The sequence below is a fragment of the Daldinia decipiens genome (assembly GCF_022478715.1).
Source record: "Daldinia decipiens strain CBS 113046 unplaced genomic scaffold F4813scaffold_8, whole genome shotgun sequence".
In the NCBI taxonomy this organism is placed as follows: Eukaryota; Fungi; Ascomycota; class Sordariomycetes; order Xylariales; family Hypoxylaceae; genus Daldinia; species Daldinia decipiens.
The window spans coordinates 1-133137 of NW_026054551.1; the positions used below are offsets into that span (position 1 = coordinate 1).

Here is a 133137-nt window from a genome sequence, read left to right on the forward strand (position 1 = left end):
TCTTGAATTAAATACAGATATGCGAAATCGTTGATTTTGTATGGGAAATGGGTGGCCCCCACTAGGGTGGCCCCAGTAAGGGTGGTTTGACTTATAAGTCAACTTCTAAGCAGTTCGGAACTGGTCCTGTTGGGTGCAGTCGATATGGCTTTAACTCACGATTTCATGGAACTGCCTAGACTTCGACATTAACTACCTCCTAGGCATGCTGCTATTATATCTTGTACGTACCTACTTATGGACACTTTCCTAATACCAAAATTATTATTTAGGCTCTGCTAAAACTGCCATATTATACACTAAATCCTTTCGCCTTCATCAAACTAGCTCCATCACAACTCTTCACAAATCCAAAAAATGACCGCCATTCTCACCGTTAGAGACTTGATAGGCCCTACGCGTCATAGAGTCAAAACGCCCTTTACAAGCCCTATAGACATAGGCTCAAGGCAATGGCTAAAGACACCTTCTGCATTCTATATTACAATCCAGTTCTGAAGGTTATATACGATGAGGATGAAGAGGATGGTGCACCTTGTCTTCTTATGATCTTCAAAAATGAGTTTGCTTTGTCCCTTGATGCAGAATTATCGTTTCTAAAATCGCAAATTAGAATGCATCGGCATCTTGGTTACTTCCGCATTGATGCGACAGCGCCTGTGGGAAGAAACCTAAGGGGAGTCTTTGTGGAGCGTGATACCCGATATCAAGGCACGCCACCGGAAGCTTCGAGTTAACCGGAAGAGTCAGAAGAGTCGGAATAAGAGGCAAATTAGAAGCCGTACATTGTTAGTAGATTGGAGAGAGAGGGGAGGTCTTTTCTCGTTTGTGGGTTGTTTTCTTTGCTGTTCGTCACGAAGCTTTAGCAAGGACTACGATAGACTACGTGCATAAGGTACCCAGCTTAGTATTGATATTCAGTCCTTGATCAGACACTCTCGATTTATAAATTTTGAGTTTCCCCTTTATCAAATTCTTAGGCCACCAAAATCCCCAAAACACAAAGCTTCCAGCTCAAAAGCGCTATATTCTCAAGTGTTTCTCATATATTCATACACCCCCCGTCATATGAGAGATAATTTGTTCAGTTGTGCTTTAGTTGGCCCTATTTGATGACCAGCACACTTAAGCCTTAATATACGTCTGGTTGAAATGAGGTATTTATATGAGCGGATGTGAAGCCTTCACATATCTCCTTGTCATCTACTCTCGACTATACTATATTATATATGATTATTAGTTAATCTTGTTCATTCGTTTTAATTCCATCGCTTATGCCTTGAATCGCATTTGCTAAGTGCGTGGATAAGTGAATTCTGGCACGACTTTATCCAGCTGTCGACGATTTCCTTGGGTTGGGTTGGGTCAATTTCACTTTGTCATAATGGTGCCTGACATACCTATGATTCAGGTCCAGTTTTACATACAAACTCACGAAAAGCTGCATGATCTGTCTTACTACTCTCTCCGACAAGAGATGAATGGGGCGCTTCGTGATTCTCATTTAGCATGCGTCACGAGATATGCCCCTCGTCGGTTTAAAGAAGATTGTTACTTATTTACAATAACTATCCAAGGTCTGTTTCCTTTCGCGAGGTCCATTTTGGGGGCCGTAAACTATTTAATGCTGAACCTGTATATGCCCGTTGTCATATTAACTGCACCACCCTCACTCTATGGTACCACGCCAAGCCCGAAATAGCATCCCCCGCCGCAATGCCTTTCTCGCTGAAGAATATCTTTTACACACCACAGAGGCTCAAAGCTGAACAACATGTCAAGCGTGGCTTCGGTATACACTCGAGTCTTGTAAAGGAAGTGGCGTATGACGAGGATAAGGACGACAAGACGCCATGTCTTCTCGTTATCTTCTGGTCCTCTCGAGCCCTTTCTCTATTCGGAGAATTGGAGCAGGCAAAGCACAACATTGAGAAGGACTTTTGGGGTGGACTTGACCATTTCCGTATCGATAGTAAGCAACACTTTTGACCCCTATATCCTACTCGAGGCACCCTAATTAAATTTTGTTTCTTCTGCCGGATTAACTATAGGGTTATAAGAGAGGCGTGATCACTAATACGGGATATTACAGTTGTAGCGCATAGCAATATGGAATCGCGGACATGTTTAGTGAGGCGCAGCAGCAAATATCGCAAGCCTCATCAGAAGCCTTGACGAAGTATAGCTGCGAGGCGGAAGGGTGGATGGGTCAGGGTTAGGGGAAGGGGGAAGGGGGAAGGGGGAAGGGGAGGGAACAAGGGCATCGGCTAGGTAAATCTAGCACCGCTAATTAGAACAATTAGACTTATTTATTGCTCTATAAACATACCTACCTAGAAAAGGTAGTTATAGTTGAGTGTATTACTCATCACCTATGTAGGTACCTAAGAAATGCACATGCTAGTGCCTATCGTACGTACCTCTATGGGTGCAGCTTCTCTCTCACTTTAGAGGTATACAAAGGGAAACTGCATAGGTTAGGTATCTAGGTAGGTACCTATATGTAAGGAAGGAGTAGACATTTTAATAATGCACTTCGCCTGCATCTTGAAACTTTAGTCGCTCTGTATTCTTCCTTTCCAACTCAACATTTCTCCCCTCGCGAGAAAGTGACTTCAGTAATGAATTATGGTCCTCAAACAAATCAGAACGAGAAACTTTTACACGATGGAGCATATGCTGCGCTGCAATAATCTCAAATGCCGAAAGGAACTTGGTGATCGCGCATTAGTGACTACATGCAGTCATATTTTCTGTACTGACTGCGCTACTCGCCTTGGTTTGACAGCACAAAGACATGAAAATCGCAACTCGTGTCCTGCTTGCAATACTCCTTTAACTAATCCCGACGATGCTGTCGTTTCAAATCTCAATCCTAGCGAGGATTACAAAACGAGTGTTCTCAGCGGCCTCAGTCCCTATGTTATTATCGAGTGCGCAAGTCGGGCCCTTAGCTTCTGGGCCTACCAAGCCACCCAGGAAGTGTTAGTGCCGTCCCGCCTCCTATCGTCCTAAGTTTACATAGGTAAGCTTATAATCTCAACTAATAGCTTCTATCATGAGAAACTCGGCTCTGCACTCACTGAAAAATACTCAAACCTCAGCGTCCAGCTTGACAAAGTCATCAATGGTGCAAACTTAGAAATCTCCCGCCTGGAAGGAAAGCTTTCAGGGGCGTTACTCTTATGTTCCAATTACATCAACTATTACTGACCTCCTATAGGCATGGGAATAGAGCATGAGAATCTACGAAGAAAGAATGAAGAGCTAGCCCACGCATACAAAGAAAAGAACCGAAAGCTCCTTCAGATCCAAGAGTTGTATGATAAGCTCAAACAAAGAGCCATGTTGGGCCAGATGCAAGATGCTGCCGAAGATGCAGTTGATTCTGCACTCCATGGCCAATCGGTAGATAGAGCCCAATTTGAGAGCGTTGGCCAAAATTCTACCGATTATCAAGATCACGGAACGCCGTATGCGCACCATCGCCCAGTGCTCCACGAGCAGCAGAGAATGCCAGCCGGATACCACCATCAGGCGATGCGACAGGACCATAACAATCCTTGGTCGAGGACTACGGGAGTTCAATGTAATAAAGCAAGAGAATATTCAGGCACGATGAGCGCGATGGCTAACATTATATAGCAAATGTCCCTATCACACCTTCGACCCATCGCCAGCGTCTTGGCGAAACGGCTGGTGTTGGTTTGTCGACCATTCCCGGTCTTGTTTCAGGAACCCCTCAAGTACACCAGACTAACATGAACCTACGAGCATCACAAGTTGACATACCGTCAACTAATCTTCAAACTAATACAAGATTCCCTGCTGTTGGACTGAGCTCTGGTCTGAAAGTCAGCCACGATGGAGGAAACTCTACCGGATTTTCCGCATCATTAGCGAGACCACGAGGTAAGTTCTCTTATTACAATAGCCCCGTTCTAAGATGGAATCGCACTAACTTGCCAGTAGCAGTAGCCCAGAGACGAACGCCAATTTCTTCGACGTTCCATCGAACACAAGCAGGCGGACAGCAGGAAAATATTCTCCCCGGAATTCGAAATAATTTCACAAATCTCTGAGCTACTTTATCCGCCGAGACTCATAATGAGAATTATTTGTGAATGATAGAGTAAGGATGGTATATCAACTCAAAGGCAGAGCTCTAAGGGTAGAATTGGGACAAGACGTTAATACATCGAACAATGCATTGTAGCTAGAGGAATACATAATGATTTGCCATTTGTTCCTTCGTTGCGAATGCCTGTTAAACCTTTCAAATTCACATCAGAACAAGAATATTGCTAAAATACAATGAAATTGTGGTTGATAATATATAGTTCTTAAGGGACGTTTCATTATCTCCTTTACGTTAGTTATTTCCGCCACCCCCTAAATCCTTCAAAGAAGAATTTGTACAAAACAAGTCGAGATTTTACTCGTACAGGTTTATTATTTCTCATCAAACTCTATATTCTAAATACCATACATCAGCAACCAAATCTAACATCAACAACCATGGCGTCCAGATACTCCCAGAATCAGCACCGCGACAGATCAAGCAGTCTTTATGGATCGCACCCCGATCTATCATCTTCAAATGAGTCTACGCAGGCGTACGACTCGCGCGGCGATCGAAGGAGTATCAAATCGTCTCAGTCTATGCAGTACCAGCAGATGGATCGAATGCTACCACGTGGGTCTCAAGTCGAGGACAAGGACATTAAAGTGACGAAAGCTTTCAGCCGTTGGCTAGGAAAGCACAAGCCCAAGAATGCTGCGAGCACTGAGAGGCTTCGTATAAGTGAACCCCATGCTATATCATTGCCGCAAGCTCCGCTGCGCCCTAAGCATTCGATTAACGAGCAAAAGCTGCTGCCAATAGGCGGATCTCGGATCTTACCCGAGCTGGAATCATCAAAGCCGCCTCTAAGGAACCCAAGTATTCAAAAGAAAAATCTCGGTAAATCTAAAGATGCACTAGGCTCATACCCAGTCGGCGCCTGGCTCGATGATTCGAAGAAGACGCACCCCCCTAGACAAATATTGTTAAAGTCTTCGGCCGAATATAGCGAAGAAGATGCTCCACGAGTTGTTAGATCTAGACCGTCATCTCGTATTACCTCAAGCTCGACGTTCTCCGAGCCTGAGCCTACACGTGACATCAAGCCCAGTCTGCCGGCGGATGTCAGAGCTGAGCGACGGAAAGGGCGGATATTCTTAAATGGTAATCCCTCCAGAAGTCTTTATGAATTCCCCGATCCGGAAGTTTGGAGTAACGAAGATGGTGATGAAAGCGACGACGACGACGACGATGACGACCAATTTTGGGATGACGCTGGTTTTGATGACTATAACTTTGACGATGCTGGCTTTGAAGAGGCCGTTTTCGAAAGTACGGGTGAGCAAGATCTCACTGACGGTTCCATTCCAGAGATCATAGTTTCTAGTCCGAGTGACGAAGAAAGTGAGTCGAAGAGACGTATGAGTTCCGAGGACCTGCTGAAACCCGACGACGTCTACAAGGTTCTTTGGAAGCAGCAGACCAAAGAAACACGCTTCTTGAACGAAACCCAGCGCTTTCTACTACCTCTGGCTTGGTTGGTGGCAGAGGCAGAAAGAATAGATGTAAATGACTTGCCTGCGTTGGAGATGGCTTTGAAGTCTATCATTGAGGACCGTCAGAAGCTCATTGACCTCTTTCCCCTGGCGAAGATATTAGCCAAGGATCAAAAGGTTGATGTTAACGACTTCAAATCATTGCCTCGGATGTTAAAAAATATCATAGCGGACCGCGATAATGCTAAAAGGTTGGCCGAGTACCACAGAGTAGCAAGGAGAAAGCTCGAATCAAGAGTCGCGCAGTTAGAGATGGAGAAAAATGGCGAAAGCCCGGACGATGAAGAGTATATCCGGTACTGAAAACCTCCTTGGCCACCACCCAAGGTAATTATGGAAGATGAGTACCTGATTCTTAAGGTCTTAAAACATACTGTTACTTGGTAATTCTAAAGAGCAGCAGGCAAGGACCATTTGCGACTGATAGAGGTATAATTCGGAACATCTCTCTGACCGTAAGTACTCATTAACCTAAACCCCCTTCCACCAATCCCCAATATTTATACCATCACCCCTATTTTCAATTTCACATATCCACATGGCTTTAATAAGCATCCAACTCCCCTTACCACTTTAATATTGGGAGTAGTTAAGAATCACCCACCTACAGGATTCTGTAAATCGACAACGATGCCATAGCCTCCCTAATCAATATGAGGTTACCGGGCACCGCATATTAATTGACGTCTTATCATGAATACCTATACAGTATAAGAACGTACTTGAATCTTTCTATTCAAAACAACGAGCGGGTCATACGAGACCTAGCGAGTCGCCATCACTTCGTTAACGACATTATTTTTCCATCTCTTCCTCGACCTGTGCGGGAGGTAAGAGATACGAAAGCCATTCATTTTAGCACGTTATTTCATCGGGCCGAGTAGAGATGCTCGGGTACGAATCTTATAATACAGAAAACCTATCCTCCCGGTCTGGCCTGGCGGGTGGACCGGTGGACGTTACGCTCGTTACTTTCCATATTTACCTACCCAGGTATCTTCACTCATTTACGACATTGTTTAATTATTATTAAAGTTGTTTACCATAGTTACGCATCTCGTTACTGATATCTTTAGTTACATAGATGTGTGCATATTTAATATAATGATAAAAAACAAAAATTCTTTTATCGACATACTATTGAACTACTCTCTCTGTGATCGTGATCGTGATCGTGATTTACTTATGTTCTATCTATTACTAAGGGGAGCTAGGTATCACTGGGTTAAATTTTATATAAATTTGGAGGTATTTGACGTTATGTTATATTATTATTGTAGCTAATTCCGGAGTACTCCTTAAGGGTACCCTTCCAAGTCTATATGAATATTGACTCGATATTTACCATTACCTACGATTCGGATACCTCCTGTAGCTGCATGTGAGCCCCTGAAATAATACAACGTTCAACCTAGCTCCATGGATAGAACTCATTGGGCGAGAAAATGATTGACCTCTTTTCAGCACCTCGCCATCTTAGACACGGTATGTGCTCGCTTTCCCGTTTTTGATTCGTCACCTTAATTCCCAGTTCCGAATTGAGCAGCTTCATCGCGCTGCGAAGCTCCGGGCTTGGATTCCAAATATCCACTTCTAGCAGCTCCCACTTGGCAGCTTCTTCGATGGCGTCGAGTAGGAGCCGGGCGATTGCCCGTGTCGAGGTCGCTTCGTCTTGGCCGCGGGGCGGTTTGACGCGCTGGATTGTGATCTTTCGATGGTGGAGATCGGAGAACCAGTATACCCAGGAGTCTGCGCTCTCGCAGATACTGCCTCTTACTTCCGGGGTCTTGCCGTTTGTCTGGTTGTTCATGTATGCTATTCGAGCTTGTAACCAGGTAATCATGTTCGCAGTGGGTAGGATAGTCACGAGCACACTGTCTTTCGGGAGATCGTATTTCTGGAAGTCATCTTTGAGACTTTCCACGTCCCGCTCGCAGAGGCGGGGAATATCATCTATGGTTAATGGGCGCGTCTCTGGGAACTGGGTTTGTTCTTTATGTGGAACAGATGGGGGAACTGTCAAAATAGATTCTTTCGAATCTAGAATATCCCAACCTTTGCTGACGTAGAACTAAGGGGTTCTTGTCAGCATGTTGAACCACGACGTAATTGTTAACATGACCTACATCTCCCACATCCGAGTATAGTATACTAGCCGTCGCATTTCCCGGTCCATCTAACCATTCAGCAACGCCTTTGAGTAAGACAGAGGCGAGACCGCGTCCACGGTAAGTCGAATCGGTAACGACGCTGAAGATGCAGTAGCCCTGTTGTTGGCGTGCCATCGCCTCCCCGTGCGGAGCGGAATCATCCCGGACTAGTAGATCCCTGTGCATCGTCTTGCACATGGCTAATACTTGTTCGGGATCATCGGCCAGTGTGAGACACCACCATCGCCAGCCGGTGCCTCGCACAAGAGGTTGGCTTGCGAGATATTCCTCTCGCCCTAGGTAACCTTCCGGCGTAAGTGACTTCCCGAAGGCTGTAGAAGCAAGTTTGGCGGACCGGACTCGCTCTTCGGGTGTCGTCGCCTCGGAGAAAATTACTTGAAGCGTGCCGCGGGCATTTTCGATGGTAATTAGTTGCGTCTCTGTCATTGTTGTAATATTTATCTTTCTTCTTGTTATAAGGCTAGGTGCCTAACCTTAGGTATGTAGGTAATTATGAGGGTTGATTGCTTCTCCTAACGAAACCGGAAGGCCGTTGTGGTAAGAACGGCCGGTATAAGTGTCTCCGCATCTGGTCCGAGATTCGTTTATAAATCGGGTCGTCCACTCTTCGCTTAGGTGCGGATCATTTATTGGTGACCCTCGCCTCATTGCTGGTTCCCCTCAAGATGTCGTCTTTTATATATCCGATTTTCTGTACGATTCGCACCGCGCATCACGCTTGTCTGCAATGGTTCCTGTCGTACACTTTTCATCTTTCCTATCGTTGTGCTCGGTTATATCGATAACGAATTATCTTTAGAATCCCCCGCTTCGTAAGGGGTCGTATTACACAGTAGATTTTGCTTGCTAAGCGACCTACCCTTGGATTGCCTCGAGATAGGTAATAGACAGAGATATTATACATACCTTAGGTGCCTAGGTATGCATACTAGTAGTCCTTAGCTACATGTTATATTTATAGCTCCTCGCGTAATATAATACTATTTTCTTACTTTATTATACTAAATCTCTTCGGGTGGATTAACAGCTTCGTATTCGTACCCTGTAAAGGGTCATACGAAGCGCCAAGACTTAAGATCTTGAATAAATAATAGTTTAAAAGATCTCAGCTAACCGCGGGGTAGTATTTTCACCTGCTCAGTTAATGTCAGTAAGATCGTGAGAAGGAAGTACGGTGAAATGGATGCCACGGGAAAGCAAATACTGTATACCGCGATCGCGACGCTTCTCGTGATTGGCATCGCTTGGATATGGAAACTCAACAGCGCGTTGAAACAGACACCACCGGAAGTATTAGCTGTCTCCCCACACCGCTGGACAGAGCAAGAGATCAAAGATACATATCGACGCATTGAGGCCAACCCAATCGACTGGGTTAAACAACTCCCGCCGCGGCTAAACCGTCGCTACATTGTGACGGGCGGTTGCGGGGGAGTCGGCGGTCAGATCGTCCTACACCTACTTGCCCGCGGCCAATCCCCGGAGAGCATCCGAATCGTCGATTTCCAAAAGCCGGTCCGATCTGATCTAATAACGGGCTCTGCCGCTCTAGTTGACTTCGCGCAAGCTGACATCACATCGCCACCGGCAACATCTGCGGCATTTAATAAGCCATGGCCCAAGAGCGTTGCCCATCTTCCGCTTACTGTCTTCCACACGGCTGCTATCATCCAAGCGTCGGAACGCTCCCTGAAAACTTATGAGCACGTAAAGCGTGTCAACGTCGACGGTGTGCAAAATGTCTTAGATGCGTCGAAGCAAGCTGGCGCTGACGTCTTCGTGTCCACGTCTTCCGCCTCGGTCGCTTATATGCCCGTCAGATATTGGAATAATCCGTTTCAGCGCTGGCCTGAGAACTATTGGCAAGTACTTGACGATTCTGATTTTGACCGACCGTTGCGACCGCACGCGCAATTCTTCAGCAACTACGCGTATGCAAAGGCGACCGGCGAACGCCTTATCTCCGAAGCCAATAACCCTAGTTTCCGCACGGGACTCGTGCGCCCCGGGAACGGCATCTATGGTAGCAGTCACGGCGACCAGATAATTGGGCTATGTTTGAGGGCTGGTACGTTCCCGAGTTGGACGAGGAATATCATTCAGAACTTCGCGCACGCCGGAAATGTGTCATTGGCGCATTTGCTTTTTGAGGCAGCGCTATTGAGAGATGAGAAGATAATGCCTAAGTGCGCCGGCCGCGCGTTTACCGTTACGGACGCTGGACCACCGCCCATATATGACGATGTCTACAAGTTACTACGAATCACGGCCACGGCCAACACGGCGCCTATCAAGGTTATGTATCTGCAACCCGGAATTATGTTATGTCTCGCACATATCATTGAGTGGTTTGACCTAGCAAGTCGAACACCGGTACTCGAATGGATAGTACCGCGGCCTAAGGGCGAACTAGCAAAGTTGCAGCCGGCCATTTTCACCCCCTGCTCGCATCTGTTAGCATCAAACGAGGGTGCGGGACGAAGCATCGACGAGGGTGGCATCGGGTACCGACCTGTTCATAACACAATAGAAGGAGTTTGTCAACAAGTTTTAGAGTGGAATATTGAGCATCAGGACTCAGCGAAACAAGGACCTCAAAGCAGCGCAGAGACTTTTGTAAAGGAGATCAAAAACGTAGGCGTTATGCCTACTGCTATGGGTGCTTGAGCGTAAAGCTATGTTATTACACCACCTACTAAGCAGTTTTTCATGATTTTCTATATATCTTCTATAAAACATTAAAACCCCTTCATTTTCAAAGCTCCGCGCAGAAGGACTCATCTAAGCATATGGATACTACCGATCTATAAACTGTCCACTATTGATGATAATACATCGTTCTGGTGAAATTACACTATAGTTATGTTCGAACAACTGGCATGTTTTCTGACCAGTCGTGTTGAACTGGAATAAAACAAATGTCCCTAAACGACGACCTTGCTCAACCCTGTTCTTGGGGCTATATGGTAAAGAGATAGCCACTGAAATCTGATTTGATGGATGTCACGACAGAATAGTTAATCCTAACAATTCATTAATATAGCTACCTTCCACAAAACACGAAGACAAAACTGCACCTCTCAAATTATTGAAATCGAGACACCATGTCAGCAGATATTACTCCTCCCGCGGAGGCACGGCCACCCCGCCTTACCTTCGGCGTTGAAATGGAATTTGTAGTTCCTTGGCTGCCCGAGGGCGGCGACGACGTCCTCGAACATATCAAAGGTCTACCTCCCGTCCTTAGGATAAAGAAGGCACCAAAGGATGGAGACATTGCATCCGTGATTTATGAGATGGTCAAGGTTCTCTTCGAGAAACACAATCTTCCTGTCAATGTCAAAACGTATACATATAAGACTAGATTTGTCAAGACAATACTTGGTCATTATAACCATTGGGGAGTTATGGAAGACGTTACCGTCAATGAACCCGTCGAAGCCAAAACCTTTGACTGGGTTAAAAAGTTTGAATGGGTAGGCGTTGAGGTTCAGACTCCTGTCGAGCCTGATATCCCTGCTGCTTTCGAGGCTCTTAATTACGCTCGACAGCTTCTAACCTCGTCGTATAGGTGTCGTGTCAACCATTCCTGTGGACTTCACGTTCATGTTGGAAACGGCGGCGAGTACTTTCCCCTCGACTCCTTGCGACGCATTGCTTCACTAGTATTTGCTACGGAGCATTTACTCACCACCCTAAACCACCCCTGGCGGGTAGTAAATTGGAACTGTCGAACATTGCGGGACAGGAGTAACTTGTCGAATCGGTTAGACGGTCAAGCAATGAGTCCTGGCCCGATGCATGAAACCGGATCCGCAAGAGATTGCATCCGGTATCTTGCCACAGAGGTCCGACACGGAGAGGAGCCTGTCTCCTGGAGAGAAGCGAATCGAGGGAATGAGTATGTTGATGCTTTTGATGAAAATAGGAATAATGCTGGCTTTGAGCCCTTCCAGTCAAAGCCAGATCCTAAGGCTGGGGAAGAAGCACCAAAAAAGAAAGAAATAAAGGGGAAGAAGGCAGTAGGAAAAGAAGAAGAAGAAGAAGCAAATAAGGTAACCAAAGCGTCTGACGATCCGTTCAGTCGGCCTCTCGAGCCCAGCAAGCCCGTCCGCACACGAAACATCCCAAGAATCGTAAGACCACGCTATACCAATGAGCAACTCGAAGACATCACCGAAAAGACAAGAGACTTCGGTTGCTCCGGCCTCATAATAGAGGGCCCAAGGTCCCATCGAGCACCCGACCCAGGCGTATTCGCAGGCGTCCAGCAAATCTACCAGAGCGCGAGCAGCTGCGAAATCGCGCACCTCATGTATCCCCGAGGAGGAGCCATGGTGAACTTCCGGCACTACGGGTGCGATTCATTCACGCATCGCAACTCGGGACGCACGATCGAGTTCCGGGGAGCCGAGGGCAGCCTCAGCTCCTGGGTAGTGATCTGGGCCAAGATCTGCGTGGGCCTGATCAAGTTCGCCGTTCGATCGCCGTACTACGAGTTCGCTCGCGTCTTGGAAAACTGCGACGTTTCGACCGATCGGGATGGCGCGTATGACTGCATCGACTTGCTGGATGATCTGGGACTCTATGCGGAGGCGGAGGCTGCTGAGAAGAGGATCGCGGCGAATAAGGCGGAATGGGGGCTTGAGTACGTTGAGGAGGAGGAGGAGGAGAAGGCAGCTTGAATAATTACGTACGCTATGTACCTGTAATTATCTATTTCTTTCTCTCTTCTCTTCCATTGAACAAGATCTTTAGTTAGGGAGAGCATCTTATTTGTTGTAGAACATCCGGCCCATTGTATGCTGGAGCTTTCATTTTAAGAAATACTAGGTACTCTTTGTCTACCTGTTATTTCCAACATCTTAGAATAATAGATTTGGCCTAGTTTAATATTCATATCTAAGGTAGTATCATAATACTTTTAAGTGACAAGTGCCAGTTTCCAAATTCTGCACATTGTCTTTGTTATCTTCGTAAGCTACCTATGTTATACCCCCATATATAAGTGGTGAAAAGGGGCAAATTATAGCATAGACCCTAATCTAGTGCTATTCTATGTATTTGCAAAATCCGAGATGCGTTAGTTAGTTGATACTCCTAGTTATGCTTAAACAGGCGTAAGCCCTAGCGTAAGTCCTAGCAATCATTCTCGCCGGTCCACATCGTCTACTATGTAAATCCTTCTGAGCCCCCTGGAGCTTGTACAAAGCCAAGTGAGACATTTCTATACTTTCGAGCGTCTGCGACGAAAATGCACTATTTTTTTCTATATAGATGAAATAATTGACTGGCACAGCGATTGTCGTCTATGTAGTAAAGGCACTCTTGGCCAATGAAGATCCTGACGTCGAAAATATTCGTCAGACCCTCAGCTGAACAGCAAAGCCACGATCTAAATAAAAAGTCCTAGACCATACATACATAGACCATAGACTAGACCCGAGAAACGGCTTATGCATCTCGATCTGGACCCGACCCGTGTTACATCATCTCGCCAAGTAAGTTGATTGGCTCATCCTTCTATAATAAAATTGACAGGGTCAATTTAAGATGACCAGATACCCCGTACTAAACCTAAACCGGACTCTTAAAGGATCACATCTGCCAAGATGATCTCCCCATAATCAGCTGCACAGCCAAGAGCAGTGACATATCGGGTTTTGAGGCTTCGAACCCTTGGCTCTGCTGCCTTATGGGATCCATCGTTTTTGATATGGAGTCCTAGGTATATAAACTTGTCAGTAAGCTATAAGATTTTAATCTCATTCCATCTTTCACGGAAGTCCTTAAACCAAATATCCAACCTTACCTAAAACAAACTTTCGTTACTTAACAACACGTCGACGTACATCTCATTCTCATTCAAGATGGTCTCCCAAATCACGCTCGCTATTCTCGGTCTGGCTTCTACCGCCGTTGCGACATACAGCCCCTTGCAGCTGAGGAACCTCCACAACCTGCGCCAAGAACATGTTGTCGTCGAGGTGCGACAGGTATCTTCGGCAGAGCCTGAGATACCTACAATCACGCAAAGCCCCGAGTGTTTTTCTGCCCTAGCGCCGCTGGGCTCCGACCTCCCCAGTGTCCCGCTCGAGCTGCTGTCGTACATGGAGTCGTTTGCTGCGACGGCCGACGTCAGCAACCCGACCATCTTGTGCGAGGCCACCCAGGTGCCTCAGTCGCTGTCTTCTCTGTACAGCTCGTACGACCAGGCAGCTAGCAGCTGGCTCAGCAAGCACAGCAGCGACTTACAAGTCGCTGTTACTAAGTGCGGCGGCAGCGATGCCCAGGTCAGCGAGGCAGTAGCTTCTATCAGCGCTTTCATTGGAGATGGATGCGGTGCTTCTTCGAGCGGTGCTTCTTCGAGCGCGGCTTCCGCCGGGTCCGCCGGGTCTACAACCGCATCGCAGGGTCTTGCCGCCCGACCTACCGGTATGGTTGCAGGTGCTATGGCTGCCGCCGGTGCTCTTGGCGTCGCGGTACTCCTATAGTTGGATCCCTGGTATGCGTATACACTAGCGTTGAAAACGGACTCTTTTGTATAAATTAGACAATGTAATATACCCAAATTCAATCCCCTTCCGCATACTTACATGTATGTTTGCATTGCGTGTTATACATCAATACAACATTACCCAACGTTTAAGTTCCATGACGGCTTTTTATTATGTGTACCTAGGTCAGGTAGTTTCGGTAAAATGTTGGATGTTTGGAATAGGCACTGACAAGTATAAAATATCAGATATTGTTAAAACTGGTAGTGACACTACATGAGATGAGGGTTGTGATACTGTGGAATGATAGTGGTGTCACCATTGATTGTTTAGGTATATTCCGTATTCCATATTCTGTATTTGCGTACGTAAACCTCGGTGCCTGAACAGGGACCTGAGTCAATGCGTGCGTACCTACATAGAGACCACATAACACACCTAATGTATCACACCTATGTACCTAAGGCATGCAGGTATCCGCCTTCTACAACCGATTTCTTTTTTTTCTTTCACTTCGACAAACAAGCAAATCTTAATCTAGAATTATATATTTTTTGGAAGTATAATACTCATCGCTATGGCCAAGCTAAAGAGTTTACCTTCTGAACTTTTCCAAATGATCGCGACTTGCGGCATTCTGAGAAGAAGTGATCTTGCGTCCCTTACTCTCACCAACAAGCAACTCTATTTTGCCATCAACAAAATACTTTACAAGACCTTTGGAAGCCCGGTCGCAATTGAATTTGCCGTAAAAAATAGCACGATTGGTACTCTTGAAGCTGCCCTTTCCTTCGGACTGGACATACACTACGATGGCGATGAACCACTCCACCAGGCTTGCAGGGGGGATCGGATTGAAGTTATAAAATGGTTATTAAATCATGGCTCGTCGGTCGACACCGAACTCATATCTGGTATATCTGGTACTTCCGCCGATGTGTCTCGTTCTCCGCTGTTCTCCGCACTCGTCGTCGGGAGCGAAGATGCTGCCTTGTTGTTACTTAAACTTGGGGCTACTCCTAGATTCACCTTTCGCTCTGATTATCATAATCATAAAGGGTACATGTGCTATCATGTAGCTCGCCGGGCATACTATTATACAGCTCTTCACATAGCGGTTGACAAGGGTATGCTGCGTGTGATGGAATTTCTAATTCATGAACACATACAACCCATTGATGAGAATGTCCATGGCTATCCATTTCATGGTTATCCATTTCATGGTTATCCATCGGTCTTAGTCTTCTCAATTGGGCAACACAGTCCTAATCGGTTGAGTACATTAAAGAAGCTGATTGAGCTTGGGGCCAACGTCAACGTCGAAACTTACAACGGTGGAAGTCCATTCATACTTGCTCTTGAGTATGGCTACTATGACTACGCGGAAGCACTACTTGATGCAGGTGTGATGATTAACTCGAGATCCACCAACCCTAGAATAAAACATCCCATTCATGCTTGTATTAGTGGCTCGAGACACGACTTCCTTGGAGGATGCGCCATGCTTTCTAGGCTAATAGAAGCTGGTGCAGACCTGGAAAAGAGTTACCTAGGAGGATATACTCCCTTGGGACAGGCTGTGGTAGATGGGCATTGCAAAATGGTATCTCATCTCTTATCATTGGGTGTTCGTGTCGATGGTCAAGATTCATCCGGACGTACTCCACTAGATCGCTTCGTAGACCATGCGAGCCATGACTATGGGCAGTTTCCAGAAAAAGTATTAGCACTCCTACATGGTGGTGCTAGGATGGATACACCTTTGTTTGATGGAAGGACATTACTGGAATGGATAATTCAGGATTGGGACATTCATGAATTTATTCCTAGACCTTCCAGTACGGACCTACTTGAGCAATTGTTGGCCGCAGCTACTTCGGCAATGTTGAACAAGAAGCACCTGGATGAACTCCTGTTTATATTCTTCGAACCGAGGTACTATAAGGAGTGCATCATACTCCTCTATCATGGCGCCACTTTGAAACTCTACGACGAGGCATATTCTGCTGCAAGAGACATGATATCCGCTTACGAACACCACCAGCCACGCGATCCGGTAAATCATTTCATATACTTCCAGATGATTGCCCATGCAGGCTTGCCAGCAGAAAAATTCGACGAGTTGATCGCCTATGCTCGAGAAGTAGGAGACATAGATAGCAACCGAGCCCTACTTGGAATCAACTGACTCTAGGACTTGAAACAAAACTGGTACCATTAGGTTCCAAAAACGATATCACGGCCGTCGTGGAAATGGCTATGAAAGGAGGGTTTCATTAACCAAAGTGCGAACATGCCCCAGACTTGATCACAAGGGCAGCACCCCAAACACGTTTTGACATTTCTAGAATGAGACGAAGGACCAAAGAAAAGAAAAAAAGAAGAAAAACCTAAGTGTTGATGACATGTTTTCTCTAGGCTCGTATTCTTGTAGGGTAAGCAGAAATAATAAAATCAGTGCCCATAAACCAGTGGAAGGTATACTCTCATTGCTGGCCCCTATTCCCATTTTAACAAACCGCTATGACAGATATGCGATGAAGCATATATCGCTAAATAGGGGTTTCGTATTTATGTATTGTATTATGGCGTAAGGTGGCTGTGCGCCGATACCTTTACAAAGTACACGTCAATCTGATGTAGGATTTAGGAGGTGACGCCACATCTTAATAACGTTAATCATTCGTTGATGATTAGTTCGAAACTCGGGACTTTCGCTAAGAGCAACGCGTCTACATAATCTGTCGGCTTCCTGTCATTAAGTGGAATTAAAACGTACCTAATATATACAATAAATCCCAAATTCGCATAATTCGCATAATTCGCATTGGAGTGTCGCGCGGGCCGGCTGAGTTATTTTGGTTCGACGACACATGGCCTCTCTATTTATCTAAGGAGAAACACGCGACAATGGGTATGCGAATCGAGTCTCTATACGGATTAGACGGTAATCCTTGCTAACCTTCCTACAGCGTCCCCGAGACCATCGCACGACTCCCTTTCTTCTGTATCTACGACGAGTTTGGTATTCGAACGACTTAGCGAACGAGAGAAGCTGAACGAGGGTATTTCCGATTTGGACGACGAAGATCCATTACACGATGACTCCGGGGATGAAGCTGGTGGCTTCTTACCTCCCCTTCCGGCAAGGAGGGCTGTCGGGGTAGATAAATCTCTAAAGAGGTTCGTCCTTGTTATGGCTGGCGTATTTCTTGCTGCTTGGCTAGTTGGTCTATTCACATATTTATCGACCAAGTCATACCAGCACTCTTCTCAAAAGGAGCACGATCCGACCGCTACGGCAGCTCGCGGATCCGGCAAGAAAGTCACGTTAGATCAAGTATTAGACGGCTACTGGCGACCTCAGAGCCATGGAATAAGCTGGATCGCGGGTGCGAACGGAGAAGATGGATTGCTTTTGGAAAAAGGTGCGAATGGGAAGGATTTCCTCGTTGTTGAAGATGTTCGGAGCAAGAATGAAGACCACGCTGCAGGCGGTGGGGAGATCAAATCTGCGCAGACGCTCATGCAACAACCCTGGTTTAAGGCTGGCGATCAACAATTATCACCAGACCAAGTCTGGCCGAGCCCGGACCTAAAGAAAGTACTCATCGCTACTCAGACAAAAAGCATTTGGAGGTATTCTTTCACAGGAGTATACTGGATTTTCGATGTCGAGTCTCAAACTGCCGAGCCCCTAAATCCTCAGGATCCCAACCTCCGAGTGCAGCTTGCCCAGTGGAGTCCGAAGAGTGATGCTGTTATATATACAAGTGCGAATAACCTGTATGTACGGCGGTTGGAAGGCAAGAACGTTGTGCAGATCACGAAAGATGGTGGACCGGAGTATTTCTACGGCATTCCAGATTGGGTATACGAGGAAGAGGTATTCGGCGATAATAGCGCGACGTGGTGGTCTGAGAAAGGAGACTTTGTGGCTTTCTTAAGAACGAACGAAACCCTAGTGCCTGAATACCCAATCCAGTTTTTTATTGATAGGCCAAGCGGCGAGGCGCCCCCCGCTGGAGAGGAAAGCTACCCAGAAGTGCAACAGCTGAAATACCCAAAGGCCGGCTCGCCCAACCCATTTGTAGACCTTCTGTTCTACGATATGGCCCGGGGCGATGTTTTCTCGGTCGAGATTGAGGGAGGTTTTGCCGCGGATGACTTGTTAATTACTGACATCACGTGGGCTGGAAATAAGGTCCTCGTGAAGGAGACGAATCGTGTTAGTGACATTATGCGAGTTATTCTAATCGACGTTACTTCCCGGACGGGCAAGACCGTTAGGACAGTCGATGTGGGCAAGCTAGATGGCGGTTGGTTTGAAATATCACATGATACCACGTATATCCCAGCCGACCCTTCGAACGGTAGACCTAATGACGGCTACATCGATACTGTTATTAAGGATGATAGGGACCACATGGCATATTTTAGCCCCCTAGAATCCGAAGAACCTGTCATGTTGACATCGGGGAATTGGGAGGTCGTGGCAGCGCCTTCTGCAGTTGATCTGAAGAATAATCTTGCATACTTTGTCGCTACAAAGGAGTCCTCTATCCAGCGACACATTTATAGTGTTAAGCTTGACGGGTCTCACTTGAAAGAGATGATCGATGTCAGCAAGGAAGGTTATTATGATGTTTCGTTTTCCGCCAAAGCCGGATATGCCCTCGTCACTTATAAAGGGCCAAATGTCCCAACGCAAAAGGTTATGAGCACCCCGGGCAACCCGGAGGTATACGAACACATTATTGAAGAGAACAAAGACTTGGCGGATAAAGCAAAGAAGCACGAGCTGCCATTGCTAGACTACGGTACAATTACTATAGATGATGTCGAGCTTAACTACCTCGAGCGCCGTCCAGCGCACTTCGATCCGAAGAAGCGATACCCCGTGCTCTTCCAACAGTACTCCGGTCCGGGCTCACAGTCGGTTGACAAGCGTTTCGCTGTCGACTTCCAGTCATACGTCGCTGCCAACTTAGGTTACGTCGTCGTTACGGTTGATGGGCGCGGGACAGGATTCATAGGGCGGAAGGCGCGCGTAATTGTACGAGAGCACCTCGGACAAATAGAGGCTCATGATCAGATCGCAGCAGCTAAGATCTGGGCTGAAAAGCCATATATAGATGAGTCGCGGGTTGCGATCTGGGGATGGTCATATGGCGGGTTCCAGACACTCAAGACGCTGGAGCAGGATGCGGGCGCTACGTTCAAGTACGGCATGGCGGTGGCGCCGGTAACAGACTGGCGCTTCTATGATAGTATCTACACGGAGCGGTATATGCTCACGCCGCAGCAGAACGGGAAGGGCTACGATGGCACTGCTGTCAGCAACGCTACGGCCTTGGCGCAGAACGTGCGCTTCCTTATCATGCATGGTGTTGCTGATGATAACGTGCACATGCAGAACACGCTTACGCTGTTAGATAAGCTGGACCTGGCTGGCGTTGAGAACTACGATCTGCATATGTTCCCGGACAGTAACCATGGTATTTACTTCCATAATGCGAATCGCATCGTTTACGATAGTAAGTCACCCCCCCTCATTTATGATATGGTCTATTAGGGGCATCGCACGCTAATAAGCGACAGAACTAAACAACTGGCTCATCAACGCATTCAACGGCGAATGGTTGAAGATCACAGACGCGAAGCCTATACCTAATAAAGCGAAGAGGGATATAGAAATAGTTAAAAAGTCGGGGATCAAAGCCAGCGGCGGGCAGACACTGCCGCTATCAAGTCTATCTGGGCTGGGTTTATTATAGAGTACATTGTATAGCGGCGTCCTGGTGTACATCTATTTGGGCCTTTATGCTTTTGCATAGAATATATCAACAAATGAATACAATATGAAGCCATATGATACTGGGTCCTAAGTTAGTAGTATAGTGATGTTGTTTGCTTGGCTAGTACTTGTATGTTTTCCTATAAAGTCAGGAATGGTCGGTTAGTGTACCTACGGTAAGGTATACCATGACTTTACCCCTATTATAAGTTGACATGTTAATGCGAACAAGCCCCTGCCTATAATGTCTGAGATACGAGCAGTCTGAAAGGTAAATTTCTCATAATCAATTTCGTGGTATATAACGATCATTAAAACACCCTTGAGCTTTCAGGATCATCTCAGTTTCAGACCCCCTTAAAAGTTCATGGCCGACTCACATTCTAACATAACTAACCGGGTCAGCCTAGTTATCCAATTTAAAATACATATCGAAGTTAATTAACTAGCTGCGGAGGAACCTGTGTACTGGGATCAATCTTCTCGACAATAGCAGCGGTGCCATAAGCGCAGCACTGGGCAAAACCACCCATATCACCCGATTCGAAGCCGAGGCAAATAATGGCGTTCCCACCGCGAGCCTTTGTCTCGGCCACGACTCGACTGATTGCGTCGTCCCTCGCCGAGAACTCTGACTACGCGGTACCCCGGCACGTCGAACATGGTGGTTGTGATGACGCCTTCGGTCTCGGTGAAGCAGTGCAGGTCTGAGACTTGTGGCGGGACGTCTGCGCGGGGGGGGGGGGGTTGGAGTGGGAATTCATTGTTCTTGTATTTAGGCGTTGCGGTGGTTTGATTGTTGATCTGTAACTGAGAATGATTTCTTAGACGGATAATGAGGGTTTGATCGGAGGTCTTCGGTATGCTGGCGACTCAAGGTGCCTTAGAAGATACTAAACTGTAATTGGTCAGTTCCCCTTGCGGTTTACCTAAAGCGGCCGCCGTATATTTCCTTGTAAGCGCCTAAGTTGAGCCTTGGCGACGATCAGTGCCGCCACTAGCCGATGCCAGCCGATATACCTCGCTTTCATCTTCTATTGTGAGGTATACACTAACATCCATTTAACCAGTCGTAGGTGCGTACCAAAGTATTTTAGGTCACCATTAAAACTCTCCCCGGTTTTATTCTAAGTCTCTGAGGGAGGAATTGTCAGAGTATCTGAGACAAGACTTTGCTTTATTGACTATTCATAGTTGGGCCGATGAAAGGCGCTGAAGACTTGCATGACTTTGTTGGGTCAAATGAATGTAGGTACCTAGCTACCAAATCTAATTTGGTCTGATCCGAGTAAAGAGCTTCTGTGTACCTTAATAATGAAATTCTCATGTTATCATTGAGCTAATAAGCGCACATCTCTTCTACCTTGGTCCGTCAATGTATAAATCACGTCTGAAGACATTCTCCTGCTGTTTGGTCTTAGGTAAAGACTAATTTGTCAGTCTGATTTGATATCCGCTGGCTTGGAGATATCTGCTCCCAGTTAGGCCCAAAAGCCCCCGGCTTTCCCTCGGGTTGCCTGCTTGAGGTGGGAGTATCCATGGCCTCTTGATCTGTGGGTTGGATCAACCTTGCGATGATAGACCGAGACTTTAACAAAAGGGTCATCGTTTGGAACCGGAACATCGTAGCCGTGCTAGCACGCAGATTAGGACCACATATAGCGATTAAAAATCCCTACGGGTAGGCGAGTACTAGGGATAAATAGAAGAAAAATTGCTTAGACGTACTACTTTGACTCTCCAATGGAGATTCTTCTCCAGATGCCGCGATACGTGTTCAGGATCCGTGATTGAGGGTAAACTGTGATCACTGGTCGTCGATGCGACATCCTGCGAGGAGGATACGCGGGGGAGTAGTACGGCGGTGATTGGTATCTGAGCCGTCGACTTTGTTCCCTCGGAGGACTTAACCCTACAGTTTTCGCATCCTGGCGCATTCGGGTTTTGGTAAACCGGATTAGTGAACGTGTATACGTACCCCACAAGGCTCGGGTGGGTGTAGAGTGGTTCTTTGTACTGGTTAATGTCATCTTCATCACCAATGAAGAAGTATACAGTATATGGGAGGCCATTAAAGGCGAACCTAGAAGATGGTCAACATGATACTTAATGCGGCCTTTTACGGATTTCTGTCTTGACACGTCTTACCTCTTGTACTCAACGTTGACGATGACGTCGGCTGGAGCGTCCGCTACTTCTGGAGAACTGTAAAGCTTTTTCAGTTGATTTTGGATGTCATTGATATAGAGCTGCTTGTCGAACTTGCCCTCTGGCTTATACTTGGGGAGCCAGGGTTGAAGCTCAGGGTACGAGTAACCCCATTGCGTCCAGTCCCTAATATCGTCAGATGTAAAGTATGCTCCCTCCGCATTCTTGTGAAAAGGAGCCAATGGAGTCTCCGGGGTGTCAACGGTTCCTTCTTTAATCGACCAAGTGCCGTCGTCTGTTAGTTGTTCATCCCGCCTCTCGAACCAGTTCTCTTCGTTATCCACATTAAGGGCTTGCCAGATAGCGAATTGCCGGTCGACATTGCTATGAGAAGATGTATTAGTTTTAAGCCTCGCATAGATGGATTGAGAATACTACCAGTGATGCATGAAAAAGATCGGGTCGAATGCAGCAACTGGAACTTCCGTCATATGACCCATGTACTTATCTGTACCGCCGGTCCAGTTGTGAATATTGTTATGGATAAACTCCAGGTTCAAGTATGATGCTTCCTTGTTAGTTTCGCTATATTTTGTCGTGGCGAACTGAGAGAACGAAGTGATGTATTCTGGTAAAAAGAGACGGTATGTCATCTCGGCCAAGGGCAAATTCTCTCCGGTATACCACTTGTGGTCGCTGAGCGCCTCGGCCACCTTCTCGTTATTGACTTCTCCATTCACCCACTCGATGGAGACGTTGGACGACTCAGGTTCAAAAGGAGCCCATCTGCTGGTACCTTTGGATTTGGAAAACTATGAAGAGAATTGGATGGTTAGCGCGACATACACATAAATCTGGAGCAAAGGCTTGCTTACTGGAATAGTCGTCTTTGTGCCATCTGACGTCTGACTATCTACGTCTCCGACGCCATAGGGACCCATTGCTACTCCATCTGGCATGGTGAATTTGTACATTGGATTGTCGATTTTTACTACGGTTATTCCATCGTTCAAGTTAAGGACTTCTATTTCAGGGTCTTTAACAATCATTGGAACATCGTAGATGACCGAGTCGCCTCGCTTCTTTTTCTCCGCCCAATCCCAATAGGGCAATCGGAAGGTAGCAGCTGCGTCACGCCAAACCTTTCGCATATTTTCGGGAAGCCTCTTGATCACCTCCTTCTCCATGATCTCATAGAGAACTTGCTGTGATGTAACTTAGTTGCAATGGACCTCGTTGTTAGAATGATGGATTCTATGATATACCTCGAATAGGAGCACGTATGGTCGATGCCAGCAAGGGAAGAGAATGCTGTCGTGAGTACAGTAGCCCTCATTTGGGGTTTGAGGTTTTGTATCCTCATCCCAGGGTTGGTAAGGGAATCCATGGATACCTAGGAAGCATGGACTTTAGTTATTAGGATTCCAAAGGATGGAATTTCTAGCAGAGCGCTACTGACCGGCGATCTGGAAGTAGGATAGCTTTTCTTTAGGATCCTTTTCCCCTAGAAAACGTAGAGCCCAGATGAAAAGGCTGTTTTGGAGGAGGTGTTCCTTGGTCTGTCCTGGGTACCAACTGTCAGCCTCCAGGCGGAGGGGTACTGTGTCATGAGTGACGCCGGCCTTGATGCCGGTGATTACGTATTTTCCCATTTCAATCTGAATTATGCGGATGGGGGATAAATAGTGAATTGGATTTGGAATATCAGTGTGAGTAGTATACTCGAAAGAGGAGGGTTTCTTTTATTTATATAGTTGAACAGTGTTGGAACAGTGTTAGCAATGGTAATCTGACAACTTCGTTGAACTCGTAGTCCTACCATCTGGCCTATATTAAAAGCAGGGGTAGATGAGGGATGTTCATATGGTCCCTCTATAGCTGCATATCCAGATGATGGTGTATTCTGCGAAGTAGTACAAGCCTTCCTGCAGTCTGACATATTAATCACCTTCCACCGCAGTTACATACCCGAGTATATAGTTTAGTCGTGCATGCCTCCAATACACAGTATTAAGTCGAGCTAGCAGTATATAATTATTATCAGACTTATACTATGTATTGTGCTTGTTGATTTTGCTCGTGTATCTGAGTATAGTACACTATCGCGAAGAGTTATGCATCTAATTATATCTCATTCCATAGGAATCAAAGACAAGTACGCGAAGAATCTTCCAAAAAGAAGGTTTAAGTTCTAATAGCCTATGCTAATTTCTTATCTCATATGAAGCCGACATAATACTGTACCAGCACTCATCACGCTGGAGGCTGAGCTGAGCTTCGACTAATATAACCCAAAAGAGGGGCGGTAACATAAGGCGGCGTAGTTAGATGCAGGTAGCTTCTGCCAATTATACAGCCGATCACGATTCTTACCATAGAGTGGCGCTAAAGTATACACCGAGTTCTTACATCTTTATGGGTTTGATTACGGTGGGTGGTCATACCAACATTCCTACTTTATTAATTGGATGCTCAGCCCTAGGGACCAGACTATGGAAAATACCTTAGCTCCACGTGTTGTCTCGTAATATAGATCTTCATTGCATCTAACCCTAAACTGATGGCATCGTGACCTCCTTTAAGGGCCCACACGTACATAGACATGACGTACATAAAGGAGGGTGTTTTCGCCGCTAATTTTATTTGGCACGATGGCTACAACTAGTTATTACCAATAGGATGATTATACCTTAGTTATTCTATAGTAAACTTGTTGCTTACTGGAGTGAAAGTATTGGAAGCTTTTCCTAGCAATGCCTCATGAGTCTTCGCTAAAATATGAATTGAACCACGACTCATTCAACAACCATTATGTCTAAGTTAATATCTACGCAAATAACGCAATTTATTTATCCTTAAATCCCCTAGATGTTCGTTATAAATGGCCAGCCGTTGCTATATTAGTACTGGTTACTGTCTCATAGCTTAGGTATCTAAATTGGTCATCTCGCCTGACACCCGAGATACACTTACGGCGTTGACTTTCCAAATTGCTAGACCCCCTTCGCTTAGACCATTCTTACGAATTGCATCTTGAGTGTAGCGACCTCAACTTGTAGTGATATAAATTTACCCTTTGGTAATAGATGCGCCAACGGAACTTCAATCATTAGCTCAGAACGTTCCAGAAGGGGGTGAATCTTACGAGAGGTAACTTACAGAGCCCCAATCATAAATGTTAATGATGCTAAAAACTTTCTATGAGTGCTCATTTGTAGCCTCCAAACCAACGGTATAGGTGTGATAAGAGTGACGATGTCCGTTGAAATGTCACTTCCCACCATGCCGTAACCGATAGGGATCACACTCCCACAATATTAAGAATACCCCTTTTGGGTAAATACAACCGTTAGGTGTGATCCACATTCTAAGAGGCCGGCAATGATGAAGCCAACGGTCCGGAAAACAATTACTATTATTCAAAGGATAAGAAAAGCGTCGTAATTGAGCCCCGGTGAAAATATACCAGTAGAAAAAACAAACAAAGAGTTTAACAAGACCAGCGCCAGCAACACCTAAGAGGAGGTACGCAAGTTCAATCTTTGAAAATGTTGATATAAACAACAGTTATCAAGGAGAATAAGAAAAAGTAGATGTTTATATGAAAATGAAAGGTGGTTCATTACGTATTTCATTTATCTAACCGTTTCGAAACGACTGATAGGTTTTCTATTGAGCCCCCTATTGGACATCCTAGTGCGTGGACTTTTACACCTGCTCCTCGTTAGTATTAGGTTTAGGAATTTAGGAATCAGTAGTTAATAAAAGAAAGCTAGCATCAGAAAACCAACGCGAGGGATGGGGATGGGAAATTACCATAGATTTCAAGAACTGTTAACGCGGTCCCAAAGACGAATGCCACGAGAATTAACCAATCGCTTATAAGGATATCCTGCCCTTTCCATCTTCTGGCGTAGAACCGTAAACTAACACAAAATGCAGCCATGATTTCGAGGGCAACGGAGCCAGCAATCAACCCATCTGGGTTATCGTACTTAGGATTTCCCATGGTATATAAATGAAGAATGTAGCTTTAGTTGTAGGTTTGGATCAGAGAGAATGAAGTTGTAGAAATATTAGGAGACGCAGGATATTAAAGCCCTAAGTCTATTAACTAATAGGCACGGAATGAACAAAATATCGAAGCAGGACTAAGTTTAATAACCCCAGGACATTAGAATATGCCATAGTGAACCCGTTACACCAACTAGAGACATTGATTCTTCTAAGTTCATCACTTGCGTCTTCGCTGTACCGTGGAGACATTGAAACCCGCACATTAGAGATCATATCGTTAAGCAAGCCTCGCTGCAATTATAAACCACAGAGTCTCACAAATAGGATTTATCAAAAAACATAACAGGTAACCTAGGTTATATGCAGCTACCCGCCCTAGCATTAAGTCAAACACTATCAGCTCACCTATCTAGATGCGACAGCGACTAACTAATGAACACTCGAATCGGATTTTGAATTTCCTGAATGATAATAATAGGTACCTAAGGTAGGGTAATATATCGTGCCATTTTTCTACTTCTACTAAATTAGGGCTTTAAATTCTGCCTATCTAGTAGACAACGTGTGGAAAATCGCACTACACAGAAGTTTCAATAACAATGGGCAAACCGAGCGTGGTCTTAGATCCTTCTATACTCTATATTCGCTTAGAGACGTGTCAGAATGAATGGACCGGTGTGATACTAAACTGCAGAGCTCTTGAATCACACTCCTAGTTTCTCGTTAAGCGTATTTTAAGCGTATTGATATATGCGCATCGCTCAAAGAGATTCTCGAGTTCTGGCTTTCGTTGCCCTTCCTGGAAAGCTGCAGACTCTATCTCTCCAAAATGTACGTCAGCCACAAGGGGAACTTGCATTTTGCCCCTTTCCGAGCTTGAATCAATAGTGTGAGTTTCTTTACGCAAAAAACAAGCCCCTGTACCCAATGGTCCACCAATAAGATGCAAATTAATTCCGGAAACCCCAAGTTCTGGTGTTTTATTTTCAGTTTCGATCTCCTGAAAAGATTCCGGCCATGACCTGAAGCCCTTATCACCTGCGTATGTGGGATTACCGGTGTAAGCAAAATTGATTAAAGACGCGGCTACAGATTTCGACTGCTTCTGATCTGCTTCCGAGACATGGCTCTCAGTAAATAGGCCGTCAAAAATATAATTAGCATCACTGCCGTGAGCCATACCTACATATAGCATTCCAGCAGCCTTGAATAGCAGCGTTAGCATGGTCTAATTTAAGTCGTAGAGGCGAACACCGGAAAACGTAGAGTTTATTGCTACAGATTTCCTGGACATTTCGTATCCAAAGTCAATTGACGGGCATTTGAATAAAATATTACGCAGGATGCGAGAGACACACTTTGCTGGTGCGATATTTTCTTATATTAAGCATATTCCATCGCGCGCTACCCTGGAGGGGGTAGCATGGAGCCTTAAGTATTCGGAATCTTCGCTAATTTAATATATTATATGTACGTATAGCAATATTTTGATTTATGGCTGTAACGGTATGTACGGGATATTGCATAGCCGTTAATACGGCTGTGCAGAATCAAGGAGGTCCGTGCGCGTAATCCACTAATAATACCGAGTAATATCATGTGATTTATGTAATGTAGGTAAAGGTCTTATTTTTAGGACGTGTGGGGTGTGGAGATGACATCCGAAGTTTGTTATACATAAATGAACTGTACCTAAATAACCTCATTTAAAGCAAGGGATATTATGTAATCACTAATCCACCTAATCCACGCGAAAGGCACTTAGATAACAATTTTTGGTGAGTGTATTATATCAATAACACTAAGAGATTCTGGCAGAGAGATTCAATGTATTCGAGGTCTAGTGGTGCACCGTATCAAAATTATTATATATGCAAAAGTATTACATACAATAGTTTTTAACTATCTAGGTACTTAGTTGGTGAATATATAAACAAAAGGAATATGTTGGGATAGCGGTCACGTGACCTCGTCACATGACCAGGGTTATGCCCACACACACCGCCCACGCACAGCCCACGCATCTGTACAATAGATATCTTTCCCCACTCGGGGGAACCCCTCCTCTCTTACCTTAGAACAACCAATCAGAACACGATCGTTATTTGCATTCCTTTTTATATTATTACGTAATACATAGTCAATCCAACAGAATATCAAGAGATTAAGGTACCAATCATAAGACATTCCTAGCTCCAGTCTATTGTTGAGAGACTAGATTTTATTTTATGTAGTTCTCATACTCTTTACGTGGATTCTTCGTATTATTTAGGAGGCTGACATGTAGAAGCATGACATTAGAAACTGGGACTCATTCTGGTAGGCCGGACGCGGGTACGTACCTATATACACTTCTGAATGAAAACTATCATGATAAAAGGAAGCCTTTGGCAGTAATTCTTTATTCGCGAGTTTCTTTAAATTAGGAGGAACTTGACCGATGAATCCAGACCATGGGAGCGAAATATAAGGGTATCCGAGGCCTGACATAGAAATTTTACTAAAGGAATAAAAGGAGGGTGACGGGACGCGACTTGTGTTCTTAGATGCCAATGTTAATTTAATTATCCCTTGTATTGTTGATAGACTATAACGGAAGCTACCTTAAACTGTAATATCATACTCTCAAGGACCTAAAATTTAGTAACCAGACCAATTGGGAGTTGTATAGTATCTCATTTTCTCCTTCGTTGCTGGATTCTTGGGTACATTAGGTAGATTAATGTCTACCTACCTAGGTACCTAGGCAACCGAATTCTAAGGTCTAAGTCTCTGTGTTTACGTCTACAGGTATTTAAGGCTGTTTGGGTCCGATCTTTCCCAGTACTTCTACTATAGGCCGCAACAAATTCATTTACAGCCAATCCCCCAACATACCTCCTAAAAGATTACCAACCATACACTGAAACTATGCTTCGGCATGTACCAGACGAGATTTTACTGATGATCTTCTCGTACTTAATACCATATGATACCAAATCTGTAACCCCCTATATGGCAGGAGAGGGCAGCGAGACTTTGAGAGCTGTGGCCCTTTGCTCGAAATGGTTCCATCGCATTGCAAAGCCTCTCCTATATAAGACAGTATACGTTTGTAATATTTACGAACGTCACTCACTTATCAGGGCGCTCTCGAGGCAACCAGACCTTGGCCGACTTATTCATAACTTGCTATTAGATGAGCACATTGTTGATAGTCGACCACGCCCAATTCTCGACCCCAGCATAGTAAATACTGAGATCGAAAGCCCACAGAGGAAATTTGCCCTACCACCCGTAATAATGAAACGATTGTTGAAGAGCTTCGGCTGTGACTCAGAGGTTGCGTTTCTACTTGTATTTTTACCGAACCTGAGATGTTTGTTTTTGGATCTACCGACCGATACAGGCGTATTGGACATCTTTCAATATGTTATAGGGAAAATTAAGCCTGGGCGTGGGGGACGGCTGGGAGCTCCTGGAAACTTTAGACTTCTATCAGAAGGCCACTTCTCGGAACTGCAAAACATAACACTAGGCAATATTATAGACCCGACTGGTCCTCATTCAAGATGTATAGCACCACGATCATCCGAATGGCCGCAGAAACATGAAAAGAGTCGACGATTGATGTTGCCGATACTCGAGCTTCCAAATCTCATCTCGGTTTCCAATAATCGAGTCTTTTGGGGGAAATCGATGTTAAACTACATCCCTACGGTTTTAGGCCTACGACACCTGGACATTGAAGTGACGTGGCTACGGAGCCCATTTTTAGTACACTTGCTCCTCCAATGCCCCAAGCTCTGTAGTCTCAAATTTTCGACATCCTGGCACGAGCGGGGAGCGGATTTATCCATCCCATTCGAGGAACTGGGTAATTTTCTAAGAGGTAGTATAGATTCTTGCCTTGAGACACTCGTTTTCGAAGATCCTGTATTTCCAATTCGGTACTTCAGTCTATACAAATATACAGGTATGATTGGACCTCTTAAAAGGCTTAGAACTCTGAGGACGCTCCATATTCCTCTATGAATCTTGAGCGTCCTTGGATATGATGAGAAGAACCTAGATGGATGGCTACCAGATTCGATAGAATCTGTTCATATCACCCACCCAATATCATTTCGTGAAGTTCATCACTACGTACATGATCAAGTCATCTACATGATCTCGAATGAGACAAAGCCCAATCTCCGAGAAGTACAGTCTAGTTGTCTCAATAACCCTTACATTATTGCACATTACTTGAGAAATGTTGGGCGGCCCGGCTGGACTGTTCAGTATAGACTACAATTTGACCATCTTCGAGAGGAAATAAAGCCGTGGCCTGCGATACTCGAGGTGATTTTACCCAAAGAATAGACTACTTTAAAACCTATTAGGGTTTATGTCAACCGACATTCGCTCGTACGACTATTTGTCGTATTTATGTAGACGCACTTTATTATTACACCTAAACAAGAGTACCTACCTAGATGATAGAATGTCTTATATTAGACTCATAAATATATGATGAGATTGCCAACCATCTGGATGCTTCATTATCTTAATACTATCAACCAGGTCGCTTAATACACCATGAGGACATACGTTGCTATTGCAGCAACCTTAATCCCCAACCCTTTCCTACGTCTAACGTAGTGTCACTACATATTAGTGCCTCATGTCGGCTTTCTACCTACTCTCTTCCCCTATCACCAAGTGAATATAACAAGGCTATCTATATATTAATTCATCACTTATTCTAGGGCTAGCCCAGTACAAAGGTCTAAAATTAAACTGACTCTTTGTCGATAACATGCGAGAAAATAAGTTGAATCACTCACGTGTAAGAATTAGCAGTTTCCTAACCTAGTCAGTTAAATGAGTCCCCAATACAGCTAACAGTGTTACTATGTAGTACACGACGCAAAAATTCCCATTATCCCAATCCAGTCATATCATCAAGCCCTATAAGTAGTACAGTGAGTAAGGACAATGATTGCTTAGGAATGGGACCTTTCAGAGGCTGCCTTTAGTATTTATAAAGAGTCTACCTCCGGTATCATCATACTAACTCCCCTGAAGATTAGTTAGTCTAACATAAACCAGCCAGTAACAATTTAGATCGACAAAGCATCAAGACTCCAGACGAAAGATGGCCAAATCCAGATCTTCGAGCTCTTCTAGCAGCAGTTCTTCTAGCAGCAACTCATCTGGCCTTAAAAAGTCTCGCACGGAACAAGCAGCGAGCGATGGAGAGCACCAGAACGCACCCAAATATTCGGCTTCTGATGTCGTAGCCCAGCTCTCATCTCTATGGCGCCACATGCGGCGAGATTCCTCGTTCGGGCCCGATGTCAACGATGGGGGCGAGGGAGGTGCCGAGCAGAGCAACGGTATTCTTCGTATGCCCTTGTTTCGAGGCCGCTGGCAGTCTACTAAATCTGCAAAGAAGGTTCCGACCTCGCGAACCCCTAGTTCGGAACCTCTATTGCGGTGCGATACTAATATGCCCGAAGCTCACCAGAGTTATCTGTCAACGGCACCGCGAACTGACGAGGAACAATCATCATCGAAGACTTGCAAGAGACGCTTGCGGAACTGCTGGGGTGCTCTGCTAGTGTACCTACGACTTCGAGACGCATAATATGGTAGTCTGCCTGTCAGTCAGTTTGTCTATAAGAGGAGGTCTGTGCACTAGCTTGACAACTAGGTTAGAAGAGTTTGGTGAGGTCGTATTTGCGACGAGGACATTTCTAATAAATATTAGTTTCATCTATTAATTAATATTAATGCCGTATCAATTGAAGATCTACGTCAAGGATTCCCTCGTAAACCCTGAAACAACCGAATGTTGGAAATGGCACGATAGATATAGTCTATGTATATTCCGGCAGTCCGTGTTCGTTACAGGGGATCGTTTTAGCCAGGGGCTATGTTCGGTAAGTTCCAGAGATCTTTCAGAATGGCATCAATGGCTCCTCCACATTCTGCCCCCAGATTATCTTCGGTTGTTCTAGACTTCACGGAGCATCATTCTCCATTATGAGTATGATCTACAAATCCACCGCAAACGCTTGGCATATTGTCATTTAATCTCCCGGCCCGTCGGGTTGTATCTTGTGACCACGGGACGGAACTAATTACGAGTCCGTAAACATATAAAGCCTCCAGGATGCTCTTCAATCGTTCACGAGAACGTTTTCCGCACAGCTCGACAAAATGATATCCTCAACCTCCTTCTTCACCGGCCTCCTACTTGCCTCATCAGCATCCGCCCATCTCGCCAAGCGTGGTACGGGGGTAATTAAGTGCCCCGTGGTGCTTAGCGGATTCGTGCCGGCGGACATAACACCGACAGATTTCGATTCGTCTGCGACGAGCCCTTTCAACCCCGATTATGTCCGCGGCACCGAGAAGTTCTCAGAGATCCTGCAGTTCCCGGTAGTCGAGGCCTCGCGTTTTGATAACGCCAGCACGAGGGCCGTCGAGGTCACTATCAACGACAACTCCATCTTCCAGAAACAGAATGGTTTCCGCCGTGCCGGTCTCCAGATCCAGGGAGACACGAATGAAGGTAGCCCCGGCACCCAAGGTGTGAAGACTATACACTTCAGTGTCAAGCAAGATGCCGAGAGGACTTTGAACTTGACTCATGAGTACTTGGTACGGGCCCAGTTCTAGAGAAAGCAGTATCCATTTAAGGGAAATGGGTACATGGTTACGAGAGAATAGGGGCAATCCGGCTAATTAAGACATTGAAATTCTAGAACGTCTGGCACGAGAGGGCGGACTTCAGCGCCAACCAATTCAACTTCCAGACCGGTACCCTTATTGGCAAGTCCGACGTCGACAAGAACAACTTCAAGATCCTGGACCGCCAGAACACCGAAGTGTGGTCAACCCCCATCGATCCTATCGCCTGGCAAAACTTTGCCGTTACTCTCGACTTCGTGAGCAAGTAAGTTGATATCTTTCTATGATTAATCCAGCTTTTAAAGCTTTTAAAGTCACCCGGCAACTCGTGCATGGAGATCTGTATGCTGACTTGAATTTCCACCTAGCACCCTTCAGGTGTATTACTCAAAGGACGACGAGCCCCTCCAGGCCGTCACCGAGGTGTTGCAGAACGACAACAGCGGCGAAGGCCAGTACCAGATCGGCATCCTGAAGAAGCCCACAGGTACTTCCGACGTCGTCAACTCTGGCTTCCAGGAGACCGGCATCAACGAGGGCCAAATCTACGGAGGCATCTTCATCGAGGACAGCGCAGATGGCTGTATTTCGTTGTAAGCCTGCGCTTTAAAGACATGTAAAAAAAAAACCATAGGACCCGGGTAGCTGGCAGAATAGCCTTTGATCTTCCAGCACGTATTGTACTAATAAAACTTATGGATATCCTATCCCATCCCATAACTACGCGTCCTCACGAGGTCGGAAAGTGTCGAGGCACAATTAAAAACAGTAACAGTCCCGCAAGTCAAGTAAGCATTAACTACTAGTTAGAGATTATATAAACAGCAGTTTCCAACTTGTAACTATATAACTTCGCAAAGAAAAAACATAAGCTATCGTGTCGGCGTTACAGTCATTACAGCGAGCTTTATATACAAATTGTGCCGCCACCGATCTACCATGATATCCCAAACAATCCAACCCCCTATAACAATATACACACCTACCTCATAGGCAGCCACCCTCAATTTCACGCCAATCATCGCAACGCCGTCATCCCCCGCTTCCGCTTCAGCAAGTGGCGTTCGGCCGGCCTCGTGCCCGTCTCCGCCGGCGACATCTGCTCGGGCGACTTGGTCAAAGCCCCGGCTACGAGCAGAGAGTGGTAGGAACCCCGTCTGGACTGGCTGGGTAGTTTGATTCGGTCGTCGCGCGGGGCCTCCGAGGCTCTGCTTAGACTACCTGGTTGAGATACCTCCGCGTCGAAATCAAACGGGTCGAGGCGGAAAGGGTTTAATAGCCGTAAGGGGGCCGCCAGTTCCTCCGCTTGTTGGCGCGACCATTCGGTTGCGAAGAACGAGTCGGAGGTAGGTCTTGTTCCCCTTGTGTCATGTAGGAATAGCGATTTATTGCTACCGCTACTTTTGCCACTTTTGCTTGGCGCATCAGCTCCAAGGATAGCTGGCGCCCTACGCATCTCTGCCAAGGACCGTTGCTGCTGCCGAATTCTCCGCATCCTTTCCTCTACTTTTTCTATGTACTGCAACGAATGCGTCGCATCATCGTTGTCGACAGTATCTTTATTCTTGTCACCCCCCGTATCTACTTCGTCTTCGTCCTCGGAGGCTCCTAACATACTATTTATATTGTGCAATTCCAGCGCAAACGGCACGGCAGTGTTCGGCGGCTCCCAAGGGATGGTGGGAGAAGTGGGAGTAGGAGTAGGAGTCGCCAGCGGTGAGGGTGGCGCTGCGGGCGTTGCCCTCGACGCGGGCACATAATCAGTAGATTTCTTCACTACGCTATGCACTATGAAGCTAGATTCCGGCTCAATGCCTGCCCGTCGTAAGTTTAGATGTAGGCCTTTACTAAATTGGTGAGACGCACGTTCTCTAAACGACAGCTGTTCCTGCTGCGGGTGGTCTGATATCCAAGACCCGCGCGAGGGGCTCGGCGGACGGGTAAGCTTTTGGGTAGATGTAACAGAAGGGCAATAAGAAGAACATGTAGTAGACGTAGAAGACGAAGCCCGGGCACGCGACATGCGTCGGCCTCGACTGACAGTTGAAGTTATGGATGAAGGGCGACTAATAGATTCCGGAGCGTACGTGCTGGTTAGATTGATGTGAGATTCTTGTATCGGTCCTGGGCTATAATCATCATAGCTAGCATTCCGGTAGTACTGAACTAATTGTTCGGTGATGTGTAAGGGTTGAACATCATTTCGTATAGCTGGGTCTGTAGTTTGAGGGGTGGGCGGGTATATATCGCCACCAAGTTCGCTACGGACATCATCGTTCTTAGCACTTTGCCTCATGGGTGTCCCATGGACTTCTCCTAATGACGGCCTTCGTTGGCTACCGCTCTGGTTGATAGGACCATACCTGGTTTGGGCCCCCTTCCGCTGCTTTGGGGGTGTTGAATGCGGCCGATACTCGGACTGAGTGAGATTTGTATTATTGCTGATATCTATTTCCGACTTGCGTGAAGCCAGCACATAGGATGGCTTTTGCGGTTGCCAGATAATAGAGCTCCCGCGTACCTCTTTATCTTCTATTACATCTTGCCTGCTCGCCTTGTTCAAAGTAGGGGCGGGCGAGACCGAACGCGAGGTAGGGGGGTAAGTCCGGGCTTGCCTGGGGTCATTCCTTTTCTTCTTCTGATGCGAATCTGCCATCTTGCGAGAGTTTCGTGTTAAAGCATCATAAGCAAGAGCCCGGTGGTATGAGAGAGTCCGTAGCTCCTCATCCAACTCGTCATTCTCACGCGGCTTATTAGTGAGATCGACGTTCGTAGGAGCCATATTAGCTATATCGCCGGCGATGAGACGCTGGCTACCGATAACAAGCTTAGTATGGATAGGGTACAGGTCGCTAGTAGCGTCCTACCTGTTTATCTACAATGTAAAGGACACGGATACGAGGGAATTTAGTATGATGAATAATATGTCATGGATCCAAGTCAACCCGGGCGTAATATGACAGTCATGAGAGGGCGTTGCTTTCACGAGCGGGCGAGCATTGGAAAGGGAAGGGCTACTGGTTGAATGATGTAGATAGGGATGTTGTTATTCAACAACTAATAGGAACGACTACGGTTGTTAAATATAGTACATGGAAAATCAACGACCAGCAATAACTGATGGTTGGAGACAAAGACCAAATCCCTAACAATGAAATTGTTTTCAGGTCCTTGGAAAAGACATTGCTGTTATTTCCTTTGGTTAGTAGGAATGTCCGTGATCTCGCGCGAGCGAACAAAGGTGAATAATCGCAGACAAAAGGATTGTGCAATGTGAGCGGCAAAGGTCCAGATGCTACGAGTTTTGCTAGATTAAGGAGGTCTCACTTGATCGTCGAGCTTCTAATGGCAGAGAAGCGGGAATCTAATCGAACTCCCACATTCATTATCTATGCTATTTCTACCATGGTAATTATCGTAAGCTTATGTACAGCATAATATCATATTTATGAGCTAAATGCAGTCATTCTGGTGTTTTGAATCGCCCCTTTCGCAACTGCTATGCAATATAATGCGACTTCAGGGGCTACGGCTTATCTTCCCAAATAGAAAAGGGGTTTGCCGTTTACCCTGATCTAAACCCAGGGAACTATTCTCGTATCCACAATATCCGTAACGCCGACGTCCCATCGAACTCCAAGCTGCGGAATAATTGTGGTCGAGACGCGGTGCCCATTCGAGGGAACACGAATCTGCTAAGCTCGTAAAGATTATATACAACGTCACTGCGCGCACTTTTGCGAGTGTCTTCTGGCTAAGGACTTGATTAATCTTCCTTATAAGACCACTGCGCTATTGAGCCCTCTGGCGCCAATCTCTGGGGAATGAGATTTATAAGTCACTAGGCTACATATTGGTAGGCCGGAGAGCCATCGGCTAACTCTGCTCGATCAAGGTATTCGCGGGTTATTAATGCTTCAATTCGACGCTTAATAAGCGGGATATCTGGCTTGAACCGGCTGGCCAGGACCTGGATAACTTCTGTAATGAGCTGGGAATGGCCAAGCTCCTTACGTTGCCTTGTTAGGTAGGTAGGTTAGTTATATTCCCCATTCTATGTATTCACGTTGGACTTACTTCATTATACGGACGACAGCAGCATCAGTGACATACATTCTTGTCTCTTCATTTTTCTGGTCTGTCTCCTTGCGTTCTTCGTCGTTTTCTACCCTATTAGCAGCATTTACCGAAGGCACCTTAATCTTGATTGCCTTGCTAGTGAACTCGCGATTGAATGTAAATCTATCGCCAGGTTTAGCCGCTGCTTTTGTCTGCGACTCCTTTAGGAGAATGCGGTATGCTTTAATCACCGACAGTGATGTCAACACATTAATTAAATCAGACTGTGGGATGTTCGTTTCTTCTTGGATACGCTCAAACGATAGCCACTCGTCTTCGGCGACGTCGTTAAAAAGCATGAGCACAATCATACCATATGTTGACACGTTGAGTTCGTAGCGACGCTCTTTGCTGAGGGGTCCAGAGGCCTTGCCAGGAATCTTTGGAAATACGCATTTAATATCCGCACTCCCTGCGCTTGCGACCCAAGTGAGAACGCGACCGTTACGGTTTAGACTGTAGAACTTAAAGAAACTATCTTGAAGTCCCTGGATCTCACGTGGATAGATGATCTTGCCTCTGGACCCATCTGCGAGGCCAGTGCGACCCATGATTTCCTTGGGCCAATTGTTGCCGGCAAGAACACTGATGTTGAACTCGATATGTTTCTCATCCACATCGCCAAGGCCGCGGATATGATCGCGATAATTCTCTGTCTCCTCTTTAGAGGTACGCATATCTCTAAACATACCCTCAAATTTCTGTGTGAAATTATTACCTAGCTCTCGCTTCATGCGTGAAATCATCTCTTGCTCGACCTCTTGACTTTCGGATTTGGCATGTAATAATCGACGGGCTAGATGTTTTTGGTAATACTGCTCGAACTTGTCCTTCTCGCCGAGATATCGAAGCAGAGTTATCGCCTTGTCGAGGACAATATCAACTTCAGCCTCAGTCTTGCCTTTAATACCTCGTTTGAGATTGTCATCAATAAAAAGCGAGACATATTCCGAACTTCTATTGAATGCGTTGATGAAGTCGGCGAAGCTCTTCGTTAATGCCGTCTGTAAGATGAGATCCTCTTCGAAACATGTTCTCCAGTATCCATCATACTTATCTTTGAGCACCAAGACATCATCAACCCATTTGATAGCGGCTGCAGTTTGCTGCGCTGCAGCATTCAACGTCTTCGGTTTGGACTTTTCTGCGCCATCTGCTGGCTCCTCTGCATCTGCTTGTTGCGCTATGCTGAAATCGGTATTCTTGAGTGTCTGCTCTATTTCGGTACCTTGTTCGATAACCCGGATAGAAAGAGCCTTGCGCAAGACCGCCTTTTTCGGATCGACACGCGATATGAGCTGGTAAAGAATGCTAAGATCCTCGAGCCTGTCGTTGTCAAGCATCGCATTGATACCACTTCCTTCTATACCAAGGAATTCATCCATATGTTTGACAATTAATTCCTGTTCGACTACTTGCGTGATCTTCTGTAGAGATAATGGAGAAACCGTGGTCTGACATCGTTCGGCCTCTTCAGCGAGACGTCTCTGAGTATATCTAAGCCACGCGCTGGCATCGCCCTCACGAAGAAGCTTTTCGCACTCGGTCCGGTAGAAGGCCTCACTGCTGTTGATGTAGGTGGGGTGGAAGGTAGTCACATAAAGCTGCTCATTGTCATTTTCTTCGTCCGTTTCGAAGAGAGCCTCAAACATCGAAACACAACTATGAAGCAACGCCTTATCAATAACATCACCCTCTCTTTCCATGTTGATCTGGTCAATGATAGTGGCATTAAGAATATCGAATATAGGGTAGTCAACCCCGTTCTGTTTGAGGGTTGACTTGAGGATATGATCGCGAAACAGACCGATGGTTGTGGTATAAATCGAGGGTCTGCTATGATCCTGAACATAACCGCGTTCAAGGTACATAAGGACATCGGCAATCATGTTCATCGAAAAGTTGTGGTTTTCCCACGAGGTGCGAATCCCCTTTATAAACTTCTCACCCATAGCACGTCGTTCCACTACGCTTGTTCCGGTGACTTCTTCGAGCGTAACGCTAATGAAGTTGCTGGTAATGAGACTCCGTATAGGAGGTATCACCTCGTCCGCAAACCATTGTTCTTCGAATTCCTTGACCCTATCATAAAGCTTATGGCCTGCCTTTTTAAGCACAATCTTATACGAATATCGGTAGAGTTGTTCGAAGGAAAGCTTGCCAGCATTACGCAGATGTATATCGCGCAAGGCTTGGCGGAGCTTCTCCCAGCACTGTTCAAATTCGTCGGTATTACTAGACTGGTTCGTAGGCTATAACGAAATCATTAGAATATTACTAGATGACAATGCAATGCAGAGGCGGGGGGTAGAGAGGAAGGCTAGGGAGATCGAGCATAGGTAGAAGGTAGAAAGATAGGCCAAGGAGGCTTTGCGCAATATTCAAGAGACAGCACGAACCGACGGAGTGGTTTCATGGATCATCAGGAACCACGAGAACTCGTCCAGAGGGCTAGAGACTTGAACGATACTCTCAGAACTGTATCGAGAAGAAGACTCAGGTTAAAGGGGATATGGGTTCGGAAGACACGACTTACCCTTCGAGGAGGCCGAATACGGCCACCTCGCATCATGGAACCTCCTCGGCCACTAATCATTTTTCATAGTCTCGTGTCTATCAAGTTATAATCTGTTGAGTGTTGCGTGTTGCGTGTTGCGCATGTGAAATATGGCAAGGCTAGGTATAACGAAGTAAGGCTGGATGTGGATGCAGGTGGGAAGTATTAATGCGAGACTCATTAATGGAATGCAGCGAACTAGTGATGCATCTCTGCTAAGCGAAATAACTTGAAAGAGTTCATGCTAAATTATAAAAGATGCTCAAGCAATACAACATTGGAAATGGAAAATGGGAAAATGGAGAATGGAGAATGGAAAAAGAAGTAAAAAGTAAGAAGTCTAAGAAGTCGCCACACGGTTACGGTTGTTAACGTTATAGTTGCTACCGTGTATAACGGCAACTATCAAAGTTGTTTCACTGCTCCGCTTGCATTTCGGCGTTGTATAGAAGAAGCTCCTTCTAGTTGCTACGGAAGGAATTGGGTTAAGTATTCAACACGACGTGCTTTCGTACTTTCGTGCTTTAATGTTTGGTACTTGGTCCACGCGCCACAAGACGTGGGATATCGCTTGGGTTGTATGTAACCTTAATTGCCCCTCGATTTCGGCCAGGAATATCTTAGTTACCGCCCTACCGCCCTACCGCCTAGGCTGTAATCTTATCGATAGACTTATTGGCCCTTGCATATGCCTTATCGGATTATCTAATAATAAAAACTTATTACGTAGGTAGCCGACACCCATACGTAATTGGTTTAATACATCTGTTAATAACATCCGTTAACAAAGTTCGTATTTGATATTTTATATCTATTCCAACCGCATCGCAATATGGCTTCCAGATCAAAATCCCGCTTATTATTTAATTCAACTCTCCGCTCCCTAGGAGCTGTCTCCCCCTCCGTCCTCAATCTCCGTCCCCGCATATCACTGAACTCACCAATTGCCTATCGGTTTGCTCATGCCATACCTAGACCACCTACCTCGAGACCTTCGACCTCGGCATCGACCGTTAGGAAGCATTATCCGCCAAAGCGTATCGATCCTCACTATGAACTAACATTTACTTGCGTACCTTGCGGCGACCGCTCCACACATGAAATATCGAAACAGGGCTACCATCATGGATCGGTACTCATCACCTGCCCATCTTGTCGCAATCGCCACGTCATCAGCGACCACTTGAAGATCTTCGGCGATCGCAAGATGACTATCGAAGATCTTATGAAAGAGAGGGGCCAACTAGTGAAGAGAGGTACTCTTGGCGAGACCGGCGATGTTGAATTCTGGGAAGACGAGACCGTAAGCAATCGAAAGCGAAAGCGAAATATTGCTGCCGCTAGGAACAGCGTCGAAGAGGATTCCGCGGAAAACGAGCAGGACGACGATTTAGACGAGGCTTCGCTCTCGCGAGAGGCGAGGGATTCCTCATCACAATCTACAGATCCGACACCTACAACCTCGGCGTTGTTGGGGAACACGGGCGCTGGCCCGTCAGTAGACAGCACTCAGCACGCCAATGAAGTCCCATCAACACGACGCCAATAGCCGATAGCAGCACAGCTAAATAGCTACAACTTTTAAACTGAGTCACGATCATAGATAAAGCCCACTATGGAATCGAGCTATGAGAGAATCGCGAGATAAGTGGATAAAATACCCGTCACTTCGCACAGCGTCGATGCCAATTCAAGTGGAAATCAGCGAATACCCGAAGCGCGACCTTTCCACTACTATCGCCGTATAACTCGAGCGCAACCAGCCGAACGAATGAAGCGCTAGCTATCATTAATGATATGCTACCAAATTTGCGGAATGGTCTCCAAAGGCTCTTTTATTGCATGTGATGTTCTCGAGGCCAGTTCAAGATAGGAACTCATATCCCTAACTCGTTAGAGTTGATGTTTAGCGCCCATGAGATGAGGAATTGATTTCCTACTTATCGATTCCATCCCATATATTGACTTGCGAACATGTCTTCTCATACGAAGGCCCGTTCCAGAGTGGTCATAGCTATCCGGAGGCAAGAGGAGCGCCCATGAATCTCGAATACTATTACGAGCAAATGATAGCACCTAAAAACAACTAGCAAGCCTAGAGGACCCAGAATTTATCGCGCTATCGAGGAAGGATTATCACCAGACGTCAAAATTGAGGCTCGAGGAACTTGTTAACAATATCGAGTATCTGGTACATTCCCTTGGCGTTCTGTATATACACCCCACTCATGTATTATACTATATCCCCTCTACTATACCGATTATCAAAGATGTTAATAATAGTGCGATACCTATTACCTTCTTTATAGTGAAGTAGCAGTGTACCGCGGGTCAGGTCCTAGGCTAAAAGCGATAATCTACTTCGTACCTCTTAGAAAAAGAAAATCGAAGTTCAAATAACTACCAACTTTAGAAGTAGTGAAAACCTATGGAAGCCCCATGACGTTCATAATAAAAGAACAGTTAATATCATTTCACATTCCTGCATATACGAAATTAAATTAAATTATCCCATTTCCCTATTTTAAACGTGCCTCACTAACACCAGCCACGCTTTAAGCATGGCATAACAAATAAACACACACCACCCAATAGCTCCCCTAATACTCTCTCCGACGATTCCGGTTCTCCAACCCTCTCTCCTTCTTGCGCTTGACTTTCTTGTCCAGACGGCCCTTCTTCCACTGGCCGAAGCGCTCAGGCTGCGTCACAGCCTCGATCTTCCTCTTCTTCGATCTGCTCTCGCGACGGTTTCTAGCGCGGTCCCGCACGGCCAGCAGTTCCTTCGTGTACTCGGCAGTGCCGAACTTCTTCTGTAGAACCTCCATAGTTTCCTCCGCCTTCGTCTTCAGCCCCTCGTATCGCGTCTTGAAGACCTCGTTAAGCGAGAAGGGTGTTGGGATTGAGGGATCGGTGAGATGGTGTAATGGTGTGAGTAGGATGTTGAGCGAGGGTCGCAAGGATGTTTCAGGCAACGTCGATGTCAAGATGGATATTATATCCAGTGCCGCGACTTTAGGGATAAGGGCATCGGCTTTAGGTGGCGTCTCTTCAACGAGAATTTCAGACAACCAGACAAATAACGTATGGAGAGTGATGTTATAAGCCTTCTCCTTTTCGCCATCATCAAAACCACCCCATTCATCTTCGCTGTCTTTAGAGCTGCCTGCGTCGTTGTCGGAAGATTCAGAATCTACCGAATCAATATCTAAGAATTTGCTCAGCATCAGAATGACACGGCTGAAATCGGCAGCTAGAGCCTCGTCTAGTTCTACTGGGTTCTCAATAAAACTTTTCCCGTCATTATCGCCGAAAGATGCAGAACTATTTTTCTTTTGCAATCTCCTTTTCCATCTCCTTAAAGTTGCTGGGCTAAGAACGCCTACGGCATAGAGCGTCAGTTGTCCGACTATATGCGGCTGTAACCGAAGACCGTAAGATCCAAGAATAGCCTGGTTATTGACAGCGTTCTTATTATTGTCGTAGAAATCAGTCAGGTATATTCGTAGTAACCGTACGCTTGAGACTTTAACAGTGGGGTCCGGATGTGAGAGTGGATTTGAGATAGACTGCCACAGTCTCTCGTGTGCCAATGTTACTGCTGGGTGCTTCTCTATAAGGATTGGTATTGTCCGTAGAATTGTGTTAATCAAATCAGAATCGTTTGCAAAAGTTGAATAGTCGCCCAAAACATTAGCTGACGTCTCAAGCAAGAGGTCCAAGTCTTTACGATCCCTAGACGCAGGTTCCCTGCCTTCGAAATATAACGTAAACGCTCGGACCGCTAATTGTAAGACCGAAGAGTTGTCATCTTGCTCTATCCAAGCCCGCATGAGCGACAGAAATTTCGATGCTCGCTCTTTATCTGCCTTTCGAAAGATCTCTTTGAGCAATTCGCCGGCTGCTAATTGACACTTTTCGCTGTCGTCGTTGACCAAGACGAAAACCAGAGGGATGAAACAAGTTGTTGCAATTTCCTGCACGAAGTCATCGGCAGATTTCATCAACAAAAGATGAACAATTTCCATGACAGAGAGACGGCCACCTTCCCTCTCATATTTCAGATTTGCCACGATAAAGCTAAGCTGCTTAGCCCATCTGTTCTTCTTCTGAGGGTAGTCTCGAAGGAACTGGAAGAATGCGCCCCGAGCTAGGTCTCGTGTGTCTTTGTCGTCATTCGTGATCATGATACCTCCGACATAGTCCAATGTATCATAAACAGTAGCAGTCTCAACCTTCCTATCAAGAACTGATCGCAGGAAGTTAAATGTGACATGACGATAAAGAGGTTCCGTTAGGTCATCCTTGACTTTCCCGAGGAGCATATCAACGGCTGCGTCTTTGATAGCAACATCACGGCGGTCTCTGATGATGACAGACATAAGTTTAAGTGCACTTTGCGCGAGATCTGTTGCAGTCGAAATAGATGCCGAGATACATTTCGAAGCCTCTTTCGAAGCTACTTTGTAGAGCTTTGTTGAATCATCGGTCTTGAACGGAACTTTAACAAGAACGGTCAGGAGTTTAAAAGTTGCTATCTTAACTTCCTCTTCGCCTCCAACGAGAGCATCACCCAAGATTGGTATGAACCCTGTAATGTTGACTGCGTTACGGATATCATCGTACTTTTTTAGTACAGATCGCAGAACATCAACGGCAAATCTAACCAGTTTGTATGTATACTTGCTAGTTGTACTGCGATCGCCACTTTTGTTGGCGCCTTTCTGGATAAGATAACGCCTAAGTTTCGGGTCGAGTCTTGACTCTGAGCGCGGCTTGTGGCTTTCATATACCTGCTGAATGACCTCATAGCAAAAAACTAAGGTATCCCGGCTATCAGCGGCAGAATTACCCAGCAAGCCAGAAGTTATCCTCGACAATAGGTCGTCAATTTTTCGTACCATACGGAGGTTGAGTTTCTCAAGTAATAGAGACTGAAGAGGCCGAACAAGGTCAACCAGGTGGCTAATAGAAGCAGTTCGTGCAATAAGTTCCATCGAATCCTGGCTCTTGCTGCTCTTGATCTCTTTCATTTGGCTAATATATTCTTCTGCGTCTTTCTCTTGTCCTACGACACCAAATATGTCGTCCATTATCACGCTAACAATTTTATCGAGGCAATAATCAAGATCTCCCGCCCGGAATTGGGGTGTGACATGAACTAGGATGGTATGCATTGTATATGACAGGACGTGTAGTTGGTATCCCTTCGTGAGAGCACCTCTAAGCTCGTTAAGGACAAATCCAAAATAAGATGGCCCAAGAAGCGAGGTCATGGTCGCAAGTGTACTCCGTGCCATCTCTCTTGAATCCCAAGCCTTGCTGCGCAGGATATGGCAAATATCCGTAAGGACTCCAGGCAGCTTTTGGTTCAGCGACTCGCTTGGTAACACTTTCAAGATCTTTACGATGATGATGCCAACAGGAACACGCGAACTAACTGTAGTTTCATCTTTCTCGTGAATGTACTCCAGAAGAGGTGGTAGGATATTGGTCAAGATGTCTTCGTTCAGCTTCTCCTGCGCTGGCATTGTGGCTGCCAATTTAGATTTCCTCGATAGCTCTACGATAGGAATAGAATCAACTTCCATCACATCTTGACGTTTTTCTGCTGCCACCATCGCGAGGGTGTCCACGAATTTACCGAGAAGCCTGATCAACTGTTTCTGGAGTTCCGGTTTCGACTCGATATAGCTGATATATCTGCGGAGGACGGCTCGATACTGTGGCCATTCTAGAGACGAGGCTATATCAGCAATTGTTGTTGCAGCCTGAGCTCCCACACCATGGTCGTCACTCCCCTCCTCTCGGTCGAAAATAAAATGTTCGAGGAGAGGTACGAAGAAGTGAGTTAAGTGTTTGCTATTCAAAGACGTATGCAGGCTAGCTTTGGTTAATAGCTGTAGTGCTCGCATCTGACGTGCTGCTGCAGGACTGAGGATATTGTTAAAGAAGCTTGGGTCCGGGTCACCCTCGTCTGGCTCGGGGTTGATTGCCACAAGGTCAGCAATTGGAGACCAAGAAGGCATCCGTGATACCAAAACTCCAAATACCTTCACAGTCTCTCTTCTCACAGTTTCTGATGATTCCCGCGCATTAGAGTATAGAGATGGCATCAAGACATTTGACAGCATATCATAGAATTTAGCCTGCTCTTCACCCTTCGAACACGCAACGGTTTCTATAAATTTGCACAGGCCATCAGCAGAGTTCGCAGACAGAATCCCATACTCCTCGTCGTGCTTTATATAAAAGGTCATGTTGTGTATTAACGGCTCCCAATCTCGTGGAGTGTAGGGTATATCTCTTGCGCGCAGAATAGCATTAAAAGCTGCCAGTCGTTTTTCGTAATCTGGTTCATCGACACGGCTGCTGTCATAAGAATTCAGATCTGCACAAAGTGAAGATAATTCAAGACATAACGGGTCATCTGGGTATAATACTGCCAATACACTTGACAACGCTTGTCGGTTGGTACGGTCCTTGAAGAACCCAAAGAGAGATGCTATTGTCGAATAGATCTGGTCTTTCAACTCTGCGCGAAGATCCGCTCCTGCGAGCTTGATGAAATTTTCCAGCATTGCAAGGACCAGTCCCTTGGCTTTAGGATTAACACGTCGTGAGGGTTGATTAAGAAGAGAAACTGAAATGTCAATGAGATTCGTGACATGAGCCGACTTTTGAATAACTGGAGATAACTCTACTACACACTCAACACATGCCATGAGTAGATCCCGGCTCACTTCCCCTTTAGATGTCAGGGCCACGCCGATACTTTCCAATATAGCATTGACATTAGGGTCTAGAATTTCTTCTCGTATCAGCTCATTGAATTCGGATTCTATAGCCGGCTGCTGAGAAATTCCGACCAGGCTGCGTACAATGCTCAATGCAAAAATCTTGACTTCGTCCTTGGTTTTCTCAAGTTTGAGACATTCCATTAACTTTCCAATGATGCGTTTGTCAGTGGAGAGAAATAAAGCCGTCTTCGGAAGTTGTGATAATGTCGCAATAAATTGAAGGGTTCCGGATACACCTTGAGTTGTTTCCGTTGGAAGCTTCTCCAGACGCGGGCTTACAACCTCTTTAATGAACACATCCTTATAAGGTGTCCAGTCGAAACCAGAGGCATTCCGAAGTAATGCAATCAGACACTTGAGGGATGTTCCCTTGACAACTCGAAGAAGGGAGCTTTGTGCGGGTAGATCTTCTTCTATGTCCTCATTATTCTGGTTTAACCTTCGCGAGGAGAGTATGAGGCAATAGAGTACTGCATTGAGGATCTTATTGGCAAAGGAGACAACACCAGTGCCCATCTCGTTAATTATGGCTTCCATCATATTAAGAAATCCAACCTGCTTTCGCACGGTCAACACTTCGTCATCAAAGATGTTTTCGCGCAGCTGAGTATCCTCGAGAACGCTAATCCCACGAAGATCACCAAGAGCAATATCAAGGAATTCCCCCATGTCTTCAATACTTAGCTGTCTTAAAACAGCCAGTCTAGTAGCATGAAGACCATGACGTCCACTTGCAGTTCCCTTCTTTGAAATTGACCTTCCATAGAGAAGTCTGAGTAGTACAGGCATGAGCTCGGAGCGGTGTTCCAGTCGAATCTGCTGTTCGCCTTGAAACAACACAGTCAGCTCGTTTTTAAATCTGGCTTCGTCAAGAAGATATTCTAGATTTTCTTGGTAAGGCTTAACTCCCTCCTGCTTCCAAGTTAAGATGGCTTTGAGAGCAGACTTCTGGACTTCTACGTCACCATTGGCAAGTAGACCTAGAAGCACATCGTAAACCTGTTGGCTTTGGTACAACACCTTGGGGTTTGAGAATTGACCAAATACACCCAAAAGAGCTTTCTTGTCAAAGAGGGACCAGGATCCGCCAGAAAGCTGCTCGGGTGGTTTGATTTCGTTGTCATCTTGCTCCTCGGTATCTCTTGTCCACGACAGTAAGTAAGGCACTAATTTGCGAGATCTTTTCTCTACTATACCGGGCGTAGCCGAGAAGACTTTGAGTGCTTGAGACCTTGCGTTAGCAGGCATGGCGGACACCAAACTCTGGCTAACTTCGAAATGTTCTGACATGATTTCGGAATAGCATTTTAATACGCGCTCTGCTTCTTCAGCTTTTCTGTGCAAACTCGACAGGTTCCAGCACTCGAAATCTGTGAGGCCAGTATTTGATGAAGCTATAGCTTCCTTCTGCGAACCCTCCCATCGCTTGGATGGTGATTCTATCCAGTCGAACGCAATATCGCATATAACTTCCTCTCCGGACTTTACTTCGCCAATCTGCTGCAATGCTTCCACCGCGGAATCCCAAATTGGAGTCAACCGCACTGTCATCTGTCCAAAGAGAAATTTTGGGATTGCTTGTCGGAGCCACGAGTCCTTACTGAGCTGGGGATAAGTTGCTGCCAGCTTCCGTATGTGAACAGAAATAAGACGAGTATTTTGAAATTCTAGGGGCGTTTGTTCTGTCTGGATCATGGTTGCCAAAGAGTCCAACTCATCCGAAGCCGCGTCGAGACGGCTAAGCAACTGCAAAGATGCTAACCGATGTCGATGCGATGGACTAGGTAAGTTTTCAATGAGACTTTTCATGAAAGGGTCCTCATCACTTTCGCTATTGGAACTACTCTCACTTTGAGATGGGGAGCTCTTCTTGTGATTAAGTTGGTCCTCGTAAGTAATCATTGCTTCTAGAAATCCAGTGAGTCGCCGGTACCGGGGAGTAGCTGCTTTGAGCAAGGGTTCTAGAGAACTATCAATCTCCCCGGTGGCTTTGCTCATTCGCAGATACGCAGAAAATCCCTGGCTAACGATGAAGTGGGCTTCCTCACTCGCTAAAGACTGAGAGGGCTTCAGCGCAAGCTTGAGTTTCCTCAACAACAGCTCTGCGATGGGACCATTCGTAGAAGGCCGAACCGTGGTTGCCTCCAGGACATGAAGAAGACCCAAGTATTTAGGTAAGCATTTATCCCGCCATGTTTTCGGGTCTTTGTCGTATCCACTCGAATTCCCTTGCTCGGGGAACGGGGAAATCTCCAGACGTTCGAACTTGGTAACAATCTGATCCTGCCAGGATTGCGGGAGAGAAAAGCTCTCAGGTTCTGTGACCGAAGGCAGGGCACGAGATTCTACCATCCGCGGTAGAAATATGCACAACATTTCCTCATTAGAACCCTCAGACCAATGCGTCACAATAAATCTATCCTGGATATTAGCAACTGAATATGGCAGGGAACTGTAGATGACTTACTTTTGAAATTGTTTCAGTAAAAGGCTACGGAATTTAGTAGAATCGAGATCGGAGAAATAGGAACAAAATGGTATGAACCATCTCATCAGAGGCTCCCGAGTCATAACGATCGCGAAATCGGTAATACATGGAATGATGGAGTCCATCTTGGCCTGTTGCCAAACGATAGCTATATTGACCATGAGCTGCTGCCATATAGCAGATGAGTCGATATCCTCAAGGCTATTTGGGGCTTTCGAGAGAGCCTTGAGGGATTCCAATAAGCAGTTGAGAACCGTCGACCAATCTCTAATGCGACTACCTTTTCGAACACCGCATATAGTTCCCATGATCCTAACATATAGACAATTGCGTAACGGGTAACTAGCACAACTGTCGTCTTCAGCTGCAATATCTGCTACGAGTTGTGGAATAGGCTTAAACGTTTCAGCAGTCGTATGATGAACAGTACTAACAAGTACACCAGAAACAAGATCAGTCCATGTTACCGGATCTGAAGAAATACATTCGTTATTGGGAACAGATTTTATGAGCGATTTGATGATCTCGGGCCCGCTCGTATGGATAGCATATCCTTGGCCTTTAATAGCCTCAGCAAACATAGTCATAAGTCCATGATGATATAGTCCGAATTGCCGACTATCCCTACTACCTTCGAGATCTAATCTAGCGTGTTCGATTAGTAGGGGCAAGGCTTTGTCTCGATTTGCAGGCGCGGCAGCTTTCTTGACGAGGAAGCTTAACGCTTCGGCGGCGAATCGAGCAATATGGGGAGGATTTCGAGCTTTGCCCAGTAGTGGCGCCAAGGCGTCGAAAGTTGGTCGGATATCTGGTACTAAGAGCTTCGACAGATACTTGAAGAGAAAAGCTAAGCAGCCAAAGGTCCATTCTGTAACTGCAGCATCTTGGTGTCGGCTCGCGATCCCAGTGATTAGGGACAAAGCAGTCGGGTAGTGCTTCTCAAAACGAGTACCCAGATCGTGTGCCAATGCCGTAAGTAGATCTAGGAGAGGTTCTAGGGACTCCGGATCATGCATTGATATGTATTTTACCAATAACTCCATGATCTTATCCTCGAAATGTAGAATCTGAGGCAGGCTGTCGCAGAAGGGCCGCACCTCTCGCCGGAAGAAAGTAAAAGCCTTGGATATATTGATATCGGCCCATTTCTCCATACCATTTCGGAAGTAGGAAGTAGTTGCTTCGAGGTCTTCGGTTTCGAGGTCATGTCGTCGTACTCTTCGGAGAGGATCGAGAGAATGTAGCTTGGAGATCTTTGTAGTGAAAGACTCCCATCGATGATTCTTTTGGTGAGGAGTCCCTCCCCCCTTTCGGGAGGACTTTACTATACGTCCTGACTGCGTCGAGCGCATCTTGGCTACCATTCCCCGTTGAGTATAGAAAGGAAAAAGGTGCTTGCCGCTCTTGCAATTGGTTTGGATGGTTAGGTAGAACCTAGGTATTCTTGCCCCACTGCAAGTCGCATCGCGAAAGAAAACGCAACAACCTTGGAACTTTTTTTATTTTTTGGAGAGACGCTACGATAACACGATAAGGAGATAAGATATTTTAATGGCCTTATCGATAAATCTTATCGTTGCTTCGACGTAACCTTCTGCATGTGCCTTACCTTGCAGGTGCTTACCGACCTCTAATTCTTAGCTGCGTTTATGCAAACTACCTAAGGTTAACTTGATCCCTTCATCGCATCAAGCAAGCCAATTAGAGGTCGCGATTCAGACAGCTTCCAACCCAACCCGGCTTGCCTATGTCAACTTATATGCCATCATGGCAGCTAAAATGTAAGTAGACTACCTAATTCCAGTAATTGTGAATAAGCTGATATCTAACATACCTTATAAGTATTGTCCTAGGCAGCATCAATGGCAAGTTTGAGTCTGTCTTCCAAAAGCTCGCGACTTTACACCAAAAACAGAGCTTCTCCTTCGCCATCATTACGGGCAACCTTTTCAGCGCCGACCAAGATGACGATACTATTTCGCGACTTCTTAGCGGCGAGATTCAAGTCCCTCTCTCGACCTATTTTACCATAGGAACGACTCCGTTACCTAGCCAAGTCGTTGAGCGCGTCGAGAAAGGTGAAGATGTACGTTCGCAGTGCCTCATCCCTCCTTTCAAATCACACAACCTTATGATTCCAATAGAACTAACTAAGCTCATATATCCAGGTCTGCGAGAATCTTCATTTCCTCGGCAAGAGGAGTATTACTAAAACGTCAGACGGAATTCGAATCGTGGCTTTAGGTGGCATCCTCGACAATACCATCATCGGCGGCCAGTCTAAGGAACAGCATCTTCCTCTACACACCGCCGACGATGCCAAAGTATTACGTGGCGCAAATGCTACTGATATACTGCTTACAGCCTGCTGGCCGTCCAAAGTGTGGACAAACTCGGGCAAGGCTTTGACGCCTGAAGAGCAATCCTCCATCGCAAGCACCGATGAAATCGCCGGTCTATGTGCTACTCTTAAACCGCGTTATCATTTCTCAATGTCGCCTGCCGACTTCTTTTACGAGCGTGAGCCTTTCTTCCACCCACCAAGTAGCCCCGACTCGGACCAAAAGCCTATCACGCGATTCATCTCGCTCGCCCCATTTGGCAATGCGGCTAAAGCGAAGGCCATGTACGCCTTCAATCTCGTCCCCGGAGAGGTACCTTCTGCAATTCCTCCTGGCAGTACTGTCTCCCCATTTATTGTCAGGACTAATACGAGAAAACGACCAATTTCTACCGACGACCGGGCTAATGGCCACGATCACCACGGTGGTCGTCGTATCCGTCGTCGAAAAGATCGGTCGCCTCCTCCTGGTCCCGATCGGTGTTTCTTTTGTCTTAGCAACACCGACGTGGACACGCATATGGTCTGTGCTATAGGAGATGACTCTTACGTCACTACAGCCAAAGGCCCATTGCCCAGTTCCGATACATTCGCTTCGTCCGGACTCTCTTTCCCAGGCCATCAGCTTATCATACCTCTTCCTCATGAGCCCACTATCCGTTCGATGGGTGAAGATGCTCATAAGACTTACCAGGAAATGGTGCGTTTCAAAGAATCCATGCAAGCCATGGTGGCAACGCAATCCAAGTTCAAATTAGGCGCAGTCACGTTTGAAATTAGTCGACAATCTGGTATTCATGTCCATTGGCAATTCATACCCATCCCTTCGGAGCTTATTCGAAAGGGCCTCGTCGAAGCCGGATTTAAGGTGGAGGCCGAAAATCGCCAATATCCACCTTTCGAGGAGGCAGCTCTGGAGTCTGGCATTGACGAGACCTCTGACTTCTTTCGCCTTTGGATTTGGTCCGACGATAGCGACACCGGCATCCAAAGCAAAGAGTTAGTGATGCGCTTCGATAGCAATCTGCGCTTTGACCTCCAGTTCGGTCGCCGAGTTGTAGCGAAGCTCCTTGGCCTTGAAGACCGACTTTATTGGCAAGATGTCGTTCAGTCTATCGTAGAGGAGACTCAGGACGTCGAGAAGTTCAAAGAAGCCTTTAAGTCTTGGGATTTCACTCTAGCATGATCCGGTTAGCATTTTCGGAATTGGCGTTGGTGGCTCGCAAAAGTTTTATACCCTGTTCTAAATCTTAACTATACTTGCTACGGAGTCCAAGTAAACATCGCAGTTTTACAAAAGGTTATATCGTTTATTATAGTGGACCACATATATATCGATGATTTGTAGTATATGGCTTGGTGGTGGATATATCATTTGGTGCGTATGGCATATGGTCATAGTTACGCTCGTAACCAGTTACCATGACGCCTACCTACGATGCCAAGCACTATCGCGAAGAGTTTACGATTTCAAATGTTTTATAATAGATTCCCTAGGTAGGTAGGTACTTAGTTTATGATGTACTCTATCTTCAAACGAAGGGAGCGTTTAATCATAGAATTACAGGCAACTTAAATACGTCGACAATCGTTGAATCAATCCCAAAACTTACTGCCCCTAAATGTTGTGTTCCTCGCTAACTTTCCAAGTCGTCGATATCCAATTTATCCGCTTCGTCACGAAACCTCTTTCGTAGCCGCCGTTGATGCCACCACGCAAGCGCACATACAATGCCGACCACAACTACGGCCGTACTGCCAGTCACTATCCACCAGCGCCGTGCTGCCTCTATGTCTTCAGCGGTGTTATTGCTGAGCACAATGTACGCGCCTGGGTCGCTCAGTCTAGGCCAATATCTTACTGGCACCTGTCCACGGTGTCAGTCGAATACTTGGTGATTTGGGAATGTCCATTTATCTCAATTTTATGAGGACAACCATGGCCTCACCTTGCAAGCGCAGCTTCGATAGACACCTACCAGCTGCATAGTAGTACCACCCACTGCCGCGAAGATAGCAAAGAATCCCACGAATACTTGTCCCCACCAGCATATCCTCTTCGCGATAGGGTTGGTCTCCGACCACTGCGTTCCGTATTCTATCCTCAACCGTGCGGCACACGTCCATAAGGCCATCTCACATACTTGGCTAATAGCGTAGACAAGATAGGTCAGACTGCGGCAGGATAGTCCGGCTTGGGGTGTATTGTAAGACGTCAGGAATGCGAGACAGCAAGGCGCCAACACTGCAAACAAGGCTCCGAACAGAACATACAAGCAATCTTGGTAGTTCATCATGAGAGCCTTGCGCAGCTCGTCGGGGGATGTTCTATAGCCACTCCGGTATTCAGAAGAGAGTGCGTACTCGTTGATCGCCTCCTGAACCCATTCGCGCTTGTTGAGACCCCGCTTCCATAGCTTAACTGTGCGAAATCTACCTTCGAAAGCTGTTTCGATTGGATTGTAACCTTCAATCCGTTCAACAAGGAAACCGATACCTTTATACGACTTGATTTTCTTGAGGTACTGCGCCCAGAAGCTCAGCTCGTAGTCGTCTATCGGGGCCATCATGCCACCATCGTACACAATACCGTCCAGCGTACTAGGACTATTTGATGCCAACATCGCACAGGACTGTAGCATATATGATCAGTAGTGGTAAACGGAGTGTATACCAAAACAGGTACTTGGGACCAGGTATTTATTTTCCTCTACACTTGCTTATATTAAGGAAAGCAAATGCAGGAATATTTAACAATTTAGAAATGTGTACACATACGATTATAGCGAGGTAGGGAATTACCATCCACCCTAGATAATTGATAGGTCATTAGTATACAATAAGCTATTAAACGAGAACAGTTCAGAACAGCTACTCACACAAGCCAAACGCGAGGGCGTGGGCAGTATCGTTATCCCCCAAGTTATTATCAGCGTCGAGGACAGTATACACGAAACCGCCCAGGAAAAATAATACTGGTGCCCCTACCGTTGATCCGAAGCTACATTCAGAGTCAGTTCTCTCCGCAGAACTGAAATCAAGCAGACATCACCTCGCTTGTGAATTCAAAAGCGCCTTGAGTTTAGTCGGCAAGGACACAATCTTCCCCCGGTATCGACTGTCCAACTTCGACGCCTCGTATTCGTCGACCATCACCATGACCCTCTTCCAGACACTATTGTGCACCAGTTTACTCGTTTTGCGCTTTGTAAGTGGCGGAATCGCTTCCAAATCATTGGAAGTAGTACTTTGGTGACGATTATCCACCTTCAGCAGCTCATCTCTCTCGAGGGTGGCCATTCGAATATTCCCAACGACTATAGACAACAGCAACTGAGCCCTCAATCGCATGGATATGGTTGGAGATTCTCCATTAGGCGGGCCCATGAATTCTAGTATCTTGCGATCGAGCGCGTACTCGTACACAGCGCTCAGCAGCATCGGACCCGCGAAGGCAAAGCAGATCCCAAGCCAGACCACCGTGTCGAGAGTCATGAGCACAACCGCACCTAGAAGCCGGATCCAGTACGTCACGAAACCGATGAGCGTGCGCGGGTGGGCGCGAAACACAAAATCCGGGATCGCCAGTCTATGAGTGCGTGGAACATTGGTACAGAATGCCAAACTCGGCACGATAAACTGCACCAACGGGCCTATCCACTGCTGCATGGCATTTGAGTGCGATATTTCCCATCCCGTACACTGCTTCGTGCACCAGTAATACGGGATGCGGATGACCGGAGCGCCACTCAGGTCGCCGTTGAAGGTCGCGCCGCAAGGAAACTCGTCGTTTCGGATCGCGGTCTCGAGATCCTCGATTGAAACCCCGGCTGCCACGAAGGAGGTCGGCGAGTAGGATAAGTTCCCGTCAGGACGGACTACTAGCGAATCGTTCAGCGCTCGGAGACAACAGTGCGTGAAGTTCTGTCCCCCTAGGCCGATCGGCAGAGAGCTTGGTGGGTTGTACGTGAGACCCGCTAGCTGGGGCACTAGGTCTCCTATATTCATTTCAAATAGGTATTCGGATTTATGTATGGTGCTAAATTAGAGAGCTGCAATATGACTGTCTCTCAGGAGGCGGTTCGATAATCATATCATACTCGTAGGAGACTAGAGTAGAAGGAAACAAATCAAGGTCTTCCCATCCATCAAATAAGATACGTTACGTAGGTATCAACACGTGTCTCGGGCTGTATTCAACAATCGTAGATCTTGAAAGTGGTGTATGCATTTCTGCATGACGAAAACCCCCCCGAGTTAGAGGATGGCAGTTTGAGTTGAGTGGCGTTCTACACGACTTATGATACGCCGGCCCTTGCAGAAATAATATTCATATAAAAGCAAAACGGAGGAGAGGCGCACTCCTTGTTTGCCCAATGGCGTTTTTAGGATAACAAAAAACACGTTGGTCTCGTATCATGTTGTTTCAGTTTATCTATCCGTGGCATCCCAAGAGTCGTTATTCCTTACCCAGCTCCAAAGATTCTCCAGCTACGGATAATCTTGTATGCGTTTACATTAAATAGGCATGTTTAGCATGTTCTTTACAAGTTATAGGGCGTGTTCTAGTAGGATTATAAGTTCTATACTTAAACTTCGAGTTGTTGACGCTTCGGTACAGGAAAATAACCAACGTCAATATACTTTTAGATACTATACTGTGATACCATATATACTATGCCGAAATTACCTTTTAATACAGTATTTCGTTCGACATATACCTAGTATCGCTGTTTCTAAGCTCTTGTAGATTCAGCCATTGCCATACACGGTAACTTAGATACCCAAGGTACAATAACATGTTTTAGCTTTTTACGCACATTTCCTTTTAACTACAATAATATTTAAATGATTATGAGTTTGTATTCCACTAGGTTAGTATAGTTGATATTATTTGATAAATCTTTAGGTACCTAAAGTATGCCACAAATTCATTGTCCCATCTGATCCATACCTTCATCTTAAAGCAACATCTTATATACAATATATCATTTTCACATAAAAGCTATGTTCCATGACGAGGTCACCGTTCTATCTTATACAAAGATCTGTGCTATAACAGTTTCGAATTTTAGAAAACCACCTAACTTGTATTGTTCCTATATGTGGCCTGTGTTTTCAAACAATTCATTGATAATCTTCTAACACAACTTTATTATAAACCTATATATATCACAGTATTCTCTCCAATCTTTGGCACTCACAGAACATCTCACACCACAATAGTCATTCACAGCATAACCATTACTTTCCACATCATTGCAGATATCCCCCCAAAACCTACAATTTCTTCCGAAAGTCTTCACTTAGAAAACATGTCTCCAACAAACAATACCGCCGGCCACGGCGCCCAGCCTACAAGCTCTAGCGAGAAGGTACATAATTGTGCGTGTATAATCTGCACATGCACCGAAAAGGTCGCCAACCCAGGCGATAGATGCACGCATTGCATCCACCACCATACGCCGATATGTGGCTAATATTAAACAACCCACATATAAGTCGGGTATATTAAGGCAACAGGATGCTAACCAGGTGTTGTATCTTAATATAAAAATTCTCTTTTCTCAAGGTGAGATTCCCTAAGTAATTAGATAGATAAAAAAAAATCTTAAAAAAAACGGGGGGGGTAAACAAAAAAGAAAAAAAAAGAATAATTAAACCCCCTAATAAAGCTCTTCTCCATTGTCGTGCTATATTTAATAAGTAGTTGCAATAAATAAGGCTTCATGGTTATATAGCAGTCGCTCTCTAGTGCTCTGACATTTTATAGGTATGGAATCCATCCATGTCGTTTAATCAATATACCCCTTAAATACCACCTGATAGATAAATTGATATTAGGTCCCCAATATAAGACACCAAGCGTACCTTCCTTCTACTCATGTACTTAATATATACATACCTTATGTAGATTGGGCGGTCAGAGTTACGGGCAGTAGCAACAGGCAGTCGGCAGTTCCTGAGGAATCGCAACTACTGTCATAGCAACAAAAGTTTCTAGGTTTCCATTACTTCTTTCTGGAAACAAACACGAAATTACAATTTCTCTTCTCTCTTCACCACCCAGAACAAGTTTAACACCTATTAAACATGTAAACACACCCACTGCCTTATTACTAAAGCCTCATCTCTACATCGTGGCTAAACCGTACCGAACAACACTTTTTTAACAACTCCATCTTTACAAAAACCATCTCAAGAGTACCAAAGTGGTGTTCTTCATTAAGAACGCCATGCGCTACTCTATCATGGTGATGTGTAACGAGCGTCGCGATACCTCACTCGCTAAGACACCCACTACAATATCTTACTCTTGGGCAACATCATGGCATCGAAGAAATATCCTCATCCCTCCTACTTCTCCAAAGACAGCTAAAGTTCAACTCTCCATTATCTTCAACAGACTAGATAATAGGTGCAACAAGCCCACAACTTATAAATGCTTTGGCACATGACTCAATGTGCATACGCATTAGGTCCAATATCAAATTACTCTACTAATAGCGACAGCAGCAAATACGCTAATAGCAAGTTCAACAATGAAGATGATGACTCCTCTTGCCAGCGTATTTCTTCAATTCTCAAACAAGGTCCAGAGACTATTACATGCGATAGCACAAGCGACAGAAGAGACAGAACTCAGGCATCAAGGACTGCCAGCATAGTACATATGGTGTCCTTGAAGACACAGAATGTCATACAAGATTGCAACCGGAGGTCATCGGATGATGTTGTCACCAGTGCTGTGCTGGGCTATGGAATGCGGCTATGAGTCCCGAAGGACTTAGCTACCACATGGTATATTATATTGTCATGTATATGCTAGAACGGTGAGCTAACCAAGATTTAGATGGGTGTGTTAAAGCATCGTGAGAGTATTGAATAACGATCACTTTACTCCAAGAGTACGGGAACCTACTAGGCCAAGGCGCAACCTACTGGGGACAGATCGCAACGTCCCGGATACTAACTCCTACTTTGTCAAGATGAAGACTATCAATTACCCCATGAAAGGGGAATTGATGTCCTCATTAATATCTGTGCTTCTCGATAAAATCATTCGCATTCCATGTCTATGTCACTCCACCTACAGACGAGCAGAAGCCAATAAATATTATAACTAGAAAAACGATGCGACTACGCGAACTTCTAAAATAGCCATTAGTCCTCTACTCAACAGGACCTAGGTGTTGAAGATGGTCCTCCCAGGGGGGTCCGAGAGGAAAAAAGCCGAGACGACAAAACCGATGGTACATAGGGACATAAACCGGTGTGAGAAATTCGGATAGCTCAACGGCGATAATAGAAATACTTTTTCGTATAGGTTAGGCAGTTAATAGGCTTTCTACCTTAGGTACCTACATATTAATAAGTGTCTTCACATTCTTTTTGCTATCCACCTTTCTCATCCCTCCACAATCCATGCCCCGCCCCCTTTACTAGTCCCGCAACTCATTTCTCAGCAATACGCGAAATCACCACGCCCAGATTTTACGCTTCAAGCGGAAAGGAGGTTCTACAAATATTACTATATTCGGTATCTTGGACTACACTATATGCCCGGATATCCACCCGTTTAGCTAATGCAAATCTGGTTGCCTGGTTAACTAGGTAGGTACCTAATCCAGACGTAAACATTCTTACGACTCCCCTTCTTGCTGCTGTTGTTATTGTTGTTATTGTTGTGATTGCTGCTGGGCATTTGCCGCGTGCCCCATTCCCCAATTAACCCAGTCGGTGAAGAAGAACCCTGGTAGCTTGAGCGTGCCCTTTTGGCACTCGGTAAACGTCTGCGCGTAGAGCGCATTGATGGCGTCGACGTGATCACCGGCGGGGGCAACGACGACAAGGCTCGATGCGACGAGCAAACTGGCCATCGATGCCGCACGGCCGTAGGCGTGCGCTGCATCCTTGGCTGCCTGTTGGTGGATCTCGCGCATCAGCGCGAGTTGCGCTGTGGCATCAAGCTCGTGCTTGTTGTCACTGGCAGCCCGTGCCTTCTTGAAGGCCTTGGAGAAGTTTTCAATAGCCGCGGCTGCCTTGTTGGCGAGAGGCTTGGCGGTGGTGCTGTGTACGACTTCTAGGAGTGGTAGGAGGAGGCTAAAGGCCAGTGGGTTAGCGGCCTCGTGCTTAAGGTAGAGAGCGATGAAATCGAGGATGCGGTGCTTGAACATGATGACCGACTCCTTGGCGTCTTTCTTCTCCTTTTTCTTGCCTGTGTTCTTTGCCCTCTGCTTGAAGACCTCGACGAGCTTGTCGTCTAGCGCCATCATCTCAGAATCTGTCATGTCCGAGTCATTATCTGATGATTCGGCCTCTTTGTCTTTGTCCAAGCGATGGCTTCCTAGGACCTTCGCGAGAGCGTCATCAAGATCCGCAAGTTCTTTGGCATCTGCTTCTCCTTGCTGATCATCCTCCTCATCCTCATCTTGTTCATCTTCGTCGTCGTCGTCGTCATCGCCGTCGGCTGTTGCCTCGGCGCCATTTAAAGTAATAAATTCAACGTCGGAGCCAAGTTCCGAGATTTCGTCCTCCATGTCCTCGGCTTCATCTTCAGACCCTGACTCTTCGCCGTCGTCCATTTCTACATCCTCGTCCTCGAGGTTTTCAAATAGGGCTTGGTACCCTTTCTGATTTTCCTCCGCAAGAAGTGGCTCTGTTAAAAGCTCGAGGGCTTCGGCGGAAATCTGTGAAGTGAATGCCTCAAATACCTGCTCGCTAATCTGCCGCATCATTGGTGACTGTCGAGAGACCAATGCAAGCAATATTTCTACCAGAAGTTCCGAGCTACCGCCTTCCTTGCTCTTCATCTTCTCGGAACATCTCTCTAGATCCTGAAGGATGCTGATAGCATCCGGTGCTCCATCATATAGTTGTAATATCGTAATAGCATATAGTAGAGCGAGGCCAACTGAAGCCCCAGCATTCTTGCTATCTGATTTCTTGCTTGCTTTCAGTAGTTTTCGTATGGCCTTCAGTGCGCTATCTCGCTCAGCCTTTATCTCATCACCCATATCCACTGCCGATGGCTCGACAGAGATAACCGCATTGCAGAGATATTCGGCATCATCTCGACGCCTCATGACTTTTCCAATAGTAGACGCGAGTAATCTGCGGAACGTTTCTCTTGATCTCTCCGATAATTCTGGTTTAAATTGCCTTTGTACGGAATATGCACATGCTGCTAATTCTTTTACACCAAGCTCGGCCACATTTGTACTCTCATCGTCGATCGAGACTTCGGGTGCAGGCTTTGCTTGGGTAGCCAGTTTAGACACATAGCCGGCATACACCTGTCTAAGTTTTTCGATATCGCTAGCTGCACTACTACTAGTAGGTTAGTCGACTGAACCATTTCTAGAATGATATAAAAACTTACTCGCTTGCGACCACGGGATCTCGAAGAAGCCTAAGAACACTATTTGCATTATCCGGAGTAGCCCACTGCAGCAGGTTCTCAATAGTCTTAGTACTCGTTCGCTGGTCGAAGTCGTAAGCCCCAGCTTTTCCAATTAGCTCGTTTAGGACTAGCAACAGAAGTTCTGGCGAGGCTTGCACGGCTTTCTCGATCGATTGGAGACTTTTCAGCGCAGCCCGATGGAGATATCGATCCTCCTTGGCAGCCTGGTTCATCAGACACTTCATTAAATTCCGAGTAAATAGTTCCTTAGCAAACTTGGCTTTTCCTGTCGCAAACCCAAGGAGGAACTTTTGAAATATAACAAAGCCCCGAAACTTTTGCGCGTCAGAAGCATTCTTGGAGAAAAGACTATCTAGAATTTTAATTAGAATAGTCAATACGCCACGGGTAGAAAGTGCTTACCATCAATAACGGTGGTCCAAAATAGTTTCAGCTGGTCTCTGCTCTGCTTCCCGTCCGTCTCTTGACTTAGGAATGTCGCAAGTAAAAGATCCCAGACAAAGTGTAATTGGGCGCTCCAGCCTCCTTGCTTAGTTTTGGCGATCGCCGCGTCCTCTCCGTTGTCTTGTGCCACATTATCCTTCAATATCCGAGCCACTTCGGACAGGACACTCGGATTCATAGGATCATGCCAGGGTTTCGCCGGCGTTTTCAGGTCAGGATAGCAACTTTGCGCCTTCATCCAGATAGCAATGCCCTCCGCGGTCTTGCCGAGACCAATATCAGACAATTTCTGGAGCGTTGCCTCTGCTCTGTCCTGTCCCATTTGGGGCAGCGATTCCACGATAACCCATCCACAATGAGATCTCATCCAGACTTTCTTCTCAGCCATATCCAGCAGCAGATCCAAGACTTTTAACCATCGCGATTCTTCATCAAAAAGGGTCTTGGACTCTACAAAGCATTGTAGACCGAAAAGTCGACCGAAGTAACAGTCTCTCTCCTCCTGCCCAGGGATATTCCCGCTAGACGTTGTTTTTTCTACCAATATATTCAACACCTTATCGAATTTTAAGCCAGTATATTTCGACTCGGCGAGGTTCTTCGGACCGAACAGCTGGTTCAGGATTTCTGCTAATACAAGGCTGAAGCCAACTCGGGATGCATTACGTGAGCTCGCAAGTCCACGGAATAGTCGGTTATCGAGATGCCTTTCAAGTGCGGCTTCCGAGGAGACCTGAAGCCCGGTCACGAGCGCATCGGCGGCAGCAATTCGTTCGTCGCTATCGGCACTTCCAAGCAATTCGTATACCTTGGCTTCCCGTTTTCGAGCTTCGCTATTCAGTGTTTCTGTAAAGGGGGTTTTTTCTAGGTCAAGGTTGAGAGCTTCGGTGCCATTTGGCAGAGACTGTTCCGTTTTTGCGCGCTTCTGCGTAGGCTGGCTGCCATTGGGACCGGCCTTGTTGGCGCTGCGCTTCCTTTTGCCCATTGTGAAGAAGATGCTTGAGATGTTGTTTCTAACGGATGGGGGGAAAGGGGCAATGCAGACTTTGGTTTGATTGAACCAATTAATTGACCTGGCTTTTGGTTCTTACAATATTATTGTAATAGCATGCGCCGAGGACATTGATGGTATTAAATTCTAGGTTATACCTTTTTTTTTTTTTTTGCTTTTTGCGACGATAAGATTCTGATAAGATTTCGATAAGATTTCGATAAGATCCTGCCACTTTTTTAAGAGCAACGCTAGCCGTGCAGTATGTGGGGGTACGTACCGGGTAACTTTAATTGGTCGAGATGCACTTATATTTGTGTATGTAATATGCCTGTAGGTACTTTTAGAATACCATTTTGTATGAACTTGTATATGTAGGTAATTACCTATATATCCTTTTCAATATCCTTATAAACTCAGTTTCAAATTACGTGCAACCTGAGTAAGAAACTTTGTTATTTTCTCATTTAAATTATAGTACTTTTTTCAGACTCGTAGAACCAAGATTCGTAAAGTTATTAAGGTAAACGCTTAAAAGGGGGTAAGTAGTTCCGGGTCTCCCGTCCGGCGCATCGGTGGTGCAAGTGCACGCCGATAGTGACCTTTGGCCGCGCATTCTCGGTCCTATCGCGCCAGTCCAGGGTATCGCGCATATCCACGAGCAAGTTTCTGTGATTGCCTCCGTCCTTCAAGAAATAGAAAAAGCTCAGCTCGACCGACCGGATCGTCTGCGGCAGTGAAGCGAGGAGAGAGAGCACATCGGCCTGCCGGACCAAGAAGGTCGAGATCTATGCGTTTGAAGTCCGGTCGCCGAAGAATTGTTATGAGGTTGTCATACTCCTCGCACGGCTCGTCGAAGATGTGACAGTTAAGGCCGGTATTCAGGAAATGCGCATCAACAACGAGTTCGGAGATCTGATGTTCCTTCTGTGCGAGCTCTCGGGTGATAATGCGATAGCCACACCATTTGTTCTTGAAAATTTCGTCCTCCCATAGGCAGCATGTTCTGGGGTATCCTCGTCCCCCCCTTTCCACTTCTTGAGCTGTTCAATATTCAGATAACACGCATCAGAAAACCATTGCGGGATTTCCGCAGAAGAACCTTCGTCATCCGCCTCGAAATCGTCCTCGAAGCCCGAGTCATAAATTTTATTTAATGGAGCCAACCGCGCATCATTCCAAATGATCTCCTTAATCCCCCCGCGCAACATTTCATGATCGGTAATGGCGTGAAAGACGCTAATATTCAGGGGATTGGCGGACAGAAAAACTCGAGTGAGGCGTAGATGAGCAGTATCTCGGAAGAAAGCGCAAGTTAGCCGCAAGTTTTTGATGTCGCGATTAGCCAAGTAAGATAGAACCGACGCAAGAAGTTCAGCAGGGAGACGGGTTAAGGTAGATGATGCCATTTTTTATTCCGGACGGATTGAATTGTAATGGAGTTGGATGGGATGGATGTTAGTATTGAATGTTGCAAGTTATCTTGCCCCTTTATATTCTGGCTGCCAAAAATGGGACTCCATACCAACCGGATTCGAATTCCGTAGCAGTGTGTTCTCTCCTTATTATGGAAAGTGTTATGACGATGTTTTATCTTGATCCAATAAGATTAATAGAATAGGACATATTATATATGCAACTATTTAAATAACATACGGGATTTGATAGATCAATATCAAGCCACTTTGTTGATACATTCCTCACATGCTTTTTTAATGGGTAACCTTTTACCTGATATATGACATTAAATACATAGAGGGCTGGCTGACGACAGCTAGACTAAATAGATAATAAGGGGTTATCTTTCAGATATATCTTTAACACTGTACAAGTATATAATAACCGCTCGGGTATGTTTATGAGCGTCCTGGTACATATTAAGTCGACGCATGTGGGCTTCCAAATATTGTTTAGTCGAGGTGTTTGACAGAGCACATTATATATAGAAACAATTGATAAGGTTAACGCCACTATTGTACTTGTATGCAGGTAGGTATATAATGATCTTGATACCTAATAGAACTTATAGTTAAGTTTTTACGTATAACTACTTGGTCTTGTATCCATATAGCAAGTAGAGGAGGATGAGAGAAAGTCTCTTTTCAGAACTTGGACACTATGGTAGTTGCTAGTCTTCCCATGAATACCGGGCGGTAGAGCTTGTGCTACATCTTAATTCACGATTTTACTTGGTTCTTGTTTAGTTGCTGTGCTGAGTTCTACATATATAATACCTACAGCTAACATGATTGGTCAACGTAATTTTCACTGTTAATGGAATGTTGGACAATTACACCCGAGTCTTAAATAATGGATCGGTAGTTATTACAAGGCGACAAAGTTTGGTGGCAGTATAGCCAAGGGACTAAGCTCGTTCCATTACGATTAACTATAAGGAGCTCCGTGGCTACTTGAAGCTCTGTACGGATCCGTATGGTATGACGCATGGAAATCATACCACGAGAACCTGTCAAAATGCAGTTGGAACATAAGCATCTGCGCCATTTTGCATGAATCATACTCTCTTAAAAGCAGCTTACTCTCGCGTTGGGAGCTGAATCCTGCCGGCATGTGATCAAACGGCGCATTGGATCAGGATTCCCGAATCCTAAAGGAACCGAACTAACCGCTCCGATTATCTGGACAATTCATATATGCAAAGGATTGAATAATTTAATATGGTCCTCTTGAATTTCAATGTCTTGGACGATGCTGACGTTGAATATAAAAACCAAGCTGGTCGGTGCCGCAGATATATGGGCCTTGCTGCCGCGCTCGGGATATAAGGAAGAACAGTGCATGATATCTGATGACGATATATGCGGCTCTAATGGAAAACAGGATTTTCCGATTATCTATGTACGGAATACGACCCATTCGCATAGACTCGGCCGTTTCAGACGCTGTGGCAGTCAGGTGAGATGGGTTGGCTGTGTGAATTGAGGTCCGTCGAAACGGGCTAATCGGTGATCCTTAGTCTAGCCGTTATTGGTTCTAGAAGAGCGTAATTAAGTCAAATCGTATCTGGATGGCCCAGAGTCTCAAACGGCCAGGGCTGCAAGGTTGTGTAGGATTTCGAAAATGCAACTCTGGAGATCCGAGCTTCCCCAAGCTCCCCTGTCTTTTGTCCGCAGCTTTAAGCTCTTTGAAGCTTAGCCGCCCCTCGTGATATCGTGATGGACATGGGTAAATGTTTACAGTGACACGCGAGCTTGCGCGGTTTTGCTGTTTACTTTTTGTACCTGTTAAACAACCCCTCTTCTTCCCATTTTCCCATTTTCCTATCTTCCCAACTCCGCATCTCGGCGGACACTTACGGGTACCCCCTTGTTAGATATCAAACAAGTTGGTGCAATCTGAATCACACAGTTATTTGATCACGGTCGTATTTCAACCGCTGGCGGGTCCTGTTAAATGGAAGATGGCACCATATGTTGTCTCATCAGAAATAGCCGCTTATTCTCCTAACTTCACCAATCGCTAGGCTATGTAGTAGCTTCGAAGGTATTCTAAAAAGACTTGTTATCTAAGGGATTGCCTATTCTGGAGGTAGGACTTCTTTTTGCAGCAGCTGAAGGGTGTCACTAAATAGGCGCCTTGGGCTCGGCGATAGTAAGCGCGAGGTCGGTAAGGCAGTCTAACCATCTCATTGGGTCTTCAGCTGCCTTCTTCCCCGACTACTGTGATTCGCCTTATCATGCTTGTTGCTGCACAGTTATGCAGGTCATCCGAAAGCGGTCAGCACGACAGCACGGCAGCACCCGATTATGTATGAAATGTAAACAATCAACAGTGATCAAGATCTCAATGGCTTCGAACCTGGTTTGTTGCAAGATGTCGACTGTGGTAGAGCGCATATGTTTCCGACTGAGTTTTCTGTTTAAATGCGCCGGTGCGAACCCATTGAAACTAAAGACTAGTTATTAGTATACATAGTAGTTCGGTTGTGCGTAGGTGTGCGGGCTAGAGAGCGGCTATGAAGATCCTGCCTTTTGTCGGAACATGTAGATGACGTCTGCCACAAGCTAGGAGATCGTGGTCTTCAATGTGCGATCGAAGATGGTCCACATACTATCGATTTTGTTTCCCTATTGTTTGAAAAGCTATCGGAAGGGAGCCGACAAGACAAATCCGGAGTGCCCCCAGGTTTAAAAGGTTTCTGGTGGCTTGGACCAGTGCCGCAATTAATTTATCCTTTATGTGATATACCCAGGGCTGCGCGTTGCCGTAGAGATGAATGGATCCAACATTTGGATTAGGATAATGGATATCGAGTAAATAAACCCCCCCTTTTAAACCCTCAAATTAAGGCTTCGTTACCTCAATTTGAGCTTGTGAAAATAATTTCCCCGAGTGAGGCTCAAAGCGTAAGGGGTGTTAGGAGTCTTTAAAAGTTCTAGAGCTACCTAGTTCCTCCACATCGTCGTACAGTACGTCCGCTCGTCTGCGGCCATAACACCGTAAGCGTCGGTGATGTTCAAACTTTCAAACTGGACTGATGGGGCTTACGCTTGTTGAGTCCAATCACTACCGGACACGCCGCAAGTGAGTCTGGGATTGATAATGAGTGTCATTTCGGTATTGTAAAAAGCACACCACCAGCTACTCAATATTGTCTAGGTAGATTGAAAAAAAATTGCATCAAGGGCTGGCTAGCTAGTGAAAAATACCGATTACTTATTACTTATTATCGGTGCGGCCCGGAAGAAAGTTACTTGTTATTTTTCTCCCTCCACAGGTCCCAACACATAGTATTACTTTGTACAATACGTAGACGACGGTCATCCATGCGTATAGCAAACTAGGGTCGTGCTTATTGCTGCAAGCACCGTAGCAACCGTCAGAAGCTAGGCAATAAAGCAAAGAAGCCCCGGAAGATCCTTCAGCGCACTGTATCGTGGAACACCGGAACTCGTTCAAAGCTCCATCGTAGTTAATGTACTGTTGGCATATGGTAGAAGTACGATACAATGATATATTCGAAACAGAATATCCGTCAAAAATATGCAATGGTCTCTTAAGCGACATGGTTCTTCGAGGGCTTACAAGATCTGGGGTAACATAGTTGCGGTACTTGACGGCGTATTGGTGCTCGGCTTAAGATGCTCGGAGACGCGGGTCCGACTACTTACCGGCAAAGGCCCGCGCTATAAGAAGCAGGGTTCATCTTCAAACAAAAACTTAGCGTAGAAAATCGTCAAACTGCCCTGGCGGACATCTGGTAATCTTTATAAAAGAACCGAGACTTAGAGAAGCAATAAGACATGAATAAACGTGGTTATGAATCAGGTAATCTAGGCCAAGACAGCCTCATTGCCCCCTGGTCAAGTGAATTGTTCCGGGCAAATAATATCTTAATTGCGGCCGCCGATGTTCTATATAAAATCACGACTTAACAATTTAACTGGTCGGGTAAAGTGACGACACTATACAATGTACCTAGGTTAGGTATAACTATAGAAAAACGTAGTCGAGTTATTCCGAAGAAGGCTGATGACCATGCCATGCCTTTGGGATATTTTTTTTTTTTCGAAACTTCCGCTCGAATAGCTCGTCTCAGCCCGCAAAACCTTGCAATTGATGCCAGGGCCAATAGCCAAACACTGGAAACTAGTTGGTGGGCCCGGGTGTATGTACAAACAGATGCACTCGTCACAGGTTGGGGTATTCCCTAGACTAGACGACAAATCCGTCCTTTTGGTGTTTTAAAGCCTGTATGAGAAGCCTGTATGGGATATCGGTACGAAAAAGCTGCAAGACGCGGAAGCTAATCTATGGTATGCATAATTTTCAGATGCATCAAAATGTCGATAATAGACGGGTTGTTACCTCGGGTAGCTGCCAGTTAAGAGGATAAACAGGTAGTACCTAAAGATGATTAAGTGACTGTGCCGTATATAAGTATTTGGTATATAAGATGTTAGTGGTGAGAGGAACGGTAGCGACGGTACGTTTCCGCTAGGTATACCACTTTCGTACGAGCTATCTATGGATAGGACTACCTAGGTTACTTAAATCCAAGCTCTCTATGTATTCACTCGGGTGAACATGTCTGACGAGGGATAGTACCTACCCGAGCGGAAGAACTTGTCTCACTGGGTATTGAGCATGATTCCGTAGCTTTTGCTTCTGGGATCGCGATTATTAACATATGTACCTAGCCCAGGGATGTGGATACATACATGTAAGTAGGTATGTACAGGTGTGTATGTATGTATGTACCTAATGTATGTATGTATCTACATGATACATTATGTAGGTATCTCCACTTGGACGAATTGAATGATACACGTACCTGATGTAGATGACCTATGTAGTATATTCAGCTCGTGTTAGAGGGTCCATGATCTGCATATGCCGCAAATATAGAACCATCAGAGCTTCGCTTGACAAATGGATGTTTGTGTAATTCAAATTTCAGGGCCTAAGATACAGTACTAAATAGCAAAAAAGGATAGAAATACAAGGCTTGCAAGGCATTCACCGCTAAAGCTTGCTGGTTGCTAGGTATGATGTAACCAATTCACACGTTTCTTACTACAAAAAATAGCTTCTAGCAATTTTAGCGCCCCGCTGTCCCACCAATGGAACCAATCCCACTTTGGGACCCTGGCGGCTTGGCGGGTAAAACAGTGAGCAACGACATTAGGTACCTGGTAGCTGCCATTTTCAGCTACAGGGCAACCTGGGCAACGGCGAGCACCCACTGGATTGCCCTGGCGACGGTAAGTTAGTGGGCACTAAAAAAGGCTGTCCTGCACTGGGATTGGATGCGCAAGCCTAGGACAGGCTGTGTTACCTCGCAACCGCTATTGTAACTGATTTCTCCACACTACTGGGCTACCGGCTTCTGCAAACCGTCAGCTAGAGAACAAAAAGCATCAAAACCCCTTCTACCTTTTTCACGTTCACTCTTCCCTCCTGCAGCCGACCTCTTAAAAGTCGACGTCCCTTTCTCAACAACACCTAGGTGCTGCTTTCTTCGACAAGTTTATACATGTCTCTTAGGGGTAGACGTGTTCGGCATAACGAAGTGTTCATCTCGGTGTCGTTTAGACGGGACGATCTAATCAGATCAGATCTACAGTTGATTACAGTTGACCGGTCACCGGCTTAGGGATTTATTCGATACTGCACCGATAGACTTAACGACCAATTCGCCACATTCGATAGACAATTGACTCCTAGACGTGCTATAGGGAAAGCCGTATACATCATCTATCTACTTTTCTACTTTCTACTTACACCTGGACCACCGACCTTCCTATTTAGGCAATTCTTGCATCGCAGTTCAGCTGCACAAGGTACGTGCGAACATTACTTGGATATAGCTTCACCCCGCAATATTCAAATGCGGGAATCTCCGAATAAGCGCATCTGAACTATTAAAATCTGCTATTATACTATAACAATTAGAATTGGCGAGATCTGAGAACTAAATTATTTGTAAATCTAGTCCATTGTCCATTGTACATACAATTCGGTATTTGAGTCCAATTCAACCGAATCCTACGCCAATTGGAATTCAGGATTCCGAAACTGCCTAATTCCTTAGACTTAAACATCATCTCGATCGGCCATTAAAACTCCCTGGTATACAGGAGCTTAAGGAATTTAGTAAGAGTTGGCTTCTGGGAGATTAGATACAACCTGTTACATCATAGAATACGGGGAGCATTCGTTAATCACGGCGCTCGGTATATTACAATCGTATCCTACAAAGTCGATTGTATTCGGAAGTAAACATTGAGGAGTAAAGATTATTATCGTACATCCTCAGTTTTGTCATTCATCAACTATGGATGCATCTTCACCTTTGGCGGCCATGCGCCCCACCCCGACTCCGGCTTGGGGACAACAGTCTCGCCATTACTTGCCTTCCCGGAACCCTTTTGGATCCGGTAACATTGCTATTCGCGAGCAGCTGCATCGATCTAACACCGATTATTTCAACAACTCGACAGTCCGAGGTTCTTCTCCTGCTGCTAGTCTTGCAGCAGACCTTTCGCAAAACTTCCGAATTGATAGCGAGGATAGGTGTGTTGAAAACACACGATGCTGAAGGCGGATTCGTACTAACGTGTTTAAATAGTCCCCGATTTCCGACTCCGCGTCGTGCACTTTTTACATCAAATATGATGGAAGCCATCGAGAATCGGGGTATGTTAGAAAAAATGTATTCGGTACGGTAACCGGGCGTCAAATACTGATATCTAGATAGGTTACGTTACGACTCCACCGCTACCAATGACTTCCTCTCCTTTGGGAGGATTCGATGCCATGGATATCTCGCCCTTACCTAATAAGGAGCCATTCTTCAGCTCATTCGAGGTCGCCTCGCCTACACCTCAGGGGACGCCTGGGGATGATGTGATGATGGAGTCGCCTATACCTGTGAGCCGACAATCTTCCATGGGCTTGGAGCCGTCGAAGGTGTTGTTTGAGTAGGTTCTATGTTATGGTAAAAACTGGCATGATCTTAACAATACTAACAAAAGGCACAGTAGCCGAAAGCGAGGAGGATTGCGCCGGCCCTCTCTATCTCGAACCAAGGGTCACTCTACCAGCGCTCTTCTCTCCACTAAGTTGCATCCAGAAAATCAAGTTTCTACTTTTCGCTTTGGGCCCCAATCTGCAACAATGTCTCCTGGCGACTGCTTCGACGACTCCCCACTTCAAGATCGGAGACCCTCTACGGCGCATAGCCCTACCCCTGGCAATGCTGGCTGTGCCCGGTCCAAGGCTCAGTTCGCAACACTTAACGGAGCTCGAGATATTCGCACAGGTTCAGGTTCCCCTATTCCCAGCCACGTTCGTCGGGTCTCAAATCCATTTGCACGACCTCGTCGGCAGTACCGTCGATCGATCAGCATGTTTGACAGCCCAGACGATGTTGTGAAGGCTAGCTCGGAAGAACCTGCTTCCCGTAGCACGTTACAATCCGTGATGGACATCGAGGAATCCCAAGACCCGATTCTACCTCATTTCTACCCTGATGGCGAGAACGATAGTATCCCGAGAATTTCGAGAGATACTTTCCTTGATGTATTAGATGGAAAATTCAACGATATTTACACGCAGAAGATGGTAATTGACTGTCGATTCGAATATGAGTATGAAGGAGGTCATATTGATGCGGCTATCAACTACAATGACAAGGAACTCCTGGCGAAGCACCTCTTCGAGAACCCTATGGATGGGAAGACACTGTTGATTTTCCACTGCGAATATTCTGCTTGCCGTGCACCAATGATGGCCCGCCACATCCGGGCATCGGACCGCATGGTCAACGCAGAGTACTATCCTCGACTGACGTACCCGGAAGTTTATATCCTCGATGGCGGATATAGCGAGTTCTTCATTGAGAATCGCGAGCGCTGCTATCCGCAAGCCTACGTCGAGATGGGTGCTGAGGAGCACGCTAGAACTTGCGAGCGCGAATTGGGCAAGTTGCAACAGAAGCGAAAAGGTCTGGGTAGAGCCAAGACCTTTGCTTTTGGGCATCGAGAGTCCATGGTTGAAGCCTCTCCTACTGCGCCTGAAAGACGCTATGAACACCCTTCGCCAGTTATGATGATTGGCAACTCACCGATCCTTGGCAACAACCGATCGCCTGCCCGTCGCATGGCATCCTTTTAAATATCTGCAGGCCTTTTCTAGGTCCAGGCCAGAGCAAACCCGAGACTACTGTCTCTTTCCTACTGACACTACTAGTCGTCGCACTACTCATCAAATCTTTGATGTCCTTATTTCCGACTGGGTTATTTGATTTAGTCGACTTTGTTTTTATTATACCCATTTTTTCGTTTCAGCATTAGACAGGCATTTGCATAGCATACCGGCCGGTTGCATTGCCCTGAGCTATGTTGGATCCGGTATCTGATTTGCTCATTGGCCGGTGCCTCTTTTTTAATCCTCATAATGTGTTATCAGAGCATGGCGTATGGTTTTAAGGGTCTGGCGTCTGGTCTTTTTCCCCCAGACACCCGACCTATTCTTTCGACAGACATCAAAGCTTAGGCTTTTGAGTCCAAACGTCGAGACACCCTGTTCTGCACTTCCATTTCGTGAGGTGCTAACTCACGAATCGCTTATTTCCTTACGAGTCTGATTACTATTTTCTACGATTTCGATGCTTCCTCAGCAATATGAGGAGTACTACGTCCGATATGATCGCGGTCCATCACGATCCACACTACCTACCACTACGATTTCCTTGTTTTTTTATGCATTCCGGAACTTTCTCGGCACGAAGAGCCGCATTACTCTCGCCCCAGATGAAGCCGTACTTTTTACGCAGCCCAAGCAGGAAGCCATGCCATGAACGAGATGCACTTTGGGCGAAGTGCGGAGGGGTTTGGCAAAGAGTTACACATTGCGTCGCAGACGTTAGGAGACCAGATTGACTGCGGATACGGGAAGGGTTAGTTGTAAAACCAAAATGGGGGCCCACGTTATTTCCCAGGTATTAAGGAACTGGGATTTGGCATTAGGGCTCGTGGTTTTCAACGCGATTACATCTTCCTACTCATCTTGGGTGCAGGATTCATTAGCTTGACCATCTTGCTGTCGGTTTGTACATTAGTTACTACTGCTTTGATACCTGGTCCCTAGAGGTTTGCTGTTGTGGACGCATGGATTTATTTGCGCTCCAGGGGGTGGTGGATGATACCCGGTTAAAACCCTCTGGTCTAAGGGCTATGTAATGTAGCTACTTAGTAATATGAAGTGCAAATTGCAATACGCAAGATAATTATGTTGAGAGTATTTATGTGCTAAGATTTCAGAAGGTAAGTATTATGTGGTAAGTTGGTTTATTCATTAGGAACTCTGGATCTCCTTTCTATTTTGAGAAGACTATGACTTTACTATATTCATCTACCTGTGGTACTCTGAGTTTCAATTCATTCGGTATATTACACCACAGGTACACCTCTAGCAGAAAACTTACAAGAGTACCTAAGGTGTATAGTTAAACGTCAGTTTAGAGATAACAACCACATATATGGTGTACTTAGGAAGAGGCAATACGATATTTGCTGCCCTGTTTTTAGAAGAAGGGCTTAGTGTTTATAAATGTCAGTTAGTTATTTAATATAAGAATCTCTTTCCCAAAGATATTACTTCTTTTATACATGGCCTGTACTTTTAACGGCAACTACACTATATGCATGTTTTAGGTAAGCACAGCCGGACCCACATCCGGCACGGTGCGAGTGCGGGGCCGCTGTGGACCCAAGCGGAGCTGGTACCTACACACCGGTACACACTGTCAAAGGCTACATCTTGCATGCACCGAGAAATGCAAATACTTGACATACGCATTTTCTCTAAGAGAGTAAAATTCCTGCTCTGTTATAGGTAGTGGTACAATGAAAGTAATAAAGAGACTTATATGAGTTCTAATGAATTTGTAATGATCTCTAATGGTTCTTGGATGCAAATCATTTCATAGACGGATGATATTGAGCCAGGCATAGTTAGATGTTATTAAGTTTAAAGGATTAATGCATTATTGGAAACAGCTTGATGCAGATTTTAGATTGGCCAAAGATGTGAGAGCATTGATATATAAATCCAATGTAAGAGCAACTGATCTTGTGCTTCGTATAACTTATTAATAGTACTTGAATATATATGTCATTGGTAGAGTTTCTATCACGGGACAGAGCAAGAAGCATAGAAACAATCTAGTTATTCCTCAATGAACTCTAAATAGGTAGGTACCTAAATATGGGCGTCTGTGGCCATATATACTAGAGGTATGCCTTGCTCTAGATGTCTCATTTTGAGTCCTAATGGCTTCAAGGGGTCCAAGTATATAATATGGGTCTTACAGAGGCATTTAACAAGAAATTTAGTAGTTTCTGGATATACTGAGGTAAGTAATTGGCCATGCCATAGGTAATCCATTACGATTCTCTACATTTCAAAGGATATCTTCAATATAAAACAAGTGGAAGATAGGATACCCAACACATAGGGTTAGCACTATTTTGAATTGGTTGTCATGTCGTTAGAGCACCGACCTGGAACAGTTCAGTTCCTACTACGTATGCCAAAGGGTATAGTTCTCATAGAAGGATGCTGGTAGGGTGATACGCCAATAAAATATAGCTGCAGACTGATATTTTCACCACCGTCCTTGGGTTAATAATTATTTTTCTTCTTTTTTTGTCCACTCCTATTCTGTACTCTCAGATTCAGTTCTTACTTCACTAATGGCCTACTATTACAATCGACCCTACAGCTTAGCTGATGCTGCATATTAGCGGTATGTTATACTTTTAATCGCTAACATATCAACGTAAAATTAATTTTGTACCGTATATCACTGGCCCAACTAACGTATTCCCAAAAGCTCCTAACCGATGGCTATCTTCAGACGGAGCTGATTCAAGCAAGCTAGAGTGTGTAGCCACAGTCCACATCGTGACCTTGCTTCCTCACAGTTCCACTGTGTTGCTCGTACTAATAATGTAGGTGTATATTCTAGTATCTAGCCTCTCAGTGATTTACACTTGGGACTCCATCAACCCTTATCCAAAAGGGCAAACCAGTGAGTGCAATAATTGTAAATGTTTCCCAGATCATGCTATGAAAAATACTATGCTGTACGATCAAATTGCGCACAACCACTCCAGATGAGGGATACATAATACTTCACTTTAGTTGAGTAGGTACTGAGGTTCCGAGGTATCTTTTGCTACTTCCCCCTTTCGACAGCACACTGATATGTGGGCCGTGAGTGTTGAGCCCCTTGTTTCACACCCTTTGCTAGGAATAATGAATGGGACGATTGTATTTGTCCTGCAGCAAGGTACAAGATCGCCCCTTAGGATAGCGTTAGATCTTGATAACCTCCCCCCTATCTGCCGACTTCCGGTGCAAGATTCACGATAGATATACTACATCGGGGAAGGCGCCCCGTCTAGCCAATATGTTGCTTGTGTAGCTTCCCCATGGGGCGCCATATCCTCATGCCGTTTAAGGGGGGGCACAATGGTGAACTGGTATGTACAGCAGGCAAACACAAGGCAAGTACTAGAGCTGGAGCCGCACTGGGTGGGCAAGATAAGGGGATTCATGCAGGTCCTTTCTTAGTCCACCAATGCGAGTACATGTAATTGGTGCCTGGCTTAAATCCATACTATCTGGTTGAATGTGTGCTACTCTCACCACGACACTATTTGTGAGTCAATATTCAAATGGTCGTAGCTCCATGAACATAGGACGGGAACTGGAACGACAGAGGCTCGATCTGAAACCTCATGCCATATTTGCCCTTGACGCATCTAGCACCTATCGTCTAGATGTCCTGTGTATCTTTGTTGAGGGGAGCACTAGGATTACAGTTTGCACCTACGAGGTCTTTTCGTCCCTTTTCAAGTCATAAGGGACAGCGACGCTTGTCACGCAGCTTTCTAGAGCTCATCAACGGTCGCACATCACACAATATTTTCTTTAGCACTTTGTCAGAAAGCTAGAGACAAGACGAAGAGGGCGTGATAGGTGAGGACGCATGGTATCTCGTGAGGGGTTTTAAATTCTCACAAATATTCTGCTTCTCATCGTGTCCTACTTCCTCCCAGACTCCATTTAACCCTACAGAAGCACATCCAAATTTCCCTTGCATCTTCTACTTCTGCAAATGCTCACCGGAACCTTCTTTCACGATCAAGTTTCGCTGGATGTGATTTCCTTCAAGTTCTGTCTTCTGTTCGCATTATACTGGCCAGGCAATCCTCTAGAATATTCGTCAGAGCGACGATAACATCTTCCCTCAAAAGTTTCTTTTCCTTTGATCACCCTCTTCTCAACACTCGATCTTACCATTCTACACCTACTATCTGCATTTGTTCCATACATATAGCTACAACCTGCCGAGACTATTCACCGTCGGCAGCCAAGATGTCTGGACTTCCGACCGGTTCCGAGTTCATCAAGTACTGTACTTGTGAGGCGTGCTCATACGGCTTGAAGGGACAGTGTGAGGTGAGTCGGGAGCTCTTTGAGCACACGCAGGTTGTTGCAACAATGTGAGTAAAACACCATTTCATTGCCGTGTTATGATTGTTACCAAAGTCAATGAAGCTTACAAAGAACAGCTTAGCGAACGGAAGCCAGCGAATGATCGCGATCGGATACGGAGTGAGACGCGAGCGTCACCATGTTACCTGCCACGCCAGCTTGCTCTGTTACTGGTCCCCAGTCATCAAGAAAGCCATTGAACGATCCCGAAAGCCTGTGTCTGCCTTCTGGATAAGCTTTGGCGAGAATGGCCGTAGGGCTATTATGATCTGGAAGCAGATCATTCAGTGGTGCTATGTCGGAAGATTGATGGATCCTTCTGACGTGAGCGACGCCACCATTGGTCACAACAGCGACATTGAGGCTCTTTGGAATGCAGCAATTACCCTTGAGATGCACGAGCTTGCCAACTACTGCCTGCGTCTTATCGTCATCAAGTACACCTGGGGTCTCGGTGTGCGAAGCGATACGAGGTTCGAGTTCAACCCTCGAGATTGTCCCTTTGACGCTGCTGGCCTCTACGAGGTCTTCATCCAGAATCAAAGAGGCTACCTGTACCGCAAGCTACTGGGGTTCATGGAGGACTTGTTGACTGTCCGCGGTCCACTGACCCCAGGCGCCATGGAACATGTGAGTCCAGCCGCGATGCAGAAGTGGACTGATCTCATGCATCGCCACCCGAGATTCTGCGAGTGGATCAACAACTTGGGCGGTCTCGAGCACAACAACCAGAACGCGGTCCTTCCCACGCACTTCAACCAATGGGCCAAGTACAGAGTCCCTGTCATGTCCAAGGTACCGGCAAACGTGCAGGACTGGGTGGATGAGAACAAGGAGCTTCTCGAGAAGGAAGGCGAGTCGGTGACGCTCATGGCCATGTGGCAGCGACATGGAGATGGAGAGACCGCGTCTGACCGCTGGGAGTTCTATCGTGTCCGTCCGAGAAGACCGATCGGACAGGAGTAAGACCTGGGAGGGAACGAACGAGGGGATGAACGAGGGGGGGATGACCTGACATGACTAGGTACCTGTCAGGGGATGTATTGCGATGTTTATTGCAACGTTGGCTTTTAGCCTCATCTGCGTAGAATTCCGAGTTTAATGCGTTGAGTAATTCCATCATCTAGCCATCCAAAGGGGTATCTTGCTAACTGTGCTTGTCCTATCCTACTCGTGATTCTGGGTCTACGATGAGTTGATTACTTGCTATTGAAGTGAACAAGACAGGGTGGGGGGATAGGCACTTAGCTCTCATATGGTAAATAAATGCCCTGGACGTGTTTGCAGATAACCTCAACCCCGCTGGCAGGATGAGCTGTGGATACCGCGATAACTACAAGGGGATTCTGGGGTTAGAAACAAAGCACACTAACCTAGGTACTGCGATTTATACTTCTGCTAAAGATCTGGGGAGGATATACATCTTTAGCTACCTAGGTAGGTAGGTAGTTTGTGCAAATCCTTTGAATGTTAACAAATTCAGCATCATCATCATCATCATCATCATCATCATCATCATAATAATAAAGAGTCAGAGAACTCTAATGGGTCTACTCAAGTGTAGGAGGTGACATAAAACCGTCGCCATACGACTGTCGGTCAGAAATCGTGGCTCTTATAAGAAATTAGTCTACGAGCCTCGCCCTGTCCCGAGTGCTTCGCCACATAATTGTACAAGCACAGTCGCGCTTCTCCTGACCGAGGGTTAGATGGCTACTTTATTCTTCCATTTTATCATCACTCTTTTCCTCTTCCTCCTCTTCGTCGTCCTCCGAGAGAGCCTTCTTCGCTAAGCGTTCGGCCTCTTCGAGTAGGTCCTTAGGGACGTCCTGGTGCCGGCCCTTAGTTGGGCCGTCAACCCCACTAATCCAGCTCATCTCCAGCTCAAACTCCTTATCCTTGTTGTCTTGCTGCGCAACGTAGATAATTCTTGCTGCTTCCTTGACGGCCTGCTTCAGGTCGAGGGTGCCCTCGGTGAGATTTAGCTTCTCGAGTTCTGCCTTGGCGGCTTGTCGGCCTTTGCCCGTTGCTGCGCCGTAGTATCCCCAGTACATGCCGCTCGGCTCAATCATGTAGAGACCCGGGCCGCCGTGCTTCTTGTTTTCCACCTTGCCACCAGCACCGACAGAGGGGCCGGAGCCGACTTCACCATCGACGGGTGCCTCGAGCTCCGAGTCGAAGCCGCCTACAATAGCAGTAATGCCAAATGGGCGGACGGATTGGTACAGTGTGTAGGCTTGTAGGTACCCGCCCATGCGGCTTGCTAGATCTGATGTGGAAATGGGCGTCTTAAAGGTTTCGCGCCAGGCGCGGGCCTCGTCTCGGGCTCGGTCGACGAAGTGGTGACCGTCAGGTACCATGCCTGAGTAGACCTACCAAACGAGAATGTGTCAGTACCGTTTATCGTAGCAGGTGGTGGGGATAGAGGGCAACATACAACTCCCAGATGTCTGTCGATGGTCGCAATCCTCTTGTTTGCGCCGGGCTTTAGTAGCTTGGATGTGACGACTTTCTCGACTGCTAGGACCACCCCATCCTTGCATCGGATACCGACTGACGTGCCACCGTTCTCTACCGCCTTTACTGCATATTCAACTTGAAAGTTTCGTCCATCGGGTGAGAAGATGGAGTTAGCAAGATCGTAGCCCGTTCCTATCGACGTCTATTTTGAGAGGAATGTAAGCTTGTGAAGAGTATAATTTTTATAATTAAGCTTACCATGTTGAGTTATGTGCGCGCGAGACTCCTGGGATATAATGATTGTATGGGTTTGGAGAGGGAATATGGGTAAAATGAAGCTCGGCGGTGTTTGGTGGTGTTTGGTGATGTTTGATGAGGGAGCTTCATTCGTTAGGCAACTTGAGCTGCGCGTTGCCAGCCGGAGCTGCATAAGCTTAGTTCCCCCCCAGTGGGTGTGTGGGTGTGGCTGGTAGGTACCTTTCAGCCTTGCAGGTTACCTAAGGTGCGGTATGTACACTACCAGCCACGTGTGGCATAGGTAGCAGCTACATCATTTTCATTAGGTAATCCGCTAGTGTAACCGGAACCCTGGAAGAAGTACATATGTACCGGTAACTAGTCTCAACGTTAAAACAACAACAGCTTTACCCATAAATCATGAATATAATGAATATAATCACTTCGCTCTTTACAACATGATAAAACTATTAGGCAACGCCGAGTGTTTGATAACTTGTTTTCAGAATCCGAGATATCCGTCTTTCCGTCATCGCTAATGGGTAACTAGGTTAAAGAAGACACTGGGATAAGAGCCATCCCCTTATCGCCGATACTCTTGCCTGCACTCTAAGCATTATACATCTATGAACGATTGCTTAGTAGTCTCGATTGAACGTTGGTAGATCAAGTAGAACATTCAATTCATACCGAATCCCGAACTTCACCTACAGCCCAATAATATTCAAGTTTACTAATTAACATGCATCAACTCGGCTGTATTACGCAGAACCTCACGTAAGATATGCACCTTTCGATGCGCTGTAAGGCTGAATAAGGCTGATGAGAAGTTTGCATAATTCGGAAGGCATAGTTGCTATATGGATGCATATACTTGTTGTTATGTATGACTGCATCATGATGTACTAACAGACAGACGTCGCGATCTGCTGATGCGTTGACCCTCTAACTCGCTGATAGGTGAGGTGTAACCCAATAATACGCATGAGACGGTGTGCTACCATGTGGTGGCCTTAATACGGGAATAAAACATCGACCCTTCTCCACGACAGCCTCATAGTGACCTGAGGTATGGTGGGGTCTCGTATGGTTGGAACCCTCCGATTGCGATCAGATATGTATACACACGTAATATATCTCGGCAGCTAGTGGGGTTTGAGTTCGATGCAACCGTTTTGTATAGAAGTTTGAATACTCAGGGGTTAGTATTACGTAGTCACATTAGGTATATCTAGGATCTACACAGTAGCTCTGCTTGGTTAGTATTCGACGGCGAGATGGAAGGTATTAACAAGACCAAACACACAACCGAATCAAGGCGGAAGCAGTTTCAACGGTAACTCTAAAGAGAAGGCACGGATTTATAAGTACTTCTTCTTAATAGAATACATTGGGTGCCTTTCTCATGCCTTGAACTGTAGAATCTAAATTTGATTACAAGCGGGTTATCAATTATCAACTCGCTTACAAGGTAATAATCAAGTGGCTCCAAAGTATAATAGATGTAACACATAGGTAAGCATGTAACTACATTGAAATTTATATACAATGAATAACCGTTATTAATCTTTAGCCAGTGGCTTAAGAGGAATTACCACACTCGATGTTTTGGATTTGATCATGCAGGATTATCTTAGGTAAATCTAGCCTCCTCACATGGGCTTTCCGAAAATTCAACGAGCTTTCCCCACCAATACCTAACGTGTATGGTTCTTCCGGAGTATCCGTCAGTAAGTCATCTGTTAGGACACACAAGGCAACAGGTGGGCTTGAACCAGGATCGAGTAGGGTTCCTGCAGAAATAAAAGCTACCCTATATTGAAACTATCACCCGAACTATGACGTCTAAGTTTGTGTCTCCTGACGACTGAGAAACAGTATTACCTATTATGTTTGTTAGATCTATGCTATCCTACCTATGTAGTACTTTATACGCGTATAACTAGTACAGTAGTTTAGATACTTTGAGATATCTCGTATGATGAGTTTATGATACTTGAATGATCAACGGAGCCATGTACGAACACTTATTAGTTGTGCAAACTGGGACGCAGGAAATCATCGGTAACGTGTTTCCAGCAATATAATAAACCCTCACCCTAGTACCCCACGTTGAGATGCGAGGCACATCTTTTCAGGGGATTTGTGTAACTTCGGAAACAGCCACGCATCTTACCTCGCCAACTATTGCCGTCATATAGTCTAGAAAGGTTTAACGTGATGTCAAATAGAAAATGTATCCTTAATAAAGAATTTGAAACTGAATTGGTTCATCGATACGTTGGGGTTCTGTTTATCCTACGTGATATCTGACAGATATTGAATGATGTAATACGGAATGTATATTCAGACTTATACATGATTACTATAGAGTTCATGAAAATCTTAGTCCCGTGGGTATATTCCATGAAATACGATGTAATAGTCCCGCCAATTGAATTTCGAAATGGAATTATAGTCCTCGATCAAGCTTAGGGGAGAAACATTGAAGATACTTGGCCGGGAATAACAACTTGATGTAATTGTGGAATCTACCGATGAATGGCCCGCTCGTAACTCCAAGGTCTTCCTATGATCTCTTATGCTAAGCACATGCATGCATTATGGAGATCCTGGACGATAACTGGATTCCTTAGCCCCGACTTTAGTATCGTATTCACAGATATTGGTGAGGATTGGCCACATTAGCATTCCAGTGTTACATGTATTAGTTGTAAAGCATCTCAATAACTGGAACACATATGGCATAGATATAAAGAACATCTCTAAATGGTTTAGCGCTGAAGTAAAATCATCGGATTCTAACCATACAGGTGGTGGGATATGGTTACATAAATAAAGAAGTAGGGTGGTATGGTGTTCGAAGCATGAATGATTGTGCCGACGATTTCGAGTAGTACTTATGAGGGGTTAAGGACGAAGACAAAGATTCAATTAAAGTTTGTATCGTGAAACTATCAGACCATAATATGCGGAACGCTGCGGGCATCTCATCTTCGCGGTGGCACCGAGAAGATTGTGTGCCTTTGTTTCCCTAGTGGCAGGACTGGGACCTGCTTTTGGTATAGTATATTGGCTATAAATAAAGAAGGGCGAATAGGCATGCTCCAAATATGAGTTTGTGCAAGGGAAACACGTTCGACCATAGGCCAGTTAAAATAGCGAGAAAAAGGATAAGGGACTCTTACTACTTGGCTAGAAACGACCCCCAAGGTAACACGGGAACAATTCAAGCTAGACTCGTTCCCACACTTCGACGTCTTTGTCTGTCCACACGCCCCAAATTACACGCGTTGAAAGCACCAACAAACTCGGCTTTCACTAAATTCCCCGAGGGGCAATAAGTAAGACCATCCGAATAGCTATGCGACTGCTGTTCTTAGTGGTGTGTTTCTTTTTGGAGAGGTGTATATAAATCGCCATCCCCGATCCTTTGTCCAGGAAATCCAATATCAAAACGAACCCATCAGGCCTTCGAGCTGAGAGTATTTAGTCGTGCAGGTTTAGACAAGTTTAGACTTCGACATTCTGACTCGTGCCTCTATCTAACTCTAAGATTCAACTAGGACACAACACCTTAGTAGGGCGCCCTTTAACTCGAGCTATAGATTTAAATTGAAGCAAAATGGGCTCACTCGAAGCAAACCGCATTGAAGAGCTAGATGCTCTCATCATCGGAGCCGGCTTTGCTGGTGTATACCAACTAAAAAAGCTCCGGGACGAGGGTTATAAGGTCAAGCTTGTAGAATCAGGTTCTGGCTACGGTGGGGTCTGGTACTGGAACAGGTACCCAGGCGCCCGTGTTGATAGCCATGCGCCTCACTACCAGTTCTCAGACCCCGAACTCTGGCAGAACTGGCACTGGAAGCAGCGATTCCCCGACCACAAGGAACTACGAGAATATTTCAAATTTGTGGCAGAGAAATGGGACCTTAGAAAAGACACCTACTTCGATACCTACATAACCTCAGCTATTTGGGATGAGAAGGAGTTTAAGTGGGTTATCACGGCAAAGGATGGCCGGATCTTCAAGTCAAAATTCTTTTTGCCGCACACCGGAATTGCAGCTAGTCGGTCGACTCCTAAATGGAAAGGCATTGAGTCATTCAAAGGCCTTATAGTCCACTCTTCTTACTGGCCGCATGACGAGCCGGATCTAAGGGGCAAGAAGGTTGCCGTCGTTGGCACAGGCTCTACCGGCGTCCAGCTATCTCACGCTATAAGCGAGGTGGCTGGGGAACTCGTGGTATTTCAGCGTACACCTGCTATGCCATTGCGAATGAAACAGATATATTATGCCGACGATGAAGAACCTATGCCTAAGGAGGAATTGGCGGAATTCTTTGATACCTGTCACGACCGCTACTGGGGTTTCGATTTCGAACTCCTCTCGAAGAAAACTTTCGACGATGATGAGGCTACACGGAAGGCTACTTACGAGGCCCTATGGAAGAATGGAGATTTCACATTCTGGCTTGGAACCTACTCGGACATGTTATTTACTCCCGAGGCTAATTATGAGGCTTACAAGTTCTGGCGCGAGAAGACCCGGGCTCGTCTCAACGACCCCAGGCACCAAGAACTTTTGGCGCCTACAAATCAGCCCTATCCGTTTGGGTGCAAGCGGGTACCGCTCGAGAACGGCTACTTCGACATGTTTAACAAGCCGAATGTAGACCTCGTCGACGTTAACCAGACCCCCATCGTTGAAGTGACAGAGACTGGAATTCGAACAACCGAGAAGGAATTGGAGTTCGACATTATTAGTGAGTACCTGTCTGATTACTTGGATCCTTGCGGTAGATATTGACTTTTTACCCAGTTCTTGCGACTGGCTTTGATGCCGTCACAGGAGGCCTGACGAACATCGACATTCGCGGGATCGGCGGCCAGACCGTAAAGGACAAGTTCCAGAAACAGGGACCTAGCACATTCTGCGGTATCTGCATCGCCGGATTCCCGAATATGTTCTTCTCGAACGGACCTCAGTCTCCGTCAGCTTTCTGCAATGGCCCCACGTGTTCCGAGATCCAGGGTAACTGGATCGCCGACGTCATGAACCGCCTCCGTGATACGGGGATCGGCAGCATTGTGACGGACGAAGAAAGCGAGAAGACATGGACCGAGCATGTGGAAGGCGTGACAAACGCATCGCTTCTTCCGAAGGCTAAAGGCGTAAGTTGATACCAAAGAGACCTTTGCCACGTCACAATGAGGAGACGCTAACACTTTGAATGAATAGTGGTACATGGGCGACGGCATCGCCGGGAAGCCAAGAGCATCGCAGATGTACTTGGGAGGCGTGCAGAACTACAAAGCGAGTCTGGGATATAGCGCGTCAAATGGATACAAAGGATTCCACTTCGACGGGTTGAATAATGACGTGAAAGCTTAGACGGAAAGGCATTCTTCGATTTGCACACTACTTTCACCATTATAAATAGCTTGCTTTCCTATACTGCTCTCTCCTTTAGATGTAATTATCTAGACGTATAAGAAGTCCGCAGCCTCATACTCACATCAGACGGTGGAGATATTAAAATGTCAGGGGTATACCCCTTTTATATGGGAAAGGGCGAGGAATATAGATCGCGTATGAATTAAAAAAATATTTTGAAGTATTTCTTGATTCAGTTTTTTAGAAGAAAATTGTCGGAAGTCAATCAAATCAGATCCTTAGGCCTATATCCCATCATACGAATCCAAACGTTCGAAATGACGCTCCGCCCGTTTCCCTTCGTCGCCTCTATGAAGCTCGTTGAGGTAATTTTTGAAATCTTTGGAGAGCTCAACGACTGCTCTCAGATGCTCGTCTGTGATCATGATTTTCCCATCCTCACCCTTTTCGGCGTCATACTCCGCCAATGATACAGCGGTTTGGAACGCTAGAATTATATTCTTAGTTAGAACAGAGAGCAAATTACGAAACATCGACAGTAGGCCATGTTTTACCGTTTCTGATTTCTCGCCCGTTCCATTTAAGAGCTTTAATCTCGGCTCCCCTGATATAGTCCTTTGCATCGACGTTGAGCCGCATACAGTCACCTCGCTCTTTAGCAAGTTTGTCAATAAAGGTCTGCCAGACCTGCCGCCTCTGGTCATCGTCGAAGTCGGAATAATACAATTGTAGATGTACGCGCGAGATAAAGGCGTCATCAAACGAGCCAACCCTATTCGTAGTGAGGAATAATATGCCGTCGTAGAACTCGAGAGCTCGAAGGAACCCTGAAGAGCGTCATATCATATATTAGCAAAATGATTCACTAATATATTCAAATAACAGGTGCTGGCTTTTGGCACATAATACATCATAATAACCTACCCGCGACTAAGCTGTTCCGAACAAGGTCCGCTGTTGAGCGACGTTCCATGAAAACGTCAGCTTCGTCGATGAGAAGGACAGCCCCCCAACTTCTTGCTCTCTTGAAATGCATTGTCAAATTTGCTTCAACGACTTCTGGATTGGTGCCTATATCACTAGATGTTAAGACCATCAAAGGGCGCCTTGTGAAGGCTGCAATGCATTCTACACAGGGAATTTAACTCGTTAGTACATCGAAAACGTGTTATGGGAATGGCAAAGGGGCTCACCAGCGGTACACGTCTTGCCAACTCCTGGCCGACCATGTAATAGAAAGATGATACCACTATTTAAAAAGGAGTGTTAGCAGCAACTGATTCAAGTCGGATAGAACTCAAAAGCATAAGTTTTGGTGCATTATTATAATCAGATCAGGGTACCAGGGATACATACTGCCCCTTTCCTTTTACGAAGTCGGCTGCCCACGGATCGTTAGTTAAGGCATCTCCGTGCTTATTTACACGAGCAAAGCTCTTCGCCAATGACTTCAACATTTGTTTCCTACGCTGTTCCATGACAAGATGGTTTATCAGATCCTCGTCAAACTGCGGCTCGGAGAAATGGCGCGTGTGTAAGGATTCTGATTAAAGTGTTAATTAAACCTATGATATTTAAAGTAATATGATCTCAACTTACCCCAGGAACGGGTCCTAAAGACGAATGCCTTTATTTCGTAACTGCAAAGAAAATATTGATGAGATGTCAGTGTTTCTGTTGTCTCAATTCCGATCATATTGTAATCATCAAAGAGGGCTAATATCTTCTTCTCCTTGTCAGTATTTTTATTCTTGCAACTTGGGCATTTGCAATCCGAATTCCAGTTGCGACAGTCGTTGTTATCCATGAGTTTTACTTCACCCTGGTACCTCTCGTAGTAGCTTTTGAGGTCGACCATCACTAAACCATTGACCTAATTGCTTGTAAGTCTTTCAACCTCACTAGTCAAAAGTAAGGAATTGGTATGCGGCATACCTCATTATATGGAAAACTTTGAGTTTTTCCGTTGTATTGTCTGCACTGCTTCCTTAATAGGTTCCAGTAAGTCTTGCCGTAGTTCAACTGGGCTTCAACGTCGGGTTCAAGATTCTCTCCATCAAGATTGTCGACCTCCAAGGCTTTGAACTCGATTTGTCCGTCAAAAACATCCATTTCGTAGGAATCCACGACCCTCCCTAAATAATAACCATCGTACTGCATATACCAGAATTTAACTACCCAAGCAGTTCGAGGGGTTTCGAACACGCCACCCGAAATGGAATGTATTACTCCGGGATTTTGGTCAGTACTTGTGTTGTACTGTGTAAGTACTGTACTGCCTGGTTTCAGGCCTACCCAGGCAAATTCGAACGTGTGGAATCCTTTTCTGTTTCTCTCTCTTTCAGCTCTTACTTCTTCCATGATATTATGGTCGAGGAACTCGAGAAGCAGGCCTATGTGCTCGTAGGCCCACTTCTCTCTAACGCAGAGCTCGGTCTCATTCTTAAGAGCAATTTCTTGGCGAAATTTCTCCAGTTCGTCGTAATGATGGACCAGGATTGGGTACGGCCACTTTATTTCGATGTTACCTGTCAGATCTTGAGATGGGTAGTATTGTACTACGGTTTGGAGGGCATTGATTATAGCCTGAGAATACAGATGTAGAGAATATATTGGAGGAGATGAATGAGATGGTTGCGTCTCGGAGATGGTAGTTGAAGTTGTTGGTGTTACCTTGAACGTCGTGACTACAGCGAAGGCTAGACCACCACGAGCAGCACCATTAGTATCGAGGTCGTGGGCTTTGGTATCATGCCGGCTGATTAATTCATTGGTGTTGCGATTTCGATACTCCACGCAGTATCTAATCCAAGGACCCCCGGAATTGTCGCCTGTGGAAGTAGGTTGTCTTTGATTGCCAGCCTCCATAGGATGTAGGTTAGGTACCTAATTCGAGTATTTTGTTGTATATATGTAAAAGGATAATAGGAGGGCTCTTCCTTTTGATAGACTAAAACAGACAAGACTTTATACTTCTTTATTTCTGCTCACTATACGAAGTCTCACCCTGCTGAAAAGAACGGCGTATGCGTAGTATGAGTCCTGATTAAGTAAATGTGTAAATGTGCTTCTCCATGAATGAAGGGGAGCCTGACTTTTTAAGATGCCTTATACGACACTCGACAGCACTCATGTCAGCACAGCCCTTGAATTGTCAATTGGAGTACGTATAGACTCCAAATAAAAATACCGCATTTTGAGGCAGGCTCTATGACAAGTCCTACTTCTTGGCGAATATCTCTTATCGGTATCCAATAGCAAGAGAAGTATTGCGCGTACGTGATATTGTGACATGCACATTAGATAGAGCCTACAGGAGAGCCTATCGGCATTTATGAGTCTAAGTATCTACCTTTGTAGCCTTGTTAAGTGTAGTTAATGGACTTCTAAACAAGTAGCCCGGACGTCTATTTTGTTTTGAATATACTGAGGAACTTTCCATTTACCTAGGACGGCGATTCTATGGCCAATTCAATCGATGATGTCTTGGAGTCTCGGAGGCTTGTACGGATGTATAGCAGTGATGCTGAAGGAAGATTATCTCGTGGCGGCGATGATGCCCAGCGTTTGGGTCAGGTATTGAGTCACGAACGACCGGATCCAAGAGATTTGAGGAATCCATGGCGAATATTCTTCGAGCCGTGGCAACCGTCTACAGGTCATGAGTAAGGTCACCCTAAAACATCTGGGAATGTCACAAACATGATTAACGGTTTTTCTAAAACAGAGATCCTGTTACTACTATTATCTCCATCGAATCAAATAAACTACGAGAGAAATGGGCCCCTTTTCTGACAAGTAGTCCCGTTGCGGATCGTCTGAATATAACAAAATCAGAGCCCACTGTTGAAGGCGTGGTTGATCTTGTCAAAGAGGTTACCGCAGCGGCACAATCAAAGCGAGATAGTAGGCGCCGCGGAAAAGCCATGAAGTTATTCCATAACTTCTGTAGCACCATTGACTCGCATAGGTCAATGCTGAAGCTCATTCCGGAAGGCAACGAATACGTCTCTATCTTTACCGGGACTCTAAATATTATCATACAAGTAAATTCAAATCCCCACCCCACGATTTATTGTATTCTGACTTTATTTAGGCTAGTGTTAATCATGAGCGCATTGCCGAAGGCTTATCGGAAGCATTGTGCCGCATCAGCGAACATGTCCACGAATGTAAATCGGAGCTGGAGTTATTCAGGACCCAGGCAATGACGAAGCTAGTTGCAGATTTATATGCCCATATTTTCATCTTTCTTTCAGATACCATGGACTGGATAACAGAGAAAAGGCGGAAGAGACTATTAGATTCTTTCAACGAAAACTTCTACAAAAGGTTCGAGAGCCAGGTCGAGACAATTAGGCACAAGTCTGATATGATACGAAACTTGGCAGCCCAAAGCTCCCATGCAGAACAGCGGGTAACTAGGTTGACTGTTGAAGATCTAGCACAGGACATTAGGTTAGGCTTAGTTGGTGAAGAGCGACGACACGCCGAGATAGTCTATGTCGCAGAGAAGATTGAAAAGGAACTCTCAGAAGGACGGAGAGAGAGGCAGCTTCTAAGAGAAGAAGGTCAACAATTCAAGCAGCTAGCTGATCGCCTTACTAGCATGCTGCGGGATAAAGCAATGGTATGGATAGGGGATATGCACTCAATTGACAAGAGTAAGCGGCTATCTTTCATATTTCCAACAGACCAAGAACTAAACCCCGTTGATTTACTTTAGGATTATCTCCTGTTTCCCTACTCGCTAGACCGGGCGACTTAGGGGTTACATCGACAGCTAAGGCGGGCTCATCATGCCTCACGGAATGGAACTCGGAAGAAATCGTGCTAAATTCCAAACACCTAGAGGATTTCTTCCACCGAGATCGTGTGCGGTTACCTGATGGATCTTTTAACTCGGCCAGGATTAGTTCCAAAATCATTGGTCGACTAGGTGAATGGGTGAAAGACAAGTCCTCTCGTCTTCTTTGGCTTGAAGGTCCATTGATAGAAGCTGCCGACTTTGACAACCCTATCACTATACTAGCCAACAAAATTGTGGAATTGACAGAGAGCTCTCGCATCCCAGTTATCTCCTAGTAAGTGTTAAGCGTCACAAGATTATAGCAAAAATATTTTAATAGGTACTCTTAGCATGAAAACCAACTAACTTGATTTCTTATTTTTTTAAAGCTGCTGTGAGATTCGCCGTCGAGAGCAGCTGAAGCCAGGCAATGACACACGAGAGGCCCAATCCTGCGTGGCTCTCGTTTGCGCTCTAATACGACAGATGGCCGAGCTCTTACTCCCACGATTCACAACACATTCTGATTTCTCTCTAAACCGACTCCAACTAATTGATGGATCTATTCTGTGCTGGTCGCAGATGTTAGACCTATTTCAAGACTTGCTATCGCTTATGCCAAACACCATGCTCTGTATTATTGACAGTTTTCAGTGGCTGGATGACCGAACTACAACGATATATCTGGAGGAGCTGGTTCAAGCAATAAGAAATTCCGGACTCAAATGTTTATTCACTACGACTGGCCGGTCTGCTTGCTTGATAGAGCAACTTCAAGCAAATGAAACAGTAGTGATTGAGAGTGCTGATCTGAGACAAGGACCTTGGGGATTGGGTCGAAATAATTCTTGGGCTTTAGCGCAACATGATGAGGCTTCTGCAGGCTGCAGTATGGTTGACAGGATGTAGGTAAGAGAACGAAAATTTGAAGATTTCCCAGGTTAGGTACTGTTCGAGAGAATGTCTTCATGAGACTCGACAACTCACTCGTTAGAATAAAGGGAAATATCATAAATTAGGCGGGTTGTTAAGAATCAGTTAGTGGTACCTGTTTACCGCGAAGGAATAGATTACGCAATACTTAAATCAATATTGTCGTCAATTTTCATTTAATTAATAGTTCTGCACTGGGATGAATAAAATTTGAACCCTGATTCGTCGCTCATATCATAGTTTGGCGGTCCGTTGCGACAGACGCGAAGGTGACGGTGAAATGCTGTCATCTAGATCGTCATTATTCTATGCAAGCCCGATGAGTTGAGTATATTAGGTACGGCTAATGCAATTATAGCATTTGATAATGTCATTTATCACTCCCTAAAAAGGTCATTAGTGCACCAAGAATGCCTTGTCAATCGAGTCGTCTCGTCCGGTTTGTAAGGGCCCCGGTAAGGATCTACAGTCCGGCTCCTTCGCATGTTCTTCAGCGCACATTCGCAGAACACCATTTCCCAGGAAATAAAGCCGAATCACTTGAACACAGTCAAATATTCAAGATAAGCCAGGCTATCGAACAGGACCACAGAGAACTGGAGGATTACTACAACCGCATTGGCAGCTCCAAAGACCCCGACGAGCAGAGGCGATTTCAGAATGCCTTCATTTGGGAGCTATCACGCACTCAATTGCAGAGGAGATCGTTGTATATCCGATCTTAGAAAAGGCGATTCCTGATGGAGCCCATAGAGCTGATATGGATCGCGATGAGCATCAAAAGGTACTGAAACCCCCTTTCAATACGCATGATTCCGTGAAAGAGCTTTAACAGACATGTAAGGTCAAAGAACAACTCTACGAATTCCAGAAGCTGAAACCTGGAGACCAAAGCTTCCTCCCCACGTTGGAGGCGCTCTTCAAAGACCTGAAGCGTCATATCAAAGAGGAGGAAGAACAAGATCTTGTAAAACTGGAGGATGCACTTGGGCTGACGCAGTCTAAGGAATTGTGTCAGAAATTCGAGAAGACGAAGTTGTTTACGCCAACCCGAAGTCATCCCAGCGCTCCTGATAAACCCCCATTCGAAACGGTCGTTAGCTTCATGACCGCACCAATTGATAAGATCCGGGACCTATTCACCAAGTTCCCAGACTCTAAATCCACAAAGCCGTATGGTGGTAAATCACCCTGAGGGATAGTCATCCCTCCTATCAGGATATGTTGTGAGGAATATATGGAAATGTCCGAAACCCTATATATTAAGGGGTATGAAGTAGATCATCATCCAGAAGGAAGCCCAAACGGCGAGCAACCAAACAGAGATATGAACTATATGGTACATTATAAATTCACTATCACTTTAAAACCGCGTTTTCGGGCTTGTTATAAAGTATTTATCTACCTCTATTACCCCTTAACATTATTCATCCTCGTGAGCTTGCCCTTAGTGAGCCTCAGCCCCTGAATGGCACCGCTAATGAATTGATCCTATCAACTGTAGTGGTATAATATTAAGAAACTCAAGACTGAGCTAGACCGCGAGTAAAAGGTTAAATAGTTAGAATTTCTTGACCTCTCCGTGGGAAATGTGCCTCTTGACAACATTATAGTCTTTGCCGTAATCGTCAAACCAGTTAGGAAGACATATCGCATATATTCAATGATAAGATATATGCTACTAGGAGGTCAACTTTTGGTTAATAGTCCCAGGTCACATCCAGACATGCCAAATACACGCCTCCTATATATAGGTAAAGATGGCAATTCAATATCTTGCCACATATTTGCCAAATTATGACCAAGCTATAGTTTACTGTACTACCAACACTATCCCGCCGGATCAGAAGTGACACTGGTTATATATGCTTATCGCCCCCTTTTTTCCTTGATCTTCCAAATGTATCGCCTATAGCACCTATACACTATTTTCTCCAATTCAGCAGGCATTCTGCGTTTTTCTCATTCTCCTCATGACAGACAGTGCCGTCTCCCTTGGCCCTATTGCCATTACTGGCGGATATGGTTTCATCGGAAAATGATTCAGGGAAGAAGCCGAGAGAGCAGAGGGGAAGAAGAGCGCCTAAGTCGTAGTTATCCATCTTCAGTTTCACCATACCTTGGTTTAGGATAAGGGATGGAAGGATTCTAAAGCAGACCTAGGACTCAGCCGCTCGGGTTTGTGCTAATGAAAAGCTATGTAACCCATATATTTGTTTTTTGTCTGTAATTCTTCGAAAATGAACTGCCACAATATCAAGGCTTGATGTTAGTCAAAGCCAGAGTAATATTAGTGAAGTGAAAGACAGACACACTGAGGCTTCCAAGTTATTTCTTAAAATTATTCCTAGCTACCAGTTACCATATGATACAATGCTAAGTATAATAATGATAAAGGTCTTAGCATATTAAAGCAACTCTCGGGTTTCTATACCACTTATTCTTACACGATAAGATAATCCACATCTGAACGAACTAGATAATATGTATGGATAACCAGATGCTCAAACGTCCTCACCCAGTCTAACTTGTTTTCTTCTTCGGGATCACAGCAATCAGCATGCAAACCCACAAGACACTGTGCAGTAAAACAGACTTTGCCTATTCTCTCCCATAACTGCCTTTCATTTTGAGCGTTATCTACTGATTTCAAAAATAGAAATCCGGCAGTCCGAACAGGCTCCTCGTAATGAATGAAAACAGCGGCAATATTTTCCCATCAAATGTTCCCGAATCAGAGTCAATAATATACTGTCCATAGTTTAAAGCGACTTAAAAGCAGTAATAAATTTCAATTCACGAACCATTTTACTCCTTATTGATCCGCATTCTTTGCTCAAATGAAGCTATCTACACACTAACTACCACGCTAAAGCCAAGGCGTCTCTGCAGAAACCTCTATACCAGCGCCCTACCAACATCACACTCTTGAAAAAACAACTTAGCAGGGACCTCGAACCTACCATCTTATTTGGATGTTTCTTGTGCAGGTTGACTTTCTACACTATCAGTAATGCTAAGCTTCTGCAGTTGTTCTGTAGCTCCTTGTGATGATTCGCCCTTAGCACTACCTGCAAGGCCTAACTTCTTAAGGCGCTTACGTTCCTTCTCTTTTTCCTTTGAGGCTTTCTTAGCTGCAGCTTTTTCTTGCTCAATAGCCTTTTGTTTTCGAAGCTCTTCGCCCCCAAAAGCCTCACGCCATTCGTCTGCCTTCTCCGGAGGGATAAGTGTGAAAAGTAGCTTGGGTTCTCCGAGTGCCTGGCCAGGCGGGATGGCATTAGCCGCCCAAGTATCTGGGATAGAAAACCGATCATTTCCAGAACCTTGAACGCCTAGCTGTTCGAGAATGCCATTCGCGGTTTCTGGCAAATAAGGGAACACAATGTTCGCGATGAGGTGTAGGTGATTAAGAGCAAGACCAACAACAGCGCTACATCGCTCTGGATCCTCGGACAGAAGCTGGTTGCTTAGCTTATTGTCTTGCAGTAGCTTATTTCCTAAAGCAGATATACTAAAGAAACTTAATGTCAGTTCATGAATAGTTGTTAGAATAATTTGAGAAGTCGTACCTAAGAACCGTGGAAAGACCAGCACGTAATTTGGTACCCTTTAGGTTTGTAATGTATGTTTGAAGTAACCCGTTTACTTCCTCCTTGTGTTGCTGAAAAGAACCAGTAGGATCGTTATAGGTCCGATAATCGGGCACCACAGCATTCAATTTCGCATAACAGAATTTGACAACACGATTGCAGAAGTTACCGAGATTTTTCAACAGATCGTTATTGTTGGAATCAACGAATTCCCTGAACCACAGAGGTGATTAGTCTCAACAAGTTACTAGATGTGTCAAACTCGGCTCATGACTTACCGCCAACTGAACTCGGAATCGCTGGTCTCTGGACGCCTAGAGAGCAAGTAATATCGCCATACGTCGACCGCCACACCAGTATCTTTCGCGCTGTTTCCGAACACACCAACGCTTTTTGACTTGCTGAACTTTCCTCCCTCATAATTGAGATATTCAGTGGTTGACAACTTGGTAACTTGGGTCCACTTTTCTCTTGTACCAAGCTGAGATCCGGGAAATATAATGCTGTGGAAACTGATTTAAGATGTTAGCCGGTAACTGATTTCCCTTGGTCTAAAAGCACTCACGGAACATTATCCTTGCCCATGAACTGGTAAAGCGATACATCATCTGGGTTCTTCCACCATCGTTCCCAGTTTTTGCCAGATGGGTCATCCCTATCCGTGTAGCATTTTGTGATGGAGGGATAGCCAACTGTCGCGCATTAGCATATCTGCATAGATTGGCAAAGATTGTACAATATCATACTGCAGGCATCAAACCAAACATAGAAAACCTTCTTGTCATAATCATCCCCTGATAGTCCGGGAAGGTTGGTGGGAACTACGAGGCATATGAGATTAGCGCAATTCGGTTTCCATGCGTAGGACTTAGCATACCTGGTACACCCCATTTGAGGTCTCTCGTAATACTACGGGGCTTGAGTCCGTCATGAATCCACGACTGGGTGATGGCTATGGCGTTAGAGCTCCACTCATGGCTATTACTAGCATTGTCGAGCCAAGATTTGATCTCCGGCTGTAACGCATCCAAGCGGAGGTAGAGGTGCTTCGTTTTTCGTCTTTCGGGTGTTGCGCCATCAAGCTTGCAACGGGGGTTCACCAGCCAACCAGTGGATTTTCTGTCCTCTCCAGATTCTGCTTTGGCATCTTCAATGGGCTCCAGGGGATCCAAGAGATTTCCACAGGCGTCGCACTGACAAATGCATTAGAAAAATGGAGGTGTCTACCCAAGAAACAACGAAGCCTACCTGATCTCCACGGGCACCTGCTGCATGGCACAAGCTGCATTCGCCCTCGACGAAGCGATCAGCCAGAAAGGAAGAATGTGCGGGGCAGTAGGCTTGCTCCGTCTCTCGCTGCTCAATAAAACCGTTCTCCCAAAGTCGCGTGAACATCTCCTGGACAATCTCAGTGTGCTGGGGAGTTGGTGTGCGACCGAAGATGTCAAAATCGATCTTGAACCAGGAGTAGATATCGCGGTGAATGGCATTGTACTTGGAACAAAGGGTTGCTGGATCTACACCTTCTGCAAGGGCTTGTGTTTCGGTAGCCGTACCATACTCGTCGGTACCGCAGATATATAGTGTTGGTAGACCTCGAGCTCTACAGAAACGAGCGAATACATCTGCAGACTTATGAGGGTTAAAGTGTGTTAGTTACGATATTGCTATATTACTATATATATTGAGGTTTGCGACGCAGCTTCACTTACGAGGACGCTACCAATAATATTGCCAAGATGTGGAACGTTATTGGCATATGGCAGGGCGCTGGTGATTAAAATGCTCTTCTTTCCCGACTCGGGAAGCAGGGAGGGCTTTGGATTTGAGTCACCCATGATTGCAATTCTTGTTGCAGATTCCTGTTGCAGACTCTCGTAGCTAATCGTCTCTATGATGAATTGGATATGAATTGGATATGAATTGGGTATGAATTGGGTATGAATTGAATATGAATTGAATATGTGTTAAAAGGGGAAAGCTCTTGGTGGTTACTTCGTTAGAGCAACTGTATTTTTGGCATGGAGGGGGAGGGGCAACTGAGTCACAAAAATGACACAAAATGGGCAGAAAGGAAAGGGAAGGAGCGACAACGGAAATAGAAGGCGGTAAAGGACTAATTATGTAATGAGAGTGTATCTATTTAATGAATACTTCAAGTTAACCAACTTTAGTTTATAGGGTACATAGACACATCCCAGTTGCTACCTAAATACATAGGTACCTTTGTGAACATTCATGGATGTCTTTACATATTGGAAAGCTCAAATCACATATCCAAGAAAATGCCTAACCCAACTTAAACAAAAAGTGTTCACCCTCCGATAATATTAATTAAAACAAAGGATACAACTACAAAATACCACAACACAATATTGATAGTGAACTGCTGAAAAGGTTACAATACATTTGTTCTTCATGTGAACTTACGGAATATACTCACATGAATTTGACTTGCAAGACCCACGCCAATTATGCCAAGACATTTTCCGTGATACTAATACATAATACATAGTAAGTTCGCACAGCTACCCTGGGCAAAACACACGATCCATCAATCACCAACTGGTAGCCATTGGAGCTGTTCCCCGGCGGAACAACATCCAAACCGCACTTATGGATAGCGAACAAATAAGAAGACCACAGATCGAGATACCCTTACCCTCGAAACCCCCACCCTACAGGCCTGGCGACGGCCCACCATTAGCGCCTCTCAGAATTCAGCCCGAACATGATACAGACGCGTTTATAGTTGACAAACGTGTTCTTCCAGGCACCACCCCAAATGGTGAGCTGAAGCTTCACATGTACTACGTAGTGGGATGGCCAGATCTACCTGCCGCCCGCGTCTCTGTCCTCGCGACCCAGATATACGACTACGCCTCACCTCGGGCTGTGGAAGACTTCGAATACAAAGCACTACTTGAAAGAGACGAGGAGGATCAAAGGCTTGAAGCGGAAACAAGGAGAAAGATTGAAATAGCAGCAAAGAATAAAATAATGACTTCTACTTCAACAGCACCGGGGACTCCAAACGCACCTAGTCAGAAAAGACGTGGTCGACCAAGCAAAGCCAATCTCCAGTCGCGTCAGCTGGCACAGCAGGCAAGTCTTCGCACTTCGCAGAATATCGAGGTAGCGCTTCCCCCAGCTAGTACATCCGGACCGTCGCTCTCTACACCGAAAAAAAAGCCCGCCGGAGAGATTGTGACCGATATAGAGGAGGATATCGATGAGGTGGAGCAGGAGGATGCAATATACAGACAATTATGTGGGTACAATGATGGCTCTTTTGAGGATATGGACATAGAAGACGACAAGGGTGATGGAGACATACCACTAGATAATATTCCCGAAACCGTGTCGTTGGGTTCCGAATTCAGATCGTATGCTAGAACGCTCTGGCTAAACAAGGATTCGACGTTGTTCAAGCGCACTAATGGTAGTCTTACACTGAAGTCATCGACAAGCCATGTCCCCGTACCCGAAGTACTCCGATCCAATAGACAGCTCCCACCGCAATCCTCACCCACACGAACCGACAGCCATCCCCCCGTAACACCCGTCCCAATCCCTCTACCATTTAATCCAAACAAAAGCATGGCTTCGTCGCAATTATCCGGCGCAAAGTACTCTACGACGCCAGTTCCGGTTCCCACACCGCTGAGGTCGAACAAAGAAGTACTGCAACCAAAACCTGATATCAAACATCCTGTTACTCCAGTCCCAGTCCCGATTCCTTCATGGTCACGCTCAACGAATAGGAAAGGAGATGGTTCCACTCAAGCTCCTCTCCCACAGCTTGCAACACATTCACCGCAGTATCACGGCTTCACACCCGCGGGACGAAGTTCTGGCAAATGGCCGTCAGCACAACCCCATTCACCGAGTGATATACCCTCCCAGGCATCTCTACGTAGTGAGAAAAATAGCGGTACAGATCGTAAAGAATCCACACACTTGAAGAAGAAGCCTAAACCAAAACCTACGCCTCAAAAGCTGGAGGAGCAGCCTCAAGTATGGGTGGTAAAGCGACTAGAAGGTGACAGGATGATAAACGTCGATGGTAAACACGTGCGATACTTCAAGGTGCGCTGGGAGGGTGATTGGCCACCGGATCAAAACCCAACCTGGGAGCCTGAAGAGAATATAATGCCCGGGCTCATAAAACTATATCTAAAAAAGAAAGCCGCCCGCCGCACACCAGCATCTCCGAAAAGGAAGAATAGCAATAATGTCTCTAGCAACATACTGTCATTCCGCCAACCAACTCTCAAGAGAAAGTATTCGAGCGTGGCGGAAGCGTTCGCAGGAGAGGGGGAGAACCTAGGGGAGGTAGGGATTGGCGCGGGCCAGAGTGATGAATCGTATACCAGCCAGGGAGGCGACTATGATAACGCCGATGAAGATTATGGGGAAGAGGAAATGCTCGTCGTAGCGGCAGAGCAGGATGCGAGCCCTAGTAGGCGGGATCCCAGACTAAGGCCAAAGCCCGAAGAGTTAGGTGCAGCCTTTATGAGAGATCTCGCCGCGGCTATTCGTCTCAGCAATGAAAATGGAAGCTTACACTGACCTCGGCCAAGGTTGGAGTACGGCTTCTAGCTTTTAGGTGATTTAATCGATGCAGCTATCTATTTGGCAGCGAAGGGGGTGACGGGTGTAAGTGGCTAGAGAGAACTGGTAGACTTACGACAGTATGAGCACCAATATCTCGCCCACATGTGTACCTACCTAGCCCAAGTTACGTCTTGCATACCCAAGGCACCTAAGTACCAATATATTATCCAAGGGATGGCTCTAATTTGAGTAGTCATCCAGCATACCGCTACATTAATACTAATAAATTATCATAAAACCATGGCATCACACGTGCCGTTTCTCGTTTACGATGATATACCAAGTCATACCTAACAATTGACACACAAAGGGCAAGGAAGTAGGAAGGCAAAGAATCTCAAATTCATAAGAGCACCTTAAGCGACTTTAGTATCTCTAAGCTTTTAGGTCGTTCAGATAGCATCCTCTACATCTATCCATCCTTGGGATGTTTTGTGTAGATGTTCCATGTATGTGCTAGCACCGAGTACGTGCATTGCATGAGCAGATGCTGGTCTTTCTAACAGCAAATTTTCCTCCCTTCCCCCATTTCCCCCCTTGACTGTCCATCCACATCTCTTCCCATTTTCCGTTTCCATTTCCATTTCGTGTTGCTTATTTTACCCTTTTCTTTTTTTTTCTTTTTTTTTAATACCAGAGCACCACCTGTGAACCGAAGAAACCGCCCAAAACGACGAAATAAAGAAAATCAACCTGTAGAAAGGAAACCATGCTGCGTGAAATCCGTTCCGGTAATGCAGTGAAAAATCCATGACGAAAGACAGCGCAACGCCATGATGGAAGTTAACGGAAAGTTGCCTTGATGCTGAAAGATGATGTTAACGTCTCCTATTTAGGAATCAAAGGAAAATAACGCAAGCAGATAGGAAGGCTTCCAGAAACTCCGTGTGAACATCCATCTGGTGGGATGTAACAAGACGAGTTCGGGCTAGCTATCCCAGCTATCCCATAGAATTGGTGTATACCGCAAATAAACCCGAATTGTAAGAGATGTGAAGAATGCCCGGAAAAATAAAGAGAATCATAACGACGTAGTATCATCACTAGTCTAGAAAAATAGAGCCATAAGTCGTGAACGGGACTCTTGCTAAGCATCCCAACTCCACTTTTGATACCGGTACGCCTTCTTGAAATTTTGATGTCGCACCCGTCTAATAATCCCTTTACTCTAGGATTCAAATATTCCGGAATATCGCGCACGCATTTCTGCCTTGGGAATGGTTCGGAAAGGCTGAGCGTGAAATATAGTGTTAGCCTCGGATAGGCGGACTAGATCGGAGTTGTCGCGGTGCAACAATTCGTGATAGGCTGGGTCGTTTTGTGGCAGCGTATGTTTTGGTATCATTTTCTCGTCTCTATCTTCCTCTGTAGAGACGTCTATAAGGGGGTATTGCTCCCAGGGTGCTTTGGTCGGAGATTCGGTTATGACAGGGAATTTCTCGTGGCTAATTTCGTGGATGGGCGAGTCTAGTAGGTTCACGATGGGCTGGATCGTATCTTGCTTCTTCTCGGCTTGACTCGAAACTTCGATCTCTCCCCCCTTGTCCTTGTACTCTTCATGGTCGCAAGTCGGAGCATGTGGCTGATAGACATCATCACTATAGACGGCAGAGGTAGCTGTTTGAGACTTTGTTTCTACCCATTGGTCTAGCAAGCTTTGATGGGGGTACCTTACCGGTCGGAAAGGTTCCTGCAGGTCGCATAACGGTTTGTTGCAGGGATCCGGGGCAAATCGATGTAAGTTACTGTTAAAAGAGCCCGGCTCAAGTCTTTCCTGGTCCCATACAACTCTCTTGTAATATTTACTGGCGTTGGCCACACTCTTGAAGAGGATGAACAGAGCGCCCTTTTCGATCCATGAATCTTCTAGGATATCCTCTGGATTTCCAAGGATAGACTCAAGGTCGTCAAAGAATTCAAAGGACCGGTTCTCTGCAAAATTGAGAAACACCACTAGTCGAGTAAATCCATTTGACAGGTCACGCTGTAACTCAGGCTTCGTAGGATAGCTATGTGAGCTTACCAGTGTGACCTTAAACCCGCCAGAAAATACAAATGGCATCTCCCTTTCTACGTAGTGGACGTAAGCCCAAGCTGCAATGCTTTCTTTAAACTCGACGATCACGGTAGGTCCGACGGGATCAGGACTCGTAGCTTCTGTGATGGAAAGTATTTGTCCTCCACGGATTCGCGACATAAGATCGCTAAGAGGTGTAGACTTAGGAAAGCCGGTGATCATGATGGTTCGTGATACTGGGAAGGGTGCCGGGTATGGGTCTGGAGCATAACGGATGCCAAATTGGAGCATGAGAGGAGGCAGAAAATGAGAATTTATTGCCTCGAGACGCTTAGTCTCATTGGCAAATACTCGGTCGACATAATCATTATTGTCCGGAATGCCTGTCTTCCGATTCTCCCTACTCGCTCCAAGCACATATTGCTTCGTTGGCCTCCAAAGGTTACTTTTTGGAAGTCCGGCCCCTCCAGTCTCTTGAGGGAATCCTGAATAATTCGATAAGGATTCAGGGGTATACCAAGGTTCAGAGTAGTCACTTCCACCAATAGTTGCCGGCAGGACCATCTCGGCATTGGCCCTGTCCATCCTGTGTGTCCGAGAGGTTGTGGAATCTGCAGAGGAAGTCGCTTTCTGTGTCTCCTCAGGAACTCCTTCTTTAGCAACTGAAGACATCTTCTTTTCGCGTAAACTTAGTGCCCAACTGCCCGGCTCGCATAGCTCTCGGGGATTAGTAGGGTCGTAACGGCTAACCTTTTCAGCCATCCTAATCGATATTTGCGCGGCGGATGGCCTTCCATGGATTACGCAGACATCACGAGGGCAGTCACGCGGTGGGAATAGACAGGTATACTCATATTCCGTAGGATCACCATTTCCAGCTTTGGTGTCGTGGTGTTCTAGGCCTACACGACCATAAGAAGTGCATAAATCCATTGTAAGTCTGTAAGGCTAGAAGATTTAGAAGAAGAATGCTATTGTTCTAGGGTGATAGAAAGTAATTGTAAAATATGCGACCGAATAATTAGGTGGGTATAAGATTAGTAGGTAAAGAGTAGAGATTTGGAAATTTATTGACTTTGTGAATGGTAGAAGTTACGAACAAAGCAAATAAAGCAGGAACGTAAGGAATGGCTGCAGTAGAAGAGAGAAGGAATCGCGACTCGACGCGACACGCCTTATGCGGAATACTCACATTTTACTTAGGCCGGCAAGCACAACTCAAGACAGGTGCGGGGTTAGTGGACTAATATTCTCTCACGGCCGGAAAGTAGTTAATGAAAGAGGTAGGAAGGAAGTTATATGTAGATATGGAAGTGGGTAGGAGGTAGTATGGTACATAGAGGTGTGGAAATATTAGTACTGTATATGTTAACCTCTGTTCAGTTTCGCGACTTCCCTGGTTTACATTTCTTATAAGTAAAATATACCTACATATACTGAGCGCATAGCAGTTCCAAAGTAGGTAGGTATGTACCTATTCTAGGTATATACAGCATCAACAGCAGTCTGAACCTTCTCATATCGCAATGGCCACTCACAATGTGGTGGCCCGAGCGCTTGTAATAGCCTTTATTATATCGAAGGTACCTAGATCGTATAACAACATTATGCAGGTACAGATGCTCTAGTTTGGGGCTCTAACTCATATACCTATAGGTAATATTTCACTGAAAATTGGATCCTTCTGTCAGAGGGGTTTTTTTTTAACCAAACATATACTATGCTGATGAAGTTGATGGCACGCTTCCCCCATCCACGAGGCGTCCATTTTCATTAACCCAATTGTAATAACAACTGATAGGACAGAAACTACTAACAGGTACTTACTATGACTCAACACCTTCTCGTGGACTGGCGGGGACAAAAGCCAGTATGGCCCTAGGTATGTACTATATACTTCACCAGGTATGTAGACAACAAGAAAGAAGAGAGCACATTATCTTGATAATTACTAAGATAAGGTTGCTGAGTTTTCGACAGGCTTGTAGCTAGATTACAGAACTTTTATATAAGGTAAATTCAATGTATCATTATTCGCGTAGTATTACCTCCCTCCATGAATTAAACATTTCCATAAGCAAGTACCCAAGTCAAGTAAATGCATCATAATTTTGAATTTTAGACAATGTCATTGATCCTTTAGTTTAATGTCAACAGATGCCTGATCCAGTGGCGAGGAAGCTCTCGTAGGGTTAGGCTTGGCTGTCTTAGTTGGTGCCATACATAGAGTTTGAATACCTCTTCACATCCGAGAAATTTGATTTGCGGACTACGCCAAGTTTTATATTCTTGCGTGTTTCGTAAAATATTCGGGGTATGCATATTATATTGAAGTTACGACCACGTATAGTCTATGAATCTATCTACTCACCATAGCTAGAAACTGAGGGTTAAAGGTCAGATAACGGATTGGAACTCTGTAACTCTCCAGGGGTACGTTGATCAATGAAGATAGAGTAAAACACCTATAAAGTACCCAGAAGTGAACTACTTAGACAGGAACGGCGTCTCATCACTATCATTTATTTCCTAGGTCACAAGGACCCACAGCCTTTATTTGTATATAGATAAATTCTCAGCCAACGCATAACTTGGATTATAGAATTACTATCTCCCGTAGTTTAATATAGTTAGGGAATACCCTAGGCCTGATATTATACTTGTAAATATAAGTTATGATGCTGAAATAACAATTGTCAGATTGTCCAAAAAATATGGTCCCTGTGAAATTCATTATATACAAACTTTTAGATCTAACGGATCATACAAGGAATCAGAAAAGCACGCATAAGAAATAAGATCAAATTTAAGTATGAGTCTAAGATATTGGTGACTCTTCGTTTTGTGATGGAAGCTGTTGGCTTATCTGATTATTAGTAGGCCACATAATCGCCAAACGATCCTCCGTAACATCAGTAGGGCTGGACGTTAATTAAGTGGAGAAAATAAACCACTGTAACCATTCTTAGATCATGGAAAGGGGCACAGGAAAACAACGTATCCCTATCCACTAACTAGGTACCAGAACACGAAGTATGCCAACAAACTCGCTAGGCTGATTAACAGGTCTCATGACTTCTATCAGCATCACTATGTTAGGTACATAAGGGAACCGGTGAGCGTAAAACGTTGCAGCCCGCTGTAGTATCGCCTTAGCCGCTAGGAGGCCTCATTTGATCCCCTGCAAGCATTAGGTATGTCAAGGATAAGGATAGTGTCTAACTAATCCAAGTTTGCTCAACACATTCAATCAAAATTCTGATCTGATTGGTTATCGCCTCATATGGTATTTATGATGAATTATGACGCTGATATTTGAGGGAGACTAGCTAACTCTGATGATTTTCATTGCTTAATTTTTTAGGATGTAACGAAGAGGTTACGTTTATTGTACAGCTGTTGTTATGGCAATCCTCATTGGCCTGTGGTTTTTCTCGATTATTGCGTCTGCTAGTATCTTGATAGCTTCTGATTTACAATATTTCTACCTCCATATCAACAAAAACCTTAGTTTTTGTCTGCTTACTACAGCATAGTTTGTTGCTGTATAACTTTACCTAACGTATATGCCTGATTATGTCGTGTGATATTGCGGAATTTTGTACATAAGCAGACAATTGTTCCTATGACTACTAATGATCGTTACTAGCTTGTGACGCCGTACGTACCGGGCCCTTTCCGGTACTTCCGGATTACCCTAAAACCTCCACCGGCGCGCACCGGGACCGGAGTGAAATTTAGCTAACCTGTAATAAAATATGGAACTGAAGTTGATTTAAAGACCAACAATTATATACGTATGATCCACTTACTTGCCTGTTTCTATCTTTAGGATATTCCTTCTGGTCCCACTTGTGATAACTCATCCATCATCGGGCCATTTCGCTACAGAATTGATGAATTATGTTCTACTAACAGGTGAAATTAAGATGATGTCGGATAGTCGCAATTGCATAATAGCGAGGAAGTATTTTACACCGTACCTAAAGGATCTGATATATTACGAGAAGCCCGAACCAATAGTCATCCCCTCCCGAGGGGAAGGCTCCCGGGAATAAGCCACCTTACCCCCTGTGTCGATCGTACCAATACTAGGTAGCTTCTGACCCCCACCACATATGTAAATCCTTCTTAATTGCACGTGAGTCTATGTAGTTTGCTGTAACTTACGATGCTAAAGCGAGGGTAACATTGGCCGGTCCTTTCCCAACAGAGAACTATCACTATATAATAATTAATGTAGCAGAAATGCAGCAGACTTCGACCTGTTAACATCAATGTGAATGATACGAGACTTCGGTGTCAGAAAAGGATGCGAGAACGGATATCGACGAATAGACCACCAATATTGAGCATCATGCGCTTGTACCCCCAAAACGAGCCAGACCGCCGGGTTTTTTTTTTCGCAGCCCCGTGGCCTCATACTCGGTGGGATACACATGGAAAGGAAGCTCTTAGCGAGCCTTATGAGAATCTAGCCCGGGCTACTCGGCTTACCAAATCGAGTCCCTAGGCATGAAGAACCGGGAGAGTGGAACACCGACGATGAGGCCAAGCTCTTCCCGAGAGCTAGCCGATACTTGAACTACTGCCTAGGTTAGTAACTTAAATGATCTGAAGATGGCCTGATGATACGTACTAGTCCTGACTTACATATCCCTTGCCTTTTCTCTGGAGCCAACAGATGTACCGGACATCCTACACTAGAATGGTGTTATACTAGACTATCTAAGGTACTGAGCTTAGAGTCTTAGCGTGCGTATCATGCAGTTTATACGTGTGTCTCGCTTGATAGTTTTGGAAGGAGTGGTAGTGTCGTGTTTGTCGTTGATATGCGGTATAAGAGCACGAGATGTAGACCATAGTGTTAGGCCCCTCTTCCGCCCCTCGTCTGCCCCTCGTCCACCCACTCAAATGGATCCGGGGAGAAGCCATAAAAGGTATAAACCAGGATTCCGGGCGCGTCCCCAAACTTTCTAGGAATAAGTTGGGGGTGGGCTCAACGGGAATGGTCAAGTTTGACTACTATGGATATGTCTAACTTAGTATGTTCTAGCTACTGTAGGTACTCAAACCCTAGTCCTCGTCCCCGGTTCGAAACCCGGAATAGAAACGGAGCCGAGCAACGCTAGGAGGTTTGCATTGTTTTAAGTTCGTTCTTCATGAATGCATGTGTGGAACGTGGGGGTTAGTGGTATGTAGTACCTTAGGTGCCTAAGACACCTAATGTATAAAGTACAAAAGTACCACAGAGTAAGGTAGCACAGCAGCAGTATGCGCAGGCACTATGTATGTAGAACTCCAAGGATGCGTCGATGGAAATATGTACCTAGGTACCTACATAGGTACATAGAATAACGAGTACGTACCGCGCCTTACAGTGTTGACCCTGAACTCTCCCCAGTCCCATCTCCATCATACATAGCGGGCCCTGACGCCTTGATTATACCTACCCTTTCCCCCACGGCGAATAGGATGTATCCACTTTTAAACTTCCCCACCCCTACCTAGACGCGCCCCTCATTCTCAATTCCTCATTCTCAATTCCTCCTTCTTTCTCACCTGCTTGATTGACAAAAGCTTCACCGCATTTCGTCCAAACATGGATTAGGTATTTCACCCAACAATACAACCTGGCTTTCTTTCTGCCCGTCCCAGATTGGTCGTGACCCTGAAAATAGATGCCTCCCGTACGTACATACATACACCTTATCCATGGAATACAGACGACCCTAAAGCAATTAGGCCTGCGTTTCTGCCTCCTGCATCCCCAATTTCTCATGCCTACCTGCCTAAATAATACAAAAAGAACCAATCATCACGGTATACTTCAGTACGCCTTTGCAGTGCCCTCCGTGTCAAAGCTGCATCTAAGCCCACCGACGAGTCTCTGGTGGTGCACTCAATTATGCTTCTTCTCCAGTCTCATAGGTAGTCCTGTTCAACTTGGATTCCCTGCTCAGGGGAAAACCTAAGCAACCACATGATTACCCCCACGCACTCGTACTCCGCGGCATGGCGTAGCCTCTTCATAGTTATTGTCCAGTCAGATCAGGTCTTCCAATAATATGTCGAGTTTGAAAAATCGAGCGGCTCTGTTCGGTCTTTGCTTGACTCTTCTACGACCTCATTGGTCTGCCTTGACGAAAGGAAGATCGGATAGTCAGCCAGTCAAGTCCCGCGCTTAGTCCTCCTTCGCCTTATACCTACTAGGGTAGCAAGGTAACGAGGTAGTCTCGTCGGCTTGAGCGAGGCAAACACCTAGCCGTACACCTAGACATACACCTTATTACTAGCAAGAGAGGAATATTAAGGTATTTAAACCATACTTCCCCCTGCCATTGGGAGACGAGGGAAGTTATATGTACTCCTATAGTCGTTCCCCTTACACTTTAAATACCCAAGCTTTTCTTCTTTATTTTTAAGGAACTTTCTTATCATACCCACCCTCTATTATATAAATCAGAGCAAATCCCGCGTAGGTTAAGCTGCTTCCTACTTCATTATTCATTAGTATCTTAGAATCTTTGTGATTTTCCCTACAACTTCATCATCTACCCCTTCTCTCACGTATCCCTACGTGTATCTCTCCCCAACCCTACAAGCAACTTTACAAAATCTAATCGAACCGATGACGGAATCTCCAGCTCAGTCTTTGCCTCTGCCCCATGGGGTCTACGTTCCTACCGTCGCTTTCTTCAAGGAAAATGACGACATAGACTTGGAATCAACCCAGCGCCATGCTATCCATCTAGCTGAGGCTGGCGTTGCAGGTCTTGTCGTACATGGGTCTAATGGAGAAGCCGTTCATTTAAGTAGGGAGGAACGTAGCCTCATTATTAAAACCACAAGGGCGGCGCTAGACGAGGCAGATCACCACCTTATGCCAATTATTGCAGGCTGTGGTGCGCAGTCTACTCGCGAGACAATCCAGCTATGCCGTGATGCGGCCAGCGCTGGTGCCAACTATGTCATTGTGCTTCCTCCCGCATACTACGGTGGGCTCCTCGACACATCCAAGATTATTCAGCATTTCTACGATGTTGCCGACTCCAGTCCGATTCCAGTCATGATCTACAACTACCCCGGGGCCTGTTCTGGTCTGGACCTTTCCTCCGACGCAATCCTTCAAATCGCTAAGCACTCTAACGTCCACGGCGTTAAACTTACCTGCGGAAACACAGGGAAATTGGCACGGGTTGTGGACGGGGCCAAACCCGGCTTCTTTGTCGCTGGAGGCAGTGCAGACTTTATCCTGCAGGGTCTCGTCGTGGGTGGGCACGGGACGATTGCTGGAACTGCCAACATAGTACCTCGAGCCTGTGTTCGTATCTGCGAGCTATTCCATGCAGGCGAGTTAAAGGAAGCAAGACGGCTGCAAGCGATCGTTGCCAAAGCAGACTGGATCGCCATCCAGACCGGGTTTGCTGGAGTGAAGGCTGCCTTGCAGCACTTTGAGGGATACGGCGGGGAACCACGGAAGCCATGTGGGCTGCCAAGCGGAGAGCATATGAACATGATTACAAATGGATTCGAGGAGGTAATGGCCCTGGAGCGGAGCTTGGTCTGAGAGGGAAAATCTGGGGAGGGGAATTAGGTTCTACTAGGCATCATGGGGCTCAATTGGGTTCTCACAACGGAGTGGAACACGCGCTTGGCGTTTATGAGATTGAACGGCGTTACATGGACGGAATAGCGCAAAAATTGTGGAATCAAAAAGACTTACCAGCTGTCCTTGATCCCTGGTATAGGATAATTGTGTTAAAAGGCTCTTAAAATGGGTACCCGAGTAAGAGTTACTATAAGCTATTGTCGAAAGGCTAGAATGTAGAGCATCCATATGAATATGATCCAGGAGGATTCTCATAGCCACATCTCGCTTAGTTAGTGCGCAACCAGCCTTCTCTCACTTATACCATCGATATAACTTCACTAGGTATGCTACGAGAAACACTATAGGCTATAACTGCCGGTAATTCTAACATGTTGGTTGGTTAGTTCTAAACATAAGCGCCTCTAACGAACCTGTCTGCCAAATCCTCTATTCTGCATAGCAGAAGGCAGAAGCACGTTCGAGGCTCGGACGGCGACGACCATAACGGTTAGGATATCGGCTACCGCTGCCCCATGATTTCCAACGGGCAGCAGCGCCACCAATTCTTCTATGCCACAGCATCACGCATGATCCACGCTGCCACATTACCCCAACCCAGCTTCTTCATGACGGCAAGTCGCATACCACGTACTACCTAACCGATCTTCGCAGCTCTCATCCATTGGAAACACGTCCATCACCCGAGACAGTCGCAAGGGAGGACAGGAACACAAGACCCTTCTGCATCATGTACCAAGTAAATCCTCGGCCGATCAGCAGTCGGTCCTGTCATAAAATGCAGACATTGCAGATCATCCAAGCCTTTCTCTCAACCCTGTACCCCGCAGTTCGGACCTTGCAGGCCATGCCGCGCTAGTCCTATGAATCTGTATCCCATCCCTTGGGGAGAAACTTTGGGGGGTTAGTATAAGACAGAATGCAAAGAATAACGCACGATACGCACGTTACATTACTCCGTCGACGTTTGTCAAGCTATCATTTGTACGGTGCCTGCCTACGTACCTAATCTAACCTATTGACCAACCTGTACATATATTTACCCGAGCTAGCGAGTGTCATACAGCGAGTGGTAGCATTCTGTCACTACATGCTATATGTATACTTCGAATATGTATGTAATGTCTTAAAGTACTACATACCTATTTTCATCGCCAATGACACCTCACTACTACTACCGGTATACGGTTTCATAAACGCTGCCGACGCCACCACCACAAACACTACCTACCACGACCATGTAGATATGAAGGATCCCTCGGCAACCGCTCTCCGCGACCTGGTTTTTCGGCATCCAAGACCTTCTGTGTCCTGGTTACTGACCTGTTTCGCTGGATTTGCCGTCTTACAAGCCTCGCATTATTGCAACGTAGTTTAGTAATAGGATGACTTCTTAGGGGCCAGAGGCTAGCAAAGTTACGTGTGTGTGTTGCGATAGCGGAGACTATCGCGTAAAAGAAGACAGTGACACAGTGGCAAGATGTAAGGTAAGGTAAGGGACTCCAACATCGGGCATTTTATCCTTCTTCTGTCTAGTTCTCTAGCTATCTGTTTCAGGCTCACTTCGAGGGCTCCAAACGGGCATAAACGGCCGCTATATGTTGGCTTAGGATTATGTGATACTGAGGGGATCAATACCATCCTACGTCCGGGCTCTCGGGTTGGTCGCGTGATGACATTGGACAAAAAGCTGGAGTAGTCCGAAACGGGCAATAAGAGGAGTTAGGGCTTACACCTGTTATGTCAAGTAGAAGAAGAAGAGGAAAAAAAAAAAAAAAGGAAAAACCCTCACCAGATCACCTGGTCCTCCCCTTACAGCTTCGTAAGTTTTCTCCAGACTACCACGGTCAGATAATCATGCAGAGGGAGATCTCATTCCCCGAACCCGAACATGCGGACAAGGAGCTTTGATGACCCCTGACCCCCACGAAAGGAGAGAGAACATGATTTCGGACGTTTCCTACCTATTTCTCCCACACGTATCTCAGTAAATATAGGGGTCTTTTTACGGTAGTTTTATCTAATTACAAAATGATACATGAGTTACTCTTACAGCCGCGGTCCATCTGATGGCCAAAATTCCCCTCTTACTGCATTTCTCACCTGCTCGAGGCGCTTACATGCGACCACGAGAATACGTTGTCTGATAATCATGAATAGGTACATTGTGCTATATAAAACAACGCTGCACGTTAGGGGCGAGGCAATACAACGCAAGGAATGCCGGCACCCGGCAGACGGCCTGATCAGATATGCATAGAATGGCGTGGGGTTTGTATCTTGACCCCTCGGTTGCGTGGCAAGGACTTTGCAATGCAATGCGATACGCCGATGCAATCAATATGCAGTCAGCACTGAAAGGGGGTTGTTGGGCTGCCTACAATCCACGAGGTGACTGCGGTTAGCTAATAATTCCTTCAACCAGTTCATCGAAGTGAAACACTGAGGCCACCGGGGGCAATAAGTCATCTCGCTCGGTAAAGAGTCGAAGGTGCATGCGGGACCAGTCCGTCCGAATTCTACGAGGCATAATTCTTCTTTACCATCTCTCATCTGGAAACGACCGAGAGGGTTATCTTTTTCGATATAGGCTTGCCGCGGACCGCGCGTTCATTCAGTGTATTATATCATAATTTTGGCTGAAATATGAATGTGACGGCACGACCCGGCCGATTCTGTAATCGAAAAAAGCCCGAAAATTTAGAAAGGCAAAGGCGTTTAAACCTCATCTTAATATCACCAGACGCAGCATACCAAGCATAATACGGTGAATCAACTACCAGCCACACAGCTATTCGGCTAGAGCGGCAGGGTCCTCTGCCATCTCCTGCTCCGTACGACTGGTGCCGATGAGGATTGGTAGAACACGTTCCAGGATTAGCGACCCCTGATACCGGAATGGGAATCCGGCGGCCAGAGACCGGGCTTACATAAGTGAAGAGCGGGTGCTCCCGTTGCGTGTGTCGCGAACACATGAAGCTTCGTTAGGCTGCGAGCTGCAGGACCGACGATGACATCTATTGGGTGTCTCTGGCTTATTGTTTCCTACACTAGCAAATTACAGAAGTTATGACGGCTATCTCGTTAAGAGATATTAATAGGAAGTACAAGAAAAGCCGCATCTGTATTGCTGACAGGAACGTCTGAGAGCCAGGGTTCCATGTGGCTTTCTTTTTCCTTTTTCTGGCTTCCGCCCAAGTGGAGTTGTTCACCTTTCGGCCGCAGAGAATCCTCATAGAATGAGAAAACCCCCACTCCCGGTCTCCTTATGTTACACCTTAGTCATACTGGATCTGCAGTGACAGTAGCTATTGAACTGCATGGGCGCCACAGACCGGGACACAGGTGATGTTAGTGAAGTTGATTTGTTAATCAAATCCGCAACTGAGGATTCCGCGCCTTTGCCCTGTGTACGAACTGCTATATCGTCATTACCTTACCCTCGGAGTCGGCTCCATGAGAAATAATTGGGCATTAAGAGCTTTGTGCTTCGTAGCCTTGTCTGAGGCTGGTGATACGTAAGTTGTATTACTCTACAGTTTCAGTGCCGAAGTAGTATAGCCCAACAAACGCAAAGGTGGCGGGCCAGGCCCATCCTAATAACCTCACGATGAAGCCTAACATCCCCAAAGAATGAGAAGAAGCAAGTGGCAGGGAAGTTGATGCCGTTCTAGTTTCAGGGACAGAATACCACCGGCAGCGCTTACAATACCATGGGAATTACTACACAAATCAAACCGAATTGCAGCATTGCCAAACATAGGACCTATAATGCGGTGCTGTTAAATCTAGGCCGCTCTATTCTCATGCGAGATCCAGATTGGACTGCTCCCTGCGTGTAGCAAGCGGTAAGAATCGAACCAATAACCTTCTTTTCAAATAATTTTATCCGTGGATCGTCCGAGTCTTTTGAATACTTGGTACGATCCTTACGTGACCGCGGGTTCGCAAGGCCGGCTCCGCGCTGATATAAGATATCCCGTTTAGGAAGCGTGCACATTTCCAGTCATATGAGACAGCCCGATCTTATTCTTTCTGATAGTTACATCATTAATGCCCTATCTTACTCAATATGATAACCACACGCTTCCAAACATTCGGAAGACTCTGTATGGTCCATCCCACAATAGAGCCCAACGACGGGGACGGCTTGCGTAATACTGCAAATTCGATATAAAATAGCTCTCCGTACTATTGCTCAAAGATAAGGACCAATCCTCTAAGTGGCTTTCAAGTCGCCACTCACGCGGACAATGGGCGTGTAAATCGGTAATAATAATTGGCGCTTCATCCTTCCATCTTTGAAAAAAAAAAAACTCCAAGACATGGCCCCTATGACGTCGAATAAGGGTACGGGCAGGCTGGCTTCTATGACATTCGCTGATCAGGACTGTCATACTTGGAGATACCTATGCATCAAATCCCGATGCACGTAAGCGCTCAGGACCACACGGGCAGACGAGTCAGGATGAGAAATGCTACCGCGGCTTGCACATATTAGTGACACCCATTTCAGATATTCGATCAGGACGGGAAGACGAAATACAGGGCAACCCAATATTATTCAAGTTTACCATTGGCCCGCCGACGGTGTAGATCTAAGATATTGCAAGAAGAAAACCGGGATCAGGATACATTTGCTGGTTAGACAGCCCGTAGCCTTTCCCATCGTAGTCCAGTGTGATGAAGATTTTATTTGGTCTAATTCAAAGTAAATACCTTTTAGATGTAACAGAAGGTAGATAGCAATTGTCTAAGCCACCTTGGCTGCAGATATCTAAAAGTCAATGGCCTAATCTAGTTCTGGAGAAAGCCGCATTAAAATACGGTGACGATGGTCCTGGGAGAATTGTCTCCCCTGAACGAGATTAACTCAGAGTTCATCTATTGCCTAGTTAATAAGACTCTGGAAGTTTCTTTATTTCGATCCGAGTAATTTCTACTTGTTCCAATGCCAAAGGGTTTAGCGTGGTTATGAACAACGCTTGGATAACGTTACACTATTAACAAAGTGCCCAAACTATACCCCTTTTCAGGATTTGAGACAACACTTGCTCTTATGCTTAGAACGATATACACATATAGTATACTTCAAGTTTTATTATGTCTCATTTCATTCATAATTTACTCTCACCTCGTTAATGCTTATGTAATTTGTGTATCTTGTTTGTACTCGAATGCCTATTGGGCTTAGGTATATTGAATTCCTTTTATCTTTTTTCCTGTAGAAGTTAAGGTACGAGAAGTGACTGTCAGAGGATTATGAGAATACTGTAAATTGATAAATTATATTTAAGTGTATGACGTATAATACATAGCAATCGCGAGGGAATATAACACTAAACCACAGAAGGCTGCCAGACTATCATAAGTATCCTCACGCCAAACAGACAGTTTTAAAATACTTGTAATAACATGAGAAAATAATTATATGCAAGTCTGTTAAGTCATATTATTTAGCTCCAAGAACATGGATGACTTGAAATTATCATCATTAAATTCATTCACTATTTACTAGATATTCCAAAACTTATAATATTTAGGTACGCATGTGAAGCAGTTCTGTCATGATGATACGAGATTGAATTATAAGATTTTCAAGTAAAACCCTTGATCTGTATTATGCATAGAATGAATTTCAGATAGAGGAATTAAAGTATTAAGGTATGGTCTTTTACCCTTTTTTGAGGGCGCTGTGCGCCTCTTATATACTCAATCCTAGAATATATACCCCTGAATCTACCCCTAACCCACGTATTTCCTGATGGATACCGAAGTTAATCTTATGGTTCAAGTAGGTATGTCACATAGTAGCAATAGTTGATCTTCCGTAAAATATAGGTTGCTTATAGATATTTATCTGTGGTATCAGCTAAGAAAGGCTTAAGTCAAGCAGAAGTAACGCTAATAGAACCAAAGGCCCTTTACAGACATTGCGAATAATAATCATTCTGGAACTTGCATGTCGTTCCAGCAGCACAGACAGTGCACCCATTCCAGGTCTTGCCGGCACATTGCCCATATTTAGCCGCAGCACAGGCGTTACCACCACCGGGAGCCGGTGGTTGTCCGGGTTGCCCGCCTGTGAGTTAGGGGGATATGTTAGTAATGCTGTGACAAGAGAGGGCTTGGTATGGGGACAGAAGAAGTATTTACCTTGAGGCCCAGATATCAATACAGGGGTTCCAGTTTTCGAGGTGAGATCAATACTGCAGGTATTTGCACACGATCGTCCAGCTCCGGGGTTCGTGAACGGGTTTCCAGGCACCGGGTCTGTGCTGTTATAAACGATGTCGATCCACTGAATCTGCATCTCCGCAGACTGGCCCTTGGTCATGTTGCCACTCCAACTGCCACCATCGCTCCAGCTGTTGAACATGATACGGCTTGCATCGCGGGGTGCTTGGAACTGGATGGAAGACATAAGCTGCCCGTCGACGAACCAACTTGTGGATCCCGGGGTCCAGTCCATTCGATGATGCTGCCACTTGGACCAATCTACGCGGTTTGGCAACGAGACATTTCGAGTTGCTTGAGGGATATCACCGGCCTCGTTCCAGGATGGCTGATTCGTATACTGTATCGAGTACTTCGGGTCGACGGTCCTAACCTCGAGATCGGCTTCTTGTACTTGAGCAATCTTTGGCGCCTCGCGGAAAGTGAACATAGCCGTAATGGCCCCCGGCGCACCCCTAGTCCTGGCGTACATACGGATAGACAGATACCGATAACCGAGGGAGACCGACTCAATCTCTGAAGCCGATTGGAAATCACCATGGCGCATTGTTCGCATCACGAGATACGTCTTGGAGGACGCTCGTAGATCTGAATTCCTATCGAAGTAGATATTATTCGCCGAGTTCACCATCAGTACCGTTGCATCACTTCCAGTGATGTCCGAGCTACCGTTCATGAGAGCACTGTTGTTCCATGTCTGGATGGCCCACATGCTCGTCCATGCGGGATCGTTGAAATAATTATTCGTTACAGGCGCATCGGCGCTACCTTTTGGATCATTGATCGGCCCTGGCACGCGGACGTTCCGGGTCTGGTCCCTAAAATCGAAGAAGCGATGATGCGTAAAGTAATGGGAAGTCGTCGTGTTAGTTCTGTAGCAGTTGCATCTCGAATCCGTCACTAGGGGGTAGTTTTGTGCGTGGACGGCGGCCAACGACAAGAATATGGCTACCAACGTGGTAACGAGTCCCCAATTATTAGCCATGTTTGAGGCTTAGAGCCAGAGGGCCTTGTCACCTCAATACTTAAGTTTATGATTTTTACGATATTAGAAGATGAAAGGGACGTCACAACGATCGCCTGCAAGCGAGGCTATGGGTAGGTGAAATGCCAGTTCAGATCAGAGGGACGTATACGCATAAACTAAAATAGAACGCAGGAACAGAGAGAAGAAGAATAATCCACGCCAAAGATCTTCATACTGAGCCCAGCTATATGTTGCTTGTCGGTGAAAACATTCGATATGAAGCCCATGGCTGGCATCACGGCTCAGGGGAATCTAGAACTCGTCGGCAAAACATGTTCTACTACATTACACCGCGCGGCTATAGGGCAGTTCAAATGCACACTAGATTTAGCGATGAAATAAGCTTTTCCCTCAAGCAATATCTTGCGGGGAATAACCAGATCCGGATCGTTGTCAGGGGAAGGGGAGAGAACCAGAGTGGACCGGGTAAATTGTACTAAGTCAAAAGCCTCGAATGCCAACATTTTCAAATTAGAAACACGGACGGCATTTCTCCCTGTTCTTATAAGGGGACACCTTTGCATGATTCGCAATACGAGGGTAGTATTGCGGAACATAATTCTTGAAATTTTTGAGCAGCGAAGCTAATATAGACATGGCGAGTCCTACCACTCGGCAGACATGTGTCGAGACGCGAGGACGATGGCATCTTGAATGCTACCACACCGCAACGATATAACCACCTAACGAGATCTAAGATGGGATATGTCAACAATACTACGAATAACACCACACTATCGCCTCTAAAGCGAAGCGCGGTGGTGTAATGCTACTGTTGCATGACATGCCGGCGATTGTAGCATCCAACTATAGCCCATCGAAGCTATGCTCCCCGTGTCGACCTGCCGGAGTTAATATCGACATCTCATCTATTACGTAAAGGGCAACGGGGAACATATAGCATGACTACGACCGCTCGGTCAGTCAATCAACATGGTTGACGTTTATTATGAGAATAGTTTCCTCGTGATTCAAAAAGAAAGGAATATACTTATTATTGCTCCTGATAACATATATCTCGGTAATAGTTAGATTTAGAGATGAAGGGCTGTGAATTAGAGGAATCGCACTTCGAAGCGTAAACGTCATATTTAAATATGCAACTTATTACCTGTCATCTATCATTTCAATGTTTTGCCTCAATACTCGTGGGAAATGCTTGGCAATGGCACTATTCGGTGTTAGAAACAGCCGCATGTGTAAGTGATCGCTATAGACCTGCTGATTATTCGCGTATCTCGGCTTCACTACGAGTTTTACACATGTGCATTTGATATAAGCATGAGGTATGATATAATAGATATGTAATGGATATGGAGTAGATGGTGTGCCGAAGGTCTAGACAAGGTTCCTAGCGTTGAAATTTGCCTATTATCACGATACGGTAGGTAGATGTTATATTGTATATTGTCTAAGTTGGTCGAGGGAGGATCTAGCCTTAATGCTTTAATGTACATGTGGGGTACACACGTGACACCGGTACTCTAATACCAGGTACCCATCTCATAGTACAGTGCTTATTCTATAGATTCTACAATACGCACTGTTAAACTCGTACCTATGTAGCGTCGAGTCATACTTCTTTCTAAGTCCGTGCGCTGACATCTGGTGCCTTCTGTTTTAATGTGAAAAGTGACAGGTGATAGCGTGTTTAATTGTAAACGCGTAAAAAAGTTAGGATGACGCGATTTCCTTAACATGTGTTTGCCTCATCATCAACCTGCTGAACCTGCTACCTAGCAATTCTCCCCACAGCGGGACAACCTTACTTTTATTTCTTCCTGTTTACCTATCGTAGTCTTGTTCTGTTGAATTCTATCGAATTCTTCTAACATTTCTACGTGGAACTACATCTATTTATTTACATTGTTCATGTGCAGTATCTAGAGTGCGATATAACACTTACATCCATTGGCTATAAAACCGTAGCCGAACAATGGATGCGAATCCTCCTATCAAGCCCGAGCCTTCGGGTCCTGAGGATCGTTTCATTAAACCGGAACCTTTGGATGATCCAATGACAGCATCTCCAATTTCTAGGGTTGCATCAGAACAACCTTCATACAATGTCCCGACTACGACTTCTAGTGCCTCTTTGTCACCCGACTCTTCTAGTTTCGCTCTCCAGACTGAAGCGGGAATGTCAACTTCTCCGAATGCTCCTATTAAGGCCGACCCGGAGATAGAGCAAGATAAGAACCCAAACCCACCTGATGTGGAATCGAATGGCACCAATTATCTTGATCAACTGATCACTGTGACTGTTCCCGAAACACTAGAGTCTGGCGTGACAATTGGTATCGACCTCCTAGATCAACTAAAAGTCCATCTAAGTACTTTTAAAAGCATCGATGTTGATACGTGGATCGATACAATCAATACGTTAAAAGAGAGTGCAAAGCCAACGCGTACTGTCGTAGGTGTTGTTGGCAATACCGGCGCTGGCAAGAGCTCTGTCATCAACGCACTTTTAGATGAAGAACGGTAAGATCTCGGTTGCTATTACTTTCTCCTATTGCTTTCTCAACCCATCCTCCCGTCACCTCTCCCTCCCTACCCCCCTTTCTCACATAATCACCTAACCCTACAATATATTTAGACATATACTTAAAAGTGCCTAGATTGCTTCCTACAAATTGCATACGCGCATGTACTGCGTCACCAACTGAGATTTCCTATAATCACTCGGATGATCCCTCCGAATTATATCGGGCTGAGATTGAATTCATCACTGCCCAAGAGTGGATCAAGGAACTCCAGATACTATTTAACGATTTGTTAGATGGCAATGGTGCGGTTTCGCGCGACTGTTCCAATGCTGATAGCGAGGCCGGTATTGCCTACGCGAAGCTAAAAGCCGTCTATCCGCATAAGACTAAGGAAATGATCGCTGAAGGGACACCGCAGGATTTTGCCAACGAATCGGCTGTTCGAGGGGTGCTCGGCAGTATCAAGACCCTTAAAGAGAATTCCGCGAAGAGTTTATACAGTCAGTTACAGCGTTATGTCGACAGCAAGGAGAAGATCACTGGGAATGAGAATAGAAAACGAAACGTTCCTATGGAATATTGGCCCTTGATCAAAGTTGTCCGAATTTACACCAAGGCCAAGGCGCTGTCTACGGGAGCCGTACTAGTCGACTTAGTAAGTTTCTCAACCCGCCTCGCGAAATAGGGATCTTCTTTACTGACTTAATTAGCCGGGTGTACAAGATTCCAATGCTGCTCGAGCAGCGGTGGCGGAAAAATACATGAAATCATGTACCGGTTTGTGGATTGTGGCGCCTATTACTCGAGCCGTTGACGATAAAACAGCCAAGTCACTTCTCGGCGACTCTTTCAAGAGACAATTGAAATATGACGGCACGTATTCAGCGGTTACCTTTATTTGCTCCAAGACCGATGATATATCCATCACGGAAGCTGTAGACAGCCTTGGCCTCGAGGAAGAAATGTCCGAGCCCTGGAGTCAAACTGAAGAATTGGGAGATTCGATAAAAACCTCCCAATCTCTCTTAGAAGAATTAGCAGACAAGAAGACTGCGCTTGGCGACCAGGTCGATGAGATTGAAGCCAGCTTGGACATATGGGAGGACCTACAAAGCCAGCTTTCGAGCGGGGAGATAGTTTACGCGCCGTTCGAAAAGTCTAGGAAGAGAAAGAGGCCTTCCAAGTCCTTCCAGAGTCGCAAGAGCCGCAGCCCATTCGGGTCTGATATCGATAATGTCGATGACGATGATGGCCAGGATGCATACGAGCATGACTCGAGTGATAAGGAAAACTCGCAGTCGATCCGCACCGGCCAGCCTCTTACTAGTGATGATATTGACGAGAAACTTGCATCACTTAGGGCCCAAAAAAGAGAATTACGTGACAAAAGGCGAGGCCTTGATGTGCAAACTTTAGATCTTCGCAAGCAGATACGGGAGGCAAAAGCTAAGCAACAAGGAATTCTTGATGAGGTCAAGGCACGATGTATCCAAGGACGTAATAATTATTCTCGCGGTGCAATTAAGCAGGACTTCGCCATGGGAATCAAAGAGTAAGTCTACTATTTGTTAACACTAACTAATCTATTACCATATCAATCATAACGATATTGATTAGTCTTCCACTCATCCGCTGACAATAATTAGACTTGACCAAGAACACGCTGCAGAAGAAGATGACACAACATTCGACCCCGATCAAGATATTCGCGACTATGACGAGGTTGCTCGTACTCTACCTGTGTTCTGTGTGAGCAGTCGTGCTTACCAAAGTCTGACTGGGAAACTCAAAAAAGACGACTTCCAAGATCATGGCTTTATGTCTGTGGAAGACACAGAAATCCCGCAGCTTCAGCTGCATGCGAAGAAGCTAACAGAAGAAGGACGAGCAAGCAACTGCCGTAGATTCCTTAATGATCTAACCCAATTGATCAATTCTATGAAACTATGGGCCAGTAGCGATGGAACTCAATCTATACTGACGGATGTGGAGAAGCGGCGCGAGGAGATGCATTTACGCAAACTCTTGAATGATTTGGAGACAGTACGTTGTTGTCCAGCCAATCCTGTCCTATGATTTTTCCATACTATGTTGCTGCTAGTGCAGGCGGCTTTGCTCATTCCAACTATTTGTGACAACGATTTCAGTTGTTACTCGTTAGCTCCTCTACCTATCTGTCATGACTAACATTTCGTAGGGATTCGATACATCTATTAGGGAGGCAGTAAAACTACTTAAAGAGTCGCTTCAAGAACATGTTTATTCCGTCTTCACGTCGTCTATTCCGGGGGCTGTCTCTGCTGCTCCCAATACCGCAAGCGGATGGTCAGCCCCTAAACAATTAGGCGGTATGGTCTGGGCGACATATAAAGCAACTGTTCGACGGAGCGGTGTTTATACTGGTGCCTCAGGTCCTCATGATTTCAACCAAGAGTTATTCGAACCAATTTCTCGTAATCTGGCAACGGGATGGGAACGCGCATTCCAGCGTCGGCTACCAGCCGTCCTCGACGAGTTTGCGGCAAAGGCAAAGAACCAACTGAAAGCGTTTCATGAAGCTGCCCAAACCCGTGCTCGGCAACGCCACACTAATGTATCAGGAATAATTACCCTGTCCAGTCAGATACTAGCCCACATGCGTACAATAGAACAGCTACCAATTACCATGCGAGCCGTAATCACTGATCTTCAAAGAGAGGCTAGTCGACAATTCACTCCTGCTATCTGCAACGCCATGCAGTATGCCTATCAGGTTTGCACAGAGGAGCGTGGCCCCGGCTCCTATAATCGTATGAAGGCAGCAATGGCGAACCATGTTGAAACTTCACGTCACACTATGTTTAACCAGGCCACTGATACAGTAAAAGCGCAACTGGAAGCGATGTGTCGCGTTGTCCAAAAGAGCCTAAGTGACGAAATGGAAGACATGTTCAGCTCTATCTTTCGCGATTACATGAAGGTTCTTGGTGAGTGTTTAACTATTAAGGCCTCCATAATTTTGATATTAACATTACTGCAGTTGGCACCACAGTCGACCGTCACGCTAAGCTACCACCTCAAGAACTTGCCATGCGAGCAAATGTTAACGACTTCCTGCAGCATTGCGACTTGATGTTTTCCCCTGCTCTAGGCGAGGCAGCCGTCGATGAATGTTTAAAAGCAAAAGGCACAACCCAGAGATCTGAAGCGGACCCACTGATAGAGGGTGAGAACGACTATAGCGGGGAAGTAGCATCTATCAAAGTAGAAGCCCCGAATGAGGCCCAAGTCTCTATCGACATACCTAGCGAGACTAATGTCAACCACGCTACGCAAAATGTGGAGTTTAACTCAACACTGGCTGAAGCTGATGAATTAATGCAGCAACAAATTCGAGCGCAAAGCCAAAGCGTTGAGGGCGAGTGAAATTTCTAGCGATACGTTTCTTTTCGGGGAAACCAAACCAGAGGACCGTATTCCCTTCTATTTCGTTCTGTGAAAGGGTGTCAGCAACTCCCCCGGTTCGGTAGTGAGTTTGGTCCGGGTTGGCGTGTCTGTGTGCAAAAGGAGTTAGCTTCAGGACAGGCGGTATAGGTGGTAGTAGCAAGGTTGCTATCGTATAGTGGTTGGTAAAAGTTTATAAGGGTGGACCAAGTGAGCTAGCTAGATAGGAGGTAGCTATATAGGAACTGTCTCGAGCTGCTATGTAAACATGGTTCACATAGTCTTGAACCATTGAAAAATCACACTAATATTTTTGGCAATTACTCTCATAACTTCTCATCTATGTGTAGCTATTTTAGGTTGATGGTGTGGTCCTTGGATTGTCGTCACGTAACTGTGCTGTCTTATTTTGGATTGATAGAAACACACATTCTTTTGGGGCCTAGCCTTCGTAGTGTTAGCTCTTGAACTTGCTAATCATTTCGTCTGGCCGTAATAAAGCCTGGTGGAAGGGAGGCAAACTAATAACATCTTATTCTATTAATGTTCGTTAACAGCTATATAATGTATGCCGCATAGCTGCAATCTAAATAGTAACACCATGATAATGAATCTGACCTAAGTCTCGTTGGGGCTTTCACAGGAGGCGAAGGACGAAACTAATGGCTCGCAGGTATCCCAGTGAAATATCATAATTAAACACATTTGTCCCCCAGTTCTACTCAGGTAGGTGTTCACCTCTCCCCTTCACCTCGACATCGTAGCAATAATCATATATAACAGCTACGAATCGCTATTTTCATGGTCTCCGTCTTCCATCTACCGGCGTCAACTCGGACGAGAATGACGACACGGATCCTTGTCTCTCGACGGTGTTTTTCGTAGGCATCATTTCTACCGTCTGTCCACCTCTGTATACCGGCGGACCGCCGTATATAGGGCCGGGCGTGTACGGAGGACTAGGGTCGTTGGAGGTGCTGTTATGGCGGCGATGGTCGTCTCTTGCAAACGGATGCGGGACGTGGTTAGGAGGTATGTTGTTGGGAAGAGGAGCATCGTCTGGGTGAGCCCGAAGGTTCTCTCGACGGCGCATTTCGCTTAACACGGCCGTCATGGCCCACATCAGCCAGGCGAATGCCGACACGATGGAATAGGCGATGATTAATCCCTGGGACGCCTCTGCTAGTTTCAGCCCGAGCCCGCCGTTGATGATACCTAGGGTGATGGCGATGCGGCCGAGCCACAAGTGTGCGTGCGAGTACAAGGTTCGACGCCGCAGACGCTTGAACTTGGAATGGTGGGCGAATCCGAGTTGCGGCTGGATGAACAGTACCACGAGCAGGACGATGCCGATGATGGGGTGGGCGTTTTTAGATGGTATTTGTAACTATTCCGGTTATTAGCTAACCAGGCCTCGTTCTAACTATCATAACAAGAGGCGGGAAGTTCAGGATAGAGAAAATAGGAGAGAAGGGGTTAGTTAACTAGTAACTTACCAAACTAGAACCACTAGGAGGGATCCTCACCATCTCTATAAGATGTATCCCAAGCGCGGCAGCGGCAATGTATAGAACGAACCCGATAACCTGGGTCGCAGCGTGGATGATCCAAGTGTGTCGACTAGGCAGTAGTCGTACGAGGATGGCGCCGATGGGAAATATCACAACAAAACACAACGCGGCGATGATACCGTGAGCCGTGCGATATCGAATCGCCTTATCGACGTCGAAGTCCGCGAACACGCTCAGGCCACCTCCTATTGTGCCTGAACTGCCCGGCCCGTTCCCGTAGCCGCTGCCTTCGTTGTTCCCGGGCCAGCCCGCCCAAGCATACCCGCCGTCGCCGCCGTCGTATGGACCCTGGGCTTGCACGCTCCCCGCTGGTGTAGATATGGTAGTTAGCCCTCTATCTGATGAGGACTTACTTTAATCTATCTGGAGATTATGAGATAGAAATATATTCCATCTGTTGAACCTTATATAGGTAGGTAGGTAGGTTAAGGAAAAGTAGCAGGTGGTCAGAACTTACCTAACAAAGCGGCGTATAAGCCGAAAAAAGCAACAGACTTCATGTTGACACGCGGCCCTCGAGTAAACCAATCAATTTTTTCAACTAACTAAATTCAGCCCTCTCTCTCTCTCTGTTCATCTGCGCCGTGTCAAAATGATACCACATCAAGCGTGCTAGATGCAGGATATAACTCATCAATAGACAATTGTTGCCTTTGTATGTAAGTTCCAGTCCCCCTCCCCCCCCCCCTTACCAACGGCCACCCTCTTTTACATATATACCCTCCCCTCTCCCCTTTCCCCCCTTCCCCTCCCCCCGCGATCCCGCACGCGCGGCTCCCCAGAAGAGAAAAAAAAAAAAGCCCAAGCCCCCCTGTCTCGGAACTTGGCCTGGGGACGTGCCGCCGCGCCCCGACCACAAACAAGGTTCGGGACCGAGCGTCCCCACGCCCGCCCGTACCAGCTAGCCAACCAGCGCTCCCGACGCCGTTACACCCCAAATCCAATAAACGACCCATTTCCTTCGTCCACGGCTCCTCAACAAACAAGTCAGGATTACGTCAGTGCCATCGCTCGTGTTCCCCCGTAAGGCTTCGCTTCCCGACACCACCTAGGATTGCGTAACGCGCCGCCCCGGTACGCATCGCCACGTGGATTTGAGTTGTGGCAGCGACTGGCAGAATCTTAATGACGTTATAATGTTTATCTCTGGCTTAGGTTTAGACGTAACATCATCACTAAATTTCTTGACTGTGCCAATAAATGAGAGGCAGTTAGCACATGATCGGCCAGTAGACCAAAATACTCGTCACTTGACAAGTATACTTCATGTAGACACTAGGTCACTAACTTAGGGGACGGCATCACAGGTAATTTAAACAATGTACTAGGTACGATGGACAATTAGATAATGGCTAAAACCGAAAATCATCGAGCGTATCACAGACCCTCAAACATATACTTTGAAATTTAATGTATTGACTAAAGAGAACCTGAGCGCCTATTAAGCCAATTTAATGCTTACAAAGGCTAAACGAACGTCACCAAGGCAAGTCCAAGCAAAACGCCGTTCTACTACTACCGAAATCGAATGCACCTGATGATGAATTGTTGTAATGACGTAGGCCGGGATAATAGAGGAGCGGTTTAGTTAAATTTCCATAGCTTTCATTATGCCATGAGCTCTTATTTGTATTCGGAAAATGTACCAACCAACTAAAGCCATACCTAACTATCATCATCCGAGGCAGATAGCCGGGAATCGAGGCGGGATTAATTAGTCCTTCGTATTCCGTCAAGCCTGCGAAGAAAGACCTTAATTGCATAAGCGTACAGAACTAATTATCTTGATGCCGCCGTTTCATAATAGAGAGCGCTCCGTGAACGACTAGACCCGAGACCGCTCATCCTGCCGGTGGCTGATTCTTTTTACAACCTCGAGACAGGGGCTGAGAGGACCCGGTGCAAGCAGTAGCATTCTTCGACGAACACATGCCAAGGCGAACGAAATTGGTTGCGCTATCTGCGAACAAGGCGTATGTGTTCAAAATGTCAAGGCATCAGGACGCAAAGTAGCCGCAGAAAAAAGCAGTTGCAATCGCCAATGTTTGAGACATGTCGAAACTATATGCCACGAAATTGTCATCAAGGAAGACGAAGTGCCGCTCAGGTTGGATAAGGTGAAAACCAAGGAAATCGTGAAATGAAATCAACGTCGTAGCAAATAATGCAAATGGTACACGGTTCTCCCTGTTAAAACATCTACTTTTGGACAAACGCCATAAAGTCAATGCAAGGCAAGGGAACCAACTGCCTAAGACTCCCGAACCCCGTGCGCACCGTCCATTTGTCGTATCGAACTCACCAACGCCTGCATATCATAACGAGGAGAAGGATGATCGAACAACCGCGTGTAGATGGCGTCGTACATGGTAGGGAAACAAAGATGGATAAGACCGAGGAGCCGAAACCAGAGAGCGATACGAGAGACTGAGAAGCATGCCGAAACGCCAGAAACGCAGGACGCCGGTTATGCTAGATCATACCAAGTGCGACAATTCATACCGGGTGCTGAATTGTTGCGAGCGGGTTTACTAGGACAAGGTTTAGCTTCTCCAGCAACAAATACGGGGGATAATTGCAAGACGTACCTGAGGACCTAAGCCGCCAGGGGGAGGGCCCTGATGACCGCTGCCACCAAAGCTAGGACCGGCAAACGGACCGGGACCAGGTGGGCCAGGAGGACCAGGGGGGAAGTAATGAGGCGGGGGAGGGGCAGGACGATACGGGGTACCTACACCAGAATTGTTCTGAGAACGACCCCAAGACAGACGAACCCGCGAGTTACCAATTGGGTAACCCTGCATCTGATTGATTGCCATCTCCGCGGCGTGACGGTGAACAAACTGAACAAAACCGCAGCCCTTGCCGGGTGGGATCTTAACGTAGGTAATCTCGCCAAAACCCTGGAAAAAAGATCTTAGTTCGTCTTCTGTCACATAGCCAGAAAGACCTCCAACGAAGACAGTTGTATTGTTCGGGTCTGTGAATTGGTTCATAGTCAATGGGTTAAACGTTCCGGGTTGCTGGTAGCCATAGTTAGGCGGTTGCTGCTGCTGTACCCATTGACCACCCATGTTGCCAGCATGGTGCGGAACTTGGGGGGGTTGGACCATCTGGTGGCCGTAGGGATTGAACTGCCCTCCCTGGTGGTTGCTAATCATCATGTTAGAAAATATATACTAGATATTACAATATGTTACTTACCGGTTCTTGGGAGTCGCGGGCGAGACTCTCATAGGTCTGTTACCACAATAAACGCCTTGCATCTCCACTAGCGCACGCTGCTGATCTTTTTCATCAGAAAATCTGACGAACCCATAGCCTCGCGACTGTCCAGTCTGCTGATCGGTCATGATCTTAGCTGACTTGCAGCTAGGGAATCGTGCCTGGAACAGAGCGACCAGGACAAACTCGTTGACTTCATGACCTAAATCTCCAACAAATATCGAGAACTCGGGAGTTCGGTCGTCCCGACGATCAATAAGACCTCCACCCGAAGCCCAATTCAAACGGAAAACACGGTCGGTGTTGGGGATGGGCGTGCCGTTCAGCTGCAGAGCCTTCTGGGCAGCCTCCGGGGTGGCGAATTCGACGAAACAATAACCGGCGCTCCTATTGTTATGTGAGAAGCTGTTGGTTTGAGGTTGCAGGGAAGAAATTAAAGAAGCAGGATCGGAGATGGCAGGCTTCTGCCGCTTGGGAGGACCGGTAGTATCAGGGAACCCACTCGGGCTTCCGCGAGGAATATGGCAATAGACAGGTTCTTCATACCCAGAGTGACGATCTCGGATGATCTTAACCTGCACGTTTTCGTTGAGCGTCGACTGGAATAATGTGCGAATGAAGCCCTCGTCCATCCACCCCGCTAGCTCGCCCATCCTGTATAATTCAATCAGTGTTATTCGTAATTATTGAGTGGGGATAAGGTCTGCTTCATACCAAAGGGTCTGACGAGCAGAATCGGCAGGGAAGGGCTGTGTCATATCGCCACCAGCTTGGCCGTTAGTCTGAGCCATGGAGAGGCCTTGCTGGGATACACCAGGGGCACCGCCAGCACCTTGAGAGCCAGCATCGCCCTGGGAGCCAGAGCCGTTAGACGGAGGCTTGCCGTTATAAGGGTTAAATCCGTCCATAGTAACCTGCGAGCGGGTGTCAGATACCGTCTATGCTTAACACTTTGTAAGGATTTGATATATACGGGTAAAATCGTATTGGTATTGGGGATGTATCCCGAGAATCGGATGACAACGGTAGATATAAGCAAGTCGGGGGACAATAAACATACTAAATCAAGATTGTGGCGGAACTTTGTCAAGTCTTATCGATAAAATTCCAAGTTGATGGTTTGGATACTGCAAGTAGAAGCGGCTATGTTTTGAGATATTGGTTAATAAATTGAAATCTGATCCTTCGGGGTTGAGAGAGGAGTTTGCTCAGGTAAGGAGCTTAAATGTGTGTAATATAGGATTTTATAACCATTAAAGGGCTAGCTTTTGACTGCTTTGATGATCTTAATAGAGTCGAAGAAGGTACTAGTGGAGTTTGGCAATAACGACAGACATGCGCATCCGGATGATGAGGAAGTAGTAGGAGAATACCTAGAAGTTGAAAGCTGGGGGATAGAAAAGAAAGGGTGCGGGGCCGAATGGAAAATGGGGGAGTGCAATAGTTGCATAGTGTATTGTGCAAGATGGACGACAAGGTAGACGATAAAACTCGATGATATGACTCACCTATCGTGCTTATTGCAGTCGATAAAAGCTGTGTATGACCAAATGTAAATCTCCTAGCAAACAGGACGTCAGTACACAGATCTAAAGACGGTGTTATTTGAAAACAGTGCTTATGTACAATATAGGAAAAAATTTTCCTGTGGGTCACCTAACAGCTCGAGGAATAGTGTGAGTATAGAAAACAAGATTAGGATTGTGCCATGGGCAACATTTGAGTGCAGCGTGTGATGTGAGACATACTAAATAGTGTAAATTGGTCAGAGACTAAACACGCGAGGTACTTAAGACACAAGTCTTCGTAGAAATTATACTCCTTTGTGAACTATATGACGGGGTTGTTACGATAGAAAGAAATTGGCAAAATGGAGAATTGGAGCAAAAGTCTAGGGTGGAAATAAAATAGTCTATCAGCTAGCAATATTGCGCTTTGGGACAAAATTATCATCCGTGCTACAACACGCCGCCGGGCAGTAAGTTTGTCAAAAAACTAAAAATTGTTGATTCAAAGAAGGAGGTAAGCAGCAGTGTTAATTCCTAATACATACTGAATGCGGCTTAAGCTGGAAGCTTTTCCAGACGTCTTTACCACAGTGAATTACAGCTCGAAATTATAATTCAAGAGAGACGTTGCTTGAAACCATCCGATGGAACAACATGGCATTTTCCGTAGCATGGAAACAACTTGCAAACACCCCAATGCTCAACATACGAAATACTGTCGTGGGGGGAGGAGAGGTGTTACTGTTGATGAATAGGTTGGAATGAATATGTATGCCAATATGCACTGCAGACGGCTGCCTAACAAAGACTTTTTGTTGGCAGAAGAGCATATGGCTATCACTAACAAGACGGGGGAACAACAACGAAAGTAATCGAATATCGTGATAATAAAACCCTTCGTAAGCTATACCAAGAGTAAACAATAAATTCGTAGTAGTAGCTCTTTGAGCTATTCAGAAGTTTACGCCGATACTGAAACCCGCAAGGAGACCAACCTAGCGAATATATGCCAGCGGTGGAGGTTAAAAGATGAATACAGCAACTATGCTAATGTAAAAAGTGCTATGATTCAAGCAATGGCTAACTGCTCAAACAATATTAAACTGATGGTAATAGTATCAAGGTGGTTTAATCCAATATATAGGCCGACTTGGCCTTATTGCATATTCCTATGGGGCATTCGATGTTCTTCAAAGTTTGAACTAGGCGTCTTTATCACCCACTGGCAATAAGAGTAAGGCAGAAGGAATGCCGGAAGGGGGCAAATGACCATGACGCTGAGAGGCAGAGAGGCAACATGGTAGAGAAAAATTGCTTAGCCACAAGATATAACTCACCAGGAGAAAACACCCGAGTAATATCTAGATCCCGTAAGTCAGAGACTAGGAACCAAACGCCGACGCCTTAGGCTTCTCGTTTGGATAGAAGTGGGAATGAAAGCGTTGGAATCTGAAGCTATGCCCCTAAATTCCGTTTCGACGACCGTTAATATTAGAAGACGCCCGATCAACTAAAATGATGAAATCAAGCTTTCAGGTCGTGTGACAATTTCTATTGACGATAGGGCCAAGGATTCTGTAAAACCTGTCGCCGGATTAGCTTCATAGGAGCAAAAGATATAGTTTCATAGCTAGCAAATCGGTGTCTTCAGCATTTGAACTTCAGGTCGCCAAGGTATTATTAGTGTAGAGGATCCGGTTTCCGTAGTGGGTAATGTGATGAAATCCTTAGGTATATATGTTTTATGAGACAATCCATTGAGGGTAGATATTATATTAAGGTTCTTTAGCCGTTGGTGTTAGTATTAAAGTAGACTGATACTCGTGCACTGTTTCAATGCGTGGCGCAACGATCCGCCTAAGAATTGACCGAGCAGAAATTCAACAAATCGTTAGTTTCAGGGACAGGCAGTGCTGTTGATAGGGTATTAGCCCGTTACTTGTATAAGCTCTGTAAATGTATTAAGTCAGTAGTATTCCATAAAGGTGAAAAATGTAGCCAGAACAAGAGATAAGCGCGTATACGGGTTAACAAACAGCGAATACTCATAAAAGTTCATCAAAGTAGACCAATAATTATGGGGTATTAAATGGTTGCAGGATGATGCTGGGAATATGGAGCATATGCCAAGGCGGCAATTGTGCGGGGTTGGGCAATGAAATTTTACTTACTTGGATTCAACTTTGGCACATTTGGGCAAGCAATAGTTGAGTAATGCCGTCTCGCTAGGGATTCGCACTTTCTAGCGCCAAGGACAGAGGAGTCTCAATTCTAAAGTCCAAATTTCGTCGTAACGGTCCAGCAGTTTCCAGTCTGGCTCGAATGGCTGCCAGTCTTGTTGCAATGGAAGTCTTCCATCCCTTTAAAATAGTGATCAAGTTCCATGCCGTAAGTTAGTTCCAGAATGATTAAGGGGGGTCGAGTCCTTCCCCGAGACAAGTGGATGCGTCCGGAGGGTTTGCATTTGGTAACCGTGAAGATCTGACTCCATAAACCCCAAAACATCTATCCCCTTAGGTTCGAGGTATGCTCAAGAACTAGAAGCCGGACCGTAGAACAAAGCACGCCGCTGAAGAATTCGTATATTATGGGCGAGAGGCTTTGATGTATCAACTTGACCGAACTGAGCATGTCTGACAAAAATATAGCCGTCTAAATGGGATGAACGTGCTCGCGATGTCAAGTGAGTTTCAGCTAGTCGTATTCTCGAGCACGTCCATACGATCTGTCCCCTTCACCCATCTGCGAGAATCTTGTAATGTATACTGATATGAGAAGGTCGGCGAGGCGATTGGCAAGAATAAATTATTTATTTAAGCTATCGATATTTCGCGCTCCATGTGCGGCAGAACTCTTTGGCGAGAGCATTGTATCAAGACGTCGTGCATCACAAAGAGGCTCAGTCGATGCTGGAAGCTAGCCTAGCCAGAGGTGGGGCTGATCGTCCAGGATTTTCCAAAACTCAAGTCGATCGAGCATTTGCGCGCAACTATATATTGTGCGATGCGGGGCATTGTGCGCTTCATGATGTTCAGCAAATTCCAGGAGTGCGCACCATCTATGATAGCCATAACAATGCGACGGTGGTGTCTTATATCTGCCTAGAAAGAGCTAGGGTTCGATGACGCAGCTTCGGTTCGGGGATGTAGGATCCGAGGGTCGGTCAATCCAGTTGCTACAATAAAAATGTGCAGCCTAGCCAATTCTCGCGGCTAGACAGCCTCCAGAGAAAGATGTCCAGCGGTTGTAAGACCTTATAGGTCCATGAATTGCAGTTATCCAGAGGGTCCGAGGGAGTTCAAATGCTGAAGAGCACCAAGGCGCAATAATGTTAGGAAAAGAGTAGGTGCACTTACTTTTAGACACCGAACGACACTTTTAGTTACGAGTAAAGCAGCAGAAATGTAGCGCCTTTGCGAACTCCAGCAAGATCCGAGGGTACCGGGAGACGTCTCTTCTCGTTAAAAATAGCAGGATAGTTCCTTTTTAGACTCCTAGATATCGAATTACGCCGCAACAAGAATTGGGGGAACCGTGATAATTGGGAAATAAAACCCGCACTGGACCGTTGCGACGATGCGATAGACGAAGGATGGGATACCGAGCAGGCCGCGCGCACACACAGAAAACGCTTTTTTGCCAAAACGCACACGCAACCAACGAATTCACGTAGCAGGCAAGAAGGATTGGGCTCGCGACGTTAATTAGGGTTGGAGAGAAGAGAGGAATAGAAGGAAATGAGTGTAAGGGTGGAGAGTGAGAGAGCGAGAGAGAAGGAGAATTAAAACAGCAAGCAAGAAACACAAAATCAGAACAACGATAGTGCTGGTTTGGTTTGCGCGTAGTGTGGATGTGTGTGAGTGGGAAAAAAGGTGGAATTGGACTGGGCTGGGGCCCTTCGGGTGGAGGAGAGACGAGTCTCCAACGGAGCCATGGCCGCCAAATCTTCTTCTATCAGTTGCCAAAGTGGAGCTTGCCAGACCAAGACGCACCTGCGACTTCAAACTTTTTTTAAAAAAAAATAAAGCCCTCTATGAATGCCGCTAATGGCTTGAACCGCCTAAGTACTCATTGTACTTAGTAGTTACGACTAAGCAAGCTTCCAGTTTATCTTAAGGCAGAGGAAGTACTGTACAATAGTACAGCTTCAATATGTATTTTAAACCCCGCTACAAACTCTGACGCCTACATCCTTGCTTGAACATATTGGCATATGCTACCTAGACATCGATTGATATATAGTTCATATACTGTTTAAATACAGAATTGCTTGTGATATAGCTAAATTCGTATAGATATACTTGCCTCGTAGGAAGTACCAGCATAGCATCAGAAACGAAGTGAATATACAGACTGGAGAACACTCGGCATATCAATTATGTAGTGTGCTGCCTTGCTTTGCGGGTAGTTCTATGCAGGCGAGCGTAAGTAGGTAGGTACATTTCAAGAAGCTGCTCTATCAGCTTGTTGAAATAAGTTGGTGGAAGCTTCTAAGCAGTAAATTCCTCACGTACCTGACGTACTGTACGAGGGTACAATTTATGCAGGTGAGGTCAGTGTCCCCACCCTATGGCGCTAGCTGCATGCATACGTAATAGTACTGCGAAATACTTTCAAAGTGGGTACATGCCTATACTTATACGAGAGGTAGGTAGGTACTTGATAATAAAACGGAATCTTGCAGAAATATATTATATCTGTGTAGGACATATTTAAAATGGTTGTTGTGACCTTTAAAAAATTCAAGTGCTTATATTATTTATTTTCACGAGACGATACAAGAGAAACGATTTCATTAAAGGCGTAAACAAAGCAGGTATTTATTTTCAATAGTTACTACATATTTTATACGTACATACTACCTTTCTGTAATATCAGACATGAATAAAGACTGATTTTATCGGTTCCTCTTATAATATATACCTGTGTATCGTAATAAAGATGGCATAAGTAAACTTCAAATATGTAATATCGATTTTGTTAATGCCGCATGGTTTATGGACGTGAAGCTATGTCTTTACAGTCGTAGGTTCTTTTTTTGATAATTCGGCTAATCCTGTAATAGGACGTAAACATTACATAGATCATGTACAATACATGTAGTCCAAAGTCAAGTCAACTTGCTGTCCAATTTTAATGTATATTTAGGTACTTCCCTGATACATTAGTACCTAAAATACCTATTCACTTACCTAGGTATACTCATGCTGCACATTCCGACAATTGCATTAATTGCTACAGCTGAGGAACACGATGTCTTACCTTTTAGAAATCTTATTTATTAGGTATTTGTGCATGTAACCTTATTGTTCGTAAAGAATCTCACTGTGTTTACTCTATCCTCTAGGTCCATGTCTGCTAAGTAGGTACTAATAACTTAACATTGTCCTGCAGGTCTTGTTTTGAAACGTGTCTTTTCAGATCCAAACGGGCTGTAATTTCTTAGCTAAGGACATGTATGTAACCCATCAATCTCTTGATTTAGGCCTCGAATTATTATCAGTTGCGCTTGAGGAAACTTGGGAAATATCGGTAGATAGAAAGCGAAGCCATTACTCGGACAGGCCTGTAAAAAGCTTAGGCATAGCTGGTAAGTTGGTTGGCTAGGTAGTTAACATACTGAGTGAGTACTTGATACGTGAAGTAGGGGGGAATTTTCTGCCGTGTCGACTTGATTGGAGTTCTGGAATATACACCAGCCTCTACGATGTATGTAGCGACATTCGGGCACTACCGCAAACGAGTCGAGATTGGTTGTGCGACAGCGCAATAGCACGTGTGTGCGAGGGGGAGGGCGATGAAATCTGGGACCGGATCTCGAATCATAAAATGGCTCTCACCCCGGGAAATGCGACGATCTGCAAGATCCCTGCTCGGTTGGCGGCCTGAATGTAGATTGC

The 133137-nt window shown here is 45.7% G+C and overlaps 36 protein-coding genes across 36 annotated transcripts; 20 read left to right on the forward strand and 16 right to left on the reverse strand.

The window, feature by feature from the left end:
• Positions 1-2667: 2667 nt before the first annotated feature.
• F4813DRAFT_379520 (uncharacterized protein) lies at positions 2668-4082 on the forward strand (the record flags this gene model as incomplete). The annotated part of the gene is made up of 5 exons (XM_049245467.1): positions 2668-2984; positions 3051-3187; positions 3224-3589; positions 3646-3912; positions 3973-4082. The coding sequence occupies 5 exons, from the start codon at positions 2668-2670 to the stop codon at positions 4080-4082; spliced, it is 1197 nt and encodes a 398-aa protein (XP_049101640.1).
• A 405-nt stretch (positions 4083-4487) lies between these two features.
• On the forward strand, positions 4488-6660 carry F4813DRAFT_351634 (uncharacterized protein). Its single transcript, XM_049242432.1, has one exon. It carries the CDS (start codon positions 4519-4521, stop codon positions 5920-5922), a length of 1404 nt encoding a protein of 467 aa, XP_049101641.1. The 5' UTR covers positions 4488-4518; the 3' UTR covers positions 5923-6660.
• Positions 6661-6991: 331 nt separating this feature from the next.
• Positions 6992-8525, reverse strand: F4813DRAFT_321973 (uncharacterized protein). The gene is made up of 2 exons (XM_049241012.1): positions 7746-8525; positions 6992-7690 (listed from the first exon to the last, which is right to left on the reverse strand). Exons 1-2 carry the CDS (start codon positions 8214-8216, stop codon positions 7031-7033), a joined length of 1131 nt encoding a protein of 376 aa, XP_049101642.1. The 5' UTR covers positions 8217-8525; the 3' UTR covers positions 6992-7030.
• Positions 8526-8539: 14 nt separating this feature from the next.
• On the forward strand, positions 8540-10676 carry F4813DRAFT_321907 (NAD(P)-binding protein). The gene is made up of 2 exons (XM_049241010.1): positions 8540-8709; positions 8818-10676. Exon 2 carries the CDS (start codon positions 8970-8972, stop codon positions 10455-10457), a length of 1488 nt encoding a protein of 495 aa, XP_049101643.1. The 5' UTR covers positions 8540-8709; positions 8818-8969; the 3' UTR covers positions 10458-10676.
• On the forward strand, positions 10677-13068 carry F4813DRAFT_321908 (uncharacterized protein). Its single transcript, XM_049241011.1, has one exon. The coding sequence runs from the start codon at positions 10895-10897 to the stop codon at positions 12473-12475; it is 1581 nt and encodes a 526-aa protein (XP_049101644.1). The 5' UTR covers positions 10677-10894; the 3' UTR covers positions 12476-13068.
• Positions 12920-14668, forward strand: F4813DRAFT_321889 (uncharacterized protein). The gene is made up of 4 exons (XM_049241009.1): positions 12920-12922; positions 13090-13530; positions 13661-14348; positions 14536-14668. The coding sequence occupies exon 3, from the start codon at positions 13661-13663 to the stop codon at positions 14282-14284; it is 624 nt and encodes a 207-aa protein (XP_049101645.1). The 5' UTR covers positions 12920-12922; positions 13090-13530; the 3' UTR covers positions 14285-14348; positions 14536-14668.
• F4813DRAFT_321786 (ankyrin repeat-containing domain protein) lies at positions 14575-16712 on the forward strand. Its single transcript, XM_049241008.1, has one exon. The coding sequence runs from the start codon at positions 14865-14867 to the stop codon at positions 16473-16475; it is 1611 nt and encodes a 536-aa protein (XP_049101646.1). The 5' UTR covers positions 14575-14864; the 3' UTR covers positions 16476-16712.
• A 265-nt stretch (positions 16713-16977) lies between these two features.
• On the forward strand, positions 16978-20202 carry F4813DRAFT_351658 (dipeptidyl peptidase IV N-terminal region-domain-containing protein). Its single transcript, XM_049242433.1, has 3 exons — positions 16978-17201; positions 17260-19824; positions 19889-20202. Exons 1-3 carry the CDS (start codon positions 17198-17200, stop codon positions 20062-20064), a joined length of 2745 nt encoding a protein of 914 aa, XP_049101647.1. The 5' UTR covers positions 16978-17197; the 3' UTR covers positions 20065-20202.
• Positions 20203-21244: 1042 nt separating this feature from the next.
• On the reverse strand, positions 21245-23884 carry F4813DRAFT_401296 (Di-copper centre-containing protein; the record flags this gene model as incomplete). The annotated part of the gene is made up of 6 exons (XM_049248390.1): positions 21245-22167; positions 22233-22616; positions 22671-23044; positions 23108-23437; positions 23498-23625; positions 23692-23884. The coding sequence occupies 6 exons, from the start codon at positions 23882-23884 to the stop codon at positions 21777-21779; spliced, it is 1800 nt and encodes a 599-aa protein (XP_049101648.1). The 3' UTR covers positions 21245-21776.
• A 2966-nt stretch (positions 23885-26850) lies between these two features.
• Positions 26851-27641, reverse strand: F4813DRAFT_351662 (uncharacterized protein). Its single transcript, XM_049242434.1, has one exon. It carries the CDS (start codon positions 27472-27474, stop codon positions 26962-26964), a length of 513 nt encoding a protein of 170 aa, XP_049101649.1. The 5' UTR covers positions 27475-27641; the 3' UTR covers positions 26851-26961.
• A 3428-nt stretch (positions 27642-31069) lies between these two features.
• F4813DRAFT_351665 (uncharacterized protein) lies at positions 31070-31989 on the forward strand. The gene has a single exon (XM_049242435.1). The coding sequence runs from the start codon at positions 31369-31371 to the stop codon at positions 31858-31860; it is 492 nt and encodes a 163-aa protein (XP_049101650.1). The 5' UTR covers positions 31070-31368; the 3' UTR covers positions 31861-31989.
• F4813DRAFT_351668 (uncharacterized protein) lies at positions 31990-34216 on the forward strand. Its single transcript, XM_049242436.1, has 4 exons — positions 31990-32155; positions 32381-32879; positions 32984-33174; positions 33278-34216. The coding sequence occupies exons 2-4, from the start codon at positions 32436-32438 to the stop codon at positions 33504-33506; spliced, it is 864 nt and encodes a 287-aa protein (XP_049101651.1). The 5' UTR covers positions 31990-32155; positions 32381-32435; the 3' UTR covers positions 33507-34216.
• Positions 33718-35691, reverse strand: F4813DRAFT_401298 (uncharacterized protein; the record flags this gene model as incomplete). Its single annotated transcript, XM_049248391.1, has 1 exon — positions 33718-35691. The coding sequence occupies one exon, from the start codon at positions 35689-35691 to the stop codon at positions 33928-33930; it is 1764 nt and encodes a 587-aa protein (XP_049101652.1). The 3' UTR covers positions 33718-33927.
• Positions 35692-36548: 857 nt separating this feature from the next.
• F4813DRAFT_322092 (Cullin-domain-containing protein) lies at positions 36549-40123 on the reverse strand. The gene is made up of 4 exons (XM_049241013.1): positions 39565-40123; positions 39428-39479; positions 36987-39280; positions 36549-36928 (listed from the first exon to the last, which is right to left on the reverse strand). The coding sequence occupies exons 2-4, from the start codon at positions 39449-39451 to the stop codon at positions 36751-36753; spliced, it is 2496 nt and encodes an 831-aa protein (XP_049101653.1). The 5' UTR covers positions 39452-39479; positions 39565-40123; the 3' UTR covers positions 36549-36750.
• A 294-nt stretch (positions 40124-40417) lies between these two features.
• F4813DRAFT_387182 (DNL zinc finger-domain-containing protein) lies at positions 40418-41134 on the forward strand (the record flags this gene model as incomplete). Its single annotated transcript, XM_049246527.1, has 1 exon — positions 40418-41134. One exon carries the CDS (start codon positions 40418-40420, stop codon positions 41132-41134), a length of 717 nt encoding a protein of 238 aa, XP_049101654.1.
• Positions 41135-41964: 830 nt separating this feature from the next.
• Positions 41965-50351, reverse strand: F4813DRAFT_322107 (armadillo-type protein). Its single transcript, XM_049241014.1, has 2 exons — positions 48853-50351; positions 41965-48801 (listed from the first exon to the last, which is right to left on the reverse strand). The coding sequence occupies exons 1-2, from the start codon at positions 50235-50237 to the stop codon at positions 42186-42188; spliced, it is 8001 nt and encodes a 2666-aa protein (XP_049101655.1). The 5' UTR covers positions 50238-50351; the 3' UTR covers positions 41965-42185.
• A 173-nt stretch (positions 50352-50524) lies between these two features.
• On the forward strand, positions 50525-52640 carry F4813DRAFT_322136 (CwfJ C-terminus 1-domain-containing protein-like protein). Its single transcript, XM_049241015.1, has 3 exons — positions 50525-50654; positions 50716-50959; positions 51042-52640. Exons 1-3 carry the CDS (start codon positions 50641-50643, stop codon positions 52398-52400), a joined length of 1617 nt encoding a protein of 538 aa, XP_049101656.1. The 5' UTR covers positions 50525-50640; the 3' UTR covers positions 52401-52640.
• A 211-nt stretch (positions 52641-52851) lies between these two features.
• On the reverse strand, positions 52852-55634 carry F4813DRAFT_379528 (uncharacterized protein; the record flags this gene model as incomplete). The annotated part of the gene is made up of 6 exons (XM_049245468.1): positions 52852-53082; positions 53164-53847; positions 53993-54024; positions 54094-54215; positions 54267-55212; positions 55577-55634. The coding sequence occupies 6 exons, from the start codon at positions 55632-55634 to the stop codon at positions 52852-52854; spliced, it is 2073 nt and encodes a 690-aa protein (XP_049101657.1).
• A 2959-nt stretch (positions 55635-58593) lies between these two features.
• On the reverse strand, positions 58594-62208 carry F4813DRAFT_351676 (DNA polymerase phi-domain-containing protein). Its single transcript, XM_049242437.1, has 3 exons — positions 61041-62208; positions 60597-60990; positions 58594-60544 (listed from the first exon to the last, which is right to left on the reverse strand). The coding sequence occupies exons 1-3, from the start codon at positions 62065-62067 to the stop codon at positions 58894-58896; spliced, it is 3072 nt and encodes a 1023-aa protein (XP_049101658.1). The 5' UTR covers positions 62068-62208; the 3' UTR covers positions 58594-58893.
• A 462-nt stretch (positions 62209-62670) lies between these two features.
• Positions 62671-63661, reverse strand: F4813DRAFT_351678 (uncharacterized protein). The gene has a single exon (XM_049242438.1). It carries the CDS (start codon positions 63480-63482, stop codon positions 62955-62957), a length of 528 nt encoding a protein of 175 aa, XP_049101659.1. The 5' UTR covers positions 63483-63661; the 3' UTR covers positions 62671-62954.
• A 6095-nt stretch (positions 63662-69756) lies between these two features.
• On the forward strand, positions 69757-71967 carry F4813DRAFT_322223 (Rhodanese-like protein). Its single transcript, XM_049241016.1, has 4 exons — positions 69757-70110; positions 70166-70233; positions 70295-70517; positions 70578-71967. The coding sequence occupies exons 1-4, from the start codon at positions 69872-69874 to the stop codon at positions 71710-71712; spliced, it is 1665 nt and encodes a 554-aa protein (XP_049101660.1). The 5' UTR covers positions 69757-69871; the 3' UTR covers positions 71713-71967.
• A 4017-nt stretch (positions 71968-75984) lies between these two features.
• F4813DRAFT_401304 (uncharacterized protein) lies at positions 75985-77070 on the forward strand (the record flags this gene model as incomplete). Its single annotated transcript, XM_049248392.1, has 2 exons — positions 75985-76112; positions 76182-77070. The coding sequence occupies 2 exons, from the start codon at positions 75985-75987 to the stop codon at positions 77068-77070; spliced, it is 1017 nt and encodes a 338-aa protein (XP_049101661.1).
• A 444-nt stretch (positions 77071-77514) lies between these two features.
• F4813DRAFT_351685 (nucleophile aminohydrolase) lies at positions 77515-78954 on the reverse strand. The gene is made up of 3 exons (XM_049242439.1): positions 78823-78954; positions 78542-78766; positions 77515-78476 (listed from the first exon to the last, which is right to left on the reverse strand). The coding sequence occupies exons 1-3, from the start codon at positions 78823-78825 to the stop codon at positions 77823-77825; spliced, it is 882 nt and encodes a 293-aa protein (XP_049101662.1). The 5' UTR covers positions 78826-78954; the 3' UTR covers positions 77515-77822.
• A 3332-nt stretch (positions 78955-82286) lies between these two features.
• On the forward strand, positions 82287-84424 carry F4813DRAFT_322280 (cyclopentanone 1,2-monooxygenase). The gene is made up of 3 exons (XM_049241018.1): positions 82287-83567; positions 83624-83976; positions 84044-84424. The coding sequence occupies exons 1-3, from the start codon at positions 82427-82429 to the stop codon at positions 84194-84196; spliced, it is 1647 nt and encodes a 548-aa protein (XP_049101663.1). The 5' UTR covers positions 82287-82426; the 3' UTR covers positions 84197-84424.
• Positions 84274-87449, reverse strand: F4813DRAFT_322270 (P-loop containing nucleoside triphosphate hydrolase protein). The gene is made up of 7 exons (XM_049241017.1): positions 86135-87449; positions 85799-86072; positions 85556-85742; positions 85393-85448; positions 85124-85327; positions 84754-85026; positions 84274-84686 (listed from the first exon to the last, which is right to left on the reverse strand). Exons 1-7 carry the CDS (start codon positions 87065-87067, stop codon positions 84484-84486), a joined length of 2130 nt encoding a protein of 709 aa, XP_049101664.1. The 5' UTR covers positions 87068-87449; the 3' UTR covers positions 84274-84483.
• Positions 87450-87480: 31 nt separating this feature from the next.
• Positions 87481-90135, forward strand: F4813DRAFT_351692 (uncharacterized protein). The gene is made up of 5 exons (XM_049242440.1): positions 87481-87864; positions 87927-88245; positions 88296-88863; positions 88926-89283; positions 89378-90135. The coding sequence occupies exons 1-5, from the start codon at positions 87662-87664 to the stop codon at positions 89895-89897; spliced, it is 1968 nt and encodes a 655-aa protein (XP_049101665.1). The 5' UTR covers positions 87481-87661; the 3' UTR covers positions 89898-90135.
• Positions 90136-90331: 196 nt separating this feature from the next.
• F4813DRAFT_387194 (uncharacterized protein) lies at positions 90332-91116 on the forward strand (the record flags this gene model as incomplete). The annotated part of the gene is made up of 3 exons (XM_049246528.1): positions 90332-90630; positions 90675-90705; positions 90766-91116. 3 exons carry the CDS (start codon positions 90332-90334, stop codon positions 91114-91116), a joined length of 681 nt encoding a protein of 226 aa, XP_049101666.1.
• Positions 91117-92531: 1415 nt separating this feature from the next.
• On the reverse strand, positions 92532-95621 carry F4813DRAFT_351693 (tRNA synthetases class I (M)-domain-containing protein). The gene is made up of 8 exons (XM_049242441.1): positions 95224-95621; positions 94760-95143; positions 94389-94704; positions 94258-94332; positions 94077-94203; positions 93790-94023; positions 93491-93724; positions 92532-93432 (listed from the first exon to the last, which is right to left on the reverse strand). The coding sequence occupies exons 1-8, from the start codon at positions 95347-95349 to the stop codon at positions 92889-92891; spliced, it is 2040 nt and encodes a 679-aa protein (XP_049101667.1). The 5' UTR covers positions 95350-95621; the 3' UTR covers positions 92532-92888.
• Positions 95622-95720: 99 nt separating this feature from the next.
• Positions 95721-98371, forward strand: F4813DRAFT_351695 (uncharacterized protein). The gene has a single exon (XM_049242442.1). The coding sequence runs from the start codon at positions 96128-96130 to the stop codon at positions 98081-98083; it is 1956 nt and encodes a 651-aa protein (XP_049101668.1). The 5' UTR covers positions 95721-96127; the 3' UTR covers positions 98084-98371.
• Positions 98372-99296: 925 nt separating this feature from the next.
• F4813DRAFT_401307 (uncharacterized protein) lies at positions 99297-101078 on the reverse strand (the record flags this gene model as incomplete). The annotated part of the gene is made up of 1 exon (XM_049248393.1): positions 99297-101078. The coding sequence occupies one exon, from the start codon at positions 101076-101078 to the stop codon at positions 99297-99299; it is 1782 nt and encodes a 593-aa protein (XP_049101669.1).
• Positions 101079-104396: 3318 nt separating this feature from the next.
• F4813DRAFT_351699 (uncharacterized protein) lies at positions 104397-105257 on the forward strand. Its single transcript, XM_049242443.1, has 2 exons — positions 104397-104730; positions 104785-105257. The coding sequence occupies exon 2, from the start codon at positions 104910-104912 to the stop codon at positions 105123-105125; it is 216 nt and encodes a 71-aa protein (XP_049101670.1). The 5' UTR covers positions 104397-104730; positions 104785-104909; the 3' UTR covers positions 105126-105257.
• A 1191-nt stretch (positions 105258-106448) lies between these two features.
• Positions 106449-107732, forward strand: F4813DRAFT_322392 (dihydrodipicolinate synthetase family protein). The gene has a single exon (XM_049241019.1). The coding sequence runs from the start codon at positions 106777-106779 to the stop codon at positions 107713-107715; it is 939 nt and encodes a 312-aa protein (XP_049101671.1). The 5' UTR covers positions 106449-106776; the 3' UTR covers positions 107716-107732.
• Positions 107733-113587: 5855 nt separating this feature from the next.
• F4813DRAFT_322432 (carbohydrate-binding module family 1 protein) lies at positions 113588-115244 on the reverse strand. The gene is made up of 2 exons (XM_049241020.1): positions 113914-115244; positions 113588-113839 (listed from the first exon to the last, which is right to left on the reverse strand). The coding sequence occupies exons 1-2, from the start codon at positions 114977-114979 to the stop codon at positions 113682-113684; spliced, it is 1224 nt and encodes a 407-aa protein (XP_049101672.1). The 5' UTR covers positions 114980-115244; the 3' UTR covers positions 113588-113681.
• Positions 115245-116659: 1415 nt separating this feature from the next.
• On the forward strand, positions 116660-121253 carry F4813DRAFT_351706 (Dynamin family-domain-containing protein). The gene is made up of 6 exons (XM_049242444.1): positions 116660-117505; positions 117643-118165; positions 118221-119062; positions 119157-119553; positions 119708-120476; positions 120530-121253. Exons 1-6 carry the CDS (start codon positions 116958-116960, stop codon positions 120913-120915), a joined length of 3465 nt encoding a protein of 1154 aa, XP_049101673.1. The 5' UTR covers positions 116660-116957; the 3' UTR covers positions 120916-121253.
• A 197-nt stretch (positions 121254-121450) lies between these two features.
• Positions 121451-123178, reverse strand: F4813DRAFT_351707 (uncharacterized protein). Its single transcript, XM_049242445.1, has 3 exons — positions 122962-123178; positions 122430-122812; positions 121451-122320 (listed from the first exon to the last, which is right to left on the reverse strand). The coding sequence occupies exons 1-3, from the start codon at positions 123002-123004 to the stop codon at positions 121733-121735; spliced, it is 1014 nt and encodes a 337-aa protein (XP_049101674.1). The 5' UTR covers positions 123005-123178; the 3' UTR covers positions 121451-121732.
• Positions 123179-124499: 1321 nt separating this feature from the next.
• On the reverse strand, positions 124500-126637 carry F4813DRAFT_401311 (RNA-binding domain-containing protein; the record flags this gene model as incomplete). The annotated part of the gene is made up of 4 exons (XM_049248394.1): positions 124500-125051; positions 125089-125657; positions 125709-126383; positions 126444-126637. The coding sequence occupies 4 exons, from the start codon at positions 126635-126637 to the stop codon at positions 124972-124974; spliced, it is 1518 nt and encodes a 505-aa protein (XP_049101675.1). The 3' UTR covers positions 124500-124971.
• Positions 126638-133137: the final 6500 nt, after the last annotated feature.

What these genes read in the sequence shown, in the direction of transcription:
- F4813DRAFT_322223 (XM_049241016.1), top strand. Translation starts at nt 69,872, where the DNA reads ATGGATGCATCTTCACCTTTGGCGGCCATGCGCCCCACCCCGACTCCG. An exon ending in GGAAGCCATCGAGAATCGGG is followed by an intron (nt 70,234 to 70,294) that starts GTATGTTAGAAA and finishes ATATCTAGATAG; the next exon opens with GTTACGTTACGACTCCACCG. An exon ending in CCGTCGAAGGTGTTGTTTGA is followed by an intron (nt 70,518 to 70,577) that starts GTAGGTTCTATG and finishes CAAAAGGCACAG; the next exon opens with TAGCCGAAAGCGAGGAGGAT.
- F4813DRAFT_351634 (XM_049242432.1), top strand. Translation starts at nt 4,519, where the DNA reads ATGGCGTCCAGATACTCCCAGAATCAGCACCGCGACAGATCAAGCAGT.
- F4813DRAFT_351676 (XM_049242437.1), bottom strand. Translation starts at nt 62,067, where the DNA reads ATGGGCAAAAGGAAGCGCAGCGCCAACAAGGCCGGTCCCAATGGCAGC. An exon ending in TTGGACCACCGTTATTGATG is followed by an intron (nt 60,991 to 61,040) that starts GTAAGCACTTTC and finishes TTAAAATTCTAG; the next exon opens with ATAGTCTTTTCTCCAAGAAT. An exon ending in GATCCCGTGGTCGCAAGCGA is followed by an intron (nt 60,545 to 60,596) that starts GTAAGTTTTTAT and finishes ACCTACTAGTAG; the next exon opens with TAGTGCAGCTAGCGATATCG.
- F4813DRAFT_351695 (XM_049242442.1), top strand. Translation starts at nt 96,128, where the DNA reads ATGGATAGCGAACAAATAAGAAGACCACAGATCGAGATACCCTTACCC.
- F4813DRAFT_322280 (XM_049241018.1), top strand. Translation starts at nt 82,427, where the DNA reads ATGGGCTCACTCGAAGCAAACCGCATTGAAGAGCTAGATGCTCTCATC. An exon ending in ATTGGAGTTCGACATTATTA is followed by an intron (nt 83,568 to 83,623) that starts GTGAGTACCTGT and finishes CTTTTTACCCAG; the next exon opens with TTCTTGCGACTGGCTTTGAT. An exon ending in TTCTTCCGAAGGCTAAAGGC is followed by an intron (nt 83,977 to 84,043) that starts GTAAGTTGATAC and finishes TTGAATGAATAG; the next exon opens with TGGTACATGGGCGACGGCAT.
- F4813DRAFT_321786 (XM_049241008.1), top strand. Translation starts at nt 14,865, where the DNA reads ATGGCCAAGCTAAAGAGTTTACCTTCTGAACTTTTCCAAATGATCGCG.
- F4813DRAFT_351678 (XM_049242438.1), bottom strand. Translation starts at nt 63,482, where the DNA reads ATGGCATCATCTACCTTAACCCGTCTCCCTGCTGAACTTCTTGCGTCG.
- F4813DRAFT_322092 (XM_049241013.1), bottom strand. Translation starts at nt 39,451, where the DNA reads ATGATCCATGAAACCACTCCGTCG. An exon ending in TCCATGAAACCACTCCGTCG is followed by an intron (nt 39,281 to 39,427) that starts GTTCGTGCTGTC and finishes ATTTCGTTATAG; the next exon opens with CCTACGAACCAGTCTAGTAA. An exon ending in GCTGTCGTCCGTATAATGAA is followed by an intron (nt 36,929 to 36,986) that starts GTAAGTCCAACG and finishes CTACCTAACAAG; the next exon opens with GCAACGTAAGGAGCTTGGCC.
- F4813DRAFT_322392 (XM_049241019.1), top strand. Translation starts at nt 106,777, where the DNA reads ATGACGGAATCTCCAGCTCAGTCTTTGCCTCTGCCCCATGGGGTCTAC.
- F4813DRAFT_351692 (XM_049242440.1), top strand. Translation starts at nt 87,662, where the DNA reads ATGGCCAATTCAATCGATGATGTCTTGGAGTCTCGGAGGCTTGTACGG. An exon ending in CTCTAAATATTATCATACAA is followed by an intron (nt 88,246 to 88,295) that starts GTAAATTCAAAT and finishes GACTTTATTTAG; the next exon opens with GCTAGTGTTAATCATGAGCG. An exon ending in TATGCACTCAATTGACAAGA is followed by an intron (nt 88,864 to 88,925) that starts GTAAGCGGCTAT and finishes GATTTACTTTAG; the next exon opens with GATTATCTCCTGTTTCCCTA.
- F4813DRAFT_321908 (XM_049241011.1), top strand. Translation starts at nt 10,895, where the DNA reads ATGTCAGCAGATATTACTCCTCCCGCGGAGGCACGGCCACCCCGCCTT.
- F4813DRAFT_351699 (XM_049242443.1), top strand. Translation starts at nt 104,910, where the DNA reads ATGCAGTTTATACGTGTGTCTCGCTTGATAGTTTTGGAAGGAGTGGTA.
- F4813DRAFT_322107 (XM_049241014.1), bottom strand. Translation starts at nt 50,237, where the DNA reads ATGGTAGCCAAGATGCGCTCGACGCAGTCAGGACGTATAGTAAAGTCC. An exon ending in TTACTGAAACAATTTCAAAA is followed by an intron (nt 48,802 to 48,852) that starts GTAAGTCATCTA and finishes TATCCAGGATAG; the next exon opens with ATTTATTGTGACGCATTGGT.
- F4813DRAFT_351707 (XM_049242445.1), bottom strand. Translation starts at nt 123,004, where the DNA reads ATGAAGTCTGTTGCTTTTTTCGGCTTATACGCCGCTTTGTTAG. An exon ending in CTTATACGCCGCTTTGTTAG is followed by an intron (nt 122,813 to 122,961) that starts GTAAGTTCTGAC and finishes TATCTACACCAG; the next exon opens with CGGGGAGCGTGCAAGCCCAG. An exon ending in CTCCTAGTGGTTCTAGTTTG is followed by an intron (nt 122,321 to 122,429) that starts GTAAGTTACTAG and finishes TAACCGGAATAG; the next exon opens with TTACAAATACCATCTAAAAA.
- F4813DRAFT_351685 (XM_049242439.1), bottom strand. An exon ending in TCGACAGACATCTGGGAGTT is followed by an intron (nt 78,477 to 78,541) that starts GTATGTTGCCCT and finishes CTCGTTTGGTAG; the next exon opens with GTCTACTCAGGCATGGTACC.
- F4813DRAFT_322432 (XM_049241020.1), bottom strand. Translation starts at nt 114,979, where the DNA reads ATGGCTAATAATTGGGGACTCGTTACCACGTTGGTAGCCATATTCTTG. An exon ending in ATTGATATCTGGGCCTCAAG is followed by an intron (nt 113,840 to 113,913) that starts GTAAATACTTCT and finishes CCTAACTCACAG; the next exon opens with GCGGGCAACCCGGACAACCA.
- F4813DRAFT_322270 (XM_049241017.1), bottom strand. Translation starts at nt 87,067, where the DNA reads ATGGAGGCTGGCAATCAAAGACAACCTACTTCCACAGGCGACAATTCC. An exon ending in TTCGTAAAAGGAAAGGGGCA is followed by an intron (nt 85,449 to 85,555) that starts GTATGTATCCCT and finishes CTTTTTAAATAG; the next exon opens with TGGTATCATCTTTCTATTAC. An exon ending in CGGGCGAGAAATCAGAAACG is followed by an intron (nt 84,687 to 84,753) that starts GTAAAACATGGC and finishes ATATAATTCTAG; the next exon opens with CGTTCCAAACCGCTGTATCA.
- F4813DRAFT_351662 (XM_049242434.1), bottom strand. Translation starts at nt 27,474, where the DNA reads ATGCTAACGCTGCTATTCAAGGCTGCTGGAATGCTATATGTAGGTATG.
- F4813DRAFT_321907 (XM_049241010.1), top strand. Translation starts at nt 8,970, where the DNA reads ATGGATGCCACGGGAAAGCAAATACTGTATACCGCGATCGCGACGCTT.
- F4813DRAFT_351668 (XM_049242436.1), top strand. Translation starts at nt 32,436, where the DNA reads ATGATATCCTCAACCTCCTTCTTCACCGGCCTCCTACTTGCCTCATCA. An exon ending in ACTTGACTCATGAGTACTTG is followed by an intron (nt 32,880 to 32,983) that starts GTACGGGCCCAG and finishes TTGAAATTCTAG; the next exon opens with AACGTCTGGCACGAGAGGGC. An exon ending in ACTCTCGACTTCGTGAGCAA is followed by an intron (nt 33,175 to 33,277) that starts GTAAGTTGATAT and finishes ATTTCCACCTAG; the next exon opens with CACCCTTCAGGTGTATTACT.
- F4813DRAFT_322136 (XM_049241015.1), top strand. An exon ending in GCGTCGAGAAAGGTGAAGAT is followed by an intron (nt 50,960 to 51,041) that starts GTACGTTCGCAG and finishes TCATATATCCAG; the next exon opens with GTCTGCGAGAATCTTCATTT.
- F4813DRAFT_321973 (XM_049241012.1), bottom strand. Translation starts at nt 8,216, where the DNA reads ATGACAGAGACGCAACTAATTACCATCGAAAATGCCCGCGGCACGCTT. An exon ending in TATACTCGGATGTGGGAGAT is followed by an intron (nt 7,691 to 7,745) that starts GTAGGTCATGTT and finishes AGAACCCCTTAG; the next exon opens with TTCTACGTCAGCAAAGGTTG.
- F4813DRAFT_351658 (XM_049242433.1), top strand. An exon ending in GAATCGCATCGTTTACGATA is followed by an intron (nt 19,825 to 19,888) that starts GTAAGTCACCCC and finishes AATAAGCGACAG; the next exon opens with AACTAAACAACTGGCTCATC.
- F4813DRAFT_351693 (XM_049242441.1), bottom strand. Translation starts at nt 95,349, where the DNA reads ATGGGTGACTCAAATCCAAAGCCCTCCCTGCTTCCCGAGTCGGGAAAG. An exon ending in CAGGTGCCCGTGGAGATCAG is followed by an intron (nt 94,705 to 94,759) that starts GTAGGCTTCGTT and finishes TGCATTTGTCAG; the next exon opens with TGCGACGCCTGTGGAAATCT. An exon ending in TGTTTGGTTTGATGCCTGCA is followed by an intron (nt 94,204 to 94,257) that starts GTATGATATTGT and finishes AATGCGCGACAG; the next exon opens with TTGGCTATCCCTCCATCACA.
- F4813DRAFT_351665 (XM_049242435.1), top strand. Translation starts at nt 31,369, where the DNA reads ATGGCCAAATCCAGATCTTCGAGCTCTTCTAGCAGCAGTTCTTCTAGC.
- F4813DRAFT_321889 (XM_049241009.1), top strand. Translation starts at nt 13,661, where the DNA reads ATGGTCTCCCAAATCACGCTCGCTATTCTCGGTCTGGCTTCTACCGCC.
- F4813DRAFT_351706 (XM_049242444.1), top strand. Translation starts at nt 116,958, where the DNA reads ATGGATGCGAATCCTCCTATCAAGCCCGAGCCTTCGGGTCCTGAGGAT. An exon ending in TCTTGAATGATTTGGAGACA is followed by an intron (nt 119,554 to 119,707) that starts GTACGTTGTTGT and finishes AACATTTCGTAG; the next exon opens with GGATTCGATACATCTATTAG. An exon ending in CGATTACATGAAGGTTCTTG is followed by an intron (nt 120,477 to 120,529) that starts GTGAGTGTTTAA and finishes ACATTACTGCAG; the next exon opens with TTGGCACCACAGTCGACCGT.